We start from the raw sequence: 141,458 nt of genomic DNA on the forward strand, positions 1-141,458 counted from the left end.
ATTAGGGGATGGGTTCTTATCCTCAAAGGTGCCTTCCAACCTGGAGGACTTTTGCCCGTGGCAGTCATCGGATCTCTCGCTCACACCCCCAAAGCAGGTCCTGAGACCCTTAAACCCCATGGCTCTGGGAGGCCATCCCAGAAGCAAGGTGGCCATAACCCTGACTCAGCCACGTTCTCAGGGCCTATTCCAGTACCGGCTGTCACCTCAAATGAGGTCACACAAGGTAGGACTCTATGCCTACTGCTCTTCCCACAAAGGACTGTGGATTCCCAGCGTGAGAATCACCCTTGCAGACGTGTGTCCAGAGGACTATGGAATAAACCCGCATCTGAGGACCTGGGGAGGGAGCCGAGGTAGGCGCTTCCCACCCCCACTGGACCCTGGGGCCACAGGGGCAACTGCCAAGAGGACGATTGCCTGCCTGGCTTTGCCTTGTCTGCTGTTCCCCATGTTGCTAGGAAAATGCTCCATATGTGGGGGGCCCAAGGAGCAGGAAGACAGCCACACATAGCTGGGAGACCTTCATTGTTCCTGTATGATGAAGTGACCGTAATTATACCCCACATTTCAGCAAAGGATTTATAGAGCTAAACGTGGTTTTACTGTGGTTTTTACATGTGTGTGTTTATAGGTTGCCCTGTTTGGTTTACAAAGCGTTGTCACATGATATACAATGACAGGCCCCTCCTCCGTCTTGCACACACGTAATAACAGGTGCCCCGTGGGACAGTCAGGGCACTGTTATTTCCCCCATTTTACAGATGACAAAGTAGAGGTGTAGGAACTATTAGGTAACTTGCCTAAATTAGGCTGAGCTTTGTCATCTAGGTCCACGATGTTCTTTCCAACACACACACAGCGCAATGGATATGCAACCAGCATTTGAATAACTCTGTTCTCAGTGAAGATGGTGGTGACCTTGGAAACTGTCATTGCGAGCATCAGGGAGAGCAAGGGCGCGGGGAGATGGGGCTGCACGGATGACGGGAGCAGCAGCTGGATGGCAGGGGTGGTACCCGAGGCGAATGCTGTTCACGCGAAAGCGGCAATGGACCAACATCTGTTAAACAGGGCCCCCAGCCACTCCTGCACTTGTGGACCCACAGGTCACAACCTGCCATGGGCGGCACTTGACCTCCGGATCCTATGCTGCTTCCCTGTGGCTGACTGAGTCATAAAGGGAGAAGTGGTCCAGGGACCCCGAAGGTCATGGGTTATCAGGAGTGTTCTCTATACACAAAACTACCTGCAAAACAGCGAGGCTCATCCCAGCAGGGAGAGACACAGAAATCTATCCAGCTACAAGGCATGGGGGCTGACCCTGTGGAACCCATTTATATAGGTGCTATGGCATTAAATCTAAGATAGTTCTTACTCTGTCCAACCATGGTAGAGATTTAACAACCAAGCCCGGCCTTCCTTTGGCAGGTGCGTGACTAGCCTTTGCCTCACCCTCAAATCCAAGTCCAGAGCCAACCTCTGCCCTCATCTCCTTTCCACTGGTGGTTTAGCTTTGGCTGGGGAAAGGGAGTGTGTTGGGTTCCCCAGGGACACCCAGGCGCTGAGGATGGGTCCTGCAGGCTACCAGGCTAGGTGACAGAAGGAAGCAGTGATGTCCCCTGCCCCAGCCACCACACAGTCTTACTGCTACAAGTCTGAGCCACTTGGCTTGGCCAAAACTGCAGCTGACTGATTCAACTACTCAGGACAGGACCTGATGATCCATTCGGAGGTACGGGCAGAGGGAGGAAGATGGGAGCAGTGCAGGAAAGAAGAAGAGGTCTAGCATTTATTGAGTACCAACTACACTCTGGCTACTTTATGTGTATTATCGCCTTTAACCCCAATTAATAGCTGGAGAAAGGCTCAGAGAGACCCAAAGTCACGTATCTAGTAAGTGCAGAGCCGGGATATGAATGAAGGCTTTGCTCTGGCTCCAAGTCTCCACCACACCAGTGAGTTGCCAGCTTTTTTATTTTTCTTTACAACCCCAGCGTATGAAAGGCTCTGATCAAAAGAATTGGGGATGGAGGGACTCGAAGCTCTGCCCGCCGCCCTCCCTTCTCTACCTCCAGCCCAACCCCAGGCTCTACCCAATGCCAGGGCCCTCCCATATCATTAGATAGGCAGGAAAAAAAAAAAAAAAAAAAAAACAACTCTGGGAGGCCTTAGAGCCGCACCTGCCAGGGCAGGATTTGCTCCTGCCCCGGAAATGCAGACAAAACCATTCCCGAAGCCACATTCCCACTGCAGGCGTCCCAGCTGGCTCCCTGGGAAGGAGCACTCCAGCTGCCCTGAATGTTTGCTCCTAGAGAAGTACTCCAGAACTTCCCTCCGTGACCCGCCCCCCTGCGCCCGCCTTCCCGCTGAAGCTGCCTTAGCAATGCTAGAATAAGCAGCCCAAGGGCCCTTCCCTCCTCTCTCAGGGACCTCTCAACCCCCTCCAAAGCTGGAAGTCCACAAACCTTCCATCACACCTCTTCGCATCAGTTGCTGCTTCTCCCACTACTGACCACAGCCCCAAGTGCCCAGCTTCCTCCATTCTGAGGACACACTCTCCGGAAGTCCGGGGCTGGCCCTGGAGTCCCACAGCAGGTGTGCCCCCATTCCTCAACCCGCTTCTTCCTGCAGCACAAGAGGGACAACCCACACACCAAGCTGGTCAGCCTTAGGGTGTCTCTGCCCATCACCACTCATCTTACCCCAAAAGCAAGCTCCAGGGCTGCCTTACCAGGTGAGCTCAGCGCCGAGCCCCTGTAGGCCTCCAACTCAGAGGCAAGAGAGAAGCACTACCAAAAACACCAGAGTTCTTCCCACTCCTGCCCCACCCCCCTGCCACGCAAATCAAGAGGCTACTCATACCGAGAGGGCCAGGCTCTTGGCCTGGCTAGGTCAGCATGCAAATCTGTATGCAAATCACATGCAAATCTAGGGCCTGCCCTTGGGTTCCTGGCACCCTGCCATCTCTGCTGACAATTGCTCACCCCATTCAGGCACCTGGGTCCCGGCTAGATTTCCCGGGGTCAGGGCTGAGAAAGCACTTTGGGACCTGGGGGGCTCCTCCTCTTGACTGCCTCAAATGTCTCCAAGAAACACCTCTTCCAAGATCATGTGGGAGGGAAGAATCTCTCAGCCTGGTATCCCTACCCCTGAAAAAAACGCTCTCTGAACACCCACCCTCCCCTTCAATTCATCCACAAATAAAATCCACCTTCACCAGGCTGAGTAGGGGACCGAGCAAGTGACAGGGGTGGAGTTCCTGAAGACATGGAGATGGCAAACGGGGTTTGAGGTCTGCACCCCTCTGTCAAAAGTGAACAGTCCAAGAGGTGCTCTCGGGCAGACTCCTACCTGCTGTCTTGGGCTCCCAGTCGGCCTGTTTGGGGGCTTGCTTGTTTAGTAAAGCACTGCTGGGCCAAACGCCCGTTCGCTTGCCCACCTCCTCCCTGTTCCTCAATTTAAGAAAAACAAGCCTCTCCAGCCAGTCTCCTGGGATCTGCTCAACTTAAGCGCTGCCTTTGGGTCAACTGCTTACTTGCTTTTTGTTTCTAATTGAGCTCTCCTTTCTGCTGCAGAGATATATTAAAGGCAGCTGACTTTGATGCCCAGAAATAAGAAACATCTGAAAGGTTTGTCGGGCATGATGGCAATTCCATTCTCCCCCACGTTATTCTAGCAACTGGGGCCTCTCTCCCCACCTACCCCCTCCCCAGGCTCACCAATCCTTCACCTGCTTCCCCGAAGTTGTGTCTGCCATTTCAAGATTTTCAAAACACCTTCCGCCAGCGTCTCCCCTGCCCCACTTCTAATTAGACACCAAACAGAGATTAGAGATTTTCTTAATGGCTTGACGAAGCCTTTTAAATCGGTCTTCTCAAGAGAGAAGAACCATGAGTCCCCATCCGAGAGGCTGGGGTGGGAAATGAAAAAAATCAATGCAACCCATTATTTTGGCTTTTAGAAAACAGGAATTTTAGTGCCGGGGAAGCTTGTTCTTTTACACAGTAAAAATGCAAATGCAGGGCAACACAGATGCTGGCCCGCTGGATGTAACAACGGAGAGAGCCTCGCTGGGGTTCATCTGGCCGCCCGAACCTGGATTTGTTTGGGCAATAAGAAGGCAGTTATTGGAGACTCGAGAACCGATTATTAAAACACCTTCCCAGTTCAGTTCTGGGGAATCGGTCTGATCTCCGGCTTCATCAAAAAAAAGGTATTTCGAGAGGAATGGAAATAACAGAAGCTTAAAACACATTCAATAACTGCTTAATTCCATCCAGAGGACGCTCTATCCCATCTTGTTTTCTTCTCTCTCTCTGCCTCCTCCCGCTCCTCACAGATGGACGTACACATTATTGCAAGAGGATATTGTTTTCTGTAACAGGCTCGAACATTCACATTTACATTTTCCTTGGTGCCGTGGGGGTGACTAGCAACGAGAGAGAAAATGCACCCAGCCCCATCATCCCCCCCCCACTTTCCGCGTCACATCTTGCCCCAGCCGCCTCTGTCAGCCCCCACCGCCGTGCCACCCCAAGCAGAACAGGCCCCGGGGACCAGCCTGGCACCTAAGACCCAATTAGGCACGAAGGGGAAGAAAGGCCTGCCTGGCGAATTGCCCTGGCATCCAACACAGATGCTGGAGCCTCTGAATGGCAGGGTCGTGAAGCCTCTGCCGACCAAAAGGCCACCGAGGTGCCACCTCACGGGGCACCTCCAACCTACCCACAGGCCCAAGGCCAGTGGCAACTTCTCAAGTTGGAAAGGGTTTTGCCCCTCATGCTGTCCTGTCGCCTTCTGGGCCTTTCTCCACCAGTCCCCCCCACCCCCATCTGCTTCCTCCCTATCAAATAGCTTGGGCTTCATTTATTAATGCCCAGCTTCTGGAAGGGGGGAGGGCTGCGTCCTTCAGGTATTTGCTAAGGGACAGCCACTCCTGGGGAATGGGCTACTCTGGAAGAAGTGGGGGACTGTGGGGAGCGCAGGGCCGAGGACAAAGCTGGGTAAGAGTGTGCAGAAGCTCCGGCCTGTGCTTTCTCGCCTGACAAAATGGAAAGGGGGTGGGGGGCAGAGAGAGAACTAGCGAGAGAGAAAGCTGCCGCTCCTCACCTTATGTATTTTTAATATTAATGTAATTAAAGCTGCAAGCCGAGCCAGCCTGTGGGGGCGGAGGGAGGCAGGAAGAGCCTGGGGAGAGGGAGCCTGGGGTGGGAGGTTTGAACAGGAGACAGGCTTCTTGCTCCGTTAAAGTGGGAGGAGAGGGTGCTGTGCAGGGGACAAGGGGTTAACCTACCTAGACCAGCCTTGGCGTGTCACCCAGTGGGCCCCATTGGGTCTGAGAAACTCAACTACTTAGTCCACGATTCAGAGGCCACCTCTCGCCCCGCACACTGATCTCTAGGCAAACCCCAGCAGTATGTTGGCCTTCAGTCTGGCCTTACCCAGGCGGTATTTACAAATAAAATAAGGGTCACCCTCCCCACCCCACCCCCGCCCCCAAGCCGGGAGATACTGCAGTCAGCTCCGGCAGGTTACACACTCCAGACCCCTGGGGGCATCCGCATGGAAAAACTAGACCCCTCCCCGAGCGCCAACCCTCCTATGGATTGCCCTTCCCCCATCGCCTAGGGGTCAAGAGCTGCGGCTCGGCCTGGGCCACCCGCGGGGCAAAGGGGGGGGGTGGGGAGGAGTCGCCCCCAGGGCGCGAAGGAGAAAAGTTAAGAGGACTGAACAGGTAAAGCTGAGCTGGTACGAGCGTGTGTGCTCCGCTGCGCAAGGGCGCGGAGTTCGGCCGCCTCATCTCCCGCCATCTGCGCGCCCCGGGGCACGTCCTCTGCGATAGCCTAGAAGCCCTAACGCCAGCGACAGCCTGGTCCCGACTCAGTGCCCAAGTGACTCTGGTCGGAAATGTCTGCCCCCCTCCAACCCCCAGTCCCGGCTACCTCGAGGATCAGGTGCGCAGCGCCCCAGCAGCAAGTCAGGACATGCCGGACACCTGGACCCACCCCTAGCAACGCCTTCTCTCCGGGGAAAGCGACACGCCTCCCCCCAAAAACTGAAGACTGTCCCCATGTCCAGCTGACCCGGCGCGGAAGCGGAGAGTCTCGCACCTTGGGGCGCGCTGCCCGAGGTGGCCCGGGCGAAGCAGCGAAGCCGGGGCGAGTGCCGGGGGCGGGGGGGGGTGGTGAGGCGGGGCTGGGGAGAGGGCGACCTCTGGGTCTGGAGAACAAACTTGCCATTCGAGGGACCCCAGCTCTCGGAACCCCCTGCTCTCCCCGCCCTGCATCCAGCCAAGGCGCGGAGGAGCGCCATGCGGTGCGGCGCGGGGGGTCCGAGGCGGCGGAGGGGCGCAGGGCGGCGGAGGAGGAGTAAGCCGCGGAGTCCGAGGCCCGAATATGCGAGGACTCCCGGGAGACCAGTCACGGCCCGAGGAGCCCTCCACTCCGAGGGCACCCCGGGGTCCCGGCGCCACCAAGCCGCACGAAGCGGGCAAGGGGCTGGGGGAGGGGGCCGGGGCAGAGCTACGGCCCGGCCGGGGGCGGAGAGACCAGGGCTTCCTCCACCACCACCCCTGCGGGCGCGCCCCAAAGCGGCAGGCGCGGTGACCGGCCGAGCGGTCCAGGGCACACTCTCACCTGACCTCCCGCCGAGTGCCCGCCCCGCCCCCGCTGCGCCCCACCCGGGCCCAGACGCCGAGGTCGGTCCCCCCGGGCACCTGGAGCCCGCCGGGCACCCCGGCCCCGCCGCCCCCGCCGCCCTGCCGCCCGCGCGGGTCTCACCTTTGTGTAAAGAGTCCAGGAGCAGGAGGAAAGTTACCAGCCACATGCCATAAAGAGGCCCTATTCTCCGGGGAGGTGGTCCTGTGGCCGGCCGTGCGGCAGCGCCTCTCCCCCGCTCAGCGCGCTCCCAGCCGCCCGCACTCCGCGCCCCGCTCTTTCTGCTCCTCAGCCCAGCGCTCGGCGGCGGCGGCGGCTCCTCCCTCCTCGGCTCCCCGGCTCCTGTCATCCGCGGGGCTGGGCTAGGCGGCCGCTCTCCCCGCCCCCCCGCGGCACCCCGGGTGGTGAGCGCCAGCGCGAGCCCGGAGCCCGGCCGGCCCCCAGCCCCACGAGCCCACGGACTGGGCCGGGGGTCGGCACCATCCGGCCCTCGCCCGGATTCGCCGTCCGAAAAGCTGGGGGCCCCTGCCACCCGCCGGCTCCGAGCCTGCGGTCGCCCACAGACATGTGTCATACGTGTGCCAAGAGCCCGCCATGCTCGGGCCAAGGAGGCCCTGTGTCTCCCGGCTGGCTCGGTCACCTGGGGCCAAGGCTTCCTGCCTCTTTCTGACTCAGTTTACCCCTGGACGCTCGGAATAAAACCCAGACTAAGAGCCTTTGGTGGCCCCCAGAGCTACTCCCCACCCCAAAGCTCAAAGCTGCATGCCCTTCCAACCCCCCTAGTTCTGCTGGCCTGCCTCCTGGGGAGCCTCCGCTGAGGCCAGCCACCCCCAGTTCCCGGCCCAATTGTCTTCCGCACTTGGCACGTTGTGCTGATTTAAACACTTATTTAGGATAAATAGTTTAATGTCTGCTCTACCTCGTGGATCTACCTCCTTTATCTTCACCTACCCCACCCCCACAGCTTTCTCACCAGGCAGAAATTGGTTTATTCCTTATACCAATCTGCATAAAGTTGGCATGGAATTGAATAGAGCTCCAGTGAGGGCATCTCAGTTACAAAATGAATGCTGAGGACCTGCTGTGTGCCAGGCACCGGGTTTGGCCCTGGGGACAAAGGCACGGCAGTCAGGTCTGCTGTGACAGGGTTGCTATGGTTAAAAAGCTCTCCTTATGTTGATATTTCCAGAATAAGGGCCCACACAGGCCAGAGAAGGGGTCCACAGTAGCCCTGAGAATGGAATAGGAGTCAGGGCTGGACCTCCTCTCCTGAAGGATAATGGAGGCCACCTCAACTGCCCTGGCCACTTGGCTTGGCACGCTTTGACCCGTTCCTCTGAGGTGTGCGGGGAGAGGGGGAACATGAGGGAGCGAGGGAGGTAGAGAGGCTGCTGTTAGCTCCATTTGATAGAGGAAGAAAATTTATTTCCTCAAAATGTCTTACCTAAGTTCAGACCGAAGAAGTGGGACTCCTCATTCCCAGGTTTTGCCAAGATATCTCCAGACCTCTGAACTAAAATTTTTATTAAAGTCTGCCTTTGCTTTTCTCAATGTTAAAATATAAATAACAAAATTTACCATTTTAATCATTTTTTGAGTACACAGTTCAATGGCATTGGGTACCTTCACCATGTTGTACAACCATCACCACTATCCCTTTCCAGAACTTTTTCATTATCCAAACAGAAACTCTGTATCCACTAAACAACGAGTCCCCATTCTCTCCTCCCCGCAACCCATGGCAATCACTAATTTTCTGTCTCTGAATTTGCCTCTTTTAGGTACCTCATATAAGTGGGATCATACAATATTTGCCTTTTGTGTCTGGCTTATTTCACTTAGCATGTTGTCTTCAAGGTTCATCCATGTTGTAGCCTGTGCATACCTTCCTTTTCTTGGCTGAATAATATTCCATTGCATACCTAGACCACATTCTGTATTATTTATTTTTCAATGGACCTTTGGGTTGTTTCCACCTTTTGGCTATGGTGAATAATGCTACAGTGGACATGGGTGTACAAATATCTCTTTAAGACCCTGCTTTCAGCTCTTCTGGGTTTATACCTGATAGGGGAATGCCTGGATCATATGGTCATTGTTTTGTTTTGTTTTTTTAAGATTTTATTTATCTGTTAGAGAGAGAGCACAAGCAGGGGGAACAAGAGAGGGAGAAGCAGTCACTCCACTGAGCAGGGACCCCAATGTGGGGCTCAATCCTAGGATCCTAGAATCATGACCTGAGCCGAAGGCAAAGGCTTAACCAAGTGAGCCACCCAGGTGCCCCTGGTCATTGTTTTTTTTTAACTTTTGGAGGAATTGCCAGGTACATTCACTTTTTCTGTTGTGTGCTTTAAGAATTTAAAGGACTCTCACCTGTAATTACTATGCATCTACTTCACACTATCCTTTGAAGCTTTATCGGCCCCTTGGGAAACAGGTGAGAAAATTGAAGCTTAGCTTGTTCAAGGTCACCCAGTTTGTATCACAAGTGATCCTCGAACCCACGTCTCCTGACTCGGGAGCAGACGTCTCCCTGGTGCTCAGCCTCATGCTGCTATATCACCCCTCTGAAGTGGATGCTTTTTCATGGGGGATTTCACCCTCTGTAAACAGAGGCAGAGAACAGAGATGTGGGGTAGACTGCAACAGGTGTTTGCGATGACCCAGCCCAACCCACTTCTCTACAGAAGAGGCAACTGAGGTCCAGAGCTGGGGAGCAATGGAGCTGCCTGAGGTCATGCAGGCAGTGACAGAGCCCAGATGTCCCCACTCTTCTGGCTTAGCTCCCTTCCCTCACTGCCCCCAGCCTGCTGGGCTCATTCTTCCGTCATATCCCTTCCCTTCTAAAGGAGACAGTCGCTGAGAAGAATCCAGTTATTTAAAACTAAGCCTATTGACCCAGAGCACCTGGCCAGACCATGCCTAAAATAACCTGCTCAGTCAGACAGGATGAAAGGGGCTGCCATCTGCTGGAAGGGGACAGGTCCCCAGTGGGCCCGGGGCTTTATCAGAGCTACTTAAGCCCCACATGCTGGAAACAGAGAAGGGCATCCTCCTTTCTCCATTTACCTGAAGTACGTCCTGTAACCTGGACTTCTCTTCTATGCTGGTTACACCTGCCAGCCTTTAAGGGACCACAACACTGTGCGTAGAGGGCCAAGTGTTACCTGCAGGAGGAGGTCATTCATCGTGCCAGTGACTACAGTCTGGCTGTCCCCTAAAAAGGAGGCATGGATGTGGGAATAGGGGGTGGGCAGGTGGGGAGGGCAGACTCAGTGATGCTCTCTAGCGCAAGGAGCCTTTATAATGTCATGGTTCAGAGTGTGGCTTTGGAGTCAGAGCTGAGTTTCCAGCCCAACTCGGCCATTTACTAGCTGGGCACCCCTGGGGAAATTACCTATGCCAAGCCACGGTTCCCTCACCTGGAAAGTGGGGACCACCCCAGCATCTACCTCCGGGGGCTGTTGTGAGGATGAAGTAAGACAAACCCAGTGGCCCCACATCATAAGCACCTATCACTAAGGTTTCTGGCTCTGCTCAGGGGTTGGGGAGAGAATCTCTTGACTGGGGAGATGTTGGGTTGACACCCTATATCCCATGCTGCAACACGGCCAGAGGCCACAGGAACACGAAAGGAAGGTGCATTCGAGGCTGCAAGGGTGTGGGGAGATGGCCAGCAAGGGAAGGAACATTCTCTAGCTTTTGTCCCTCTTTAGCATTTAGGAAAATATCTTTGGAAATGACAGCCTGGCTCAAATGTGTCCAGAAGTCCCCTCTTCGCTGGAGGTGTATCCGGAACTAGCGTGGCAGAGTCAGCAAGAATCCTAGCAAGGGGAGCCCAAGTGAAAATTGAACCTTGGGGACAGAGAGTGGGCAGCTCGTCTCACCCGCGCTCACCTTGAATCCTGGGGCTCTCCTCCCACAGCTAACATTTTGGAGGAGCTATTTTTTTATTTTGATAAAAGGGATGACTCCTTCACGGTCCCCAATTAAATGGAAGCCCTCACACCCACACACAAATGTATGCACACCGAAGTGAGAACAAACACAGCCGCCCAGGCCAACACTCAAGTGTACAGGTAAACGTAAACACTTAACGGCAGGCACACCTGTGCTCAGATGCTATTTGAACATAATCCAAAATTCTGCATTGGTACCTATGCATATGCCGTTAATTTTATTTTTTTTTTACAGAAGCCTCAAATGCATGGGATTCATTTCCAGTAAGGGGATACACCACCCACTTAAAAACAGTGATTAATTTCAATATTTTGTTATACACCAGGATACTGGGTGATAATATGGTGTGCGCGTGCGTGCGTGTGCGTGTGTTTTACCAATGCTAGTTGGAGCGACTATCTGAAGGCACTGGGAGGCGAACCCTCTCCAATTCAGGTTAATCATGGATATTTGGGGGGTATTATTTTGCCATGTTACATTAGGGTAGAGCCATCATGAGAAACAGCAGATGCTTTTATTATTTAATTCAAGCAACAGCTTATATATTTTGGATCCTTTTCTTCAAAAACAAAGGCATATAATTATTTTAGCAAAGCCTTCATATGTGCTCTGAAATTCTTTAACAACTTCATTATAAATATGGTTTTTATAAAAGAAATCAATACTGAACCAGGTCAGCGTTAAAAATCTAACATTTGGGGTTATATAGCTAATTCGGGATTGACCTTCTTAGTACTAATTCATTGACTGGAGGAGAAAAAACAAATAAGGGTTTCCCCCCCCTTTTTTTTGTAATTGATTTTAATGTTATAGAAAGAGTCCTGGACTATGAATCAGATATCCTGGGTTCTAATCTCATCTCTGCCACCTTAGCCAGCTGTGTGATCTGGGGCAAGTCACTTTACCTCTCTGGGCCTCAGTTTTCTCACCAAATGAGTTGAGCTAGAATGATGACCAAGGTTGCTTCCTTTGCTAACAGCGGAGATGAGGTGAGCACAGATATGCACATGCCCCAGTCCTGTCCTATGTAGGGACGTGTGTGCGTATCCACACACATATGCAGGCAAAGAAACAGAGATGCAAATTTTCATACCCAGATTCTCAGAAGCAAACACACACACAAAAAAACTCACACAAAATAAACAGTTTTTGCTTCAAATGAATGCACATATTTCTAAAATATTTCCATCTTCTTGAGATGGGGTGAATCATTGCAATTCATAAATCATGACGCCTATAAAGAAGGTAGTATATGTCCTTAAATTCCCCAGGCTTTCCTTAAACCAAAATTCTATGTGCTTATCTAGGAGAATGTCTAGGTATGTTGCACCACTCACTCTCTCAACATTTTGGATTGTAACATTTAGATTGTTCCAGTTCTAAGCTCACTGGAACAAAGGGTTCAAAGCCCAGAGCCTTTTCCCCCACAGATGGGGTCTCTGGGGTCCCACTGCCCTCCTTCAGGTCACTCTCTCTGGAGGGTTGGTCAGGCGCTGCAGAAGCCCCCAGCAAGGCTGGAGTCCCCCCAAATAACCACAGTCTCCCTCCTGCTGTTCTCTCTCAGCTCACAACTCCCAGACTGGCTGAGAAGCCAACTCAGAGGGATTCCCTGAAGTCCAGATTCTGTGGAGCTAAAGCTCATAGTCACACTTCTCTCTGGGAGTGGGGGTGGGGTGGGGTGGGAGGAATCCAAACTAAGAGAGAATGAAGGAGGAAAATTCTGTAAGTGGGAGCTAACTTTGCTGGCGCCCCAAGTTACCTACAGTTCTTCTGACCCACGAGACACTCACAAATGTGTTCATCGAATTGTATTTGAGCACCTTCCATCCTGGAAAGCGAGCTGTGCTCTTCACTCCCCTTCCCCACCTGTGTGAGCCTTCTCCTGCAGCAGGACCTGGCCAGCCCTCCCCTGGCTCGGCTGCCAACTGGGCCTGCAGCTCTCCTCTCATTGTCCCACACTGTGGCTGTTCCTGCACGTCTCTGACTTGTCTCCTCTTCTAGATACAGGCTCCTAACTCTGGATTTGCACCTGCAGAGCCTAGCCTGGTGCCTCCTCACACTAGGGGCACTCAATAAATGTTGCTTGAATGCCCAGATGAGTTCATCCTTCCAGAGTTATAAATACCAGAGGACAACAACATCATGGGTCATGCCTTCCAGAGGTACATCCTTCATCTGGAATCAAAGCCTGGTTCTGAGCTTTGGTTCGGAGTTTCCAGCCTGGAAGAGAGCACGTGGCAGGGCAGCAGAGCCTACAGGACCACTGACACTGATGTCGTTCTTGGCAGGCACCTGCCCAGCTGCCATTGCCGTCGACCTCATCGTCGTCATCGAGCCGGGCTTTCAGGACCCAAAGGCTTCAGTTTGCTTTCATTTCGGATCCTCGCCGAAAAATAGACAGATTGGCCCAGAACTGTTTTTGCTCCATCTACAGAGAGGTCTGTGATGTCCCAGAGGCAGATCCATGGTGAGGCTAACCCAAGCCCAAGCTCCGGTGTCCCATCAGGCCCCAATCACATGTTCACGTGGTTAGCTGTTGTTGGTAATCTTGTAGAATACTACAGTTCAAATGCAATCAGTTATGATCACTCCTCTTTCCCACTTGGACTTCTGTGGGTCTGACGTGCATTTGGGGGAATCTGACTCAGGATCCCCCCAAGTGAGTGAGTGATGGATCCCATCTGACTTGGGATCGGTGAGGTACATTTCTAGGGTTCACAGGCACCATGTAACCATCCCGGTGTGGAGAATGGCTTGCATGGGTACTCCCACTACCCCCTGCACCAGCTCACGTGGCTGTCACCTGGGGGGCAGGGCCCGAGTTGTGTCTCAAAACGACCACCACTAAGTTCCCTGCACTAGAAGTATGTCCTCTAGTGCGTCCTAGAGGAGCAAAAAGGGTCAAAATGTTTCGACAGAGCCAGAAGCTAGTCTGTGTAAAATTGTGATAAGTAATATTTTTTTTTTTTTTTAAAAAGCACTATAGAGGGGGGCGCCTGGGTGGCTCAGTCGTTAAGTGTCTGCCTTCGGCTCAGGTCTTGATCCCAGGGTCCTGGGATCGAGCCCCGCATCGGGCTCCCTGCTCCTCGGGAGGCCTGCTTCTCCCTCTCCCACTCCCCCTGCTTGTGTTCCTGCTCTCTCTCTCTCTTTCTGTCAAATAAATAAATAAAATCTTTAAAAAAAAAAAAAAGCACTATAGAGGTGTGTTGGGCAGTTAACACAAATATTATTTGTCCAGGTTTTGTGATGTTTGTGGTATTTGTGAGTCATTTCAAGATTGGTAATCTGTTGCAATTTCTTTTTATTGTTCTCAAGAAATAATCGCACTTGTACCTAATTTTGGGTTCCATAATCTTGTCCTGTTTTCCTTTAAGAAGTCCCATGAAAGGGGTCTGAGCTTCGGGTCCCATGACCCCTGAACCCATCGACTTGATGAAAGTCCTCTTCCTGCGAAATCTGGCCATTTCACGACAGCCCTGACCTGTCAGTCCACAAAGCAGAGGATCCCAGGGATGGAAGACCGCTTAGTGCTGCCCAAATCCCCTCTACACCCTCCCTGTGGATAACAGCCTTCCTGTCGCCACAATGGGGGTCGTCAGCATGGAGGACTGAGATGTCCCCCGCAAGCCGAGAGCCATGGAAGACACCAGAGAGCCCCTCCAGACACTCCAAACGGGGAAGTCCACTTGCTGGAGGTCAGAGTCACGGAGCCAGGGTGATGTAGCGGTGGGTGGGAGGCTGTCTGGAATGGCAAAGGTAAGCAAGGACATTTTGTGGGGACAGCAGGCGACATCAGCCTGACAGCCATAGACGCAGCAAGGGGTCAGCAGCGCCTCAGAGGTCACCTCGCCCAGGCCCATCTCACACCCATGGGCTCTCCTTACACCACCAGACAGGTGCTAATGCAGTCCCTGCTTGAATGCTTCCAGGGACAAGGGGCTCCCTCCCCACACAGAAGCCTGTGCTCATTTATTACCCGAGACCATGTACACACTCTTTTCTTTATCAAACCCAATCTGCCCTAGCCCTCTGGGGTTCACAGGATGCGCCCAATCTCTGCCTGATGACAGCTTTTCAAATATTTGAGAACAACAACCCCAGACTCCCCCCAAGCCTTCCTTCCACCAGGCTAAATATTCCAGTTCTGTCGACCTCCTCTTTTCCTACATAATTTCCAGACCCTTCACTCTCGTGGTTTCCCTTTTTACACATACTCAACTTAGACGAGAGCTCTCTTAAAAACAGAATGGACCCAACACTCCAGATGAAGTGTGAGCAGCCCTGAGGACAGGAACTATCACCCCCTTGAGAAGTCTCTAAACTACTCTTCCTGTTGCCCGAGACTTCATCGGCCTTTTTGGCTGCCATGCTGAAAGCCGGGCCTCTTTATCATGAATCACAGCTGAGCCAGTCTCCTCAGCCCCACGACCCTGATGTGCATGATCTGGGAAGGCGAGCATGCTTAGACACACTTGTTGAATGTTGGGGGCTGAAATACCTCATGGGTCAAATGGTGCCCCTTACACACCCACTGGGTAAGACTATCCCCGCCCCTGAAGCCTCACTCCTCCCCAGAGAGGGGGGCAAACTTCAAGTGAGAATGCAGGAGCAATAAGCAAAAGGTCCCAAATTCTGGCCATATGGCTTTGAGAGCTTAGTATCTTTCCCAAACTTGACTTTATTTTATTTTATTATTTTTCAGAGGGGCAGTGGAGAGGGGAGTTGGAGAGAGAGAATCTCAAGCAGACTCCCCACTGAGCACAGAACCCCACATGGAGCTCGATCCCACAACCCCAAGATCATGACCTGAGCCAAAATCAGGAGTCGGCACTTAGCCCGCTGAGCCACCCAGGCACCCCTAAACTTGACTTTATTTTAAACAAACCAGCTGAAAAGGCAAATAGATCTTACACCACATTCCCCAAGTGTGTCATGAGAAGGAAATAGGTCATATGCAAAAACTAAATTATCGTCAAATAGGTTTGGAAAACACTGGAGTAACCCAAGGTAAATCGGTGCCCCGAGCCTTGGAAACACTAATGGACACGGCAAACCTCCAAGTGATGGATACAAGGTGAGGTATTTGGGGATCGGTTTCCCACATCTCTTGGTCTAAAAATTCTGTCCTTTCATTGGGCAGTGCCCACATCTTGTCCGTCTATTTATTCTTTCAGCAAGTTTGTGCCCAGGCCCCATGCAGGGAGCTCCCAGCATTCCTAGAAATCCCAACATAGAACCACTGCCTTGGGGGAGCTTGCACTCCAGTGGGGCGACCTGCAGAGAGCAGAGAGGGAGGTCCACATGCCGAGTCAAAAGGTCACAGTGGGAAGGGGCCTGGAGACCATCTACCACAAGCACGTTGTGTCTCAAAGGAGGAAATGGTAGCCAGGCAGATGAAGGACACCCCTGGCCGCATGGCCCAAGGGCTGGGCGGGGCTTAACTCCTGGGGTCCTGACTCCATCTACCATGGTGTTCATGGACCCAGTCATGCGGATTGGGCTGGAGGACTTCTAACTCTCATCTAGGGCTGAGATTTGATGAGTCTGTAAAACCAGCTCCTTCAGGTCAGAGAAAGGCGTGGTCAGAAAAAAACAAGGCAGGATGTGGGTGGGCTTGCACCCCACATGGTGGGATGATGGGAAGATCCTGGACAGGCCCAGCTGGAGGGAGAAGGACACAGCAGACATCGGGAGAGGTGATCTGTGGTGTGCACCCACCCATCAGAGACACCTAGCACCGGGGGGCCAGGGCTGTGTCTTCCCAGACTCACTGGTTAGAACCTTGGAGCTGAACTGAATTGGTCAGTTGCTTGTCTGAGTCAGCCAAGGTAGCTTTTCCTTTGGGCAAATTAGAACCAGAGCCATGAACTCCTGATAATAAGGATTATTATAATTGAACACGTGCTGCGGGTCCAGCCCTATGCTAAGTACTATAGATGCATAATCTCAGCTAGCCCTCAAAACAATCCTATAAGACCAGTATAATTTTTATCATCCCCATTTTACGGATAATGAAACTGAGCCACAGAGAAATTAAGTAACTTGTCCAACGCACCCAGCTGGTAAACATCAGATGCCCAAGCCTTGAGCTGGACAGTCTGATTTCAGAGGCCTCATCCTGTTTTATTGCCATTGGGGGTGGCTGGTAGTGTTTCTGCTGTCACATTTTTAAAAAGGTCTTAATATAGAAAATTTCATACCCAAAGTAGAGAGAATAGTGTAATGAAATGCCACGTGCCCATCTTCTTGCGGCTACAATTGTTGACTCATGGCCAATCTTGTTTCATTTTTATTCCCATACTACCCCCCCGACTTCCCATCACCAAGGATTTTTTTTTTTAAGCAAATTGCATACATTATATAATTTCATCTGTCAATCTTTTAGCATGCATCTCTAAAAAATAAGGCTGAATCCTCATTCTCAATCACTACACTGTATGTGTTCTGACTGAGAAGTAGCTTGGGCCAGGTAGGGCCCCTCCCCTCCCCACATATAAATATACACGCACTGGATTTCAGGCTAGCCACTGCCTGAGAGAGCTGAACTTGCACCCTCTGGGCACAGAGGCAACCAGCTCACTGGGCAGCCGGACCCAAAGCCCGAGCCTCCCAGCCTGGCCAGATGGCTTCTCTGGCTCTCCTCAGAGTGTCTTATGACAACTGAAGCCCCTGGCAGCAGGCTAGTTCCTTTGGAGATAGAAGACAGCTGGATGTGGTAGTCTCCTGCCTAGCGGGGTTGTGGCCACAAAAACAAGTCTTTCTCGGCCAGCCTGGACCTGGCTCTCAACCCCGGCCATTCCCCTAAACCCAGCCCCTATTTCAAGATGATTCAAGGTGCTCTCCTCTGCTCAGGAGGGAATGATTCTCCACCCTGCCCGGTCTAAGAACAAGAGGTATGGAGGAGATGTAGCTGAAGCACCTGGATTCAGTCCACAGTCAGAGACTCACTGTGCCTCTCATGAACTGAGAGTATCATGCCTCACTTCCCTCATCTGTAGAATGGAAGCATAACGCCTACCTGGCAGTGTGGCCGTGAATGTCCAAAGAGATGGGAAGGGGCGCCTGGCTGGCTCCATCGGAAGAATGTGCGGCTCTTGATCTCAGAGTCATGAGTTTGGGTCCTACATGGGTGTAGAGGCTACATAAATACATTTTTAAAAACTTTTTTAAAATTTAAAAAATAAGAAAGAGATGGGCAAGTTTTATCTGTGCATTTGTTCGGCTAGGGAAGGATGCAGTACCCGCCACAGCCAGCAGGTGTCACCCAAAGACCAGCACCTAAAACAGGGTGGGGCAAAGCGGGCAGGGGGCTACTCCATTGAGAGGATTATCTTTCCAGTATTAGAGCCAGTTGGACTTGGGGGAAGTGAAAGAAAGTTTAGCCTGTGGGATTTCTCCTTAGAAAAGTCAGTCTGGCTGTACCCAGAGTTAAAAAGTGGAACTGTGCCACCTCCAAACCATGCTCATAGGAAGACCCCACCGTGAAACAGGCATCAATAAGCCCATTTTACAGATGAGGAAATTGAGGCTTCACGGAACAAGTGACTTGCTAAAGGTGATACAGCCACGAGATGATGGATGCTGTCCTCTGAGCACGTCTCCCCTCTGGGGCTCAGATTCCACTGTTCAGTGAGGGGCTGAACTAGATCAATGGCTCCCAAGCTCAGCTACACAACCAGACACGTGTGCGCAAGCACACGCACACATGGGGGGGGGACAGGGGACACAGAGAAATCCCAGGCTACAGAACCAGGGATCTACATTCTACGTGTCCCAGGTAATGTGAATGTAAGCAGCTAGGAAGGGGACTAGCAACTGGCATCTGGGAAACATGAGACTAGAAGAATCTTTAATGGGTTTAGGTTCTGTGGTTTCATAAACAACTTCCACTTAAGCTTGTCGAAATGCCTAACACAGTGCCTGCCACATCACTTGATGTTCAAATACTTCACTATTTTGCTGAATGAATGACTGGAAAAGAATGCCCATCCCCCGGCTCCATGAAAGCCTTAGTTGACATTTGCTTCATCCCTCAAAGCCACACTCTTTTCCTAGGTGTTTTATGGTTTGTTTATGCACATGATCCCATTCCATCTCTTTAATGAGCTGAGTATTGTAATGCCCATTTCACAGGAGAGGAGGGGGAGGTTCAGAGACACGAAGGAGCTCGCCCAGTGCTGCCCAGCTAGTCAGGGGCAGAGGCAAGCTTTGAACCCAAGTCTGTGTTGCCCCACCTCCGGCCCCTCTCCCACTGCACTCTTCCCACCGGAGAGCATTTTCACTGCACGGTTTGAGAGGAGGGAAAATATCAGATCTAGGAGAGAGTGAGTTTTCCTAAACGGTCAGAATTACCTCAAATTTGGGGAGAGGTGCCCAGGAGTTTGTCCAGAGACCCCAGGGTCAAGAGAAATCCTGCCTCAGCTGCTGAAGGGGCTCAGTGCGGAGCTCCAGGGAGGGCGGGTGGATCCCACTCGGGTGGCCCAGAATATCGGCTCTCAACACTTTGGGAAGGACAGGAGCTTGCCTCCCCTCCAGGGCCTGGCCTCTGGGGTATGGCTCTGCTCTCTGGAGGGGCATCCGGCTGCCTTCCGACCGAGGGGCAGTCTCCACTGCCCTGCAGACCCCTCACCCGCAAACCTCTGCACCGGGAATCTGGTTATCTGCCTCCCCCTAGTGCCACGGGAGGGGATGGGGCACTGCAGGATGCTGTGCTCCCCGACACAGCTCGGGCTCTCCACCCTGCTGGCCCTGCCTTCAGGCCAGGCAGTGCCTCATGGAGGGGGGTGTGCCTGGAGTCTGGGCTCACTCTCTGCCCCAGCTGTTTCCACGTTGGTCTCTAAGAAATCACTGGAAGGGATGAATGAATGATGTCCTCCCATCCAGGTCCTGACTCTCAGCTGAGGGGCCGAGGTGCAGACAGGGGCCTGCAGGGAGGCAGGGTCTCCTGATGCTGGGGCCACACTCTTGTACCCTCTGCGGGGTCCCTCCCAGGCTCCTGGCCTCCTGGGCTCCTCCCAGTTCCAACACCACCAGCAACACACACGCACACGCACACTCTCTCCCTCACACGCACACACCCTCACACGCACACAACACACACCAAGGGGAAATCTATAAGCAAGACACTTTTTTCCACAAACCCTCCCTGGTCTCAGCACCAGAGCCACAGATCACCCTCCGCTGGTCTCAAGGAACTGGGGAGCCCACATGGAGCTGGCAGTGGGCCCGGGGATGGGAGATCCTCAAGAATGGGCCACACCAGGGGCGCCCGGGTGGCTCAGTCGTTAAGCGTCTGCCTTCGGCTCAGGTCATGATCCCAGGGTCCTGGGATCCAGCCCCGCATCGGGCTCCCTGCTCAGCGGGAAGCCTGCTTCTCCCTCTCCCACTCCCCCTGCTTGTGTTCCCTCTCTCACTGTGTCTCTCTCTGTCAAATAAATAAAATCTTAAAAAAAAAAAAAAAAAGAATGGGCCACACCAGGTCTACGTGGTGCTAAGGAGTGTCTGGGGCTGGGACCTCTGCTTGCACCAGCCTCTCCTTGGGACCTGGCGCATCTGAGGGTGGGACTCAGGGGACCCTGCCTCCTGGTCCTCCCGAAGTGTCCTGAGAAGACCACGCTGAAGAACAAACATTAAAGCAGTAAAGGGAAGGGGTGAGGTCCCTGGAGGGGTCCAGGAAGAGGCCACAGCATCAAGTGTTAGAGCCGAAAGAGCCTTTGGGACAATCAGCAATGGCCTCAGCTCATTACAGCCTGTGGGAGCAAGGAACCACCAAGGGTCAGAAATGATCTCTCCACTGGGGAAACTGAGGCTCAGGAGGGACTTGCGCATAGTCCCGAATCGTTCACCATTAGTGAAGCCCGGACTCAGCCGGGCCGGCTGATTCCAAAGCCTGTGGTCTTTACCACGATGCCAAGGAAGAAAAGCTGGCTGTCCCCAGGACGGGTCCCCAGCACGGCATCCTGAGTGAGCACCCACACACCACCTGCCCAGATGGCGATGCCCAGCAGCTCTCCTTGCCCCTTGGGAGGTGGGAGGGTGGGCAGCTGTGGGTCATCACTCATCACTCATTCATTCCTCTGGTCAGCCGGTCATGTGTTCCTTCAACAAACACTGAGCACCTACTTTGTGCCAGGGACAGGCTGGGGGCAATAGGACAGGCAGACATGAAGGGATGGTCAGAATCCAGGGAGATGGGGGGTTCCCGCAGCAGATCTCCAGGGGTGCTGGGGAGGACGGGGCAGGAAGGGTCCAGGGGTAGCTGAGGCCCAGCTGGGGCTCTCCCACTCATGCCCTCGGCAGGTGTGTAAGGGCTGAGGCCACTCCCGGATGATGTTATTAACTGTGTCGGGAACATATGGTCCGGGGATATGAGACCTGAAATATTATTTACTTCGGAGCAGAGGATACCCCACTACCTCCCATGCAGGCTGGGTTTGGCACGACTCTTACTGATTGATAGGCCTTTCAGGAAACAAAGACCACGAGAGAATTCAACATGCTCCTGGCTCGGGGCCAAGCCGGCCTCCTCGCCTATGCTTTCTCGAGTGTGTCTTTTTGTCTGCCTTCACTACCAGGGAGAGGCAAGTGTGTATTTGTGGTGTGTGTGTGTGTCTGCACACACATGCACACCCCCCGCTTTCCCCAAGCCCGGCTCTCCTGGGGGCGGGAAGGAACGAGGGATCAGCCACAGCTCCCCCACTGACCCTTTCCCTCGGCCCCTTGACTTGGAAGCCAAAGCCTGGGATTTTTCGCCAAGCCCAGAGACAGATGAAGGCCTTCTCGAGGTCACACAGCAGGCCCAGGGCAAGGCTGCCAGTGAGACCAGTTCTCCACCTTCTCCTGCTCCGGCTACACAGAACCGCTGGGGGCGTCCTGGGCCCACAAAATGCCAGCCCAGCTCGGGACTTCCACCCCCCCATCCTCTGCCACGCTCACCTGGGAGTTCCTCCTAGTGACACCAAAGAAGCCCAGTGGGGAAGTGACAGAGAGAATTTCTTGGAAAGGGAACCAAAGTTTAGAGCCCTAGAGGCAAAGAGCAGCCAGGAGAGCCTGGGGGGCCTCCGGGGGCTGGGGGAGCAGGACTATGGGAGGTCACACGGGGTAGGCACAGGCAGGCCAACCAGCTGGAAACACAAGCTGCCCCCCACCCCCCGCAGGCAGCTCCTGCCAGGCACCACACCCATCCACACCGGCGGGGTCAACCCCTCACTCGGGTCTCCCCTGCCACACCCCTAACCCCTCCAGGGTCGGGGCTGATGCCCTGGGCATCCAGGTTCCAAGTTCTAAGTAGGATGGCTTCCCAAGCCCTCGGTCGCTCAATGTAAAGTGTCCCCAGTCTGCGAGGGGGGCACTGAGGCTGAGCCGGGGGTTTCTTCCATGGCTGGGTCACTTGGGGGCCCCTCTGGCTCTGGCAGTCCAGCCCAGGGCTCAGTACTGCCCTCCCGCGGCCCTGGATGGAGGCTGCCATGGTCCTGGCTCCCAGGCCCTGCCTGATCCATCTTCCCAGCCAGGGACTCACCGCCACCACAGGACAGGGCCTGGAGGCTGTGGCATTTGCCTCTGATCTCTGCTGGCCAGGCGTGCATCAGGCGGAGGATGAAGAATGGGCACGCCGCTGCCGCCCCAGAGGCCTCTGCCGAACTGCAGTTCAGAGCTCAGCTGCCTGGGGCCGCGGATCAACAGGGAGGCATTAATCTCTTCGGCAGCAACCCTGCCTGGAGCAAGGAGGAGCAGGGGGAGCGTCGGGGAAGGCTCAGCTCTCGTCTCTGCTCTGGGCCCTCGTCAGCAGGGCCCCCTACCCGCATTGCCTCCCTGTCTGCCCAGAGACCCCACTCCCTTTGACAGAGGTAGGACCAGAGTAGATGCTCGGGGTAGGTTCTTTGGGGCACCCCCTCCTTGCTCAGCTGGGGAGAGTTTGGGATTGCTGGGGATGACGGGAAGTCCCCCAAGGCCCCAAAGTTTAGAAAAATCAGAGGCCTAAGGCAGGGGCGTCCTCACTCTGGAAAGGAGATCAACACCTGTAGGATCCAGGGACCATCCAGTCCGAGCCTCCAGTCCCTCTGATGGGGAAACCAAGGGCAGGGAGGAGAGCTTCCCCCAACAGGCCACCTAACCAGAGTGTCCAAGAGGGGATCTCCGCCCCCACCCCCCAGCCCACACATATGTGAGCTCCCCATGCCTGAGTGTACAGAGGCTGGGGCAGTGGGCGCTCCAGCCTAGGACAGGGGCGACACTGACAGGGTCACCAGCTAATACTGTCCCACCCTGACCTCCTGCCCAGCCCTTCCGCCGCATGGAGGCCGGTGAGGAAAGGCCAGGGTAGCGCAGGCTCAGGAGATCTCAGGGCCCTAGTGTCCAAGGCCAGCACGTACCTCTTATGCCCTGAAAGCACCTTCATGAGAGAGCTGGGGTGAGGCCACCGCTGGGGCAGGGTGGCACTGTCTGCCCGTCTCCCCAGACCGTGAAGCAGGTCAAGTTTTCCGGGGCCATCTGAGTCTCCACCCCATATCTGTTCCCCTGCCTCCCATTCTCCTTACCGCCCTAGCTGTGCCCACCTAGTAAGCTAATAACTTGCAACTTCACCTCCAGAACGAATTCTCCTGGGGGTGGCATTAAACACGACCAGCATCTCATCAGTTAAGCCAGAATCTCTGTGGCCCAGGCTCTTGTTAGGCAGAGCCGCTCAGACAACCAACCAACTTCTCCCACCTGCCGCCCCACAGATGCCGGTGCTCAGCGCCTCTGCCTCTCTCGGGTCCTGCTCATGACGTTGATTAGCTCCAACTATGGGGCTGGAGGCTTCGTGGTTACCCCAAGCGCTGCGGAAGATATGCAGACCATGTATGATCACTGCCTTCCAGAAGGGGTGAGGACTCGAGACCCACAGCCCAGAATCACCCCAGAATAGGGCAAGCGATACACCCGAGGGATGTGCAAACGGATTGAGAAGAATTCAAAGCTTTCCCTGGTTTCAGGGGGCCCTACCGTCTGCAAAGGACCCAGGCCCCGGAAAGACAGAGTTGAAAACTCCAATTTGAAGGAGCTTTAAGACTAAGACGCATGCTCTCTCTGGTGGTGACAAGGGGGATTGCATGCCCTCAGACAAGGGTTTTTTGTTGTTGCTGTTGGGTGATCAAGAGTCATTCATCCAGTCGTTCCCAGGCTTGGTTGTTCCTTGTGACCCAATTTGTGTCTGAATTGTGAAAAATCCCAGAGTGAAGTGAAAGTTCAGTAGTTCCCAGGGCATGTGACCTTTGTGGAGAGGGAAGGGAAAGTATTCATAAAGGCCCTGAACCACGAACAGGTCACAGACCTCAGAATGTCGCTTAGATCCGTGGTTCTCAGCCCTGGCCACTCTCTGGGGCCACCTGGGAGCTTGTTAACCATCAACTTTCGTGGGCCCCAGCCCAAGAGTCACATTCAATAGGTCTGGAGGGAATGCTGGGTGTCTGGTGGTTCTAACAGCTCCCTGGGTTCTCTGGGGTACATAACCTGGGACCCATAGGAGCCTCACATTTCACAAGGGCGGAGGGTTTGCAGCAGGGGTGGAGAGCGGAGTGGCTCACCTGGGACCATTTCCCCTGTGGAACAGCTAGAATGCCCCTCCTAGTTGGCACCCTCAGAGGTTGGTGTATAGAACATTCTAGAAGTGTTAACTCCTCTCCACTGCTCTGGGCCACAGACCTGGAACACCCCCTCCTCCTGTCTGTCTTGCTGCTACATTCAAGAAGCTTCAGGAGCGAACCTCCTCGGGAAAGCACCCCTGGCCGGGCCCACCCCGTTCCTGTTCATTTCTCCCACCAGGATGGACAGGTCCGGTACACGCTCCGTCTTGTGTATGGAAATACTGAATTCTATTTAGGGGTGTGGCCTGTCCCATTTTATTTGTCTTTGGTGAGCCCACGTTTGGAGCAGGGTGTCGCAAAGACCTCGGCCCCGAGGTGTAAGTAGCCAGGCCCTCTCTCTCTTCCCTCGGCTTTCCAAGCCCACAGCGGGTCAGTGGGGAATCTGCCCCCCACCGTCAGGTGTCAGTGAGAATGCTGGAATGGGAACTGGAGAGCTGGCTTCTAGCTCTGGCCCTGATACAGGCCGGCTGTGTCACCTGGACAAGTCCCTGCCTTTCCTACGGTCTCAGTTTCCCTTTCTGAGAAGTGAAGCTTGTCTCTTTCGCTCCCTAAGGACCTTCTGTGTTCAAGCCTTCTGTGATTCTGTGAGGCTTGGTGGTCTTCAGGACCTGGGGTCTGTGGATTTAGACAAAGAACTGAATTTGCAAGTGGAACGGTGGTCTACTCTGCCTCTGGCCCCCAAATATACCCTGTTCCTTTTAAATTTAAAAAAATTTTTAAAAATTTTTATTCTAAGTAGGCTCCACGCCCAGTGCGGGGCTTGAACCCATGACCCCCCTGTTCATTGTAAACTCCACTAGCTCGCTGCTGTCTGGGTTCTCCTGCCAAGTTCTCCCCTCCCCTCCCTGGCAGGCTTACAAACCCAGATGGGGAAAATGGACACTAGGTGGTGCCGTGATCCTGCCACCCCATCCCTTCGACACGGAAGAGCAGGAGAGGGAAGATGGGCTCCTTCTGAGTGCAGAAACTGCCAGAGGGGAGCATGCTGCGCTGCAAGGGGGCCACAGGCTTCAGGAAGTTGGGCTCTGGGCAGAGAGGCAGACTGACACCATCGTGGCTCCTGCGGCCGGCGGCTGGGTCCCTGCCAGAGTGCACAGGGCTGGAGGTCCGCACCCTCCCTGTCCGCTCCCTGGCCCTGGGATTAACCAAGGCAGCACCCAGATAGGTGGAGGAGAACAGGTGCGGTGGGGGGCTCCCAAGCCCCGAGAGCAGAAAGGGAGTGGCCTGAGCTTAGCACCAGGGTCAGGAGGGGGGTAGGGAGAGAGCGCGTGCTGAGGCACACACCAAGGCCCCCAGGCCCACCCATCCTGGCATGCTGGAGCTCCTGGGAGGTGGCAGAGCACGTACTATGGTCACAAACAGCTACGACTTTGGCCGCTCAGGGCACATCTGCAGGAACTCCCAGCAGAGAGCTCCAGTAGCAGCACCCAGGGCCTGAGCAGATACCAAAGCGGCACCCATTTGTCATTGACCTTCACACTTCCCGGCTTTCTCTCCCTGGGGTGCGGAAGGCAGGCTGAGTCCTCGGTCCTCGGGGCTCCTGGCAATTCGGGGGGCAAGGAGAGGCCTGCAGATGATGAGTAGGCATGGGCACCTGAGCAATTCACTGAAAACCAAGGTCATGGCTCCATTGTACTCCAGCTTGGAAGGACGAGTGGGTTGTGGCAGGTATGGGAGGGAAGGAGGGAGGCCAGGGAAGGAGCTGTGTCTCTGAGGCTGGCTTTATTATTAACATGAGGCAGCCTGGGGTTGGGAGGAGGCCATGAAAACCCAGGGGTCACCTGGAGCCTGGTGCTTCCTTCAGCCCGAGGGCCTGGCAGTGCTGGGGACAAAGGTCTGCAGCTCAGGGAAGGCTTCCCAAGGCCCCACTGCAAAGGCAGTACGGCTGACTCTGAAAAGACAAAGACAGGGTCTGGGTTGCAATGGGGGCAGGAGTAGGGATTTTTCTTTTATTCCTTATTCATCTCACCTTTCTCTTTGCCCCCGCCCTTGGCCACACACGCCACACCAGACACTTGGCCATCAATCAAAAAGCCAGGGTGGGTGGCAGACCACCTGGCTGGAGGCTGGAAGACCCTGAAATCCTTCCCGGCTCCATCCCAAGCTCTCCCTGATTTCTCCAGAGCCATCCCTGGCTCCCCCCTCACCTGTCCCTCCCCAACTCACCTGTCATTACAGATCATCATCATTGACTTGCCTGGGGTGGGGGAGGGGAAAAAGAGAGGAAGAAGTCAGAGGGGGATGTGGTGAGTCTCAGGGTCCCTGAAGTCGGGGACCCCTCCTCACAGGCTTCGGAGACCAAAATCCTTGGCCTACGCCTCCTTTCCCCCCAGTGTCCCCACCCCACTCAGGGACCCTAAGCAGGCACTCACCCGTGCTTCTTTTTGCCCCCACAGCGGAGTCTTTTGCCTTGAAGGGAGAAAGGAGATGAGTTTCCATCAACCTCTTGCTTCCAGGGAGAGCCTCTCTGCCCTGAAGGATGCAGCCCTGGAGCCTTTACTCCCTCCCGCCCACCAGAGCCACAGTGGACCATTTCTGTCTTTATATGGAGCTGGGCCATAAGCATTCAGTCAGTCGGTACATCCGTCAGTCAGTCAACAAACATTTACCGCAGCGGCTCCGTGGTAGACCGTGAGCTTGCTGAGAGCAGTGGCCAAGCAGGGGCCATGGTGGTGCCCCCGGCACAGGGCCGAGCACATAGTAGCTGCTCAATATGCTCCTGGGGGAGGAGGACCATAAGTCCAGAGCCAAGATCTCTGCTCAGGCCTGTCTGCCCCCTGTACCTGTGTGCTGGACCACGACCCAGTACTGCCCACAAGACCCTTCCAGCTGAGCTGGGGAGAGCAGCCATGTCTGCAGACAGAAGCCCTCAGATGGAATGGCACCAACCATGGACGGGTTAGAATCCCAGGACGCAGAGGTGTTTGTGTTTCTGTGTATTTTTCTTCTGGTTGCACCAAACCAAGTCAATGAGCATTTACTAAACCCTGCTGTGTGCCTACTGGGGCTAGGGGATATACAAGGACCCGTCTCTCCTCCAGAACACTCTAGGCCTGCCCCTGAGTACTCCCTTGGCTGTCATGCTAGCCCTAACTTTATGAGATCAGTAGGATCATCCCTACTTAACAGATGAGCAAACTGAGGCCCAGGGAGTTAGGGATCCACACACAGTAAACTGGTGATGGGGTCGAATGCCTCTGGCTCCCAGCCACACTTGCTTTCCAGCAGTCGGTGGGATGGGGTGGGAGGTGGACACCCCTGGGTTCAGCTGAGTTCAGCTCTGCTTCTGATTGGCTGTGGCCCCCCGGGCAAGTTGTTGCACCTGTCACGGTGGGTAGCTTTTCCTCTGTAGAATGTGACCATAGGGGCCATCCCTCAGTGTTGCCGAGAGGTTTAAATGGACTGAGATGTAGCTCATGCCAAGCAAGGAAAGTGCCCAGATCTGGCCAAGGGAGGTATCCAGTGGAGGTTGGTTCCCTCCCCTGGCTTGAACCCCGTGTGCTGGAGTGTCCCTCGCAGGCTGGGCACAGCTAGCTCTCCCCTCTCAGCAGCTCCTCTCAGGGCCACCAGAGGGCGCACTGGAGGAAAAGGGCACATCCTCTGTGTGGCCCAAGGACCAAGCAGGGAGGCGTCCCAAGAAGCCTGTGTCCATCAGGGTATCTGTCAGTTCCCACATCCTGCATAGGGGAATGGAGGGGAGGGAGAAACTCACTTCCCTTCTGGGATCTGAGAAGAGGGTGAGAGGGCTTTCCCCGACCCCCGCCTGGGGAACCCGTGCTCAGTGGCTCTGAGAAGAGATAGGGCCCCATGAAGCGGCCCCTTCCGAAAGCCCCACTTACTGAGGATGATAATGAGCCCCACGACGAAGGCCAGGGCAGCAAAGATGAGCCCCCCCTTGCGGACAGTCTCATAGTCTGAGGAAGGAGAGGGCAAGGAGGTGGGATGGGTCATCCCAGGCACCCTTCCCACATCCCACCCCAGCAGCAGCCCCAGGCTACCAGGGGAAGGTGGTGGCCGTAACCAGGGGATGCCAGGAACCGGGGGTCTGTGCGTGGTGGCAGGCTGAGGAGGGGGGCCCAGCAGGCTTACCGTAGTAGAATGGGTCCACATCGTCCGTGGGGCTGCCACCTGAGGAGAGAGCCAGAGGCAGGGTGAGCCAGCCACGGAAACAGTGGACCTCCCATCCTTCCCTTCCCGGCAGCCCCAAGGGTCCAAGTGGGCAAGAGGAGGCTGGTGGGCCTGCTAAGGCCACTGCCAGTGGGGGCATCTGTCCTGGGCCACCTTGGAGACAATCAGCTTGGGACCAAACACCAAGCATCCAAGCAGGGTGCCGTGCTGCCTGTGGGGGCCTCCGGCAACTCTGGGAGGGTTGGCTCTTTCCTCTCCTCTCTTTCTACAACCGTAAGCAAGGCCATGGGAGACATTTCCCATTGGACCCATGGAGCCTCCCTCCATGTGACTAATCAACGGCAAGATGCGTCGCAAATACTTGTGGAATGAATGAACTGAAGAGGCCCTTCACTTCCACTGCACAGAAGGAGAAAACTGAACCTGTTGAAGGTCCCCCATGAAAGTTGGGGGCAGAACTGGGTCTTGGACTCAGGTTTCTAGATCCTTCTCTCTTATGTTTCCATCCTCAAGGGGAAGCAAATTCTTTTAAGAATCGTTAATATATAGTGTTTACCACCCGCTAGGCGAAGGCTAACAAAACGTTAGCTCATTTTACCGTCACAGGCATCCCGTGAAGCATTAATATGATTCCAATACAATCCCTAGAAGCTGGAGGCACAGAGAGGTTAAGTAACGCCCCCACAGTTACACAGCATAAAGGGGAAGAGCTGGGACTTAAACCCAGGCAATAGGTTGCTAAGAATCTAGGCGCCTTACCCCTTTGCTACATTGCCCCTCAGATGGTCAGAAGGCACGAGACATTTCAAGGCCACGTATGGTCCAGTCCCCTGTGTCCTACAGTGTTAGCCCACCCAACGTGTTGCTACTCAGCACCAGAGGTCATAGCTCTGCCCTCCAGCCCTGGAAACTGAGCACACTTGCCTTTGGGCAGCCCGAGGGCACCTGGCCAGAGTTTTGCGGCCATGGTGGGGGGTGGCCCCTCTTTCCTACCCTCTATCAGGTCCCTTCTCGGCACTAAGGAGGCAGTGCCTGAGGTAGAAGGGATGCACAAGTCAGCACCTCCCAGGCTGTGCTGAACTGTGCCCTGGGTGGTGGGGGGCCTGGGGGCCTGGGGACACCACAGGGTGTCCCCTGTGCAGCCTCCCTGGCCAGAGGGAGCCAGTGCCTGGGCCTCTAGGGGAGGGCTATGGGGACCCAGGAGCCTGTCCCCATGTGGGAGCCCATCAGCGTTGTCTCTGGATTCAGTTCTTGTGCAGGGTGACATGGGGAGTTAGCCCCAGAGCCATGACTAGGTTGGCGGCTCCCCTCACCACACCAGGGAGCCGCCTCCTCCTTCGTCCCTTGTCTTGAGCCATTCACTGAACCCACGCCCACCCAAAGCCCTCGTCTTTTCTAGGTCTGGCTCAAAGCCCACCACAGTCAACAGAGGTCCCTGTTGGCCTCCAGGCCCGAGTCACCCCCATCACGGGATCCTTTTGGCGGTGTCCCTCCACACTTGGGGGGCTCTGGCCCCAAAGCCAGCCTGATCCCCCTCCACCTCCCGCTCTGAGCTTAGATAGTCCAAAAAATACATTGAACCAGGACAGGTGCCTGCCGGAGAGTCAAGATAGGAGCTCATCCCCGCCCCCATCCCCCAGCTCCTACCTGGCACCCCAGGTCCTGCCATTCAAGCTCTATTCCTTCAGACTTAAGGCAGGACCCTCTTGTTCAAAGCAATTTTTTTAAATCCTCTTAGGAGGCTGGCAAGGTTGGGGGAGGGGTGCTGGGGTCCCTGGAAGGCAGGGGTGCCAGGGGTCCAGCTCATCCCCTCAAAGGTGGTCCAAGGAGAGGCCACCTCCTGCTTCACACACGTACACACACACTCACCGTCGTCCAGGGACAGTGCTGCCATTCCCCTAGCTGATCGGGCTGGTCCCGGCTGCCCTCCCCTGCCTCTGCTCGGGGGAGAGCACCTGGCTGCGGGTGGCCAGGGGAGAGGTGGGGGCATTAAACATTAACAGTGCCAGGTAATGTTTACCCTGGTCACGAGAGAAGCCCTCGTGTGAGCGGAGGGGCTCCCTCGGAGGCAGGAGGAAGTGTGGGCGCACGCAGGGGCAGGGACGAGCTGGCTGAGTTTCCAAACCCTCCGAAAGGAAATTTCCAGAGAAGGGTCGGGGACGGGTAGGCCACAGTGTTCTTCCACCGGCTGGAGAAGCTGTGGCTGGGGCTGGGGCACGGGGGAAGTGGGACTTTCAAAATATATTCAGTGTCTACCAGCGCTTGAGGGGCCACGTCGGGGGCCCCACAGACGCCACCCCACCCCAGCAGCCGCCCACCTCCCCGACCACTGCGGAGACCACGGAGACCACAGCTCAGCTGCTACTTCCGACCCAGCATCCGGGGCTTCCCTGCGGACGTCCCCAGGCACCTGCCCCCCTCCCACCACAAGGCCCACACCGAGCCCATCGTGCGCGTTCACGCCTCCAGGCCTGAGCTGCCCCGTTTCTGTTGTTTCCTTCACCCTTTGGGGCTGCATCCAGCAGCTCACACCTCCGTCAGAAAGGCTCCAGTCACCCCTAACTAATCTCTTTCCCTGTTGCCTCTGGCATTTTCCTTCTGCAGTCTAGCTGCTCCCATGCCAGTTTCCCGGGTTGCGCTGTCAGCTCCTTCAGGAAGGGGCCAAGCCTACCACCTGGAGAAGGGCTTGCTTTTCTGACTCACAAAGCACTTGCCTAACTAGTATCCCCTTGTGCCTTGTGTTATTTCCCATTTTACAGATGAGGCATCCGAGGCACAGACAGGGTAGGGCCCTGGCCCCAGGTCACACAGCCGGTGAGGGTTAAGGTGGAGGATGGACAGGCAGGCCTTAGGCTTTAGGAGTCAGGTGCTTTCCCACACCTCCGAGGCTGCCTCCCCACTCTGCGGCGGCCTCTTTCACCCCAGAGACCCCAGGGCTGGGTACTCCATGAGTGCTCATATTCCTGGCTGAGCTCTAGTCCATGGAACTGGCCTCCAGAAGAGGCTAATGTTCAATGGTAGCCAAGGGCCCAAAGCCAGCGGTCAGTGTCCACCAAGGATGGACTGCTCCTTCCAAAGGGAATGAATCCCTCTGTTAATCCCCCTGGAGTGGTTGCAGGGGATCAAGGTTTGAGTTCATTTCCTGGCTCCTCCATTTGCTAAGTAAATGGCCTCTGTCGAGTCACTGAACCTCTCTGCGCCTCAGTCTTCTCGTCTGTAAAATGGGACTACTCCCTGCCTCAGGGAGTTGTTGTGCAGAGAAAGGAGATAATGCATGTGAAGAGCAGGGCATACGACCTGGGACACAGCAAGTGTCACTATAGTTACCGTCATATTTGTGTCAACTGGAAAATAAAGGGCATTCATGTTTTGTTGAACATTAACTGCTGGACGCAGGAAAGCCAACCCCCCTCCAGCGAAAATCAGCATGGGGGTGAGATGGAGAGAGAATGTCATGGCCATGGCCCTGCAGCCCAGGAGCTGTGACATCCATTCTACTCTCTGCTTTCAGAGCCGAGCAATGAATATTCATGAGAATATTATAGCACAGCTAATGCTTAGTAGGGGCTGACCATGTGTCAGGCTCTTTATTTATTTTTAAGATTTATTTATTTTGAGAGAAAGCAAGCGAGCGAGTGTGTGTGAGCCAGGGGCTGAGGGAGAGGGAGAGAGAATCCCAAGCAGACTCCCTGTGAGTGCAGAGCCCATGCAGGGCTCGATCCCACCACCCTGAGATCACGACCTGAGCTGAAACCAAGAGTCAGACGCTTAACCAACTGTGCCATCCAGGTGTCCCTTGTCAGGTTCTTTATATGCACTGTCCCACTGAATCTGGGCTTGCTCCATTCTACAGATGAAGAAGCTGAGGCTGATCATTTGCTCCCTGCAACGAGACCGCTGGAGGTGGCCAGGGCAGGGCCATGAGCCCCACTGGGCAGAACAAGAAGACTGAGGGCAAGGAGCTTGAGGGATTGGCCTGCAACATCCAGTTAGTGACAAAACCAGGCCTAGAAAGCCAGACCCGCAAGGCTGTGCTCCCAAAGCTACTGTCGCTCTCTACACGAGACACCAGTGCCCCTTACCACACATTGTCTCGGTATCTTAGTGCGTTTTGTCTATCTCTGTAAGCTATTGCGGATTCTATCTGCCATAGTGGATATAAAAATGGGTGGAAAGGATAGATAGAGAGAGAGAGAGAGAGAGAGGGAAGGAGGGAGGGAGAGAGGGAGGGAGGGAGAGATGGTGGCAGAAATATGAAAAACAAGTTGTTATCTGAATTTTAAACTCTATGTGCAAGACCCTGTTCTGAGCACGTAACAAAAATTAAGCATGTGATCATCACAACAACCCTGAGGTAAGGAAGCCATCATCAGGATGCCCATTTTAGAGATGAGGACACTGAGGAGAGAAGTTAAACAACTTGCCGGCGGTCAGGCAGCGAGGGAGTGGGGAAAACAAGATTTGAACCCAGCAGCCCGGCTTTGGAATTCCTGCAGATGGACCGGTGGCTAGACAGGCAGACAAGGAGGCTGTTGGACAAGCTGTCTTCCTAGCTCCTGCAGCTCAGAGATGCTCAGGGCAGAGATCCCCACACATCCAGGATTCCACCTTGAGATGCCCTTGTTGAGAAATCCTGCCTGTCCTCGCTTCGGCTTTCCCTGCACTTCTGGGGAGCAGGTGGCTGCACCTCAAAGTGAGGAGGTGGACACCCGTGTCCGAGTCTGAGCAGACGGGGGGCGTAGGGCTCAGGGGACTCACCCAGGTACCACCTGTCCATGGCAGGAGCGGCCGGGGAGTCCTCAGTGGACGAGAGTGGTGAAGCATGGGTTGCCAAGGGCCTGGCTGGAAAGTGCGGCCCTCCCTCCTCCACACCTCCTCCCCCTCCCCCCGGGGGGGGGGCAGGAAGAGACAGAGTCAGGGAGGAGAGCTGGCAAGGGAGCCCTCACCTTGTGCCAGGCATCCCCATCAGAGGGTCTCTGACTTCTACCCGAGGAAGGGGGAAGCTGGGAGCCACAGCAAAGCAAGCCCCAGCCGCTGCCCCTCTGCCCCCACAGGAGAGACACCACAGCCCGCGCCCCCCAGGAAGCCTGGGGCGCCTGCAAAGGCCACCCTAGGGGTGACTGAGGGAGACCCCGAGGGTCATCTATGGGCCCCCCCAAACCTTTACTCAGCTGCACCTCCCCCGTCAAGCCCAGTAGGGCCTCCGCCCCGACATGTCCTGCCCTCGGGTCTCATTCTGCAGCCGGCGTCCCCTGAGATGGCACAGAATGCCAGCAGACCCCTCGGTAGCTGCCCTGGGGGGGCGGGGGCGCTTTTCAGGGCCAGGCCTGAGGCCGCAGCTGCAGGTAGTAAGGCCCACATGGGAAGCAGCTGGGGGCCAGGAGGGGCTGCTGGTGTGGAGCCACTCCATGGCAGCCAACCCGTAGCAGCCTAACGCGGCCTCTGAGGGCTGCTGGTTGGTGCCAGAGGGGGACGGCCCGAAGACAGCCCTTCGGGTTCCAGGGAGGTGCGGCCCCCTGCCTTGGCTCAGCCAAGTCTCAGTTCCCGGGGCCACCGGGGCCTCTGAGGGCCTGGAGCAAGGTCGCAACAAGCAGGCTGGGTGTGGCTCACTCCGGAGCACGGGATCTCCCTCGGTGACTTGGGGGCCACCCTACTCGGCCGCCCCAGAATGCACACTGAAAAGCAGGGTTTGGGAGGTGCTGGTTCTGGCCCCCGGCTCTGACCCCCTGCTCCAGTCAGACAACGACTTGCCTCTCCATCCCTCCTTAGCAGAATCTCCTGCCCTGAGGGGATGACTAATGACACCCCCAGAGAGCCACCTCCCGGCTGGAAGACGTTCTGGAAATGAAGAAGGGCAGGCCTGGAGGGGCGTGATCTGGAGGGGCTGAGGTCTGTCCCGAGGGCCCTGCCCCGTGGCCGAGCTGCTCCCACGACCCGGCCTTGTCACATGATCCCAAGTGGAAACCTGCACGTTCAGACAGCTCAGGACTGTCGAGCGGAAATTCTCCAAGCCGGGCACTTGGAAAGATTCAGAAATCTCAGCGCTGGATGACACTTCAGAAGTTACCTGGTCCAAACATATCAGTGGTTCAGAAACGTGACGATCTCAGCCAGAACCCCCTTCACAGCCTCCCGCAAACACACACACCGACACACACATTCTGTGTTCCCTACCAGCTCCTAAAGCTGCAAAGGAAGGCATCTTGATCCCAAATGGAGACCCTGTGTCCTGGACTGGCTAACTGGAAAGGGCGTCCAAAGTCATCCTACCCGTCCCCATCATTTATAAAGGGTTCACTCTCCTGCTCCAACCCTTTGAAGCCTCAGAGAATAAACCAAAGTCCTTTTTGTGTCCTATAGGACACTTCTTAATCTGGCCCCAGTGACATCTTTGACCTTGTCTCCAACTTCCCTGTCCCTTCTCTCTGCTCCAGCCATACTGGTTTCCTTGATGCTCTTCTAACCCTCCAGGCATGCTCCTGCCTCAGGACCTTTGCACTGGCTCTTCCCTCTTCCTGAACACTCTTCCTCCAGAGAACTTCCTGGCTAACCTTGCTCACACCTCATTTCACTGATTGACTCAGAAGACCCCTCCTGGCACTCCAATCTAAAATGTTCACACCCACTCTCTGAAACGTCTCAAATCCCTTTCTTAGTTTGTTTTGTTTTGTTTTCTCCAGGAAAGCAAGGATTTTTGTTGTGTTCATTTGCAGATTCCCAGGGCCTAGAACAGGACCTGGCACATGGTGCACCCCCAGTTTTGTTAAACAAATGAATGCATCCCAGAGTTGAAGTCATTTCTCTAGTGGCTCAGGGAGGCCCAGGACTTGCCTAACGCAGCCTCTTCCCCTGAGATCCCCACCCTCTAATAGGTAACAGGAACTAGGTTGCCCCCACGGAGAAAGAGTGGGTGGTCGGCCACCCCCATGTCTTGCCAGCGGCTACCCCAGAGTCCTTCCATCCCCACCCTCTACTCCCCCCGGCGCTTCACCCAGAGACCTGCAGCAACTTCCACGCAAGCATTTATTTCTCCTTTCAGGGGAAGCCTGGGGCTAAGAGTCAAGAAGGTCTACTCTCTCTTGCTCATACCCAAGTCCTCCCTCAGACTTCTTCTTGTCCACCTCCAGCTGAGATCATCAGCCTGGCTGTCACTGGGGCCAAAGGAGCCCCTGGCTCAGAGATACCCTGCTCTTCAGCAGGGAGGCCCCGGCTCCTTCGGCCTGCGGCCCAGGAAGCCCGGGGAGCCACCCAGGAGAGCCACTCCTCCCATGTGTCCCTCCATGCGGGGGCCACCCTGTGGCACAGACTCGCCACACTTAAGCTCCTTTGCATCCCAACACTTCGCTGTGGATTCTGTGATGCTGGGAAAGGTCACCTGTCCTTCCATCTGTAAAATGGGATGAAACACCTACCTTTCGTGGTTCTTGTAGAAATTGAGATGATGTGGGTAAAAGGCCTGGCCAAAGAAGGTCCTAATCAAGGTTGACTTCATTATCCTCACCTGAGATGGGTTTCTAGGAGGCAAGGACCCTCACTGTAATCCCTTCCCTGGGCTAAGTCCCTTGCCAAGGTGACCTCTAAGGCATGTTCCCAGAGCACCTCCCGCTCTCTGACCCTCAGCACAATCTCTGCCGGCCCACCATCCAACCCTCACCCCCAACTTTCCTCTCCTTCCCCACACCTACGCAGCACCGCTGGTCGCTCCTGGGGTCTGGTTGCCCCTCTTCTTTTAGTCTTTCTCAGGATATGGGGCCAAATGGGGTGGGAGTGCTACTCTGCTGTCCCAGAAAGGCCATAGGGCAGGCAAAGACCCACCCCAGGCCGCCCTCCCTCTGTCTGAGTGGTCCAGGCTAGAGCCAAAGAGGACCATCCAGCCGTACACTGCTTTCCTCCCAAGACCCACAGATCAAGGAGACCTTTGGGAGGTATGGAGAGGGAGCCCCAAGTCCCGGTCCCTCTTCCAGCACTGTCATACCCAGTGGGACAATGTCCTTGGTTGCCATGCCTCAGTCTCCCCTGTCTTCCCCAAGCAGCATCTTCAGTCTCGGGGCAATAGTCTGGGTGGTCACTTTGGGGTTGCTGGGGTAGGGAGGCGGCATGCGGGAACATCAGCTGAGCACTGTCTGCCTGGTGCTCAAAAGCTAGCCACAGGCAAAGGCCCTCACCAGCAGCCTTCCCAAGAGGGGTTGCTCCCACTCCCCCATGTCTGGGGCTGCACGTCAGAGCGCACAGCCTTGAGCTCCAGGGCCCCCGCAATCCTGCTGGTGTTGGCTTGCAGCTGGGAAGAAGCCAGAAGCCCCTAGAAAGCCCTGATTCCTGGCTGGGGTCGGTCTGCAGCTGCATGGCCTGCGTGGCCGCTCAGCCTCAGCAGGGAAGGTGGCAGCTCCCAGGCCCCATCTGTGCTGCCCAGAGGTCCTGAACCCCAAAGAGGGTTGGCTCCTGCCTCCTGCAGTCGCCGCCGATGCCAGGGTCACTGGGGTCTTATAAGGCGAGGCCAGGGGAGGTGGGTCCTGGAGGGTCCATTCCTTAAGTGTTAGCTTCAAGATGACGGAGCCGTGGGGCACACAGGTCCTGGGAGCTGCCAAAGGGCAATGTACTAGGAGAGTCAAGGTCACCAAGGCTTTCTGCTCCCTGAGCTGGCAGGGGATGGGGACGTCCTCTTCTGTTTCTCCAGCGGCTGACAAGGGCGAACCTGTTTGACCCACCTCTCCCACAGCGAATACCCTGGAGAGAAATACATTCTTGACTTTTCTCGGAACTCACGTCGGAGCTTGAACTGGAATAGAGGCTATTCTCTCCAGCTGCGGTCCTTCACCTCCTAGTACCCACTTCCCCCTGCCCCTCATCTCTGAAAAGCAGCTCCAGGCCCCACCACCTCCAGGAGCAAGCCCACCCTCTCTGCTCCTGCTTTTCCTCGGTGACCTTCTGGATTACACTGGTGTGGCCCAGATGGCTCACACCTGGCTTTATAATGACATCTTTGTCATTTATTTCACAGATGGCCGAGTCTGGCCAATCTCAAGAACTCAGCTCAGGGTGTCTGTTAAATATATGTGCCTTCTCAAAGTCCGGTGCCCAGAAATCCTCACTGGTAACAATTCCATTCATTTCATGGTTCTCGAGAGTTCCAAAGAATTTTTGCTTCCTTGAGCTGCTTCGTTCCTTCCAGTGACTCAGCGAAGCTGGTGTTGTGATACGTAACTTCCAGAGGAGGAAACTGTTCTGATATGTAGGTGAGGCAGAACTCGAACCCAGGTCTGACAGACAGGAGGGCCCCCCCCCCATCAAAGAAAGGATGCATAAGGAAATGAAAGGTAATGTAAACATTAATAACATAATATCTGCCTGGAGAAGTCTCAGTGCTTTTATGTCCACTGTATCACTTTGACCTTGTGAGGGAACAGGAAAGGACCCATTGCACAGGTAAGGAAACTGAGGCTTACGTGGCTTTCCTAGGGTTACACTGGCGCCCAGCTCACCCTATGGCTAGGAAGGACTACATTTTGCAAAGAAAGTGACAGAGATGCTGGGGTGTGCCTGAGCTCGCACAGCTAGAGAGGAGAGGGGGAGACCAGGGAATGTCCTGAGCCTCCTTCTCCTCCACCGGCCTGCCTCCGCGCCTGGCTCTGGGGCAGGAGCCCACTCCTCCGGATGGTGCAGCGGGCCCTCCCCATACCAGCCCCTACCGGCCCAAGTCTTCCATGACATCCGATCCAGCCTCACCTGCCCTGCCATCGCTGTCTTGGCAGGCGCCCCAGTATTGTGCAGGCAGGCACAGGGCTGCGGCCGGCTCCATAAAATCAGCAGCCGTTGGCTTGAGCTGGCTGATTCTGCCCCCCTGGAGTTTAGCTGTGACAGTAATGAATCACACTAATGGTGAGAGGTGGCATTCTTCCTCTTTGTGGCCTGGAGACAGGTATTTCCAAAGCTCCTCCCCCGGCTCAGGCAAACACACCTGATCTCTCTCTCTCTGGACCCAGATGCGGCAGAGCAGCCAAGGACAAGGTGAGGTGAACCAGATAGAGCTGGACAGCCCTCCCAGCCTGGCTTTGCCCGGCCACCCCTGCCAGCCCACGATCACTGGGAGGCCAGAGCCCTCCTCCCCAGAGGAAGGAGAGAAAGAGCCCGGTGACCTTGGCGTGTGCCTCAGCCTGGCATCCCCCTCACCCACCCACCCCTCCCTGCTGCTTGCGCTCCACCTCTGACTCTCTTCCAAGAACAATTTGGCAAGTTCCAATCCACGACCTGCAAAAAACCCAGAGTGGTGGAGAGGGCCACAGCCTGGGGGCCCAGAAGGCAGATTGACCTATTTTTATGTGGTGTTAAGTAAACATGCAAATAGACTTGAAAATCTCTGGAGTGGAATTCATGGGGAGGGGGCAGTATTTGGGAGGCAAAATGCGCAGGACACCTGGGATCACTGTCTGAGGCCAGGGGACTCAGCATTCCCTTCTGGGAAGTGGCGCGACATGCCAACTTCCCTGTATAACCAGGTTACAGTTCCTATATCCAACCAAATTACAGATTGCAGTCACCTGCCAGGGCGGGGGGCTGAGTGGACAGACATGGTTCTGCCCAGCATGGAGTGCTGGTCCGGGAGGGAAGACACACATTAAATAGCAATCCATGCCTGGATTCTGGATTCTTCTTCCCTGGCTCTACAGCCCTAGACCAGAGAGGGAGAAAGGGCTTGCCCATTATGTGTGGGGGTGGGATGGGGTGGGGCGGGAGGGGTTGTTCCTCAGTTTGAGCCTGGACCTGGTAGATTAGGCCATCCTGGGTAGATTCTCTTAGTCCGTCTTGGCCAGAGGATCCCATCCCCTTGAATACCTCCAGTGATGGGGAGTTCACTCCAGTTTGGGATTATCACGGCTGTGGGAACCAAGGACTCCCCCACACAAGGCCAAATTCTGCCTCCTCCCATGTGCACTTGATGGGTCTGCAACCTTTCCTTTGCTGTGCAGAGGGAGACAGGCTTGGAGCTGGATGGGCCTGGGCTGGACCTTGGCTTTGCCCCCAGGAGTGCAAACTCATGCCAGTCCCACCGAGCGGCAGCTTCCTCATCTGTAAAACTGAGATACCTTCGGGCAGTGCTGTGAGTTCCGAATGAGTTGATCTGTGTGACGTGGTCAGCCCAGGGTTCAGCACATATTAGCTGTTTTATTTCGTTATTAATAATAATATTATTGCCATTATTTTGATCATCAGTTTCTTTGACTCTTCATTATGTGTCTTATTTCCAGGCCATAAGACCCAGAGGGTAGTCTTGCTAGTGTACGCCCTGAAGGGCCAGCCAGGTTCCAGGTGTGGTCACACCAAGCCAGGTGATCCTCTCCCTTCGTCTTCCTTCCCTTCCCTCCCCTGCAGAGGGAAACCAGGCCGTGCGGTGTGCCAGAGGGAACTTTGGAGACAGACAACCTGAGCCCGGCTCCTAGCCCCTCTACCAGGCAGCTGTATGACCTAGACCAGCCACAAGTTTATCAGAAGTGTGACTATCCTACCTACCTCAGAAATAAGGCTGGGTTAGCAGGAGGCAAAAGAGTGGGTGCCGAGAGTCAGGCAAAGGAGGGAAAACTCTTCTATATATGCTAGAGCTGGTAACATCACTCTGTTATGAACAGGATTACCATGAGAAAACTCAGAATCTCCCCCATTAGATTTCCTCACACTTATTGTAGAGTTTAAGGCTTTAATAACGAATGTGGGGAGGTACCCCCAATCTTTTGCGTTCCTGGGGCCTCTGAGGGTCTTCCTCTGGCCAAGCTCTGAAACTGCTACCAGCCTTGTAAATTCCCTGACCCCCGAGTGTCCCACCAACAGTGGTCAGTAGCTTACTCACAAACTTGAGGTGCGACCAGAGGTTTTTTAGCCTCCATAATCACAGAGTCGACAATATTGAGCTAGATCTCAATGAAAGCCTCCGTTTTATCAAAGACCTGGGGGAGAGAGGGCAGGACAGTTGCATAAGTAGGACGGCACCGTGCATGTCCCAGGGGTGGCCAGGAGGTAGCTGGAGCCCTCAGGCCCTCGGGACCGGCACCTGTGAATTCTGCAGCTCTAAACAACTCATAGAACCTAGATAGACTCCTTGAAGGTTTTGGGGGGCAGGCCATGAAGTCACATTAGAACAAGACTTAGTCCTTGCCCCCTGGGAACGGTGACTCACGATAAAAACGCACAAGACGCACAGAGATGGGGGCGCACACCAGCGACCTCCCAGGGGATCAGCTTGCAGGCGGGCTCATTTGGCCAACAGTCCTTTCCCAAAGACTGAACCGGAATGTCTTTGGGAGGACACTGTCGGTGACCCCTGGCCCCTACGAGCCATCTCGTGTCACAACAGCGGATTCACAAATGGATATTATCTACCTGGCCTCCAGAGTTTGGAGCCGAGGTATGGATCCTCAAATGTGAAAATAAAGGCAGGACCCTGTGTGACTGGAGCACAGAAAGGAAGGGACTCATTCTACCTGAAGTCCAGGAAGGCTTCACAGAGGAGGGGGTATTTGGGTTTGGAGAGAGATGAAAGGGTAAGTAAGGGCTCTGATCACAACCCAAGTGACCCACCCACACCCTCTTTGCCAAGTCCCCGGGTAGCAGCCCCAGAATTGACCAAAGGGAGAGGTTAGAACCTTTGGTTCTCGGCCAGCAGGCCCTCAGTGGAGCCACCGGGACCCTCTGCTTCTGTGCAGGCCGTGCATAAGGTACAGGTCCTGCCATGGGGCAGCGGCTGGACCCACTGACCCAGGAGCAGGGGGAGGCGGGAGGAGGAAGGGGTGTGGGGAAGGGGAGAAGCTGCTGGCCCACACACACCCCCTGACTGCTTCTTCAGCGGGCACCTCCTCCCTCTGACCAAGGACAGAGTCCCTGGGGCCCTACAAGTACCAAAGGCCCTACAAATACTCCAGCTCCTTGACACAAAGGAAAGCACTCCAGAGCCACTAGGAAACAAACGGTATTTTATTCCTTTTTGTTGTTGAGAGGATAGGTCACAACACGGAGAACAGCAGTGCCGGTCACAGCGGTGCAGTTTGGCTAGTTTCCACAAGAACACGATGGATGGGACAGGCGGGGTCTGGCTGGACCTTCGACCTCTCGCTGCTCCCTCGGCAGCAGGGCTGTGCGTACCTGCCAGGTCTCTAACCTGCAGCCGGCAGCTGCACCTGCCTCTCTAACCAGGGATGGGCGGAGCACAGGGGCGGAGCCATCCGCTGCCCGGCCAGTGGTGGTGGGGGGAGCGCAGAGAAGCAAAGGTCCCCTGCTCTCCTGGCTGCCCCTCCCCACAGTGCTGGCCCCCACAGAATGGGTCCCTTCAGCCCTCGCCTCCCAGAGACCTCATTCAGGGACAGGCGTCTGAGTCCAGAAGGGCTGGGCTGTAGCTGGGAGTCTCCGAAGCAGGGAAGACGGGGGGTGGAGGGAGAGGAGCAGGGTTCCAGAGCCCATGGGGTTATTGCTGAGAAGATATGCAAGGGGCACATTCCCCAAGGGGCAGGGTAGAAGCCCCGAGCCCGGGATCCCAGGCTGCGCTGCCATGGTGCGGGGCAGATGAGGACTCCGTGCCAGAAGCCCCAAGAGGAAATGACCATGGACAGGGCAGAGCCTGCCTGGAGGCAAAGCTGGGCTCACCAGGTCCTTGCTGTGAACCCCCCATTGCCAAGAGACCCCAGAACAGACTCGGGTCGGGGCTAGAATACAGAAGCCAGGCTCTTGTGAAGGAAGTGAAGAGAGGCCATGGAGAATGATCACAAAGGTCATATAAACCTTCCCAAGTCCCAAGACAACGGGAGGCCCCCACCCATGCCCCCTACCCCTACCTACACCCACCCCTCACTCAAGAGAAGGGACTGGTCTCTCAAGGGAAAAAGCAGACTCCCGGGATTGGGAGATGATGGGGGGCCCAGGGGAGAAGGGAGGGGCCGATTGCACCATGGCTCAGCACCCGCCCAGGAAAGTGAGTCCGGGGTCACTAAAATACAACATCATCCACAAACAAGCAGCAACAGAGACCACAGTCATCAAACACATACAGAGACACGTCACAGGAGGTGGACGAGACCGCAGGCTGCGGGCAGGGGAGGCGGGTGTTAGTTGCATCATTAAGTTGTGGACCGTGTTCTGGGGACAGGGAAGGAGCAGGGGACGCACACGTTCTTGGCTTCTCCTGGGGAAAGATCTGCTGCCGAAGTGGCCGGTGTTCGTAAGCATCAACATTTGCATCTAAAGGTTCGAGCAGCTCCCTTCAGGTTCTGGAGGCTAAAGGGGGAGAGAATTTAAATTAAAACACAACTTGGGTTCCTTCCAGGACTCTCTACCGGCTGCCCCCCTGCCTTTAGCGCAGCCCCTGTGCCCCCTGAAACCCGCAGGATGAGACCCACTCCGAGCACCACATTCCTGGGGACACGAGGAGGACGAGCCTGAGATGCAGGGAAAGGAGGTGGGGGCAGAGGAGGGGGGGGCCCTCGGGGAGTGCTTCTCTCAGCGGGGCTGGAACCTGGGAGACGTGGAAAGAAAAGTGTTAAACCCAGGGTTTCTATGTCAGGACACCCCCAGTAGTGGCTCAGTCCCGAGATCTAAGAGAACAAGGTTTCTGAGGAAGTCCTAGTTTAAAAAAAAAAAAGACACAACAACTGCTAGCTTATGCCTCCCTCCCTCGAGCCCCCCCCCCCACCATCCCCAAGATGGGACCTGCCAGCCACCACAAAGGGACAGAACACCACGCCACCAGCCTGGACGCCCGCCTCCTAGATTGGCACCTACGGCCACCTCGTGCGTAGGCGATCACTGACCTTTCCGAGCCCCATCGAAGATGGACATAATGAGCCCTGTTCTGCCCGCCCATGGGGTTGTCATGATGACACAAAAGCGCTTAGGAAAAAATTCACGTGCTATGCAAGTACACAGTGTAATTGCGCTCATGGGAAAAGCTGGTGTACCAGGCATTTCGGTACCAGAAATCTCTGCACTGACAATGTAGGATAAAGTCATAGACCTGCCTATTATGCCTTAGGTGAGGCAGATGTGAGCGGACAGGAGACTGACCTCCGCACCCCCCGGGCCCCCATATACTCCAGGGAGGTCACAGAGTGACATGAGCAGACACTGAGGGGTGTGGTGGAAATGGCCCGAAGCTAAAGGGCCTGACTTCAAGTTCCACCTGTCACTTGCTATCTGGCTGTTCTCGGTGACCTCAGTTTCTTTATCTACAAAATGGGGCTCAACCCCACCTGTCCCACATCTTCCGGCAGGCTCCAGCGAGTCTGTGCGTGGCAGCATTTTGGAAAATTAAGGCATTTGACGGTTATGACTCTCCCGTGTCCCTACAACGAACAATGGAAGCAAATGCTAAACACAATGTGCGTACAGGCTGTGCATGGAGGATGCCGAAGTGGGGGCAGGGGGGGCAGCAATACACTGTTCTCCCTAGTTTTGTGTAGACTTTGAAAGTTTCATTATAAGATGTTAAATTTTGGGCGCCTGGGTGGCTCAGTTCGGCTCAGGTCATGATCCTGGAGTCCCTGGATCGAGTCCCGCATCGGGCTCCCTGCTCGGCAGGGAATCTGCTTCTCCCTCTGACCCTCCCCCCTCTCATGTGCTCTCTCTCTCATTCTCTCTCTCAAATAAATAAATAAAAAAAATCTTTAAAAAAAAAAAGATGTTAAATTTTTTTTGGAGTGGCCCTAAGATACTTTCTGAATCATCACTAAAAGCCATTCTCTTTATGCTACTTGGAGAGTGGGAGCATTTCGCCAACTGTAATTCACCCCCAAGTCCTGCCCACACGGCAGCTAAGATGACACCCCGTGAACTTGACCACTGGCTTGTGCAGAGGCCCTAGTTCCCAACCGTTTACTGCACATGCGCAGTACTCCGCTGTGTCGGTCCGTCTGTCTCACTGCCCTCAGAGCGCGGCTCATAACAGAAGCGGGGCCCGCTGCACTTCTCTGAGGCAGGAACAGCGAGGGGGCCAGGGGAAGACACAGGCAGACAGAATCTCACCTTCCCACCTGAGGGCTACACTTCAGTTCTCTGCTTTCTGGGGCTCCGTTGCTAGAAAAAAAAAAAAACAGATTGTAGTGAACAGACCCCTCGCCCCGGCGGGCGGCCCCCGTGGAAGCTGTGCCCATGCCTGACGCTGGAGGGTCCGAACCCTACAGCGAAGACGCGACGTGGCAGGATTTGGGGTCAGACAGACCCAGGGGCAAATCCCTGCCCCGCTACCTGCTGGTTATAGGAATTTAGCACATTCCTTAACTTTCCTGGGTCCCTCCGTTATAAAATGCGGTAGCGATGTCTACACCACCAGGCTGTGTGCACGTGAAGTGGGGTCTATAAAGCGCTTGGGATGGTGTCCCAGACAAAGCAGATGCCTTATACACAGTGGCTGTCACGAGTCGTAGCCTGTTTGGTGGAGGCGAGGGAGCACAGACATGGGAGCACATCTGGTGAGCTCTGGCGAGGCCGTGGTGTCAGACAACCATCCCTCCCTGAGCTATACGAGGACCCTCCCCAATTACTTCTATTCCACCCGGGCTGGTGGTCATGACAGTTACCATTTGCAGTGATGAGGTTCTCCACCTGGGCCTCCTCATCCCCTGGAGCCCTGCAAGAGTCACAGCCCTCCCGTTAGTGGCCTGCACGGCGAACCCACTCTCCTCGCCGCGCACGGCTGTCTGGGTCCATCCCCTCCGAGTCACTGGAGGGCTGGCGCACTCTCCACCAAGAGGCAGCAGGAGAAGTTGGGACTAAAGGGTGCAAGTGTCAGGGGAACTCACAGGTACCCTTCAGTGTTGGCCCTCGAGACAGCTAAGTGCTGGGAAGGAGTGGCTTAGGGCGCCTGGGGGCTTGGGGTGCGTCCCGCCAGACTTCGGACTTCTGAGGTCCAGTGCTACCCCTGGTTTTTGTAGTGGACTAATGGGGTATGCCCTTCATGGGTGGGGGGTGAATGACCGGGAGCCCAAGCTTCTACTCAGCCAAAGAGCCCCATGAACAGGTGACAAGCAGGGACAGTGTCCCAGGTCCTGAAGAGAGGAGGACCTCCCGAGAAGCTCTGAGGCCCTCTGCTTCCCTTCTCCCAAGCCCAACTGTCTCAAGGGCCTCCAGACAAGAGTCCAGCACCTTCTGGCCTACCCCCCTTCCCAGTGTACATCAGAAGAAAGGAGGGGCTAACCCTCGACATTTTGACCTCTCCTTTGTCCCAGAATATATGCCTGGCAATCTTCAAAACATCTACTCCCAACATGGCCTCTTTCTGGGATTAGAATCCAAAAGAACACTCATTTGGGCTCACACACCAGGGGGCCTTCCCTGTCCCCTCCTAATGTCACCTCAGATGTCCACAGACACAGCATCCTTACCGGGGCTTCTGATTGAAACTGCATTTGCATCTGCGACCTGAAAGGCAAAGAAACCACCCAAGGTCATGCTCCCGGCTGGAGCTCAAGGTCATGCTCCCGGCTTGACCACAGCAGGGCCACCATGTGGACTACATAAAAAGCACAGCTACATGCAGCAATCCTCTGTCGGAGTAGGGTTCTTCTGAGGCCAAGGTTCAACATTCAGCGGCTTTGATGACACCCTACCACAGTCTGTTTGATCAGACAAGTGCACGGGGCTCCGTGCAGCCCAGGCTCATGTGGGAAAGACAAACACAGGGCAGCTCCCTGGGAGCACTTTGAGGACATCCCCTATCTCCTGTGACTCTCCCCCACGTATGCCTCCCGGACACAGCACCGGGAGAGCTACTCTGCCTCTTCTTATTACCCGCTGGTTTTCATCAAGCATTTATTTTGTTCATTCTTGACTGTTTAACTGAGTATTTACTATGTGTCCCGCGCTGTATTAGGTCCTAGAGATAACAGGGAGAATGGACAGTCTCCTCCCCTCTCCCAGGGAGAGCACAGCAGGGCTCTGACACCGTTCTCCACCTGCTTAGCAGCTTACAGAGTGGACAGGGAACAGTGTCCAGAACTTACTCAGGATAAGGAGAATCCCCACCGAGAAGAGAACCACGGCAAACACCAATCCCCCAATCCTCAGCGTCTGGTAGTCTGCCAAAGGAGCAAGGGGGAGAGATGGAAGGGAAAGAAGGCGGGGAGGGGTGTGCCTCACCCTCCGCCTCCCCGGGGGGCCAGGGCTGCACCCCCCTCCCCACCCAGAGTTCCCATCACTGCTCACCATAATGAAAAGGGTCCTTTTCTTTCTCCTGCTCAGCTGCTGAAAAAAACAAACAAGTGTGGGTAAGAGAAAGACAGCGACACCTGTGGTTCCAGAACCTCCCCCAAGCCTCACAAACCTCACTTCCCACAAAGGGACGCCTACGGAGGAGGGCCCATTAAGCAGAGATGCCTGGGGAAGTACGGAGGGCGAGGGCCCGCCTGAGAGCCGGGGGGGGGGGGGTACTGTCAGAGCCCCAGTGAGATTCTGCCTCCACAGCGCATCCACACCCTTTGTATTCTCACATCACCCCCCACGGCAGGGTCTGCCACCCTCTTGTTACACACGGGGAAGCGGAGAAAGAAGGAAGGACATGTGACTTGTACCAGGCCAGAATTCAGAGTAGGCCTGGCTCCCAGGTTCCGGCCAAAAGTCTACAGGGACGTGGAGGGCTTGAGGGCTGAAAGCAGAGCCTGTCGGGCCCTGTGGGAAGAGGTGGGCAGCCTGGCGTAGGGTCTGGGGACACCTGCTGCCTTCTAGCACCTTCTCTGCTGACTAAAGTGGGGGCAGGGAAGTCGCTGATCAGCCATGTCGAATCTGAGAGCCCCCCAGCCCTACGGTCCCAAAGGGCCAGGACCTGGAGGGGTACTTACCACTGGCCAGGACAGTGGGAGCCAGCAGGCTGCACAGGAAGATCAGCACCACCTCCATGGTGTCTGGGGACGGAGGAGGAAAAGTCATTCTCTGCATGGGAGACTCCCCACTCCAACCCTCAGCCTGAGCAGGGGGGCTGAGTTGGGCTCCCAGCCCTATACTGAGTACTCTCCGCACGGTGAGAGTTCAAGCGAGACAGCAGAAGCTGCTACCATTTACTGACTCTTACAGAGGGCTCCGCGGGCAATCATTCAGTGACTACAAGGGAATCCATGCCATCCGCACGCACGATGACTGACCCATTCTGCAGGTGAAGAACCTGAGCCTGAAGAGGATAAATGACACCCATGATGGTGAGCAATGGAGGCCAGGTCCTCACCCAGCTCAGGAAGCCCTCCACCACACTGCCTCTCCCATGCGGGAGCCAGAAGACCCCAAGGGCTTTGGTAATGACCCCAGCTGCACCCCTGTCTCCAGGCCATCCTGCCGTGGCCACCCCCAGTTCACTTAAGATGTCTGGCACTTCCTGGCCCGGGTCCCCACAGCCAACACCCACCGGCAGAAGTTGTTCTTCCATGAGATTAAATGGGGCAGGTAAGCGAATGCCTCCCCAGCCCAGCCAGCCACGTGGGGCGGGAGTCCTGCTGATTACTGGTCTCCATACGGGAACCCCTGAAATGCTGACAGCTCTCCTTCAGTTACCCCTGACACCCTCACCTCTAACGTGCCCGAGCCAACACCTCCCACAGGATTAGTTCATAATTCTCCAGAAAGGCGGTTTGCTCAAACCAAGGCTGGTTCTCGGAACCTCAGCGCCCTCACCTCTCACCTTCCCTGAACTTCTGCTCGTGAGCTCATCAAGCCCCTGTCTCTGCGGCCAGGGACCCCAGGATGGGCCATCTGGATGGAGGCAGAAGGTGGCCAGATGGTCCCTTCCCGGGATAGATTTTAGTGGGGTTACACACACCTCACGCCTGGGCTTAAGGAAGTGTGGTGAAGAGCCAGCAAGGAAAAGCAGGGGAAAACTCCAAACCAGGAAAGCACGAGGCTGTCCGCCCTTTATCCAGGGGGTGACACGGGCAGTGGCCTGACCCCTGGACTGGTATCGGGTGGCCAGACCATGCTTGCTCTGAGGGATCGCCCCTATGACGTTCCCGGCCCCAGGCGAGCAGCCCCAGGTGCACTGCACCTCTCGGCCACCAGAGGTCAGCTGCATCCAGAGTCCCCCTGAGGCACAGCCGTGGACTTGGAGGCGGCCACTCGGGAAGTGAGTATCAATCAAAAGGCAGTGCTTTGCTTCTAATGCCATCTCATCTAATATTTGTAATTCTTTTCAAGTTTACAGACTTTATATGTATAAAAATATATGTAGCACACACATATAACGGAGCAGAGTAATAAGATGAACACCCATAACGTAAGAACAAGACCTTTACAAACACCTGCTGCATTTCCTCCAACAGTACGCCTGTACTTTCCTCCAGCCCATCCCCCTGCCTCATTCCCACAGGTGAACAGGATCCTGAACAACAGATATCCATACATTTGTCATCACTCCCTTGTTCTTCTTCAAAGACTTTTTTTTTTTTTTAAGATTTATGTATTTATTTGAGAGAGAGAAAGCACAGGAGTGGGGAGGCAGGCAGAGGGAGAGAGAGAGAGAGAGAGAATCTCCAGCAGACTCCCCACGCAGGGCTCGATCCTGGGACCCTGAGATCATGACCTGAGCCAAAACCAAGAGCCGGATGCTTAACCGACTGAGCCACCCAGGCGCCCCAAAGACATTTTTTAAAAATTAACACATAATTCACATACCATAAAACTCATTTAAAAGTGTACACTTCAGTGCTTTTTAGTATATGCACAAAACCGTGCAACCACCATCACTAATTCGAGAACACATTCATCACCCCAAAAAGAAACCCCGTCCCCGTCAGCAGTCACTCCCATTCTGCCCTCCCCACCCCCTCCCAGGCTCTGACAACCTCTGATCTACTTTCTGTCTCTGTGGATTTGCCTGTTCTTACTTTATGTAAAAGAATTGTACCATTGTACAATATGTGGCTTTTGGTATCTGGCTTCTTTCACTGAGCATCACGTTTTCCAAGGTTCATCGATGTCAGATGTCAGAACTTCATCCCTTTTTATGGCTGAGTAATAATCCATCGCATGGGCATCCCTCCTGCTCTTCTCCTTAGAAATCTATTCATCATGCACATAATAATAAGATGGTGGTTAGTGGAGTTTTGAACTTTGTAATTATGACATTATGTTGTTTACAGTCTCCCGGGACTGGCTTTTTTGGTTCATATGATGTTTCTAAGATTCACCCATTATGACATGTGACCATAGTTTATGCATTTCTGAAGTTGTGTAGCATCCCATTATGCAGGTTAATTATCCTGTCCATGCTCCTGTCAGTCGGTATCTTTTTTGTTTTTCCCATTTTGTGTGATTGTAAATAATGCAGCTGTGCACATTTTTCTGCATGCTGCCCAGGGCAAACATGCAAGACACTCTTTTTCAAATTCTTTGCCATCATTTTCATATGAAATGCTTTTTTACATTGGAACCCATTGCAAATATATACTCACATATGCCAGGAACAACATCGCAAAACAGTTAACCTTAAAATGAATGATGACCTCTGACATTTTCTAGTTTCCTTTTATTTTTTTTAAAGATTTTATTTATTTATTTGAGAGAGAGAGAGCACAAGTGGGGAGGAGAGGGAGAAGAAGGCTCCCCGCTGAGCCACCCAGGCGCCCCTATAGTTTCCCTTTTTAAAATAAAAGGGCTAGGCCCACGAATGGGTTACTCTGCAGTAGGAAAATGTATGTTCTAGAGACAGGCCAAGGAGGGAGGTCACTGGGCTGTACGGTATGCAAATCGTCCACCTTACAGAATACTTGCAGACTGTTTTCCAAAGTGGTCATGCCCGTTTCCACATCCCACCAGCTGCACGACTATCCCTATTACTCTGCATCCATAACAATGCTTGATATTGCCAGACTACATAATTTCCACCAATATAGAGGTGCAAAATGTGGTCTTAATTTGATCACTGAGTAATGGAGCTGGGCTTCTGTTTATTTGCCATTCCTCTTTCTTCATCAGTGATATGTCTTTCATGTCTTTGGCTCATTTTCTTCAAGTGGGTTGACATGATTAGTATTATCCACTTATTATTCTGGATATAAAATCTTTGTCATTAAGTACTGCCAATGTCCCTTCCCAATTAGTGGCTTGTCTTTTCATCTTTTGTTGCTGTCTTTCCATGACCAGAATGTCTTAATGCTAATGTAATTGAATGCGATGATTTTTTGTGTGTGTCCCGTGGAAGATATTCTTTGTCTGCCTGAGTCAGAAAGAATTTTCTTCTGGACATTTTACAGCTTTGTCTCTTACATTGAAATCTTTATTCCACCCAGAACTGGTGTTCATGTAAGGCATGAGGTAGGGATCTAATTTTTACTAGCTGTCCTGGCACTCTGTTGACAACCCATCCTCCCTTTCCTCCAGATGTGTCCTGCCACTTCCGTCGTATACCTGGTTTCTACTCAGGTGTGTGTCTGTTTCTGCGATTCCTCTTTTGATCTATTGGTCCATTTGTCTGCTCCTTCATCAGAATCCGTGTCTCAACTGGTACAGCCTGATAGCAATCTGCCCATGTGGTAGAAGAAATTCCCCTCTTCATTTTCCTCTTACTTCTCTTCCTCTTCTCCTCTTCCTTCAGGAATATCCTCCCTATTTTTGGTTTTTTGCTCTTACATAGAAATTTTAGAATCGCCTGTCAAATTCATCTAACGCTGTTGGGGTTCTCATTGCCATTGCAAGGGATCTATGCGTAGAACCACCCGGGGAGAAACAGCATCCGTGGAATCTTGAGTCTCCTTATCCATAAATACATCTTTTCATTGGTTTGTATCCTTTTTAATGTCTTATAATGGTTTTGTAAATGCTTTCATATTGGTCTTGCACATCTTCTATTAGATTTATTCCTGGGTGCCTTATGCTTCTTATTGCTATTTTAAATGCTATCTCTTGTGTGTGTTTTCTAATTTTTGTAGGTACAGAGAAAGGCAATTGATTTGTACATATTGATCTTGAATCCAATAATCTCACTAAACTCTCTTATTATTTCTAATAATTTACCTGTAGATTCCTTTGGGTTTTCTCTGCTGACATATCATCTGCAAATGATACAGTACTGTTTCCCCTTTGCTGATGAATCCTGTTGATTTTTATTTCTTATGTCCTGCCAGGCATTACTGTAAAATGTAGAATAGAAGCAGGAATACTGGAAACACACACACACCCCGCCTTGTTACTGGTTTTATTTTTTACTTGTATTTCATTTTTGTGTGTGTTTATTTTTAATTTTTCCCAGCTTTACTGTGATGTGACACCTAACAATGTGTTAGGTTTAAGGTGTGATGATTTCTTTGATGCATGTTTATGCTGCAAAATATTGCCACAATAAGATTAATTAACACCTCCACCACCTCACATAATTACCTTTTGTGTGCATGGTGAGGAATGATAAAGAAAATGTGGCATAAATACAATGAAATATCATTCAGCCATCAAAAGAAGGGAATTATGGATTTTAAATAGATTTCTTCTAATGTTTTATAAGTTCCCCTCTAATCCTGGTTTTCCAAGATGTTTCTGTTTTACATTAATTACAAATGAGTGTTCTACATCTACAGCTTTTAACCTTTAATCTATCAATGAAAGAAATTATGTGCCTGGATTATCTAATGTCAAATCACCCTTGCATTGCTGGGATAAAACCAAGGTATTGTCTTCTTAGTAAACTGATGGATTTGGTTTGCTGAGATTTTGTTTAGGATTTTTGCATTAAGGTGCAAGAGTAAGATTGGGCTGCAATTTTTATTTTATTGTATTGGCCTTGCCTTGTTTGGGTATCATGGTGGTCCTGGCCTCACAGAACAAGTGTTTCCTCTCTTGCTATTCCCTGGAAGAGTTTGCAGAAGACTGAAATAACCTATTCTCTGAACGTCTGGTAGCACGAAATTGTGAAATCATCTGACTCGATCTTTTCTTTGCAGGAGGATTTTCAATTGCCTTTTCAATTCATTAATGGCCATGACACTCCTCAGATTTCTCTTCTTGAATATATTTAATGAGTATAATTTTTATAGCAATTTGCTCTTTTCTTCTTTATAAAGTTGTTTATAGTATTTTCTATTTATCCTTAGAAACCACTAATTTCTGTTGGATCTGTGGTTATGTCTTTTTTTTGCATTCCTAACATTGTTTATTTGTGACGACTCTTTTTTCTTCATCATCTCCACTAGATATTCACCTATTTCATGTCTTTTCAAGAACCTGCTCTTGGTTTTGCTGATCCTCTCTACTGTGTTTTAAATTGCCCTTCATTCTGCCCTTATGTGTTCTTTGACTTTATTATTCTTTCTTTATATTTATCTTCTTACGATGGATACCTACTTATTCATAAATAGCCTTTCTTGTTATCTAAACATCTAAGACTATAACCCACTATAAAGTGCCACTTTCACCCCAACACATGAGTTTTGAAATGTGGTTTTGGGATTATCGTTTAGTTCTTAGTATTTTAAATTTGCACTATAATTTTTTTTTGGCCCCGGCATTACTAAGCAGTATGTATGTTAAATGCCCAAAAGCATAGTGATTTTTTAATTTACTTTTGTAATCGACTTCTAACTAAAGTGCACTGTGGTCAGAGAACATGGTCTGAGGATGGGGATGCCTCGAAATTTATCGACCTATGATATGGTTAGTTATTTTTAAAATTATATTCCATTTATTAGAAGACTGTGAATTCATTCTTGGGAAGAGGGTTCTATGTGCCCATCAAATTAAGATTAACTGTGTTGTTTAAATTTCTATATATTTTCTTATTCTTTTTGACTGTTTGGGCTATCAAAAATGGAGATAGGTCTTTAAAAGCTACCTCTGTGAGGAAGGATTTATATATTTATCCCTGTGTTTCTTACAATCTTACAATATTCTAACAGAGAGTTTAAAATTGTTAAATTGTCCTATGAGTTGGATCTTTTCCAATTATATAGTGATCCTCTCTCTGTCTTAAATTGTTTCACTTTCTACCTTCCTGTGTCCTTATGTGATCTCTGTGCATTTTATCATCTTATAAATGGCAAAAACCTACATTTTTTTAAAATTCCACCTGATAACTTCTATTAACAAGTTTATCCCTTTTAACTTTATTGTGACTATTGATACATTTGGTCTGATTTGTTTCTCTTTGGACTTTTTTTTTTCCCAACTGATTGATTTTTTTCTTTCTTTCTTATTTACTATCTCCCTCTACCGGTTGAGAAATTACACAAGCTATTTCTAGTCGCTTAATGGTTACCTTTGGAATTTTGCAGTGTGTTTGCTATAGACCGAATGTTTGTGTCCCCCAGATTCCTGTATTGAGACCTAATTCTCAATGTGATGTATTTAGAGATGGGCCTTTGTGAGGTGATTAGGTCGTGAGGGGGAGTCCTCATGAACGGCATTAGTGCCCTTATAATAGAGAGCTCTCTCCCCTCTCCCACCTAGTCAGGGCCTCAGTGAGAAGATGGGTCATCTATGAATCAGGAAGCAGGCTCTCATCAGACACTAAATTTGCCAGCACCTTGACCTTGGACTTCCAGCCTCTAGAACTGTGAGAAATAAATTTCTGTTATTTATAAGTCACCTAGTCTATGGTACTCTGTTACAGCAGCCCAAGCAGACTAAGACAGTATTTAACAAAGACTGTTAGAATGTTAGAAAGTCTAACATTAAAAGGTATCAGAGTTACTAGGCATAATACCCTTCCTGAAAAAATACAAAAACACAAATCACCTCTCTCCTAATAGGTATGCTATTATTGTAAAACTATCCATTCTTTTTATAATTCTATGACATGGATATTAATATTTATGTTTCATGGAAACATGTTCATTTAGATTTACCCACATGCGTGGTAGCCAGCCTTCAAGATGGTCCCCAGTACCCCCTCGTATTGACAGCCTTGTATAGCCCTTCCACACTGCACCATGTGGCCCATAAAACATGGAACTGATATCTCACTTCCGGATACTGGATTACAAAAGGCACCATGGTTTTCTTTCCTCTCTCTCTCTCTCTCTCAGATTGCTTGTTCTTAGGGAAAAATCACCTGCCATGTCTTAAAGATACTCAGCCATCCCTGTGGAGAGGCCCACATGGCAGAGAACTGAGGACCTCAGCCCAAAAGCCCACTAGGAAGTAGACCTGCCACGAACCACATAAGTGAGCTTGGAGGCAGATCCTCCAGCTTCCACTTGATTGCCCCCCTGGCTGACAGCCTGACTGCAACCTCGTTAGTGACTCAGAGCAGAACCACGCAGCCAAGCTGCTCCCTCATTCCTGACCTCAGAAACCGTACGAGAGAACGAATGCTCTTGTTTGGGGCTCATTTGTTATGCTGCACAAGATAACTAATACAACATATTTACTAACTGATTTCTTCATGATTCTTTTTGAATCTTAGCCATTCCTCAGGACATTTTCTTTACTCCTGAAGAACATCTTTCTAGAATTTTCTTCAATGAAAATCTATTGGTTACAAACTCGGTTTTTGTGTCTCTGAAAATGTTTTCATTTCACCCTTCCGGTGGACAGACTCAGGGGTGATCCTAGTAATGCTGACCTACCTCCGGTATTCCAGCCTTCGTGTAATGCCCTCCCTGTGGATGGGGACAGCAGCTGGGATTGGCTGCTAGCCAGGAGAGGGGTTTTTGGCCCCTCCTGGGAGCAGGAACGACACATGTCAAGGGTTCCAGGGCACTAGTCACTGCTGTGCTTTTCCCTCAACTGCCCCAAATCCCTTCCATGGATGCTCAGGTTCAAGTCCATCCTACAAACACACACTGAATCCTAGAAAGGGGCATGCACTTCTGGGCTCTGCAAAGGATAAACGGGTAAACAAGACATAGCCTCAGCTTCGAAGGACTGGCAGGGTTTGGAAGCAGAGGGCTCTGATACATCAGCAAGGGTGAAGAGAGCTCCATGAGAGGCAGAGGTAGAGACTACAAAGGAGAGTCCGTCGGGGCAGGGAAAGGGGGAGCAGGGAATACAACAGGGAACCTGGGACGTTCCCACGGAGGAGCTGACATTTCAGCTGGACCTTGAAAGGAGGATGGGATTTTTGATGGAGAGGGACAAGGAGAGAGAAACTCAGGGCATTCTGGCAGACTAAATTAATAGCATGAGCCAAGGCAGACAGAAGGGAAAATGGAAGGCAGGGAAAACAAACAGTACTCAGTTCAAGTTCTAAGCTCAGTTCAAGTTGACCCTCAAGGCACTTCATTCAACGGTGGTGGCCTGAAGGGCCTACCTCAGAAGGACTCTGAACGAGGTCCATCAGGAAAGAGGGCCTCAGCCATTAGTAATGCCTGCGAAGCACAGGATGGGGCTGGGACAGAAATCTGCCAAGTATGTGCCATTTCTAGAGTAAGCTACCTTCCGAACAGTGAACAGTCTTGTTGAGTAAAGCATGAGGGGTGGATGGCGAGAATTGTGATAAGTCAGAGGGCAGAGGATCTCGAATGCCAAGCTGAAGAGTAAAGACCAGTCTTTGTGTTCTGAAGAAAGCATTTCTGATCGAGTTACAGTGTGCTCAAATAAATACTGTTACAGATTTGGAAAGTGACCAACTCCCTGCTCCTCCAAGCTGCTGCCCAGGCCTGGCCTACACCAGCCACACCTCAGCACAGGCCTCCTCCCACACAACCGCTCCTGGTGCCCCACGCCCTCCCCAGCCCTCCCAGTTACCACACATTCCTCGCTCCCAGAAAGGATGCAGGGCAGCCTGGGGCTGGCTGAGGGTGGGTGCTGGAGGAGGGGGTTAGGTTAAGAGGCGGCAGAAGTGACAACTCTTGTTTCCAGGCCACAGAGTCTAAGGAGTAAATGGAAGAGAGGAGGGAGGCATCTCTGGAAGAGGGGGTTCAGGAAGCCGCATGAGGCTCCATGTGCACGGGAGGCCCTGGGCCCCGGCGTGGGGGTGCCTGAGGACCTGGCTCTCCGGACCAGGGCTCGGGAGAGGTCATTACCCTGAGGCTCCGGAGCCTCCTCACTCTAGAACTCTAGAACCTTCAGGCCACCCTTCCCAGCTGGAAAATGGGACGAGCCACAGTTTGCTTCCTCCGTGGCACTGCGTGAGAGAGAACTCGGGTTTCTACCCGTTTCTCTTCCCCTCCTTTCCATGTCCCGTTATCTCGACAGCGGTCAATGCTGGCATTTCAGGTGGCAGCAGCCCCCTTCAATGTTAATTTTGTCCCCTGCTCCCCCTGCCTTTTGCACAGTTGCTTTCTGCATGTGCGGGAGAAAGCAATCAGAAGAGTCTCTCCGGCGATTATCTTTCCATTCTGAGTCACATAATTTCACATAATTGTTTGGTAAAAGCTGCTCAGAAAAAGAAGCCATTGGTTGATGATATAGCAACATGCTCTATTAGTTTTGATTCCGTGCAGCAGTGAGGTAGATCAGAATACCCAGTTCTATTGTGAAAATAACTCCGAAACAACCTCCCCGTAAAGTGCACAGCCTCCAAATTACAGTGGGCCTTGATTATCTCATGCTCATCCGTCTGTCCCTCGCCCCTCAAGCCTCGCAGCCCATCCATCCCGTGCATCTCCCCTGCTTCCTTCCTTCAGGCTCAGCCCATCGAAAACATGCCCAGGGGGATCACCAAGGCCTGGGTCCTGGCAGGATCCCCAAAAAAAGATGTGAGCCCCTCCTCCCACCCCCTCCGGACAGGACATGCTGGAAGGGGCCCTTGATGGTGTCAAAAACGCCTGGGCTACCTGGTTCACCTCGACTCTTACTGTATGCCCGGGGACGTGATTTAGCCTGTGATGTATCCAAATCTGCCACAAAGAAACCTGGTAAAAGAAAACTGCACTGTGTATAAATAGGATAAAGCCAAGATGTGAGGTTTACCAGATGGAGCTAGAATCACAGCATGCTAGGGTTAGAAGGACGGAGATGAAAGCTCTTACTTGTTATTTGAGGAGATGAGGCCCCAATAGAGCAGCGATGCAGCCAGTTCACACAGCTGGTCAGGGCACACAGCTGTCGGCTGCTCCCGTCTGGGAGGGACTGGGAGGTGGGCAGGCCAGGCTTGCAGGACGGGAGGCCAGGGAGGCAGCAGGGAGGAAGACAGGGCACCGGCAGGAATGGGGGCGACCAGAACAATGAGAGGGGGTCGGAGGAAAGCCCCTGACAGGCTCCTTGGCTCTCCAATGGAAGACTACCTTTGACCAGAGATGTTCAGGGGGGCCGTGGTGGCTTCCGGAAGGCGAGCAGTAGTATCCACTCCAGAGAGGACCTATAGGAGGCTCGGAGCCCAACTCTTACTCTCTCCCATGGGAAGGCAAAAAACAGAGGAGGGCAAAAAAAAAATTAGAAAAAAAATAACAGGAAGTCCTTTCCGATTATGCTGACTATGCCGTGTGGCTGAGCTTGGTGCAGGTGGCAAGATCTGAACAGTCTAAGGCCGGCAAAGGACTAAAAAGAGAAAAGGTCCAGGACTAAAAAACATCACCAACAAATTGGTCTGATTTACTGACAGAGAGGTGGGTTCTTCACGTGCCTAAGACACTGATTGTTAAATCTTACTGTTTGGCAGGAAAACAGGATGAGGCTGTCTGATCTGTGTCAAGATCCTTTTGGAGACGGGGGACAGGCCCTGGCAGCCTTTCCAGGCCTCCTTAGCCTGGGCAACCAGGCATCCTCGGCCCTCACACAAACCACCGCCCCCCTCACCTAGAGAGGCCTTTTCCTGTCTAACTGCTCATCACCTTCCTGCTTCCCATCTTGGATGCTTTGGCCTGAAGCTCTCTTTGCTTGGCGTTTTACGTACCAAAATAAAGAGAAAGAAAAGAACAAAAGGACAGTCATCCTCTACTTGAGAGCTGTCTCTAGAAGGGCTCAGAGGGCACTCTTCCACATTCCTTCCTGCTGAGCCCAGCTTGCCTCTGGCTCCTTCTCTGCTTTCAGGATGGGGTGTCTGCCCCTCACCTCATGTCCCCTGGGACCAGCGACCTGGAAACAGGCCAGGACCACACAGTTGGCCTCAAATCCCCAAATGGATGCCCTAAACTCTGACCTTGAAGCTCCCCAACCACACTGACCCAGAGCTATGAGCTTCATCATGTGTTTCTGTAAAATACAGGTTGGATTCTTGATCCTCTTTGGCCCCTTCTGGAAAGCTGCTCAGGATCCCCCTTCCTCATATGGCTACAAGACCTAACTGCAGCCTCCCTGCCTGGACGCCTCTGTGCAGCGCTGCCCACCCCCCACCCACCCCTAGGCCCATTGGCCTCTACGCCAGGTCCAGGCACATGAGCCAGGGGGCCCTGGAGCTGAGGGCTGCAGAACACAAACCTCCCAAAGAGGGATGCTCAGGGCTGGGGCTCCTTGCATCTCACACATAGCCCACTGAACACTGCACACTTCCTGGAGCACAGCCTTGACCAGAGTGTGAAAGGGAAGGTGGAGGAAAGACGGGAGACTTCTAGGTGGTAGGGAGCAGTGAATTCGGTGGTAGGAATGAGCAAGGTGCTGGCAACTGGAGGTTTGGGGCTGGGAACAGAGGTCTGTCTGGAACATAAGAGTCCTTCTATAAACTCCATGGAAGGAAATGTGAGGAACTAAAAAGTCTCAGATGGGAAGCCCATACCTGAAGAACAATCTAGGGGCCTGGACTGGCATAAGAAGTTGTAATAATAATCATGATAAATAGCCTATGAGGTATGTATTACCATCAAACCCATTTTATTTTTTTTCTTTATTTTTTTTATTCTTATGTTAATCCCCATACATTACATCACTAGTTTTAGATGAAGTGTTCCATGACTCATTGTTTGTGCATAACACCCAGTGCTCCATGCAGAATGTGCCCTCCTCAATACCCACCACCAGGCTAACCCATCCTCCCACCCCCCTCCCCTCTAGATCCCTCAGTTTGTTTTTCAGAGTCCATCGTCTCTCATGGTTCGTCCACCCCTCCGATTTCCCCCGCTTCATTCTTCCCCTCCCGCTACCTTTTTCTTCTTCTTTTTTTTTTCTTAACATATATTGCATTATTTGTTTCAGAGGTACAGATCTGAGATTCAACAGTCTTGCACAATTCACAGCGCTTACCAGAGCACATACCCTCCCCAGTGTCTATCACCCAGTCACCCCATCCCTCCCACCCCACCCCCCACTCCAGCAACCCTCAGTTTGTTTCCTGCGATTAAGAATTCCTCATATCAGTGAGATCATATGATACATGTCTTTCTCTCATCAAATCCATTTTAAAGGCTAAGAATCTAAGGTGGAGAAAGAGCGGTCCCCTGGCAGATGACAGGATTCTAGACTTCAACCCAGCTTTGTTGGCCTCCCTACTGGTGGAGGAAGGGTTGGCTTCCTGCCAGGAGCCCAGGACTCATCCCAGGGGAGGGCTCACATCCTCTTGGTGAGTCACCTGCACTGCAGCTGCCCGGGAAGAGGGGGGCCCACCCCCACCCCCAGCAGTGGCCACCCTGTTCCTTGCTCCCACCCCAGCCTAGTGGGCTGAGCTCTGCACAGGGGGCCACAACAGAGGGCCTCTGCGTGAACGTTACCAACAAGCTCCCCAGCATCTCTAGCTTCATCCATATTCATACAGTGAATATACACCGCCTGCCAACTCGCCCTTGAGGGAGAATTTATAGTCCCTTGTTGGATAGAGAGCTGTTTACTCAGGAGGGTGATTTTTTTTTTTTAACAGATTACAGAATTGCACAGCTGATTAGGGTGCATTTGTGTCACGCCAAGAACTCTTCTCAGTGGTTTAAATATCCTAACTCATTTAATCCCTACAGTAGTTCTAGAAGGTGGCTATGATTAGGATCATCCCCATGAGACAGATGGAGAAACTGAGGCCAGGGAAGTTAAGTAACTTGCCCAAAGTCCTGGAGCTGGAAAGTAGCAGAGCCTGAATTTAAACCCAAGCAAACTGGCTCCAGAGTCCTTGCTCTGAACCACTCTCCTACCCTGCCACTCAGCGGTTTTGCGGCCCTGAACAAATTACTCTACCTCGTGGAGCCTTTGCTTCTGAAACATAGAACGAGAATAATAATACGCATCTCAGGAGCCGTGAGGATGAGAAGAAATCACTTTGGTGCCTGGGCCATTATGGCCGGTCTGCCCACACCCTTCCCTTCTGAGAAGGGCATCTCCTTTTGGAGGGGACAGGGATCCTCCCCCACTCCAATCCTATAGGTCTCCTGGTGAGGAGTGGGTCTGAGACTTCAGTGTTCCTCCAGGGGTTGTCCCGTCAAAGCTGCCAAGCTGTGAGGTGTGGGGATCAGGGAGGCTGTGGGGGTGTCATCCAGCAGCCCACAGGAGAAGAGCTGGCGGGGAAAGAGGTGAGGGGACAAGGGCCCGGGAGCGGGCCGGGGCTGGGGGTGCTCTGGCCCACCAGCCCCCTCACCAGCGCTGCCCGTCCCGCAGTTTGGCTCTGAATGGGGTACTTGCCTTGTCTAACCAAGATGGAGTTGGCTTTCTGCTGTTGGCCATGAAAAGAGCTGTCATGGGGCACCTGGGTGGTTCAGTCAGTTAAGCATCTGCCTCTGGCTCAGGTCATGACCTCAGGGTCCTGGGTTCAAGCTCCATGTAGGGCTCCCTGCTCAGCGGACAGGGAGTCTGCTTCTCCCTCTCCCTCTGCCCCTCCCTCTGCTTGTGCACCCTCTCTCTGTCTCTCAAATAAATAAATAAAATCTTTAAAAAAAATAAAAAAGAAAGAAAGAAAGGAGCTGTCATGTTAGGGCTGAGCTCTGTGCAGGGCTAAACAGGACTACACTTTAAGCATCAACAGTTGATATTATGACTGTTATCACTCCCCAACTCCTTCCTCAGCTTCCCCTCCATGTTCTTCTACCTTCTCGTGGGAAATGGGGAAGAGAAAGCGAGAAGGAGCCCAAGCCGGGGGGCAAAGGGCCCTGGTCCCCTCCTCTCACTTCCTTGCCTTCTTCCTCCAGCCATCCACCAAACTCTGGAAGGCTCCAGCGTCCTCCTAACCGGCAGGGAGGGGCCTTGGCCCGCAGCAGAGCAGGGCTGGACAGGTTCGAAAGGCCCCCCAGAGCCGCTGCCTTGTTCTGCCCCAAGAAAAACCGCCACTGTCACCCAGGGCCTCAGCCAGGTGGCATGGGGAGAACAAGTCTCACTGAGGCAGACAGAGCTGGTGACACTTCGTCCACAACGGGGCAGCCCCCAACTAGAGACACGCAGCAAGATACACCAAGGGCCCGAGGCAGCAGAAGAGGAAGGAAGTCCCAGAGGAAGAGAAAGTGAACAGGGGATGCACCCAAAGGGAAGTATGGGACAGGCTAGCAGAGGAGACAAAGAAAGGGGCCGCACAATGAACCGAGGTCAGCCGGGGCCAGAGTCCCCACAGAGACCGAATGCGAGGCAGGGCAAAGGAAGGACACAGGTTGCAGAGCAGAGAGGGGGGGACTGCTGAGAGACAAGACAATCTGCTCTGGAGAAACCTCAAACAAGCCTCCAGGCCGCTGTCCCCCCTGTGAGGCCCTCGTGGGCCTGCACCCGTGCCTGCCTCCGTTGCCTCCACCCTAGCCCTGCATGCCCTAGTCACGCAGATGCTCCAAAGAGCAGAGAAAGGAAAATGCACTGGGCGATGCTGCTCCTGGGGAGAACATCTGGAGCCCCGCATCCCCCCCCAGCTGCAGGGTTGCTGCCCAGTGGAAGGCACGTGCACTCCGCTGTCCAGGCAGCCCGCTGGACAGGGTGCGGGAGCCTGAGGCCCAGCCCCGATGCCCAGCCTTCTTCCAAACCCAAAGTCCTTCTGGGAGAAGCCACTGTCTCCATGAGAAGTCCCCTCGGTGTGTCCCCTGGGAGGGCCGGGCCCTGAGACTTGGCGGGGCCAGGCAGACTTCTGCAAAACCAGGGTACCACGCCTCGGGCAGCCCTAATCCTCCCGCCTCTTGGGTTTAGGGGGCTTTGGGACAAGATGGACCAGGACGGAGACTCTTCCACCCCAGATCTCCGAGTATACCTGTGGCTGCTGTGAGGGAAAGGGGGAGCAACTGTATTTGGTGCACCCCCCGACCCCCACCCTGCTCCTGATCCCTGCCCATGGTGGCCGAAGGTGCCGGGGGTGGCGACGGCGGTGTTGACGACGCTGACCATTTGTAAGACAGCCTACTTCCCAGACAACCTCCCAAGGCTAGCTCACAGTTCTGCCCCCTCCCGCCCAGCTGCCGCACCCCGGTCTCTGTCCGCAGCCCCCGCCCCCCCACAGCGGAGGCCGGGCGCCCTGCCGCTCTGCCCTGCCGACGGTTAGCGCATGCCTGCTGCAGCCGGGCAGTGTCCCAGGCCAGTTGGAGGGACCCCGTGCATCGGGGTTTGGGGAAGCCAACGGAACTACCGGCCCAACCCCCGGCAGCCTTTCGGGGGGGCTGCCCAGCTGCAGATCCCTCTTTCTCTGATGAGGCTCGGAATTAGATCCGGGTATAGAACCGAAGACCACTCCTGCTCCAAAACAGATCCACACCCACAACTTTCTCCCAAGGGGAGATGTTTTAATTTCACCAAATGCTTCTTTTCAAAGGTAAATAACTTCTCATCCTAAGGGTCACGTCCATTGTCGCCTGAGTCTTTAAATCAGATTGCTTTCACAGCTGCCATCTGCCTGCACGTAGGTGGAGCAAAGAAAGGTAACGTTGTAACAAGGGGTAACTTTGGAAGGAACGGCGCTATTATCCTTCCAGGAATCAAGCTAATAAACCTTTACTGACGGCCTACTTTTGCCCAGGAACCATCACTGAGGGTACTAGAATGACACAGTCCCCCTCCAGGAGCTTACGATCTAACCCAGTCCACAGGGTAGCCTTCCAGACTCCACACTCTATCTGTGGCAGAGTCCAGGCCATGCTGACTCCTGCGATATCCCTCTGATCTGGACTTCTCTTCCGTTGCTCACTCCACTCCAGAACCTTCAGCGCTGAGCCTCTGGTGGCTGCAGGAGCTTGCCTCATATGACAACAGCTGTCCCCACCTTCAACCCCCTCCTGCCCGTCCGTCCTGGACAGACTGACGGCTGCCTGGTTAATCTGCCTCACCGGTATTCTGATCACTTCCCTCTCAAACTCAAACACATTCATGGTGCCCCAGTATCTCATTCATTTTTTTAAAAATAGGAACTTTTACTGTGGCACTCTAGGTCTATCCCTTTTCTCCTCTTCTAGTATCTTCTCCCAGACTTCCAGCTAAGACAGTCGACTCCAGTCTCCTGCCAAGGGTGCACTGATCTCCAGGCCTCTGCGTATTCTGTTCCCACCACTGGGAATGCCCTTCCCTGATGCGCAGCCAAGGTTGAGAAAGTTGTCTTTGTCCAACTACCACTGCAGCCTAGGGACAGAACTCTACACATCTTTCCCCAGACTTGGCGAGCACCTGTTGCCTGTTGTTAGCACAGATTTGGCACAGAGCACTTTCTGCTTTATGCTCTCTCCTTAACGAGGCTCCCCTGGCTGAAAAGTCTCCGTGCTGCCCCATGACTTGCAAGAGCTGAGGCAGTAACAGCTGGCCAGCTTTGGGGGGAGGAGGGGGCGCTGAAAGGGGCTGAAAACCCGGTCCTGTCAACATCAACAGTGATGATTCACACTGAGAGTACGTACCCTTGATGGTGACATGGTGTGATGAAAACAGCATTTCACCTCCGTGATTTTCCTCCCCAAAACCCATAAGCCCAGTCGAACCATGAGAAAACCATCAGACAAATCCAAGGCCGAGGGGTATCCTACAATATACATGACCCATCCTCCCCAAACCCGTCAAGGTCATCAAAAACCAGGCTAGTCTGGGAAACTGTCACAGCCAAGAAGAGCCAGAGACAGAACGACTAACGACTAAACGACTAAGCGACTAAACATAATTTCTGTTCCAGATGGGATCCTGGAACAGAAAAGGGACATTGGGGAAAACTAAGGAAGTCTGAATAAAGTATGGACTCTAGTTAATAATAATGTATCAATTGTGACAGACGTACCACACGAACATAAGATGTTAAAACCTGGGGAAACCAGGGGCGCCTGGGTGGCTCAGTTGGTTAAACATCTGCCTTCGGCTCAGTCATGATCCCGGGGTCCTGGGATGGAGCCCCGCATCGGGCTCCCTGCTCTGCAGGGGGAACCTGCTTCTCCCTCTCCCTCTGCCTACTACTCCCCCTGCTTGTGCTCTCTCTCTCTGTCAAATAAATAAAATCTTTAAAAAAAAAAAAAAAAGAAAAAAAACTTGGGGAAACTGTGTGCAGGGGGGATTATGTTGGATCTCTCTGCACTATCTGCTCAATGTTTCTGCAAATGTATAATTGTTCGGCAACCCTAACCCTAACCCTAACCCTGTTCCAAAAAAATCAAATCTGTTAAAAAAATAATACAAAATTTTCAGTTCAGTTAAAAACAAAATAGCCCCCAGCCCCATCCCATCACTCGCACATCTGTTCACCTTCCTGGCAAGCAGCGTGGAGCCCTGTGCCCTGTTCATGGTATCTGATGCTCCCGTTAATAGGAGCTAGGCTTTTATGGTTCAGAACCACAGAGCCAAAACCCAGCAAAGGCTTTTAAAGCTGCATTTAAAACAAGTGCTTTGGGTCCAACCAGAGGTCATTGATGGATCTGTGGCCTCCAGAGGAAAAGGCAACCTGTTCCCTTGATTTGCATTTTAAGTACCCCTCAAATAAACATTAAACATCAATTATTCTGTTTAATAACCTAGCTTGGAATGACTGGCCCCCTTACGAAGTTCCAAAGAGGGGCTGATGAACAGAGAGGACTCACAGCCTGAGACTGAGGAGAGAGTGGAGGATAGCGATGCCGGAGGAGGCCCGAGGGGCCCACGGCGGCTGCGACACGTTACTGAATTCCCTGCATTGCCCGCATGCGTAGCAGGGCACCTCGGGCCCAGACCATCATGCTGACCCCTCCAAGGGTGGCCCCTTCCTACTGGGTCCCTCTCATTGCGTTGCAGGACCTAGGGCCTGGCGGGCCTCCCCGAGGGGCCCCATCTCTGGGTCTGCCCCACCACCCTCCTTCACTCATGGAGGAGGACGATGCCCCCACAGCTGGGAGGCTGGAGGCTCCACAGGTCCCCTGCCCCAAAGCACTTTCTCTAGAGCCCGGACCCAATCCAGCCTGGCTGCCCAGGGGGAATGAGGGAGGCAAAGCTCCTCTATTAGAGAGGAGCTATTATTTTAACCCAGAGGCACGTTACCTTTAACGTGGAGTTCCTTCTGGGAAGAGAAACATGGTCAAAGGAAGAAAAGAACAACCATGAAAAAAAAATAAGGCCCTTTCCTTAGAAAGGGACACACAGAGTTCACAAATCACAAACATAGGCCTGGTTCCACCAGGCTGATCCACCAGTGGGGGCACAGTGCCCTCCGTCGCCCCACTGTCAGCACCAGCCATGAGTGTCCACGGCGCCACGCCAGCCCTCACCAGCCCGCAGAGGCAGGTGCATGGGGCAGGGCGGTGTGGCCGGCTCCGCCACCGGCCAGTGACACAAGCCATCCAAGTGAGTCAGGGAGCGGGGCTGCGGCCTGCTGACGGCAAGCACAGGGGCCCGGGCCCCGTCGCCCAGGGGAACTCCATCCAGTTCCGGGGAATCTGCACAGAAGCCCTGGGTCAGAGCCCCAGCGGGCTGGGCAGACATGAGTGAGTCAGGCCAGCCAAGGGATCACCTCCTCCGCATGCCTGCTAACAAAGGCCCCTTCAAGAGAGGCTGGACAAGCAGTCCCAGAGGCAGAAACAGAAACTCGAAGCAGCTGCCAGGGCCGGAGGCGTGGGGCCAGGCCCACGTCACCCCACAGGCAGACCACAGGACCAGGCAGCTTGGCCAGCCCCCTTGCACGGCTCTACCCACCAGCCCAGCTCCGGGAAAGCACAGCTCTGGCCTGCGTGTTTGAGCCCACAGAGTGCTTTTCATATATTCACATTGCCTTGGTTCACGGTGGCAGTGGCTTGGGGACAAACCCTGACCCACAGGCCTGCATACCTGGAAACTGGCCCTACCTCCAGATGGTGAAGGTGGGTGCAAATGCACGTAGGGAGGATTTACCCAACCTTGTTTGCCTCCACTGCAGGAAACACACTGTCCCCTCGCTCCTGCCACACGTCCTCCTTCCCCTGCTCCCCCTGAACCAAGGCCCCCACCCCCTCCCATGTGTGTCTCCCCCATCAGACTATGGACTCCTTGGGGAAAGAGGCACATTCTGGGCATCTCTGGAGCTCTAACACTTAGCACAAGAAATGTCAATGATGCAGGGAATGGTGTTCAGGATCATTATCCCTTGTAGTTATAAGCCAATCCAAGCTCAGAACAACCTGAGCATCTGCATAGGATTTTTAAGGAATTTAAAACCTCTCTCAGTGCCTCTCTCCCTTCCACTGCCTCGTTTCTGCTCTCTGGGGCTCTGTCACCAAATGGAATGATGAAACACCTTCCTTCCACTGATGTCAGACCTTGAGCATCCTCCAGCCCTCGGATGGGGGCAAATTCTTGTTTTCTGGACTCTGCCAAAGGAACTGGGCACAGGGAGATGATACCCGGGCATAAAGGAGTGCACGCCCTCAGAGTGTGTGGTGTGCACCTGGGTGTGAGGGCCAGGCAGGGAGACAGCTCTGAGGGACAAGTGGGCTTTCCACACCTCCTAGTGGGTGAGGACTTTTTCCCATATGTTCAGTTCACCCATGCTCACTGGACTTTCTCCATGTGTCCAGCACCACGCCGGGTACCGTGTGGGGAACAGACCTTGCCTTTGAAGAGGTCAGGAAGGTGGGGGGGAGAAGACACGTGTGGATGTCGCTAAAATGCACGCACGATGGGCCGCCCACTCTCAGGGAAGAATCATCAGGGAGTTCAGCAGGCCAGGGAGGAGGAAAGCATTTCTGTTTACTGGGAATTCGGAAAAAACTATTTGAAAGAATGAGCACTTGAGAGGAGCCTCGAAGGCTGATTTAATAATAGTTACTCCGTTCTCATAATAATAATGTCATTACTATCATCGTCATCGTAACAGCTAATATCTACTGTTCGCTAAACCCCAGGCACCATGCTCAGCACCTTACAGAGCTCGCCCTGATTATCCTCACGCCCACTTGACAGATAAGGAAACTGAGGCTTCAGTCAAGAAAACTAGGAAGCGTCAGAACCCAGAGCAGAACCCAAGTCCGTGTGTCTCCCAAGGCCACCAGCCCCTGCTCCGCGGGGCCAGAGTCAGGGCTCATCCCGGGCAGGACCTGAGTGTAGGCAGACGGGAGGCAAATACAAGGCCAGGGATGACCATCTGGGGACGGTGCTGGGAGCATGGCTGCAGCGAGGTTACAAGAGCCTGAGCACCGGCGCCCGGCACCTGTCCTCATTAATGGACAAGGGAGAGTCGAGGGACGTGTGACGCAGCTGGACCCCCTCCGCGGGATGACTGGGAAAGTGGATCGGGGCCGACAAAGCGAGAGAAGGGGCCGTCACAATGGTCTGGGTGTGAGACTGCAGCTGGGCGAGGTGAGAGGGTGTGTGGGCAAGGGATGGAAGGTTAGGTATGTGTCAGAAAGGGAACGTGTGTGCACGTGTGAGCCCACGTGGGCATGAGTGCCAGGCCCTTCCTGCGGAGGAAGGTCGCAGAGCCGTCCCAATGGGAGGAAGGGACAGGGTAAAGCAACCGATCCAGCTGAGCAGTAGGGCTCTGGGAGTGGGGGACTGCCATTTCACAGCTCCGCTGGGCCCTGAGACGCCCACCCAGCCTAACGCATCCAAGGGACTCAGTGGCCATTTGTTAAAAGGAGGCCGTGAATTAATCTGGTCTCTTCGGAGCCTGGCTTTGGCCTCCGGTTGTGTGGGGGTCACTGTCATTCCAACTCCCTCCTGCTCGGCCCCCTCTGGCCCAAGTCAGATGCTCTAAGCAGCGGGAACAGCCACATTCCCATGGCCCAGCCTGGTCCCCAGGGCCCTAGCCCCCTTCCTGGACTTCATGCTCCCCCTTGCCCTGAATATCTTTGTAACAAACGTGTTCCTGTGTGAGCTCCAAGCTGACTTCATACTTCCCCAGGTCAAGGTCTTCCCTCCTCCCTCCTATTCCAGAGCAAAGAGGATACTGCCAAACTGGTTCCAGGCTTTTGTCTGGGCCAGAGATATTCTGCTGCTCATCAGGGACAGAGGGCCCTGTTCAGCTCCTCTGGCCACAGTTACCAGCTGGCCAAAGGCTCTCCCTCCCCGGGATTTCACAGACCCAAGACCGGTGGCCCTGGATCTCATCCTCACCAAGGCCGGCTCTTTGAACGCTCTTCCCAGCCTGTCTGCATCCTGGCAGAACAAAACAGGTAGACCAATGTCTAGGAGGGGCCGGCTCCCACAGCCAGAGGGAAGAAAGCCCAGTCTCAGCTTCTGGAGCACCTCCTGTCCGACGAGCTGGAAGGGGAGACTGTGTCCAAAGGAACCAGAGACCAGCCCCTTTCCTGCTCAGCTCAGCTGCAACCCCTGTATTATGAAATAATGAATACAACTGGGCACCTGGAGAGAAAAGGGCTCTCTTTCAAGACTGTATAATCTACAAAAAATTAGAGGAAGCAATGCTTTAGAAATCATGGAATCTAACCCCCTTATTGACAGATGTAGAAACAGGTCTAAAATTGTGGAGGCTTCCACCTGCTTGAAATCAATCTAAACCATTTCTGACTTCCCCGAAAAGCTCCGTTTGCGTCCAAAAGGATATCTGTGGAATGAATGCACTTGCCCTTGGGACAGAGCCAGGACTAGAACCTGGGTCTGTGCCTCCGGGCTCAGAGCCTTGTTACCACAGGCTCTCTGCCTCCAGGGACTGTGCCTGTCAAGACTGCTTTGCTTCCTCCAGGGCGCTCAGGCGCTGGGGCAGAGGTGGGTGGGCGATTTGTTAGACAGTGAGTCCTAGGGGCTGCCTGGCACAGTCTGCCCTCCAGATGGCAGCCAGCTAAGTCCAACAGGACTGGGGAGCCGGGGAGCGTGTGCTCTGATTTAGGGCAGATCCAGGTGGGCTGGCTCACCTAAGGCTGTGGGAAGCTTCCAGAGCCTAAGGAACAGCTCTTTGTCCCCTCCCTCTCCTTGCCACACCCTCCAAGTCAGTATCATGGAGCAGGCTCTTTGCTCACTAGGGTACCCACCTTGGGCATTTGGAAGGGACATCTCAGTCCCCAGAGGACTCCTGGCAAGAGAGAAAAGAAGACAAGAGACGTGGGATGGGAGCGTGTGTCACAAATCCCAGCTGAGCAGCCAGAAGGCCTTGGCCACCACTGGGTGCGTGACCACTACGTGATGTCCTGAGTGGATGTTCCCTCAAGGCCCCTCTGGCTCTGAGAAATCTAGGATTCTCTTCTTCCTCACCCGAGTGTCCCCAGCGATTAACACCTGGTAGGTTCTTAAAACAGTTCACTGAATGATTGAAATGGACCCTCCGTCAGTCCAAAGAGCCCAGAGGCCAGGAAGGCCATTCTTCCCTCTGTGTCTACCATTTGAACACCCATAGAAGCCATGCGGTTCTGGAGAAGCCCTAGCAATGCAAGAGCCCTTTGCGAACCGGCTCCTTCTCCTAGGTGCACAGACATGGCCGGAGGAGCCACAGGAAGCAGGAAAATGTGCCTACAGGGGAGAGGGTGGCCGGAAGCCCAATGGGAGCAGATGGCCCAACTCGTACCATCTTATTGCCTAGCTCCTCTCTTTCCCGCTCTTTCTGGCTTCCCTCTCCTCCCTGCCTTGTCTCCACTCCGTGTCCTCTCCCTGCCCTCTCCCACCCCCTTTGCTCTCTTGCTCAGCCACAACCCGTCCTCCCTCCTTTGTGGAGGCTCTGAGCCTTCTACTGGGCCCGGAGCTGCCGGATCCCGTTAGCCAGGAAGACTCGGGGGCTGAGAGGAGATGGCCAGCTGGGGCCAGGAGCCTCAAACTTTCTCGGGGTCAGGGCAGGGAGAAAGCAGCAGCCGAGGGACTGAATTTCTGATCAGTGCTCAGCCTCTTGAGTTGAGGACCTAGAAGAGGTTTGTGACGTGTTGTGGGGAGGACTGGAGTGGGTACACGGCCACTCAGTCCCGTGCGGGAGCTAGCTGTCCAGGGTCTCCCAGCCAGAGAAGCCAGGGATAACCAGTATCCAGGCAACCATATTGGGGGGAGGGGAGGAGATATGGAGGTGAGGAATGGGCAGGAAAAGGAAGGGAGGCTGGGAATTGAAGAGCAGTTTCCATGGCAACTACCAGGGAGGTCACGTGCAAAAGGCTAAGTTGCAGAAACAGATACACACATCCACACATCCACAATCCCAGGGCGCTGGGCCCCCAGGGTGGGGGTCCTTGCATAGAGGACATGGGCTGCCCACTGATCCATCTCCAAACCGGGAAATTTGGGCCCAGCCGGAGGGCGCAACGCCCAGGAGACAAAGGAAGTGGAGACAGAGGCCACGGTCTTGGGCAGAAGGCTCAGCAGCCAGCCAGCCCCCCATGTCTGGGGGTTGGCGGCAAGGGCCTGACCAGGCCCGTTCTCCAGCTCAGCTGCTCCCACCCTCGGGTGCTTTCTCTAACAGCCACCACTTGTAAGAGCCAGAAGCAAGCGCCAGGAGCCGGGGCTGCTCTTCCAAGTGTCCATGGAAGCCCAGCAAGACACAATGGGGGAGGCTCTGCCAGGGGGGCTGGGCATGAGGAAAGGGGAGAATGGGGGATCAGGGAGGCCCCCTGGAAGAAAACAGGACTGGATAAACAAGAAGAGGAAAAAAAAAAACGAAAACAACCAATGCAGACATTCTCATGAATCCCACGCTCTGGAACCCCAGCCCTTCTTTACCTTCTCCCCATCCCCTTGCCCACCGCCCAGCCTCAGCTCCCATGCCGCCCAACACCAAACCAGCCGCCCCATTTTGTATTGCTGGTGTGTCTACACTCGCAACCAGCCACCTCCCCGTCTTCACATGCCCACGCTCAAGTGTCCACAGCCTCCCAGTAACAAAGGGGAAACTCCCGCTGGATACAGGGTGGGAGCTGCCCCTTCCCTTTCTCCCAAACACCGTAGCCCCGAGCTCCCGGCAGCGGCCACCGGCTTCGCCCCCACCGCCGCGGCCGGCCTCCCCAAGGCGGCCGCGCTCCCCTTCCGACGCCACCTCCGCGTTTACAGCCCCCGGCGCGTTTCCGCCGCCCGGGCCGCCCCGGGCCCGCGAGGGCCGCTCACAGCCACCGAAACAAACAAAAGCCGGCAGCTCCCGGCGCCCGGCCTCGCGCCCTCCTCGGAGGAAGAGCCCAACTTTGCCTCCCGCGCCGCCGCCTACCTGCGCAGCGCGGGCCCGTCGCGGACGATCCCCGGAGGGCGCACGGAGGCCGAGGAGCCTGGGAGCGGCGGCGCTGGGGGCAGGGCGGTGGGCGAGGCTCTCGCGTGTTTCCCGCCTCCCCTCCTGCGCAGGGCGGGGGCGGGCGGGCGGCCGGCGGGGGGGGGGGGAGGGGGCGGGGCTCGGGGACGGGCCGCCGCCGTGTCCCGGGCTGGCGTCGCGCGCGCAGCCCCTCTGCTCCCCGCTCCTGGGAGGGTGAGGGGGGCCGCGTCTCCGAGGGCGGGCCGGCTCCAGAAGCAACAGGAGACCGCCGCCGAGGGGGCGGGCCCGCGCCCGGGAGTTGCCAGCAGCCGCGGCCCTTTGGTTTCCTTCGGGGGAGGGGTGGGAAGGCAGCGAGACAAACACAGTGACAGAGCTAGCGTCTCTCCGAAATAGTAAACTGAGGGGAACGGGAAAATAACCCGGCACCAGACACAGCAACCCACGTTAATTGGGAGGCTTGGCAATTAAGGGGAATGTGTACCCGAAGCATGAATGGCGTGTCGTGGGCGCCTGAGCGCGCTCTGGTTGTAGTTGTCATTTCCAGCTGGAGCCTGGGGTGGGGGGCTCACCCGACGGACAGGTGTGCTGCCCAGAACCCCCTTTCCAGGGCCCCTCATCCTGGCCCCGCCGGGTCGCAATCCTGCCGCCCACCCCATCCTCAGCCTCCAAATTCAAGATGACAGCTGAATTTCAAGACGCAAGTCCTGGCTCTGCACGTCTACCCGTGATGTAACCTTGAGCCAATGGCTAAGGGAAGCTCTTGCGCCTCAGTTTCCTCACAGGCGACAATGGCTGTGGGAACACTCACCTCCGGGGAGGCTGAGCCCAGGAGCTCAGAGGGAGTGCTCAACAAACCAGCCGCCACTGAGAGGAGCAGGGCTTGTAGGAAGGGGCCGAGTCAGGGGCTGGCAGAGACCACAGAAACACAGCTGACCACTCGGTTGGGAGCCAGGAAGCCATGCTGCCTGCCACAAGGCTGCCCAGGCTGAGCCAGGACTGGGGCAGACAGGATGAGGGGTGTTTCCCGAGAGACACTGTAATTATCCACACCTAGGCAGGGCCACAGGGACTTCCTTGAAGACCCCCAACCCTGGGGCCAGGGGTACCGCCGGGAAGGGGCCCAGCCCTATCTCTAACACCCCCAACCGTCAGCCTCAGTATTTTTATTTGCGAAAGGAAGGAGACTAGATAATCCTAAGGCCACTTCTAGCTCTAACCCTAGATGATTTGATTATTTCAACAAACGATCAGGTCTCAAAACCCCAAGGTAATCATGAATTCAAAAAGGCTTTGCACAGATTTGGAAGCCCTAAGTGGCTACTGAGAACAAGTAGGTAGCCCAAGGGAGACCAACAGAATGACAGTTCTGACCCATTGAGCACAGGACCTTGGACAAAATGGACATGGTTCTGAGACAGTCCCCAAGTTCTGTGGATGGCTCTGAAAGCTAAAGCTCTAAGCCTGGCTGCAATCTTGCCGATCCATGAGACTTGACACAGACCGAGTCACCTTTCTGTCCCTGAATTTTCCTCCACAAGGGAAGATTTGGTGACAGCTGTCTTCCCTCTTCCTTTGGTGAGAGAGACGAAACCACACCACTCACCACTCGGTAGGCCCACGACCTTGGGCAAGCAGATTAATCCCTCCCAGATGACCTTGAATGTTGCCTTTCGGCCATTTCTCTGTGCTGCTCTTTGGAGTTCCTCCTGGTGGGGACACATCAAACCCAGGCTTTGCAAGTCTGTTTGGGGAAAAAAGGAACTCCAAAGCCAAGTCACCTGGAGTAGCAGCCCCTTTCCCGGCAGAAAATTCCAAGGTGTTTGGCGAGATTACTTCCTGGATGCAGCTGTTAGCTCTGCTGACCAGGGGCATGGCATGGAAGGAGCCTCTGTGGCCCTTGAGCAGGGGTGACAGGCTGGGGTAGGAAACAGATACTAGACCAGGCAGGCCTGGTAGTTCCTGGGTGAATCCAGCTTTTATCCTCAGGACAATGGGAAGCCACTGAAGGGCATTAGGAAAACTGTTGCAAGCAAGAACTGGGGAGTGGCTAGCTTAGGATGTAGGGGGACCCCACAGCAACGGGTCAGGGGCTGTGAGCACAATGCTAATGTGAAGTTGCAAAACGGGCCTGGCCCCCCAAATGAAGAGAACGTGGCTTCTCTAAAGGCCCTGGGAGCAGAGAGAGAGAGAGCTGGGGCAGGGGCGCACAGCCATGGTGGAAGTAGGACAAGAAAGGCTAGAAACCGTTTCTAAAACGCTCCCCACGCAGACAGAATTGGAGTCATGAAAAGACCTAAGGCTCAGAAGGATAGCCTAACTGTTGGGAGCACAAGGGACAGCTTCATGCTTTAAAGCTTGGGCTGAGCTAAGTAACTCACAACTGTGCTACTAAACACTAAAACCCCGTGTGGGTAGCACTCGCCTCGTCCCCAGGCACTGTGGCAAAAATAGCCTTTCAGCATGTCAGCACCCGGGGCACAGAGCTGCAGACCGACTGACTGGAAGTGGAGGGCCAGCAGGGAAAATTAAAGGGGCAAGACCAGAAATCTTGGGGAGAGACCCCCGCCTCTCCTAGCAGGTAACCCTCCAAGGTGGCTTTTGGGGTACCATTTCATCCTCGGGTGCAGACTGAAGCTTTCAATCCACTCACACTCACTTTGCTTTATAGAAGTTCGAATGTACCACCTCCTGCTACTTTCAATCCACTCACTGGATTGCTACTTTCAATCCACTGCTACTTTCAATCCACTCACACTCACTTTGCTTTATAGAAGTTCGAATGTACCACCTCCCCCCAGCCAAATGCTGAGCCCTCAAACCCCAGGAGAGAACCGTTTAAGTCCTTGTCTGAAAGAGCTTGCTCACTTCCAAACTGCTCCTTGAACCTGGTCCCTTCTGCCCTCCCTGACTTGTCTTTCTTGAACCCCTCCGACTTCTCCCTCAAGCAGTTCATGTGGGGAACTTTGTCGCTTTACACAATTCCTGGACCATCCAATCCACAACCATGGTTTTGCCATCCGCTTAGGGCTGATGGCCCCGCACTCTCCAGCCTGGTCCTCACCCCCAGAGACCTAGAGGAGTAATCCCCAGGGACCCAGCACTGCTCATGCTGAATCCATCATTTGACTCTCCCCACACCCCAAAAGTGCTTCCCCTCCCGTGTCTTTCTTGAATTCCTAAATGGCATTGCCCCCACCCAGTCACTCACCCGAGAAGTCATGTACCATCCTTACTCCTCTCCCCCAACTGCTTCTGTTCTAGATCAGTTCTCTCTTCTGCTAGATTCCTGCTGGAGACTCTGCCTTAGTCTCCCCACCCCCTAGCTATCAACTCTTCAGTATTTTCTGCAGCTCAGATGTGACTCAAACCTTCAGCAGCTCCGTGTCTTCTACACGCTACAGTCCAACTTCTTAATACAACGTCCAGTCTTTACAACACAGTACCCACCCATCTTCTGTGCTCCATCTCCTGACCCCACTCTTTGCTCGGCCTTCCCCATCCCATCCCCACCCCTGTCACCCCAATCCTTACAAATGCTGTCCCCCAGCCCAAGAGGGCCACTCACAATGATCTGAATATGCTGCCTGCTTGCCTGCCCCCAATCTTGGCTCGTATAGTTTCTCTGCTTAAAACATCCCCTCTTTCTCTTCTCCCCTTGTGAGAATCCTACCTACTCTGCAAAGCTAAATCCAAACATCATCTTATTGAAATTAAGGCCGTCTTGTCCTGCTGTCACGAACGAACGGTGTTGTGACTCTGCATTTATAATGGTGCACATCATCGTCTGGCTTTTACTATGTATAATTGCCTGTGTGTGGCCTTAATGGACTGGGAAGTCCTTGGGGGCAGCCTGGCCTCTCACTCCATTTGTAAACCCCAGTGTCTTGCCTGGTGACCCATCTATAACTAGTTGAATTCAAGGGAATTGTAGCTCCCAAGACCCTGCACGATTGTGTCCCAGCCAACCTCTCCAGATTCACCTTGAACACTTTCTCCTCTTCTCCTTCCTACTTCTCCTCCTCTTCCTCCTCATCCATTTTTTGTCAGAAATATGAATGTGATGCCTAGAGATAAAGCAGCCTTCTTACATTCCAGGTCTTGTCACCTGAGAAAATTCAGCTCCCATTACAGAAATGTAGCTGGTTTTCTGTTCCATGTAGCCAACACAGTCCTAACTGGTACGAATAGGATGGAACACCTCGGAAGGACAGCCTTGCATCATGAGAAAGCAGAAATTCAGCACGAGCGAAGCTTTCTCACCTGGAAGACCCCCTCCTGCCATTTACACTTGCATACACCTGACACATACCAACCCCAGCACCTCTCTTCCTGGAGCCGGCCCCCCCAGAGTGCCCCCTTCCTTAGCCACCTTTATAGCAGGATCTGGATTTTGAGAAGGGAAGAACGCAAAGGCAGGCAGAGTGGGGGAGGTCTGAAATAAAACTTCACCCTCTCTTCTCACAGGAAAACTATAACATATGTCAGGAAACAAGGCACGCCAGAGCATGCATGAGATTTATTTCTAAGTGAAAAATCCACCCCAGTGCCATTAGTCTAGAGAACTAATTCTGCCTGATTAACTTAAACTTGCCGTGTAAGTGTGAAGTGTCACCTCAAGGTGCCAGTCTCTAATTATGAGCATGCCTCTTCCAGAGCTGCTGGTTGTCCAAATCGAGCACATGACTACTCCTCCCCTCCCACCCCCCCCACCCCGCCTTTCCACTCCACAAATATGCACCCATTTGTCTTTTCCCAGTGAACGCAAATGGGAGAAAACGAGCAATGTTGCCCTTTGGAGATAATGACGTTGGAAATTCAATACATAATGGCTCCCTAGACGAGACCAGAATAGCTTCGTGTTTCTGCTTTCCCCATGGACAGAGAAGCGGACAGCCTGTTGGCATAAGCAGGCGTCTGAACCCCCCACCCTTCCCGGAGTGCCTGGAGCCAACGTTTGTGAGGAGAGGCACCTGTTTATCATCATATACTTCCTTCAACCCACTGGATCCAGGCTCAGAACAGAGGCTGTAGCTGAGCTTTTGAGCCAGGAAGAACCACAGGGACCCAGCAGGCACCCCCATTCAGTCTCTTGACCAGCCCTGCAACCAGACAATAACCCACTAGCCCAGTCACGCATCCAGGCAAGAAAGACTTGCATCCACTTTTTCTCTTTTGCATCCCCCACTCCCACCCCCTCCCCAAAGCCTAAGCTAGAGTTGAGGGGAGCAATAAAAATGATGTGGGGCAGGCAGGTGGCTGAACACTTATAGTGTTGTGTGAAGCCTGAAGACTAATTGCAGTGAGGGGAAAGCAACTTCCGTGCAGGGCAAACTCAGTGCCTGTAGATAAAGCTGCATTTCTCCCAAGAAACAGGCAGGCCTGGCATCCTGGGGCTGTGCCTGGCCTGTCTTGGGAAAGGGGCTCATTTCTGATGGCAATGGGCTTCCAAGAGGGACGCCGGACAGGTCAGCAGACCACTTGCGGTCGTGGGGACACTATATCTCTTGTCTGTTTATAATGGACCCTTGGGTTCATTGACTTCTCCATCTCTCTCAACCCTCCTATCATTCCGTTCTCTCTTTGATGTTGTTGTTCATGTAATTGCGTCTCGGACCAAAGGTATGTTTGATGTCCACCATTTAAAGCATTATCTCTATTGATTTTCATCTTTCAGGCCTTGTATGGACCTTAGATGTGGCTGGTGGGAGGCGATGGGCATAAAACACTCACCATTCTGGCCATTCACTCAAATATTAAACATTTATATAGCCCTTGAACACGACTCCTTCCCGGCACATTGTTTAAAAGAGAGTCCACAATCGTCTTCCTAAGTTTAACTCAGAACCTTCAGTTCCCCAATCAGCAGGAGAGTTGCAATGATTTGACCGGGGCAATCCCCTAAGTGGGTTGCTCCTGGATGGTGAGTAACTCGAAGACAGGAAGGATGTCTAGTTTATGTTTTTTGTTTGTTTTGTTCGGGGGTGTTTTTAAGGTTTTTTTTTTTTTTTCTTATTTTATGCTTTTAACACCTGGTCTCTAACACTTGCCAATATAATAGGTGGATAATCAGTATTTACTAATACAAAAGATTAGAGTGATATTGACTGAGAAAACCAATGTGCATCGAGAACAAGACCCCCCAGACCAGCGCTGTGAGGCCATCTGAGCCTTCCTTGTCTGACCGGCAAACGAAAGGGGGAGGTGGAAAGCAGGCTTCCGGGGACATGGGCCACAGCAGACGCATTTGGAGACTGCTCTTAAATTATGGTAAGTTGTGTTTCCAAAGATGGCCTCGATGGTATCTCCCATCCCACGGGCTCTTCTGCAGCGCCGACCACGGCAAGGTGGCATCTGTCTCTCCTCCCTGCAATCTGGGCTGGCCGTGGGACTTAGTTTGAACAACAGAAAGAGGCAGAACGATCGCCATATAACTTTAGATGGGGCCGTAAAAGAGCTGCAGCTCTGCCTTCAATGTTTGGAACACCACCTCTTGGAAGCCAGCCACCTTAGAAGAAGTTAGACTACCCTGCTGGAGAGATTGAGAGAGAGAGAGAACGTGGAGAAAGGACTGAAGCCACCTTCAACGTTCCCATCTCAGCTCCTACTCCTCAGATCTTGAGTAAATAAAATGGTGGTTGTTTTGTAAGCCATCAAGTTTGGGAGCATTTTGTTTTGCAGCAATAGATGACTCAAGCAAGGTGATTGGGCCCCACCCCAGACCCATGAATCTGATTATCCAGGAACAGGACCTGGGCATCAGCTTTTTAACAGCACCTGCCCAGGGCCAGGGAAAGAGCTGAGCCTCCCCGTGACTTCTCCCGTGGACGGCTTCATTCGTGGCTCGCAGACTCAGTGGGTCTGAAGCCCTAGAGCGCACAGTGCGTCTGAGCTGCAGGAACCCGGGCCAGGGACACATGTGGCAAGAGAGATAAGGCCACATCTTGGAAGAAACAGGGCACCAGAGAGCTCTGTGCACAGAGCCCTGAACAGAGCCACGGGATATCTGAACCGGATGAGGCCTTAGAGGACGTTTTGCAAATTGGGAGCCCATGGCCCAGAGAGGGGAACTGACTAAGTCAAAGTCACCTAGCTTGTTCGTGGCCCAGTCGGGACCAGAGCGAGGTCTTCTCAGTACTGGCCCACTCTTTCCCTTGCCCGTCTATCTCTCAGGATTTCTGTGTCCTGAGGAGTGAGAAAAACAGATGCTTTCTTAAATGCATGGTAACTATCTTAAAATATTAACTAAGCCTTGTACATGTGAGTACCAATTATTAATGTCCCAATTAATGTGAACATCCCAAGAGTATCCAGAGTAAGAGAAAGATCAGAATAAAAGGTGGAATTAATCTGGGCTGCCTTCCTAAAAGAGTTGACCTCTGAAGGAAGAGGATGGGGGTTTGAGGCAGGAAAAGAGCAAACCCAGGCACGGAGGTTGCAATGAGACACGTGGGAGGTGCAGTCTGATCTCTTTGGCAGGTTCAGAAAGGCCTGCTGGGAAGGAACAGGGATTTACAAGAGTCCATCTAGGGTCTTTTTCTTATCTGGTTCCTCCACCCACGGAGGGGAGACAGGACTGGCGGCTGCCCAAAGGGGAGGGCCCATGGCACAAACTTCCTGAGCCCCCACCCACCCCGCTGGGCTGCTAAGAAAGCTGACCAGGGCCTGGGAGACAGCTCTGTGAACTGGGAAACTCTATCTGTGAGGCCAAGGCTTCTGAATCTGCTGTCAGAATTCTGCTCTCCCCCCCCTCCCCTCGGAGTCTAACCCCCCGCTTTATCATTATAGGAGGCCCCAGAGACACCACCCAAGTGGGTTTATTTTTAGCTTCCTATTCTTTCCTAAGAGCTGCCATGCACAGAGCACATAACTTAAGTGTTCCCAGCTGCCCTGTGCTGAGGACTGAACAAAAGAGAAGGGATTTTGCTTGTAATAGGAGAGGTCAAGGCCAAGCAGACGGAAGAACTACGTTTGTCATCAAAGTGGGCAAAACGAGTGAGGCTGGTCAATTTCTTTCTTTGGCAAATAATTCTTGCTCAGCGGTTGAATCGATAACGCTGTCTGCAGGTTCCTTTGGAAAAGGAGTAAGAGGCTGGTAGGATGAGCATGGGGAGCCGCGAATTAGAATCCAGGACTGCTGGTCTTGAACAAGTCACCTGACTTCTCTGAGTGTCCATTTCCTCTCTGGGAAGATGGTATTAAGGCTATCCATAGGGTTCTCTATTCCATAGGGTTCTTGTGGGGACCGATCAAGCTAACCCTCAGAAAGTACATGCTGCCTAGCAATGACAATTGCTCAGTCAGTAATCCTTTCTTGACTTCCCTGTCCTCACTAAACCCACTTTGACCAGCCCCAAGATAGAATCTTTTCTTTAACTGACACCCACTATGACCCTACCACATGCCAGGCATGGAACGAGGCAGGTCACCATGTAACATGCCCCCTGCATCTGACCTTGACACCTTTGCAGACCACCAGGACCCTGGGTGCTCTGGGAGGGATGCAAACATCACTCGCCCCACCCTGTGTCTGGGGGACCCTGATCAACCCAGCTGAACTCACTGAGCTGGCTCAGGTTGCAGAGCCAGGGAACTGCATGTCAAGCCACTGCCAATTTGAAGTGAGCATTTCCTGTATGCCTGGCACAGTGCTAATGAGTTCACATGCATCACCTCACTTAATCCGAAGATCAGCCCTGCGATGCAGACCCTATGATCCATCACCCCTATTTCTAAGACGGGGAAACTGAGCCCGAAAGAACTGAAGCAACTTCCTCAGAGTTGCCGAGTTGATGAGCGGCAGAGCCAGGACACGAATCTGGGTGCAAATCGGGTACTCGTTTGGGGTTTCATTTGGTGAAGATGCAACCTTAGTGCTTGGCTTTCAGGCACTCTGACCCCTTCTTCCCAGGAGGAGATTCCGCTCCCCGGGGCTCCCACCGTGCATGATCCTATCATACAAGGACACCTTCTCACAGCCACCAGCCACCCGCAAGCCCTGCCCTGTGTGGGGCCCAGGCCCTAGCACCTGCCCCACCCTCTCTGTCTCTCCCTGCACACCAGAGCCGTTAGCCAGGGATAGGCAGGAAATTGTTCTCTTTGCCCTGGCCATCAGCTTAGGGGCCGTGCAAGGAGGTATTTTTCCACTCTGAATAGGCCATTTCTCTTGCTCTCCCATTGTGAATTTCCTGCTTTCTGCACCATTGAGATTAGATTTGTCTGTGATAAAAGAAGGGCACCTCGTGGCTGCTCTGCCCAGGGACTGGTGAGAAATAGGGACTCAGCTAGAGACCTATCTACCTATCTTCATTACCATCGTCATTTAATATCTGCTAAGTGGCCCAGAGTGCCTGCCCTAGACTTGGGAGTGCTTTGAGAGGACAAAGTCAAGAAGATGGGGTGAGTTTCCTGCCACAAGGATGCCTCCATGCAAACCTCCACCTGCAAGTCAAATATCCCAAAGCCTGTCCCACACATGTGCATTCAGACACTCACGTCCTCTGGGAATGCTTTTCAAACTGATGTGCAAATCTCAACCGCCAGGGGTTAAATCACAAACTGCTGCCCACCGCCCCCGCCCCCCACCAAGGGGATGCTGATACTTCTGGTCAGGGGACCACACTTTGAGAACCAGCCACCTCATACACCGGCCAACAGCTCTCAGATGGTCACACATGTGCTCAAAGGCACCGGCATGTTCAGACACAAGGTCCTGCCTCCTCTTCAGCATCCGTGGGCCCCACGCTCCTGCCTCGCTCTCTGGGCTCCAACCTCTCCGGTCTTCTTTGCATTCTCCAAGATGTGCTCCTCCTGCCTCGGGAGGGAAAAGAGGTGGGAGAAGAGCGAATTGAGGGGGAACGGCAGGAATGTGGGGAATGGCAGGAGATTCTCCTGGCAAGATGGTTCCCACTGAGGGTGGAAAAAGAGATGTAAAACTTTCTCTCCACTGGAACATGCGTCCTGCTAATCTCGGTCTGGTTAATGCCTCCTTAGCTTTCAGACCTTAGCCCTAAGCCCTTTTTCAAGGAAGCCTTCTCTGATTTCCTCTACTACCCTGGCCACCATCACTAGACCAAGGCAGAGCCCAGTTATAAGTGGCCATATCTTCATATAATTTTTTTTCACACGGTTATGGCAGGTTTTTAAAAAAATATATGTCTTAGGGGCACCTGGGTGGCTTAGTCAGTTAAGCATCCAACTCTTGATCTCAGCTCAGGTCATGATCCCAGGGTCGTGAGATAGAGCCCTGCATCGGGCTCCACGCTGGGCATGGAGCCTGCTTAAGATTCTCTCTCTCTCTGCCCCTCCCCACCCCATATGTGCAAGCATGGGCTCCCTCCCCCCCCAAAAAAGTATGTTTGATCCCATGAGAGACAGGATCACGCTGAGTTTATCACAGCTGCATCCCTACCTGCCTCATGGTAGATGCTCAGAAACATTTGTTGAATGAATAAACCAACCCTCACACACGTGCACAGCTCACACGGACACACAGGTATTCACACAAGAACACATTCACCTGCACTCTCTCACGTCTGCCCTCAGCATTCTTTTTTTTTTTAAAGATTTTATTTATTTATTCATTAGAGACAGAGAGAGAGAGGCAGAGGGAGAAGCAGGCTTCCCGCGGAGCAGGGAGCCCGATGCAGGACTCGATCCCAGGACCCTGGGATCATGACCTGAGCCGGAGGCAGACACTTAACCATCTGAGCCACCCAGGTGCCCCTTAAAAAAGATTTTATCTATTTATTTGAGAGAGAGCACAAGAGAGAGCAGGAGCCGGGGAGGGGGGGAGCAGGGGGAGAGGGAGAAGTAGGCTCAATCCCAGGATCATAACCTGAGCCGAAGGCAGACGCTTAACCATCTGAGCCACCCAGGCGCCCTGCCCTCAGCATTCTTTGCAGAAAAAAGTAGCAGACACTTTGGACACTGTTTGAGGTAGAGAAGTTAATTCAACTCTTCTGAAAAACAGTTCAGCATTTGGAATAGAAATGTAAACAGTCCTACTTATTGAAATTTACTCATGGCAACAGTGTTTAGAAAGCAAACTCTGGAAACTACCCCTACTTAGATGTTCACTGGCAGGTTAAGTAAATTGATATATCTATACAATGGAATATGCTACAACTGTTAAAGATAATAATATCCTGCCCTTTGGGGAAGGTACTTATCTCATATTGTTGAGAAAATGAAATCAAGATACAAAATAATCTGTAAAATATGATCCAGTTTACATAAAATTGTAGCCCTCTCCCTATGAATGCATAGAGGTGTAAATAGATGTTACCAAAATGCAAAGAATATTTACCTTTGGATGGTGGGATTTATTTTTTTAAGATTTTATTTATTTATTTGAGAGAGAGAGTGTGTGCGCAACAGAGAGAGCATGAGCGAGGGCAGAGGCAGAGGGAGAGGGAGAAGCAGGCTTCCCGCTGAGCAGGGAGCCTGATGTGGGGCTCGATCCCAGGACCCTGGGATCCCAGGACCCTGAGCTGAAGGCAGACACTTAACTGACTGAGCCACCAAGGTGCCCTGGATGGTGGGATTTAAAGTGATTTTTAATTTCTTCTTTGCAATAGTATCTACTTCATATTGTTGTTGAAGATTAAATGAGATCAAGTGTGTGATGATGTGGAGAGTTTATAGCATGATGCTTCCCACAAATATTTCTTTTTATATTATTTGTATAGTTTCCAGGATTGTTTTGATTTTTAAAAATTCTCCTGTAGTGAGAGCAAAGTTACAAAATCACAAAAACAATGACACTTTAAAAATAGATCCGGCTGGAAAGGGCCAAGGGGAGGACACCATGATAAAGGGCAGGTATGCGTCTCCACCTCTACCTCAGACCCCACTCCCAACATTTAACACAGTCTTCGGCACTAGTAAGTGCTTGCGACAATTTGTTGAATTCAACTGGTTTGGAGCATTCATTAGTCCAGTGAGAAGGTTTATCAGAGAAGAACCTGATGGAGTACTAATCTCTAGTCCCACCACGAGACAGACCCCACCCAGATTTCACTATTGATATTGAGGACGTCAGCCATGCTTCCCCAATGGGGTGGAGTGATTGGAGTGTTCCTCTCTCTCTCTTTTTCAGAGATTTTATTTATTTATTTGAAAGAGAGAGAGCAGATATTGAGAGTACGAGTGGCAGGGTCGCGCGGGGGTGAGGGGCAGAGGGAGAAGCAGACTCCCCACTGAACAGGGAGTCCAACATGGGACTGGATTCCAGGACCCTGGGATTATGTCCTGAGCAAAAGGCAGATGCTTCACCAACTGAGCCACCCAGGCACCCTGACTGGAGTGTTTCTAACTAAAATTAGAGCCCTCGCCTGGGATGCATCAAGTCCAGAAAGTTAAGGAAATACAAATCCCCATTCTTCTTTCTCCCACCCACTGAGCTCTTCATTAAACTGCAGTTAAATCAACATCTCTCTTTTTCAACAAGACCCAACATCACGGCAGAAAGCTAACTAGCCTTCCACTTCTTTAGATGAAAGATTGTTCACTTTTTCCTGAAAGTGGGCAGTAGGGTGGGGCAGATAAAGACATGGTTCAAAAACAATTTCCAGGAAGCAACTATCCAAAGTCAACACCAGCAGATTTCCAGGTTTGTCTTGTTGTGTGGTCTAATGTGGCAGTCCTCCAAGTGCGGGAGTGTCTGGGAACTTTTCAGGGGATCAGCACGTCAAAACTATCTTCATAATAATACTATGGGGCGCCTGGGTGGCTCAGTTGGTTAAGCGACTGCCTTCGGCTCAGGTCATGATCCTGGAGTCCCGGGATCGAGTCCCACATCGGGCTCCCTGCTCAGCGGGGAGTCTGCTTCTCCCTCTGACCCTCCTCCCTCTCATGCTCTCTGTCTCTCATTCTCTCTCTCGCAAATAAATAAAATCTTAAAAAAAATTTTAACAAAATAATAATACTATGATGTCATTTGCCTTTTTCATTGTGTTGACTTTTGCACCAACGGCACAAGAACAATGGTGGACAAAACCATTGGCTCCTTCTCACGAATCAAGGTGAGGGCACCAAACTGGGCTTCTAGTCACTTCACCACCACACACTTGCCAGTTTCGCTTAGGAACATCCTTGGTGAAGGAGTAGAAATGATTAATTATTGGAAGTTATTAATTTATTTAAATCTCAATTCCCAAATACATGTCTTTTTAATATTCAGTGTGAAAAAAATGAAAGCACTTCTGCTGCATACCGAAATTCTGAGGTTGTTTTGAGAAAAAGCACTTGTATGTTTCAGCTGTGGGCTGAACTCGCCACTTTTTTCATGAAACACCATTTTTACTTGAAAGAAGATTGACAAACTATGATTACTCCGACTTGATAGTTGGCAACCATTTTCTCAAAAATGAACAAAATGAGATTGTCACCTCAAAGAAAACATCTGACAGTGTTTGTTACAGATGATATAATTTAAACTTTCAATTGAAAATTAGAATTTGGGAAAATTTGGATCCTTCACCAGGAGCTTCCCGATCCTTAAAGACTTTTCTGATGAGATCAGTGGTGATATGAATAGATATTGTTTTTTATATTGTATAATGAAACGTGTCAACATCTGGAAGACGTTCATAACTCAGAACCAATATTTTCTAAATGATCAATGCATGATGTTACAAAAGTAGACATGGGTAAACAATCCATTGAGAGTGCAACAAAGACCAAGAGATTGTAAGACAACCATGTACAAAAAGTTCATTGACAGATTTCAAATTCCACATTGCAACTAACTTTTACCAAACTGCTACTTGTCAAGTTTGCATACGGTATTAAAGTATCCACAATTATTTGCAAAGGCTATTAAAATACTCTTTCATGGGGCACCTGGGTGGCTCAGTCGGTTAAGCATCTGCCTTCAGCTCAGGTCATGATCTCAGGATCCTGGGATCGAGCCCCACATCAGGCTCTCTGCCCAGCAAGGAGTCTGCTTCTCCCTCTCACTCTCCCTCTGTGTGCTCTCTTTCTCTCTCAAATAAATAAATAAATAAAATCTTTTTTAAAAAAAAATACTTTTTCACTTTCCAACTCTGTATCTGTATGAGATCTTTCTTCATATATTTCAACCCAAACAACATATCACAACAGATTGAATACTGAAGAAGTATAAGAATCCAGCTATCTTTTGTTAAGCCAGATAGTAAAGAGATTTGCAAAAGTAAAACAATGCCACTGTTCTTATTTTTTTGTTTTGAAAAATATAGTTATTTTAATAAAATTATTATTTATGTTAACATGTGATTAAATACCTAGCTGTAAAGGTAATAAAATAGGAACAGGATCTGTATGCTGAAAACTATAAAACTTAAATGAAAAAATCATGGAAAATCTAAATAAATGGATAACCCAGTGTGCCTGGGTGGCTTAGTAGGTTAAGTGTCTTGCCTTCAGCTCAGGTCATGATCCCAGGGTCCTGGGATCGAGCCCCGCATCAGGCTCCCTGCTCAGCAGAGAGTCTGCTTCTCCCTCTCTCTCTGCCCCTCCACCTTGCTCATGCTTTCTCTCTCACTCTCTTTCTCGCAAGTAAGTAAGTAAGTAAGTAAATAAATAAATAAATAAATGGATAACAGACCATGCTCATGGTTTGGAAGGCTCAATAGTTAAGATGTTAATTCTCTCCAAATGGATTATAGATTTACCACAACCCCAATAAAAACTTCAACAGGATCCTTTGTAGATAGAGACAAACTTGTTCTAAAATTTGTATGGAAAAATAAGGAATCAGAATACCTAAAATAATTTTGAAAAAAAATTTGGAAGACTCCCCCTACCCAACTTTGAGACATACTATAAAGCTAAGATAATTAGACAGGGTGGCGTTGGTGAAAAGGATAGACACATAGATCGATGGAATATTACAGAGGTGAGAAACATACCAACCCACAGATATGCTCCATTGACTTTTGATGAAATGAAATGACAATTGGATGGGAAAATGCAGTCTTCAATAAATGGTGCTGGGACAACTGGACATCCATTAACAAACAAATGAACCTCAATCTAGATCACAACGGTATCCAAAAGTTAACTAAATGGATCCTATTCCAAATAAAAAACATAAAACAACAAAATTCTTAAGAGAAAACATCAGAAAAAGTCTTCATGAGCTTAGATTTGGCCAAAAGTTCTTAGCACAATCCAAAAAGAAAAAAAATGATAAATTGGAATTCAGCAAACTCAAAACTTTCACGCTGTAAGGGCACAATTAAGAGAATGAAAAGAAAAGCCACATAGGGAGAAAATATTTATAAATCACATATCCAAAAAAGACTAGTATCTAGAATATATAAAGAACTCTCAGAATTCAACAATAAGAAACAAACAACCCAACAAAGAAACAAGAAGATCTGAACAATTAGTCAAAAAGGCAAAATAACACATAATGGCAAAATAACACATACAAAGATGCTCAACATCGTTAGTTATTAGAGAAATGCAAATTAAAACCACAATGAAATACCACTACACACCGATTAAAATGGCTGCCATAAAAAATCCGAGCAATACGAATCACTGAGAGGATGAGGAGCAGGTGGAACTCCTATATTGCAGGTGGGAATGCAGAATGGCACAGACGCTCTGAGAACAGCCTGTCAGTTTCTTATAAAGTCAAACATACATCACCATATGACCCAACAATCCCACCTGTAGTAATTTATCCTAGAGGAAGGAAAACTTCGGTCACATGAAAATCTGTACACTAGCAGTGAAATCTATGCTCATCTTAATTTCCGCCATGATCTTATCAAGAAGGAATGGGTTTGACTCAAAAGAGAATTTCTAGGCCTTTGTGCAATGTTTTCGACAGAGACAGGACTGGACTGTCTCCAAGGAGAAGGACTTTGGGGGGCTGCAGAGAGGGGAGCAGCTAGAGCCTGACCCAGGGAGAGGGGGGTTCTTGAGACTCGGGGTACAGAGAGCTGCAGATTCATGAGCTATTTATTGCCTGTACCTGTAAAATCCTCTGAGGGCCCTTCTTTTCACCACATCTGTATCTTTGGGGCAAATACCCAGTAGTGCAATTGCTGGGTCATAGGGTAGCTCTATTTTTAATTTTTTAAGGAACCTCCACACTGTTTTCCAAAGTGGCTGTACCAACTTGCATTCCCACCAACAGTGTAAGAGGGCTCCCCTTTCTCCACAACCTCTCCAACATTTGTTGTTTCTTGCTTTGTCAATTTTTGCCATACCCCAGTGTTCATAGCAGCAATATCCACAATAGCCGAACTGTGGAAAGGGCCGAGATGCCTTTAACAGACGAACTGATAAAGAAGATGTGGTCCATATATACAATGGAATACTACTCAGCCATCAGAAAGGATGAATACCCAACTTTTGCATCAACATGGATGGGACTAGAGGAGATTATGCTAAGTGAAATAAGTCAAGCAGAGAAAGTCAATAATCATATGGTTTCACTTATTTGTGGAACATAAGGAATAGCATGTAGGACATTAGGAGAAGGAAGGGAAAAATGAAGGGGGCGGAAATTGGAGGGGGAGATGAACCATGAGAAACTACGGACTCTGAGAAACAAACTGAGGGTTCTAGAGGGGAGGGGGTGGGAGGATGGGTTAGCCTGGTGATGGGTATTAAAGAGGGCACGTGCTGCATGAAGCACTGGGTATTATACGCGAACAGTGAATCATGGAACACTACATCAAAAACTAATGATGTAATGTATGGTGACTAATATAATAAAAAAATAAAATAAAATAAAATCCTCTGAGGGGCACCTGTGAAAGCTACAGATGGAGTGCCCAGCCTGGAGAGCAGGGTATAGGCTCCCTCAGAGCATCCTGGGGAAGAAAAAGAGGAGGAATGCTTTCCAGCCAGGCTGGAAAGTTCAGAGTCAGATTTTAATCTACTTTTATAAAGAAAGGTGACATGTCTCGTACCTTCATGGCATGGAGCAAATTCCTACTGACTCCACTGGGTGTTCACTGGAACCCCAAAGAGCAGAAGGTGGTCTCCTGGGTAACACCACTTACGGAGATTGTGGGAAACAGAAGGAGCAGCCAGACGGCCAGAAGGGAGAGCCTGATGCCACAGAAGCGACGGCAATTTCACCAACTAGAGACTCTTCAGCAGTTCAATGCCGCGGGGATTCCAGTAGGATGAGGACTGAAAAGTTGCCATTGGACTTGGCAACACAGTGGTTCACTGATGTGATGGGGCACGAGCCAGATGGCTGTGGCTTGAGGAGTCCATGGGGCACAAGGACATGTGTCCCCTCACAGCCCTGAAGCATCAGCTCCATTGGCCAAGTGGTCAGGTGCTTCCAGGGCAGTGTCAGGGCCAGGTACCCATCCTAGTCCCATCAGTGGCAAGAGAGAGCAGAGTGAGCTCAACCCAGTGGATCTCCATGACTCAGAGAAACCCCCAGCAGGAGACGTCCACCTGCCCTGGGTGGTGGTGTCGCTTTCATGGAAGATCAACCCCGTTGCTATAAAACTAAGAGGCAGGTTTATACAGAGACATGGCAAATCTCTGAAGAAACTTGAACCTTTTGAAGATGTATTCAAATTCCCCACTCCCGTCTCATTTGTTTGCTGAAGGGGTGGAGAGAGGTGAAGGATCTGGTCCTTCTGCTGCAAATTCAACATTTATTTAGAGGGCTCAATATGCCTGTCACCTTGTCCTGCATGTTTACCCATAGCCTCCCATTTAATCCTGCCACAGCCCGTGGGAGAGATACACCTACACTGCGTGAGGGGACAGAGAGGTTGGCTTGCCCAAGATCAGATAGCTAAGTAAGTGGAGCTCGAATTTGTGCCTCCGGGTACCTCGAGTCCAACTTCACTGCTTTCTCCACTAAAACATAGTGTAATTATGGGAATTCAAAAATTCCCAGCTCCTTCCTTGTATGAAAAGTGAGGAACTTATTGTGGGACTCGGGCCTTGGGCTGAGGAGGTATCCTGCTATGTCCACGTGCCACGTCTGGCGGGCAGGAGCGGAGCTGTGTGGGACCAAAGCCCAGGCCAGGCCCTCCTCTTCTCCGAGGACTCATCTGAAAAGATCTCCACCTGGACAATCTGGGCTGCTTATCTCCAGAGCATGGACTCATCGTGAGACCAGTGTGAGCTTGCTGCCTGGGCTGGACAGCAGAATTCCAAGGCACAGGACGCCTGGGCCAGCACAGAGGAGGTAGAGAATGAGCGGCATGAGTCTCTCAGAGCCACCCACCCACAAGAGGAAGAAGGGAAAAGGAGAAAGGAGACACGGAGGTATCCCGGGGCGACAGCTTGTTATGGCAGAGGAGGGCCTCACAAAAAGCATCCACGTGGGACGTGAGTTCGAGAGGAGTCAGGGGGCCTCCTCCCATTCATAATGCATTTGTCTCAGGTTCTGGAAACTGCATGAGCTAAGCCTCTGGTCGTGTGACACTCTGAGGGGTGTGCCCAGCCTTCTCTGTGGAGTTGGCCTGCCCTGCCCCTCCCACGGCAGAGGCCTGCTGGAGAATGGAAAGATACACAGAGCCAAGCGGCAGATCCTGTGAGGTCACAGCTAGGAGAAACCTACCTGACTTGGGAAGGCAGCTTTTAAAGTCGGACAGCCTGGATTCAAAGTCCAGCTCTACCACTTTAGCAGTCATGTCTTCAGGGAAGCTTAGTTCTCTTCCTTTGGCCTTTGCGTCCTCATCCCTAAAACAGGGATAATAGTGCCTACTCCCTGCTTTCGGGAGATAAGACACATCAGGTGGTTAGCACAACATCTGCAAAGCTGCATAGCACACATTCAGCAAACGCTAGCTCTTATCATCATTATCCTCATCATTATCGTTACAGGGAGCTCTCCACGTGCATCTCCCAACGTCCCCCCAAGTGCATCAGGACATTGGCTAAGCAATTATGGGAAACAATAGCCCTTGGGCATCTATCCAAACTCCAGAGGCAGCTGGATGGGCAGCCAGGCTGTAACTGGCTCTGCCCCACACCCAACACACTCACGTGGCCCTCCCCTCCTTCCCCGGGGGGACATTCAGCAGTCAGTGGAGTTGACAAAGCCAGAGAGTCTGAGGGGCACCTGGAGATGCCTGGGATCCAGGGACCAGAGGACGGTGTCACCAGCAACCCCCCACCATCCCCCACCAGTACAGACGCGTGCACCTTTCTGGAAATTCTGGACCCATTTGGGAAGTCCCATCACCCCGTTCCATGATTCTTATGGCCTCTATAAATGTCCGGTGTCTAAGGAAAGTGTTTTTCTTTTCCTATTGAGATACTGCTTTTTCTCTATCTTATCCCTCCCACGCACACCCCTGCATCCCTGCAAGTCACTTCTGCCCTAGGAAGCCAGAGAGAAGAAGGGTCTGAAAAATAATGTGGCAGGAAGCCTCCTCACTGGATGCTTAGATGGAGGAGAAATAAGCTTTGGAAATAAGCTGAGATTGTAGCAAACTGTGGGCTATTATTAGGTCGCTGTGTTACTTGCTAGTAGGCTAAGCCTGGCACTTGCCCCGCCCCTATACCTTTTTGTTGGGATGGAGCCAGAAAAGAACTGAAGGAGGGACTTCTCCCTCTCACACTGACATGAGAGAGTAAAGAATACAAATCTGAGGTGTCCGAAGGCCGGGCCCATGGACGCAGGCTGGAGGATTGTCTTCGGGACCAGAGGCAGGAGTTTGCAAGTGGGGCGCCGGCCATGCATCCACGGGATCATAATGACCGAGGTCAATATATTCAATGCAAGAAAAGCAAGTGCAGAGCAAGAAGGGATAGATCTTTCAGAAGCCAATGGGACCTTCCAGTTCTGTTGGAAATATTTGAATAAGCTTTGGGGCTTTCTTACAACCATGCCTTTTGCTGAGCTCAACAAAGGCAGAGGTAGAGAAAGAGGAAGAAGGGAAAAGGAGAAAGGATAAGCACTGGATTGTCCTTCACCCACCCCCGTCTGGGTTTTTTTGGTGAAGGTTTACTTACTTTTTAAGACTCCTTTCAAGCCTCACCTCCTCTGTGAAGCCCTCCCTGACCTCTCCAGGCGTGATTGGTAGCTTCCAAGTATGGTGTCCATACTCATCATAGCTTCCATCACACTGGGTCACAATCGTGAGCTCCTGAGAACACTGTCGTAGCCTTTGTACCCCCGGGCCTGTCATGAGTACCGGGTACAGAGTCGGCCTGATACGGTGGGTGGGTGGCTGGCTGGCTAAATAAACACACAGAACCCACAGCTGAGGAACCAAAACTAAGAACGCAAACTGAGGCTGTCTGGGCACCTGGGTGGGCAGGGTATCAGTAGAACATCCAATCACAAATTTTTCAGGTCACACAACTTTTATTGCTGAAGACCATCGCCGGGGCTGCCGTAGACATGAACGTGGCCCTCCCCCTGCCCCAGCCCTGGTAACATGCAAGCAGCCCCCTCGCACCGTGCCCAGCCATGCTGTCTGCCTGAGTTGGGCTGGGCTGACCCGCATGGACCCTGCCTCTGAGAGTCATAGCACCATGAGGCAGGCCCAGGGGAAGTGAGGGGAATGGGACTGGGCAAGGAAGAGGTGGCCCAGAGGAGAGGCTGCGGAAGGCCCAGGCCTCTAGCTGGCATGGAGGCCAGGCACACTGATGGCTCACAGGAGCAGGGCAACTTAGATCCTTCAACATGGCTGTTCGGAGGGCCTGGGGACGGTGTCAGCTCTCTCTCCAAGGCAGTGTTCGTGTCAGTGCCAGGTTTCTGAAACAACTGAGAACTTGAAAGGCGGAGAAGCTGAGAGGAAACTGCAAGGCCCAGGACAGCGCTGGGTACGAGGGGGGCCTGTCCACCTGGACTCTCTCAGGCTCCGAGGCCCACGGAAGACAACAGCCATTTCTTCACGCCCTGGTCATGGCCTTCAGATACAGCAACACCTGCGGCTCTCTGTGATGGATTTGCTCGCCAGCCCGCGTGAGGACTCCCTACCCTGAGGACCCTAAAGGGGCTCCTTCATCCAGTCCCTTGAGGTCAGGAACATTCAGCAGGACTCTGGAATGGCACAACTCCCATAAGTCCCTTGGAGTTTTGGGGGTGATGGATGCTAGCGCTTCAGGCTCCTGGAATTTTTGGAGAATCTTTAAAAAGGCATCTACTTCCATTTCTTGAATATAAAAATAAAATAAAAATCTGCCCCAACTGCCTATGACTGAACAAGAACAGCTGTGAACCTGGACAGCCGCAGTGCAGCCAGCCCTCCACATCCGGGCACTAGCCCAAGGTCTGAGAAGGGGCAGGATGCTCGTAATGCCAAGGGGAGCATCTTCCTGCTAGGGCCAGCCCAGGCCCTCCACCACCTGGGTGTTACCTGGGCTGCTGGTGGCCACGCAATCTGGGCTAGTCTCCGAGTCAGAGTCAGAGGAGCAAGGATTCCTGATGTGAACTTCCAGGCCCTTCTCTGGGCCGTTTGGGCTTCACTTCCTCCATCCGTCATGGACACCCCTGCAGGGACCTCCATGGTGCCCACACTGTTAACTCCAGGTGCTTTCCAGCCTGGGGTTTGGGAAGAGCCGACCACTCTCCTGGTTTCTGAAGACCTTGGGACAGCAACAACACACACACACACACACATGCATGCACACACGCATGCACATTCACAGAGGCAACAGACAGCGGAGGTGGGAGTAACGGAGGTGACTGGTGGCCTTTAGCCCAGGTGACACTGCAGATGGCCCAGACACTTTGGCCAGTGCCGTGAGGGGGGACAGTCCAGCTGCTTAGGATTTCCGGAAGCGCACCTCCCTCTGAGGACGAGAACAGGGAGAACAGGGTGAGGCTGGGTCAGGAATACAGATGTCAAAGGTGGGGGTTCAGAGCCTGAAATTCAGTCCAGATGTCACTGGGCACTCAGTAAGGAGGAGCCATGGAAGCAGAGAGACCACTAGGCTGGATTTCTGGAGCAAGCACCTGAGCTCTCTGCACTGCTCCGCCCTCGCTCGGGCAGAGCGGGGAAGGGGAGCATAGCGTTCCTGCTTTACAGCTAAGATGGCAGGTGCAGGGAAGGTAGGGCTGCGCTGGGTCGGCAGAGGTGGGAGTGAAGCCCCGCGCCCCAGATCCCCATGAGACTAACTTCCTGCCAAGGAGAGAGGCCTCCTGCCCACGCCGCTCCACTGGGCTGTGTGAACTCACACCTTAGCCATCCCTGGGGAGAGGACATGCTACTGGGGCCCAGCCTGGGGCCACCCCTTTCCAACCCTTCAGAGGAAGGAAATGGAAGGCGAGAAACACAGGCTGGGGTTGGCCCAACATTCGATTCCTGTCCTGTCCTGGTCTTCCGTACTTTCTGAACACCCCCAAACATGAGGGGTGAGGGGACCTCTCCTAAGACCCCAGGGAAAGTCTGGGACCTCTACCAGGCACCCCACCTTGGGAGTACCCAGTCTGCCCCGTGCAGTGGCCCGTGCAGGCTCTCACCTCCATCTTGCTATAAATCCAGGGGAGGACTTCGGTCACTTTGGTGTACACACCGGGCTTGTTTCTCTGGCCACAGCCCGTGCCCCAGCTGGTGACTCCTGCCAGGTACCAGTGGCCTTTCTGCTCACAGACCAGGGGCCCCCCGCTGTCTCCCTGTGGGGGGAGCACACATCTCAGCACGGTGGGAGAGGTGGTCCTTGAGCAGGAAATGGCTGGCACCTGCTTCTCACTCAAAACCCACCACCCCAGGCTTCCCCCACAGCCCCTGGCTCCCAGGACCTGAGCCCCACCCAGAAGCAGCCTCACCTGGCAGGAATCTCTGCCTCCCCGAAGGTCCCCGGCACACATCATCCTTGGGGTAAGGTAACTGTCATAGACCAAGAAGTCATTGCATTTCTTAAAGTCGATGAGGTTGACCTGTACCTCCCGGAGGAAGGGGGATGTCTTTTCTTCAGAGAAGTCAAGTGGAGGAAAGAGAAGATGGGAAAGGAGTGAGACCAGATCTGGCTACCTTCACAACCTTCTAGCTGCTCACCCCAGGACTCAGACTCACAGCTTCCTGGGAGTGGAGGATACCATTCCCGTGGTTGGCCACCCAGAACATAGGGGCACACACACCCTCGCACCACACACAACTCCCTACACATAACATAGAGACAGGCATGTACACAGACAAACTCACAAGCCTATTGGGCTGCCTTCATCTTGCACAATCTTTTCTGTATTCAGAGCACCATCAAATACATCATTTCATTTGTTTTCAGTAACTATGTGTCCTAACGAGGTGTAATTAATCCATTTACAGTTGGAGGAACTTATGGCCAAAGGCGTGACTTGCCCACAGTCACACGGCCAGTCAGTTATGGAGTCGAGACCAGAACAAGGCTGCTCCCAGGCCAGTCACCATCCATTGCACTGAGCAAGGGAAAGGAGGCCCCGAAACCCGTAACTGGCCAGAGGCTAACCGTGAGGCCAGCCAAGTGCTCTGGGGCCAAGCATAAACCACCCCACAGAACCAACATCAGCAAAGACCACTCAGCTATAGTGATGAAGCAAGGCAAAAGAAGACCACTTTGTAATCTTGTTTAAGCATAAATGAAAACAAGGTAGGTTACAAACCACAAAAATATCAACCGTCCCCTCTCCCAGCCAATAGGAGTGGCTACTGCCTCTTCACCAATTATAGCTTTAGACTCAGCTTAATCTTAACTCCTAGATGAGATTATTAGGATGTCCAATCATAGAGTTATCCCTGCTTCCTGAAAGCATCCAATCTAAAGAAATGCTCCACTTTTTTGAACCGCCCACCTCCCCAAATTCTCCAGATCCTATGATAAGTCCTTTCTAGCACTCTGTTATTAAGACTTCCATGGAAAGACATGTATCATATGATCTCACTGATATGAGGAATTCTTAATCGCAGGAAACAAACTGAGGGTTGCTGGAGTGGGGGGTGGGGTGGGAGGGATGGGCTGACTGGGTGATAGACACTGGGGAGGGTATGTGCTCTGGTAAGCGCTGTGAATTGTGCAAGACTGTTGAATCTCAGATCTGTACCTCTGAAACAAATAATGCAATATATATTAAGAAAAAAAAAAAGAAGAAGAAGAAGGTAGCGGGAGGGGAAGAATGAAGTGGGGGAAATCGGAGGGGTAGACGAACCATGAGAGACGATGGACTCTGAAAAACAAACTGAGGGTTCTAGAGGGGAGGGGGGGGAGGATGGGTTAGCCTGGTGGTGGGTATTGAGGAGGGCACATTCTGCATGGAGCACTGGGTGTTATGCACAAACAAGGAATCATGGAACACTTCATCTAAAACTAATGATGTAATGTATGGGGATTAACATAAGAATAAAAAAAAATAAAAAGACTTCCATGGTTCTCCATGGTATATGTTCCCCTCTGTGCAGTGAGCAATGAGCCCAACGTGTTCAGCTACAGGGGGTCTCCGGGTGGTCTTGGCTGGAGACCAACTGCTTTGACATATACTCAAGTGTATATATGCATGTTCGTCTCGGGTTGGTTTACAGGATTGTACTTCGGAGCACTCTGTGCGAAGCTGTTTGGGGGACACAGGTACCTGGTGTGGTCTTCATTTAGGGGGACACAGGTACCTGGTGTGGTCTGCATTTAGGGGGACACAGGTACCTGGTGTGGTCTGCATTGATGGAAGGATCTTAACCAACTAAGTGGAGCCTACATGGTCTGAATACAGGATGCATAGTGTTGTCAATAGTCAAATAGTCCATTTGTCGTCAAATAGTCTTTCTTTTTTGTAAAGATGTGTGAATGAAGGGTTGGTATCCTCACCAGGAGGTGGTACCTAAGGGTTCTGAGGAAATAAATGTACAGGCTCTAAGGTACAGAGCTGTATATAAACACATTTTGTATATTCTTACAGGATAGATTTTCTGAGCTTATACAGCTATATGTGAAAGTAGCTGATTATTAGGTAAGCCTGTGTCAACAGGTGGTATTTTTTTCACTTGCACATTTGGGACTTTTTCTTTTAATTGACTAAAGCTGCATATACTGAAAACAAAAACAAAAACAAAAAATTTTTTTCCATTTTGTTTTCACTTTTTAAAAAAATTCAGAATAACTTCAATTTATTTATTTATTTATTTTACTTCAATTTAATGGGGACTTTCTCCATGGAAGAGTTAGTCCAAAGTTTAAGAAACAACCGAGGCTCTGGTGGTGGGTATTGAGGAGGGCACATTCTGCATGGAGCACTGGGTGTTATGCACAAACAATGAATCATGGAACACTTCATCTAAAACTAATGATGTAATGTATGGGGATTAACATAAGAATAAAAATAATAAATTAAAAAAAAAAGAAGTGTTGAAATGAACAAACATTGTTTAACATTGGATTCCTATGAGATATATGAAATTTCAAAACACTTTTAAGGATTAAAATACTTTTGTCACAAAAAAAAAAAAAAGAAAGAAACAACCGAGGCTCTCTGTGAGCAAGTGGTATAGTATGATGCGGAGAGCATCATGGCAGGGTGGCCTGGCAGGTTCTAGATTATTCTAGACTACTCTAGACTTAGTTCTGTCTATCAGAAACTACCAGGGTGACCCTGGGCAAGTGACAGAGCCCCAAAGGTCTTCAGTTTCCTCATTTGTAAAATGGGGAGAATGGGTCAAGGGTGGAATTCGGGAGATCAAAAGTTTCTAACAGGTGCTATGAGATGTATTATAAACTGGTCTGCTGTGTGTGGGGGTGAGGTGAACACACACATCCACATTCAGGCCCATGAATCTCTATGCCCAAACCCTCATCTAGACAGGCCCTCCTCTACACACCCTGACATATCACCCCCACACACTCCGTACAGACACAAAGACACAGCCCAGCATCTCCGCCTCTCACCATCCGTCTCCTTGGTCTTGCCAAAACCTGTGATCCAGCAGGTCTCATTGAGGCTGAAGGTCTGTCCGTGCATAGGGAGGCAGGCGGGGTGGATGTGAGCTACAACAAGACATCGAGACATCAGAGCAGGGACAAGGCTGGAGGTCTCAGCTGGGGTGGTACTGTGGAGGGACAGGGTGCCCATGTCCTAGGACCCTCCCTCCTTGCCCCCCAGCGTGGTTCTGAATCTTCCAGGGCCTTGAACTGACCAGGCAAGAAACTCAGTCACTTTATCTTGACCCTCTGGCCTTCAGGTTGCTGCTGGAGTTCCCTCAAGCATCCTGATCTCAGTGGGTGCTATGTGGGCAGAAGCATATGCCTTGGAAACCCCCTGTGCCACGCCAATCCCACGTGGCCATAGTCTCTCCCTTCTAAGAGCGGCCTTCCCGGCTGAGCCTCCTCCATGCCCGTCCATCAGAGGAAGGAGGAACAGCAGGCTAAGTCCCAGGCATTAGCACCATGGCATCTCAGCGATGTGTCCAGCCTGGTTTGGGGAGAGCACCCACATGTGGGTCAGGAACTAAGGGACTCCCTCCAGGTCAGACAAGCTCCCCAAGTGGGAAGAGCACATCCCTAGAGGTACAGACCACAAAACCACTGCTCCCTTGCCCCCATGCTCAGAAACATTTAGAAGGTGCTGTTGTACATCATGTCACAGCTCCCTCTGAGGACTGGGATCTTTACTAGGGCAGGGACCACCAAACTCCACTTTGCAAAATGAAAATATCAGCTGATAGAATGTTTGCAGTGTTCTCAATTGTTTGTTATGCTCACCGCAGCTTCCTGCACCTAGAACAGTGCCTGACACATACAAAGTGCTCAACAAACATAGAAAGGAAGAAAGGAAGGAGCGACACAGAGGAAGGGGGTGTGGGAGAGGGAATGAATGCTAGATTCTTCTCCTATAAATTGGGCTCTAAGTATCGGGGTCTAACACATTGGTCTGCTAGAGAGTAAACAAACAAACAAGAAATGAAGGAATGGCATCAATTATTAACCAAAAAATGCAAAACATAATTTCTTAAAATATGCTCATTTTTAAGAGGTAGGGTCTTAAAAAATATATAACACGGTTCTATCCTCCACTCGTTTTTATGGGGGAATTAAATTTATCAGTGAGTTTTCACAAGGTTTCTCAGATAGTACTATGACTTGAAAGTGCTCAGTCCACCAAGGAGTTTAAGAAAATCTACCCTGATTTCTAAACCAAAAATCAGGGCACATGGTCTGACCATGGGACTATATAAATCTAAGCTGTGATTCTCAGACTAGAGGTGTGCTTCCTGCCCAGGGGCCTATCAGAGTCTGGAGAGGGACTGCATAGTCTGAAAAGCATATGCAATGTTATAATAGCTTTCATTCGGTTTTACAGATTACTTAATTTGATTGGGAATTCCAAATAACATTAAGTGGGGTCGGGGGGGCGGGACATCTGGATGGTTAGCCAAATGGAGTCTGGGTTTGGCAAGGTTGGAAAGGCCTATTCTGGTCCTGCAGACTGCCCCCTCTTAGCTGGGCATGAGGGGCAGCGCATGGGCAGAGGACCGCCCCTCGCCTTGCAAGTCCCGGGGCTCCTCAAAATAGGCTGGTAGGCTAGAGCGGAGGAGGAGTGGCGGGGAGGCTGGCCCTGGGTGGGCGTGGCCCTGGATGGGCGTGGCGCTGGGCCAGCCCCGCCCAACCGAGCTCAGCCGCCGTTTCCTCCTCCTCACCCCACAATGACGACCTAGTGTCTGACTCAGGACCGACACCGCCTTTGTAATTAATGTGCCAGGAAAGACCAGCTCGCAGGCTCAGAGCACGAGAAAGTCTGGACTAACCAGAGAGCCCTCCAAGGCTGCCAGAAAGCCCAGTCCACCTTAGCGATCCTTCTTCAGAGAAGCCCCATGTGTGCCACCTCGGCTCCCCCAGCTGTTCCCGCCCTCAAGTCACTGACCTCTACTGACTGCGCGTCCCCCAGTTTGTTCTATTTGCAACTGCAACTGCAGAGCGCGCTGCATAGCAGCAGACACACAGTATTTGGTAAGTGCACACATGAGTGAGTGAATTAATGGATGACACCCTCTTTGATCCCCGAACAGCTCCCCTAACATTTCCACCCTGTGGCCAAAACTCGTCGCAATTCACTGTCTGAACTCTGAAAGTGTGCTCGTTTTGTGTTTCCACCTGCAGTGATCCCAATTTGCCAGCAGAGAGCCCAGCAAGAACAGCATTGCTCCGGAGGCAGACCCACCTGGATCCCATCCTGGAGCTGCCGCTTAGTACTCCGTGGCCTTGGGTAATTTTCTCTCCCTGAGGCTCCATCTCCTCAAATGTAAAATGAAGCTAATAATAGTACCTGCTCTACAGGATTGGTCGGGAAGAGTCAATGAGTCAATGATACCGCAGTGGTAAAATGCCTACCACAGTGCCCAGCCCCTGTTAGGTGCTCAATAAATAGGAGTGACATAATTCGATCAATTTATATTGGTTAAGACCAGTATCCAAGCCTTATCTCTGTCACCAACTTGCAGTGTAAGATGTGTCATTTGGGACAACCTTATTTCCAGCCTCTGGGCCTCAGTTTCCCCAATGGTAAAGTAGAAGAGTTCCATTAAATGATCCCCAAGAGCCTTTGGCTTCCACCATGCTGAGGCTCTGGGACCCCAAGAGGGGTCTATGGACACGGCAAGGCTGGGCCCTGAGGGCTACCTGGAAGAGCCGGCGTGGCTGTGACTCACCAGACAGGGTCAAGGGCTTGGAGAGCCGCATGAGAGCAATGTCATAGTCGTCCTCCTCGTCTGTGTAGTTGCCATTGATGATGATCTGGGAGACGGAGGCTGCCTCAGGCAGCTGGAGCAGGTTGCTGGTGCCTGCATAGACCTTCCAGCCCTCCAGAATCTTCTCCTGGGTCCTGCAAGAGCCCCAAGGGAGCATGGTCCGGCTCCACGTCTGGTGGAGCCCCCTGGCAGCCGCAGCACCAGCTTACAGGCAACGGGATGGACCAAATGACCTCGGAAGGGAGCCCTCCTTCTTAGCCCGGGGCTCTAAAACAACCCCTTTTCTCCAAAAGCCCATCCTAAACTGGCCACCCAGCCCCTCACAACAATAAAGAGGAGTGATGGGCACAATCTCTGAGCATTTACCCCCCACTGTCTCCTCCGTGCACCACCAAGCTTCCTATAGGGTGGACAGGTCACAGCTCAGAAGTATTATCCTCAGCAGAAATGGAGCTGTAGACAGGACAAAGTCATCTGCCAAAGACTCACTCACTCCTGGGGAAGCCAGTGCCCCTGAGGCCTTGTCCTCAGAGCCCTTTCCTGCCCCCCAGCTAAAGGGACAGGCTGATGGCACCGCCCTCCCTGCGATCCCCATCCCTCAATTCCCTATTCCCGGGACAGCATTCCTGATTCCTCAGGCTCCTCTCCTGGAAGTTCGTGTTGCAGGAAGTGGCAACAAGCCCAAAGCCTCTATTTCACCCCGTTCTTCAGGGACAGGCTCCCAAGCCCTTTTTTCCTGCCTGCCTCACTCTCCCTCCGGGTCATCCAGGTTGTTTTCTCATTCTGGGCTGCGCTCAAAACAAGTAGCCCCAGTGCACAGTCCCAGGACCAAACAGCAACTGCAGATCATGGCCCTGACCCTGGGGGCCTGGGCTCACAACCAGAGCCCTCCTCCGCAGAGACAAGTCAGTCTGCCATCAGCCCTCCCCGGTGCTCCCCCGGGGCCTGGGCGGCATGGCGTCACCCGCCCCTCGGGCACTTACACGAAGAAGCAGTGGGCGGCGGTGAGCACCCACTGGGCGTCGATCAGCGTGCCCCCGCAAATGTGAGTGGTGCCGTAGTGCAGACTGACTTGCCAAGGCCACTTGCTCTCTGGGGCCAGCGCCCCTCCCACGATCCGCCCTGTCATGGCCCTCAGTCCACAGTCTGGGGAGAAGCAGGCAGATGAACCGTGACCTCGGCTGCCCTCCGAGCCACTCCCATGCTCCCTGGGCGCGGCGGGGCAGGCTCGGGCAGCCCCTTCCTAGGGGCACCCACCCGCCCATGGACACAGCATTGCTCACTTAATCTGACATGGCCCGGCTGTTTCTTGCCCAAGCAGAGCTCCCATGTGGTGAGTTGGATTTCTGGGATCACCCTGTGGGAAGTTGCATCCCTGGCAAGTTCCTCTTTCCTCCCACTCATTCATTCTTTCCTGAACTTTGACAAATGCTCACTAAAGTGCCTGAAGTTGGGGGCACTGTGCCAAGCATCAAGGTCATGATGGTGAATCCCAGGGCTGCCATGCTGTGCAGGTGGGTCTGTGCCCATATGGTTCCCCAGTGGGTCATTTAGTGCTACTGGGGACCCTGTATGTACCCCCAACGGAACATTTCCAAGCATGTTCTGGAGTCATCCCCCCAAAATTGTGGACAAGGAGGGCAGTCCGTGGAGTTTGTTTGGACGGTGTCCTTTTTGTCTTTGAAGGGGGAAAAAGGGAAGAACCAGCAGCGGTCTGAGGGGTGGGCACTCTGTCCATAGCCCCGTGCCCACCCACTCAGGGGAGCACCCCCACCTGGTCATTCCTGAGAACACAGCACTTGTAGGCTGGTTAACAGCTTGGGCTTTGGGGTCAGACCCAAGGTCAGATACCAGCTCCTCACCTACCAGCAATCTGTCCCTAAGCAAGGCAAACATTTCAGTCTCTTATCAGTTAGTGGACAGTAAAGGCACCTGCCACATGAGAACCAAATGCAATTGTTTATCAAGAGTCAGTAAGAGTCGAATGTACTCGGTAAATGTTCGCCCTGGATCTAGTTCCGCATCTGTTGATATGGGAGCTTTCCGCTGATCCAGACTAGCCCTCCCAGTCCTCCCCACACCCAGAATCCATGAGATTTGAATGGCTTCCCCCATATGAACAAGGTTGCTGGGCTGAGCAGAGTCCGGAGAAGGGAAAGTGCTACCCTGAGACTATCCCCGTGCCTTACAGGGACCCCAGCCCCGAAGCAGGCCTGCTGGTTAAGACCATCTTCCTGTGGGACCCCCAGGGCTGGCCATCTCCCCCAGAGGGGTCCCACGCCTCTGTTTCCTCACTCCCACCCCACAGAGGCCACAGCCCAGGAGGAAGAGCATCTTCTTACGGGAACACTGGAGAGAGATATACCGCTGGGAAGGGCATTCAGACCTGCACGAAGGGACACAGATGATGGGAAAGGGCACATTAGATACCTCCTCCAGGAAGCCTTCCATGATTGACTCATTCCAACTTCCTGTCCCATTTCCTTTGCATATGATAGAGATTCTGATCTCCCTCCCAGAGAGATAAACCCTTCTAGTGCTTCCTCCAGGAATGGAGATGGCTCAGTGCAAACCATCGCCACCCTTGTCCCCATGCCCCAGTTTTCTTATGGTAGATTGCACACATTGGGTAGATCCATGTCCTTTGAACTCATGACTTCATTGTCCCAGCATCTTTCCAAAGCTGAACAGGTGGCCTGACCCTCCTGGGCCAGTTCCTCAATGCTCCATGGGCAATGCATCTTACAAAACACCTAGCACAAAGCAGGCATCCAGGCTAGAGCTCGTTCGCTTCTCTTCCCTCCCCTCCCCATCCCTTTTTCTCTGGGAGCCTGGCTTCTCCTTTCCCTCCCCGAGGTAAACACCGCTAGCTGGTGGAGCACCCCTCAACCTCCCTGAGTGGGATTGGGACAAGGGCGGGGCTGCAGTGCAGAGATGACAGATGGTGTGGCCCAGGGCCTCCCAGCCAGGCCTCCCTATCCCTGACCACATGCACCTGGCCCTCCTCCTGCAGCTGCTTCCCCTCCCCCGACACCCCCCAGTGATGTTTCTCCCTCCCCACCCCAAGCCCACTCCCTGCAGCAGCTCCCAGTCCAAACACCTGGCGGATAGGTGGCCCCAAGGTCTATTCATGGTCCCTGACCACCAGATGAATGCTTGGGCCACCCCTGACCTTGAGGTTCTCTCTGCACCATGCTTCAATAAGAACTTGCAAGTCAGGAGATGGGTGGCAAATGAGGACTGTTTCTGGGATGCTCGGGACATTCACGATGGACTCCTCCTGGAGGCTGGGTCCCAAAATGGCCAAAGGAGAGGGACTCCCTGACTCAAAGCACCCCACCATCTCCCTGCTCGCAGGCAGGCAGCCTGATCCACACCACCACACCTGTAGAGGCTTTCCTGGAGGGTAGAGCTGTATTTGGAGATTGAGAAGCTGCTGGCAAGATCCCTACGGGCCACCTCGGTCGTCCGGTAAGAGCTGTAAGGGAGGGAAAGAAGGATGAGCCCCCTTGAGACAGGCTGCCCCCCTTCCCGGTGCCCCAGCTGCCATTAGAATCTTGCTGGCAGAGGACAGAGGCGGTTAAGGCCCAGTACCCCCAGCCCCCACCCGCGTATTCCACCACTGTCCCCACTAGCCCTGTGCACTGGCCCAGGACACAGCAGCATTAGCACCCCCTGGGGATTTGTTAGAAATGCAAATTCTTGGGTCCTCTTAACCCTAGATCTCCTGAATCGGGAACTCCGTCTGGTTCGATGTTTTAGCAGGCCCTCCGGGTGATTCTGATACACAAGCGAGTTCAGGACACACTAGCCGGGCCCTTTTCCAGCCAAGCTGCGATCCATGGGCCAGCAGTAGCAGCCCCCCAAACCTGCTGAGCCAGACTCTGCATTTTAAAGATTCCCCACATTATGGCTTTGCACATGAAAGTCTGAGAACCTTGTACTCGCTTACTGGACCTCAGACCACAGTGTACATAAGAATCACCTTGGGGCATTTGTTAAGCAGGTTTTCAATCCTAATCCAGAGATTCCTATTTGGGGGTGCATTTTAACAAGCACCCCCAGGGGATTCTGATGTGGCTGATCCGTGGACCACTATCTGTGTGGCACTTCTGTGCATTTCTAGAACATGGTGCACCCTTGCATGAGAGTGTGCATTTTGCACATGCTGTTCCCCTCCCTGGGGGCTTCTCTGTTCCCTGCTCTCCACCAGGTGCAGTCAGGCACCCTCTCTGTTGCGTACCCATAGTGCTTTGCACAGGTCCTTATCATTACACATAGCATTATGCTGTGGTTGTTGGTTTAAGCCTCTCTCCCCCACACCATACCGGAGGTTCTTGAAGGGCAGGGGGATCTTGTCAGGGTGCCCATGGTCTCCGGCACATATCAAACCTCAATTACGTGCTTGGAATAAATGACACACTATCTACTGAAGCCCAAGGGAAGTTCAGATTTGCATAAGGTCGTACAACTCAACAACTGAAGACGTCTGTCTTCTTCCAGCCAGATCCCCTGACTCCCCTCTTACAGATCGGAATTCTGAGGCTGGGGTGAGGGCAGAGGACAGGTTCTAAGTCCTAGCCTCCGAGCCCTGGTTTTCAAGGCGCTGCCTCGACAGAGAGTCCACAGTGACCGCCTAAACCCTTCTCCCCACAACCTCACACACATTGGTGAACCCCAAAACTCGGACCAAGAGGGAAGATGGAGTTGGCTATGTGGCCTGGAGATAAAGGGAAGAAGGGGGGACTCCTTCAAGTGGGAAGGCTGTCCTAACCCTACTCCCAGCTCCACCCCCCAGCATCTGCTTTGGTGTGAAATCTTTAGAGCCAAAGATTCTTAAGACTTTACCTGGCCACACCTGCCCATCTCCTTCCCCCTTGGATGAGTTCCAGCTCAAGCCACAGCTGCTGGAGCTCAGAGCCTGAGCCTCTAGTTTCCGGCTGGGAGGAGAAGATAAGACCTGCTCAAAGCCTACCCCCTTCACAGGACCACCGTGATCATTAACTATGACCACGGCCACAAGGCCACTTTGATGCTCCTACTGCAGATCTCCAGATCACTACTCTGGCCCCGTGGGAACAACTTGCCCCCAGACTTGGGCTCCCAGGGCCCTTTGAATAGCTCAAGAGCGTCCCGAGCTAGTGCCCTCAGCCCTGGTCCTCAAGAGTCTTTTTAATGAGTTGCCCCCAGTGAACCTGAGGGGCCCTTGCCGAGAGCCCAGGACGTCCCTGAAGCTGGGACCCAGGGGGGGAGGTTTACCTCAGGAAACCCAGCTGCTGACAGGTCTTCTCTGAGTAGGAGTCATTCCAGCTGTCACTGCAGATGGGAAGCCACTGATGGGAGGATCCGGAGTAGACTTTAAGCAGAGACTTGTCCCAGTCAAACCTCACTGCCGGGCAGGAAAAGGGCAGAGCGGGCTCTCAGCACCCAGGTCTTGAGGAATGTACTGAGTTAGGCTCTGAGACGCTCCTGTCCTGAGGCTCCTCGTTGAGGCCTGGGGAATGTCTGGGAGCAGCCAGGAGGTACTGATCACCAGCCAGGGCTCAGAAGCCCAGGATGCTCAGGAAAGGCAGAGCCAAGGCAGGGACTGGGGCAGGGCAGAGAGCTCTCTATGCCCCGGGGGACCATTGCTGGGAAAAGGGAGGAGCACTGCCAGGAGCCTTCACCCCAGGAAGGCAGCGACATGCCTGAACAAGAGAGTGGCATGGGGAATAAGGTCTGTGATCTGACTGCATGTGCAGTCAGAGAGTGATGTGGTCGTGGGCAATGACACACACAAACACACAGGGGAAATGCTCCCACAGACACCTACATCAGGGCTATACATCGGCAACGCACCGAGAAACCCCTGAGGGTCAGAGCGCAGAGAGATCTTTGTGCTCATCTAGGCTAGCTCTTTACCAACTGACCTTTATGAAACCGTAGGGGTGCCAAGTCAGAGGTCACCTGCTGGGGCCTAGAAGCATGGGGCATGGGGACAGAGCTCTGGACCCCACACCTGCCTCCAGCCAGAGTAGCTCTATTTTGTCTGATACTCGGGAATGGTCAGATTCTGAGAACCACTGATCTTGTCCAGTTCACTCATTTCACAAATTAGGAACCTGAAGCCCAGAGAAGGTAAGTGACTTGCCCGAGTCACACAGCACTCAAAGCCAGGTTTCAGACCCAGGTCTACTATGACCAGAACCCAGCTCCTCCGACTCTCTGTGCATTGCCTCCCATTCGAGCTGATACGCAGTTTGCAGTCTCCAGAGTGCATGCGCACACACGCGTGCACACACACGCGTGCACACACATGCACACATTCAGGCAGACATGCACCCATGCCCAGCTCAGCATCCTTACCGCAGCCCAGCTCATCACTCCTCAGCTTACAGTCCACGGTCCCATCACAGCGCACAGCATGGGGGGGGCAGCTCTCCACCGGCTCCTTGTACTTGATCCCCGTGTGGCCCCGCCACAAATAGACTGGAAAACAACAAAGCAGACAGCTGGGTCACTGCCAACCCCAGGAAGACAAGACACTGAGCAGCCCGAGGCCCTGGGGGTTCTGAGACACCGACCTGCAATCCCTCTTGGACTCTGGGGCTCTCTTCCCCCATCTGTATGGAGAGAAAGGCTGCTCAGGAATGCTCCGGAATGCTCCGGAAAGCTCCTGCAAGCAGGGCAGCACCAGGCAGACTCAAGCAGCCACCCAGAGAGAGAGAAAGAGAGGGAGGGACAATGAGGGAGGGAGGTGTGGAGGTGGGTACAGCTTTGGTAGCTCCCATGCCCTACATGGGCCAGAGTGGCGACCAGAGAAAGCCCTCCTCCAGAATCCCAGAGCCCCCCCCTCTCGGAGCCCCTCTGGCCTCCCTTCTTCTCTGTGCTCTGAGGGTCATGGCAGAGAAATTTCTGTCTCCAGCGTCCACACGCTCAAGCACTGCCCATGCTGTCCTCTCAAAGGCTGTTCTTTCGGTCTCAGAAGCTCCTGGATTTTCCTCCTCCTCCCTCTCCCCTACACAAGGGATGTCCCCTTTGCTCAGCTCCTGCCCCATTACTTGTCTTTATGCCTTTAGATGTCTTTCCTCTCAAAGAGCAAATCTAGGTGGCTGATTCCCAAATGTCCAAGTTTTACAAACCACCTGGGAAAGTCAGCCCCGTGACTCCCTGCGTCTGGAACACTAACCTCTTCTCAAACTAGGGATCCCATCCCTCCTGCCAGAGACACCTTCCCTTGGGTGCCCAAGAAACCCGAGTTCTACCTCCTCACCCTGCCCCTCACCCTCAGCCTGACCCCCTGCTTCTCCCGCCAGCCCTACCACACGCTCAGTCACCCTGCTCCTTCCAGACCCAGACACCAGTGCCCACGGGGCCACAGCTGGAGGGCCCCCCTGATGGTCAGCAGGCTTCAGGACATGTGGTGAAACCACACTGTGACTCTAGCTCTATCCGGGGGCCACCCTTGGATGCCAACTCATCCCTCCATGGGTCATTCCCGACTGCTCTCCCATGACTGCCAGGGGGTCCCCAGAGCAGTGCCCTGTGCGGGAGGGGCAGGAGAAGCAGGGCAGCGCATCCTGGCTGGAGGTCCACACGGACACCACGTGGCAGGCATCGTGACAGCGATGCCCCCACCTTGTCAGGCAGGTGGGGACACCGAGGCTGGGGAAGTTAATTTGTGTGGTCACACATCTGGCAAGCGGCAGAGCCAGGATGCTCTGGGGGGCCGTGCCCTTAAGCAGCACGCTACCTCCTCGTGCTCCATCCTCTTCCTGGAGTAACCCGGGCCAGCCCGGGTTTCCGCACGGTCACCCACCCAGCTCCTCCCCACACCGTGCCACCTCTTCAACAGAACCCTTACCCCCCGGCCTGGCGTTTAAAGCTGTCTACCATGTAGCTCAGCCATGCCCAGCCAAACAGAGAGCCCAGGCCCCCCAGTACTCTTTCCCTCGCTGGCTATGCGGGTCCCTTCGTTCTCCCCATGCCGACCTTGCCCCCCTGCCCCCGACATTTCCTGCAGCTGCTCGTCCCGCTCAGATGCCCTGTCCACGTGCTGTCCCATCCTCCAGGCCGTCACTTGACCCTTCGTGAGCTGGTCTCTGCCACCCCGGCCCACACAGCTGTCACATTTGTGTGACGGTCACACAAATGTGACCGTCACATTTCTTCCTGACGGTCACATTTGGCCTTAATTATTGCCATCGAGATCCCTCAGGAGACTGGACTCTCTTCCGAGGACAGGGTGGCAAAGGGTTGTCCTTCTGCCCCCGCAAGGTTCCCCGCTGTGCCGGGCCCGTGCCAAACCCAAGAACACTTTATCCCATTGTCCAAAAATGCCCAAGAGACTTTCCCTAATCTGTGTTTATATGTTTTTTTTTTTTTTAAATAATTAATGTATATAGATTTTGTGCCAGGCACCGTGCCATTATGTCACTTACGGCTCATAACCCCGTGAAGTCTTTATGAGTGCTGACGGGGCACGTGGTAAGTCAAATGCACTGAAGGAACTGAATCCCATCTGAAGATGCAGAAACGGAGCTCAGAGAGGCTAACTAACTCTCTCAAGCAAGATGCACGGGAAGTAGCAAGGATGAGGCCCGAGCCCGGGTCCTCCTAACCCAGCGGCCCGGAAGGGGCCTGGAGGCGCCTGTGGACTGTGGTCCACGGCCTTTTGCGGGAGTGTCTGTGGGGGGCACTGTAGCCAGAAGAGTGTGTGTTCCCCACTCCCGTCTCCCTGCGGCGCGCCCCCGTCCGCAGACCCCATTCCGCCCGGCCATGGGCCATGACCAGAGCCCGCCCCTGCTCCCTCCGTTAAACTCACGGAGAATGATGAGCGACACCACAAGGGCGATGAGGAGGAGGACACATCCGATGAGCGGCAGCTGCTTCTGGCCCTCCTGCCAGGTGAACTTGGGCAAGCTGATACCTAGGAGCGGGGCAGCAGCAGGGGAGGGTAAGGCTGTTGGAGAGGGGTCCAGTGCAGTGGAGGAGGGGAAGGAAACAGGCTGGCCCGGGAGGGCCCCACGGGGACCTCTCCACTCCAGAATGTGGCAGCACCCCACCTGATGCCCACAGCTCCCTTTAGCGGAGCATCTCCTCTGGGCCAGCCAGCCACACTGGCAAGTGCTCTCTTGTGGAATTCTCACAGCAACCGTGTGAGCTGGACGTTATCGTGCTCATTTGATAGATGGGGAAACTGAGGTTCACAAAAGTGAAAGAACTTGCTCGAGGTTACTTGGCCAGCGAACGGCAGAGCAGGGAGTCAAATGAAGTGTGTCTCGTTCCAAAAGCCACACCAGAGTGCCCCACCAGCCCCTGAGAGGGCAAGACTGTGAGAGGGGCCCCAAATATGGGACGGTGGGGACAGTCTGAAGCCCAGCACGAGAGGAGGGCAACATTGGGATGGGCAGACCCACTGTTTCGTTAGGGGCAGGGCCAGCCCCAAGGCCCATCTGCTCGCTCTGACTGCCAGCAACTGAACCAGGGTAAGTCGGGTTGGAAGGATGGAGGTCAAGAGTGCCTGCCTGGTCGGAATCTCTCCATTTCCTCCTCAGCCCACAGATGCGCCCACAGTCAGGACCCTGCTCCAAGGCCAACCCTCGCCTCCTGGCAGACCCATGGAAAGGGCTCTAACCAGAGTCCTTGCTCTCGAAATCTGCCCTATGACCCGCACTGCACAGCCTCCAAAGTTACAGCTGCTTTGTTGGTCCTGGTTTCTTCTCCCCGCCCCCCAAGGCCCCCATTTTCCACTGTCTTGGGCTTGCACATAATGGCTTCTTTCTGCCCCACCTCCCCAGGCCCCCCACTGCCCGCCCCTGACCATTCCCCCTGCTCCTCACACATCACTATCCAAGGAGGAGAGGAAGAGAAGAGAATCCCAACTCTGAGATTTCGTCCCCGCGCATCGCCTCCTTCCCTGTTCCTCTTGCCTTCCCTGCAGTGTCCCCCTTACCTGGGCTCTCCTCAGTGGCCCTGGTGGCTGGCGCTGACCTGGCAGGAGATGCCCGGATGGGCACGGCCCCCAGTGGTGTTGCTCTAACAAGGTACACTCTCGTCGGAGAAGATGTCATGGAGGCTGACTGGGCAGACAATGACCTGGAAGGGGATGCCCGGGCCGCGGACGCCCGGGCTGGGGACGCCCGGGCTAGAGACGCCCGGGCTGGAGACGTCCTTGCCGGCGAAGCATTCTGGAAGCAGAGTGAAGGGCATCCTTCAGGCTGCTCGCCTGAGAACCCACCCAGCTATCAGGTTTGCTGAGCCAGGAGATCCATGCTCTGGGGCAAGCAGCTAGGTGGGGAGCAAACACTGCCCCCCATCACCACCATCATCACCTCCCCACTCCTGGCAGAGAAGCATCTGAGAAGAGAGTTTCCCAGGATGGAGCACAAGTTCAAAGAGCCTGCACCCCCCACCTCCCTACAGTCTCTCCCCATCACAGGGACCTGCAGAGGTGGGCAGAGGGCAGTGGGCCATCTGCCTGGGGCTTGGGGGGCCCTTGCTTGGGCTACATGTGTCTAGGGACCCTCCCTCTGAGGGTGGCTCAAGGAGATGTGGTCCCTGGGGAGGAAAGTGATTGCTCCTTCCGCCCTCTTCACTTCTACACCCCCCACACCATGCCCTTTCCTCTTGTGGGCATCAGACTTATAAAACCCCATTCTTACTATAAGCTGTCATCAAAAAGTGTGAATAGCACTCCTTAAGAAAAGCCCTGACCTGCCTTGTAGCCCACCATTCTCAGTAACACCAGACTTGTCTCGTTCACCCACGCACCTGCACGCACGCATGCACACACATGCGTTCACTCACCCATGCATCAGAGGCAACATCAGAAGAAGGTACAGGCAGGGGTAGAAGTCCACCACTCTTGGACAAGATCCTTAACCCGACTCAGCTGCAGGTGGAGTGGTTTGCTCGCCCAGATTTAGCACTCTAGTGGATGGTTATAGAGGACCTCACGTGCTCTAAGAGCTTTATATGTATTTACTCACTTAATCCTCAGGACAGAATTGCTCCCATTTTGCACAGGGGAAACAGAAGCAGAGAGACTAAGCAATGTGATCAAACTGTCAGAGCTGGAGAGGGGCTGGGCCAGAGCATGAGTCCAGAAAGCCGGGCTCGGAGGCCAGCTCAACCATGAGGTTTTGCTGCCTCTCTGAGGAGGGATGCAGTTGATAATGCAGCATCCAGTCTTACTAGGCAGTCAGTGAGCGCTGGTGGGGTGCTCTAAATCTAAGAGAGAGCCAGAGGGCAGTCAGGCGGAAAGGAAGCCTGGTGGGGCCCCCAGTCCCTGTCACCTCCCTCTGGCCCCTTATACCATCCCCACCTCTTCAGCCCCCTCCAGAAACCCCAGAGGCCGCAGGGGGAGCTGGGACTGGATCTGGCCCAGGGGCCACATCTGACCATCATCATCATTCCTGCTGGGAGCTGACTGGCCCCTCAGGAGGGATGGTGAGGGCATCACACCTGTGCTGGGGACCCTGCGCTGGGCCACCATCGACAGGGCTGTGCAGGGGAGACAGGCTCTGGCCCCTGGCACCTGTTTCCATCCCTCACCTGCCAGTGTGCTTGACATTGGACATTATTAGTAAGCCAACCGGTTAAGAAAAAGTCCTCCTCGTTAGAACATCGGCCCAAGTCAACACCATCATCCCCACCAGGCAAGGGTTTCTTGTTTGGTTTTGTCATAATTGTTTTAAACTCCCTTTTCTAAGAGTCAGAGGTAATGGATTTGGTCACTTCCTCATTGTTCTGGAAGCTGCAAAATGAATTCAAGGAGGAATCTCGAGACCCTGACCACGCTCAGCTTACCACCGGGCGGGACCAGGAGCCATTATCCCAGGGAGTTGCTGGGTTACTTAACGGATGTGGGTAAATACACGTGGATCCAGGTGCCCCAGCGAGCCGAGCAGGGACACACTTGTGTGTGTTTAGGGACCAGAAGGGCAGCTGCCGCTGCTGCTGACCCAGCTGGACCAGAGCTTGGATTCCCCGTCTCATCCCCATTATCTAGAGACTAGATTTCCATAAAGTGAAGACAGGTGAGCCCCTAGACACTCCAAGGGAAACAGGACTGGGGCTGTGGGCAAGGAGAGGTGGGGAGGCTATGTTGAAATATAGCACCCATCGGCTGCTAGCTTTGTCTTTGGAGTCAGGCAGACCTGGGTCTCCATCCTACACCCAGCAGTGCGACCTCGGGCAAGACTCTTAACCTTCCTTTTTCTTTTTCTTAATCTGTAGAATGGGACTAATGACCCTGAGGATTCAATGAGATAAAATAGGAAATGTCTTGCCTGTGTCTGGCACATAGCAGCTGGGCAGGAAATGACCATCTCCCTTCGCCTTTGCATTAGCCCACACAGCGCCCACCTCGCTGAGATTTAACAGCCGTGGGGCATGACCAAAGGGCTGAAAGGTGGTGGGAGCTCATCTTAGGGAGAAAAGAGGGTGCTGGACAAAGGCCAGACTGAGGTCCTTCAATGACAGAGACAAACCCAGGCTGTGTAGAGTCTGTGCTTCCCACCAATGGTGGCCCAAGGCTTGGCACCTGCCCGGGACCCTGGCACTGGGCACCTCAGCTGGCCTGCCCACCTTCCCTCCCTGCCCTGCTCACACTATAAGCCTTCCCCGCCTTTGGGGGCACATTCCCACTATAGGATACAATAAAATGATAGTAGTTCACCATGTACGGTACTTGAGAATTTACAATAAGCTTCCACATCTGTGGTCTCGTGGGGTTCTCACTCCAACCCTGAGAGTTTGGTGTTTTTAGAAGTCTATTTTCCAGATGAGGAAACCAAGGCTCAGGGCTCAGAATGCCCAGAGTCACATAGTCGGGACGCTGCCCCAAGCCTGCGAGTGTCTGAGGCCCCTGCCCTCTCAGGTCAGCAGCAAAGCCCCCAGCACAGCCTTCTCCAGCTGTGTACACGGGGCAGTTAGTCTGCATTCGTGACATGGCCTGAGAACAGGGACCTGGGGCCCTGCGGCTGGGAGCACCATGGGGAGCCTGGCAGTGGGGACAGTGGTTCTACAGCGATCTCGGTCTTATAGAGCTTTCTGGTGGGAATGGCAGGTGGGTCCTGGGGCGTCCCAGGACAGGAGGGCAGCATGCCAGGCATCACGCACTCTCTACACCAGCAGGTGACTCTGGGCCAATGACCCCACCTCTTCACGCCTCCGCTTCCTCATCTGTAAGGTGAGCCAATCACCCTGCTTCAAAGCAGTGTAGTAATAGATGCTGTATGTACGGTAAGGACTTGGTGACCATGAGCTGTGACAGTGGGTGTTTATCTGTTAGAGACGCTGGACTTGAAGTAGAAGAATCTGTGTTCAAATATGACTGCATCCAGGGACGCCTGGGTGGCTCAGTCGGTTGAGCGGCTGCCTTCGGCTCAGTTCATGATCCCAGGGTCCTGGGATCGAGTCCCACATCGGGCTCCTTGCTCGGCAGAGAGCCTGCTTCTCCCTCTGCCTGCCTCTCCCCCTGCTTGTGTTCTGTCTCTCTCTCTGACAAATAAATAAATAAAATCTTTAAAAAAAAAAAATATATGACTGCATCCATTCCTGAATGGGCTGCCCGGGGGCAAGTAAGGGAACACTTCAGTCTGTCTCCACGCGTGTAAGATGGGGCTGACCTTGCCTCCTTCCCTTGATAACCGCGGAAGAAACACGGAAGAGCCTGGTCTGTAAATGCGTGTCACACCGTAACAAAGGCCGCAGCCCATCAGGCACTTAGCTTGATCCTGTTTCAACCTCATCACAGCTCTTGACGGCTGGTCTTGTTAGCCCCATTTTATAGATTTTGAAACTAAGGTCCTGGGAGATTCAGAACATGCCCAAACTCACCTCTCGGGGCTGAGTGACAGGGCTCATATCCAGACCAGGCCTCCCAGGAGTAAGTAGAGTCTGGACCCACGGTATCACGAGAGCCCCCAGTAACTTCCTGCACTTCCTCGAGGCTGACAGCTCGAGAAGAGCGTCCATACCCATTATTTCTTGTGGTTCTCACAGGGCCTCGCCCGCAAGCTGGGCAGGAACTATGACCCCCCCAGCCTATCCTTGAGGAAACTGGGGTGCAGCAGACTAAACAGCATGCCCAGAGCCCCTGAACTGATTGGCAGGCTTGTAGGGATTTATCATAACCTTCGGATTCACATTCAAGAGCTCAGGCTGTCCCCACCGGAGCGGGACCCCATGGCCTGGTCCTGCTACTGCGTCACTATGGAAGGAACAAAGGGGCCACAGCTGGCGGAGGCCCCAGGGGAGATGGTGGGAAGGCTGTGGGGGGGGCAGGAACAGTGGGAGGGAGTTAAACCAGAGGGGTAGCTGGTGGGGGGCAGGCATGGTGGGAAGCTCAGGGCAGCCAGAAAGAGAGAGCAGGGGCCTCCTGAGCCTTGCTCAGCCCTCTCCCCAATGCTGGTTCCATCTGCACATAGATCCCAACGTGCCCACCCACGGCCTCGGCCCATAGGAAGCAGGGAGGAGAGTCCCTGGGGAGGTGAGCTGAGGTCCAGGCAGGAGACCCCCCTGGGTCCCTCTTCTCTGAGTCTAGAGGGAGCTGGGGCAATGTAAAATGGGACTCATCTTGGGCTCAGTACCCAAGGGGCCAGAAGGGGGTGAGTCATCCCCAGATTCTAAAGCTGCTGCCTCTGAACCTCAGCAGCCTGTGTCAAGTCTTCCCAGAGCTGGGGTGTGGGGGTGTAGTCATGGAGGGGAAGCTGGGCATTGGGGGTGGACAGGGCAATATCCAAGAAAGAGCTGGAGGCCGTGGAGGGCCTGGTCTCAGTAGAGCAAGCACTCTGGTGTCTGAGCCGGTGGGAGGCACGTGCAGAGATTTGGGCCCCGAAGACCAAGGGCAAGAGAAGAGGCCTGACCCCAAGGCCCACATGACAGCTGTTCACGGAGAACCATGAACCCCAGCAGGATGGACAGGCAGCCCCAAGACCAGAGGAAGGCAGCCTCCACAGTGAGGCCATCTGCCCCATCCCCCTGACTCTGAGCCTCAACCCGAACCATCACAGAACACTGGGAAGAATCCACTTTTTCAGGGACCACTAGAATAGATTCCACAGCCATCCTTTACCCCTTTCATGGCCTGCCACCCCACCCGCTGGAAGTTCTTCCTGATGTCTGACCTACTAGAGCAGTAACTCATTTCCTTTCCTCCATTCTTGGGGAGCAACTGCTGAGACTCCAGCCTCCCTCGTGGTGGCATGGCCTCACCCTCAGAGCAGATGCCTTGAGTAGGTGGGGGAGAGGGCAGGAGACTTCTTGCCCAGAGCCCCAAAATGCAAGGGGCTGAGCCCAGACCAGAACCATCCCGACTCCTGGCCTTTGCCAGTGAGCAGAAGACCCTGCAATGGAACTCAGATGACCAACTCCAGGCTCTCCACAACCTGTCTGCAGGCGAGAGGCCCCTCAGCCCATCTGGGGGCAGGTGGACAGGGCAGAGCCAGGGGGTGGGTGACTCTGAACTATTTCCCTGGCCAAGCACTGCCAATCATTGTTTTTTTGTTTTTTTGTTTTTTAAGATTTTTTATTTATTTATTTGACAGAGAGAGACACAGCAAGAGAGGGAATAAAAGCAGTGGGAGTGGGAGAGGGAGAAGCAGGCTTCCCACCGAGCCGGGAGCCAGATGCGGGGCTCGATCCCAGCACCCTGGGACCATGACCTGAGCCGAAGGCAGACGCTTAACGACTGAGCCACCTAGGCGCCCCACACTGCCAATCATTCTTTCCTGGCCCTGCCTCTCCTCCCCGCCAGCCCCTAGGGTGGTGTCCGGGGTTCGCCCGTGGGGTAATACATTAGTGAGCCCTCACTGCTTCGCAGAGCTTTCATGACTCCCACCTGCCTTTGCATTCCCAGGGGCCCCTACTCACAACAGGCCCCCCGAGGTGCTCTGAGGCAGGAGGTGGCCCGGCTGGCAGGCAGGCCAGGCAGGGGTCCACAGGGAGGCAGTGAGCAATGAGCCAGAGAGAGGGCTGAACGGAGCAGTCCCTGGTTCTGGGACGCTTTCCAAGCACTTTCCTGAATAGGAGTCGATAAGAATTATTATTCCCATTTTACAGGCAAGGAAGTAGAGGCCTAAAACATTCATGCGCTTTCCTCGGAGTCACTTTGGTACATCTTACATTGCAGAATAGAGACTAAAACCCACGGGCCCTTGCACCTAGGCCATGGCCCTCTGTGCCACAGCTGCCAGGGGGAGATTGCCCGCCCCAGGCTGAACAGGACATTCTTACGGTTTCCTGTGGCAGACTCTGTCCCGTAGGCCCTTACCTGGTGGGGGACGGCAGTGAGTGAGCAAGGACCCCAGTGGTCCTGCCCTTGGCCTCTCTGCATCTCCTGCAGGTCCAGCCAGCCGTGCCAGGAGGGAGAGGGGTCCTCTGCCGTGCTGAGCCACGCGGCAGCCACCTCACGGATTGCTTGGTTTTGTGGCTACTGCCAAGGATTGAGCTCCAGGCTTTGCTTAGAGACTGTTCTCCAACCTTGGGGGTGGCCTGAGCTCCGGGACAGAAGCACCGTGGGCCTCTCAGAGCCCCCGGCAGGCAGGGAGAAGAACCTAGCAAAAGGCTCCTGTGGGAATGTCCACCTGGGCAGCAGCAGCGGTAACATGACTTCAGGACCCAAGGGCAGGTCCACCAGGGCCCGTTCAAGGCCAGCCAAAGCTGGCAGGGCCTCCCTCCTCTGCCCTGGGCCATCCCTTCATGCAGCCTGCACCCCAGGGCAGGCCGGGCAGATCACAGGCTGTCAGAGCTAGAAGGAGCTTGAAAACCCTCTAGTTCTGGTTCCTTTATCCTACTGATAAGGTGATTAAGGCCCAGAAAAGCAATGCGACTTGCCTAAGGGCACAGAGCTAGTCGGGGGCAGTGCTAGGACCCCAAATGTCATCTTCTGGTTCCTGTCCTCAGGCTCCTGCCCATCCCTGTGCTCTCCCAGTGCCCCTTACCAGGCTCCCACGGGGAAGGACTCCTCACCAGACTGAGGCGCCTGTGACAGCTTCTCTCTCCCAGAGACCCTGAGTATCAAGGATGTTCGGAGCGGGGGGCATAGGCAGGACCCTAGCCTGGCCCCCCAGCATTCTGGGCTAGGCAGGAAGAGATGCCTCCAGTCCCCACCGGAAGCACTAGAAGTTCCCAAGAAAAATCAGGAGCTCCCTTTGGCAGGACCTAAATGGTCGCCATGCCTGTCAGGACGCTGAGGAGCCCCTGGGCTGTGGCAGGGGAGGCCTGAACCCATTCCACTGTGGACCAGACTGGACTGAACTGGTCTCCAAGGAACTGGTTTGAACTGGGATGGAGTTCAGGATCATGCTTCTTTCCCATCTTTACGGTCCAACCCAGGCTTCACTGTACCTCCCTCCTACTCCCCCTCCCTGAACCCAGAGAAATTCCACAAATGCAGGCTCCCTCCTACTCCCCCTCCCTGAACCCAGAGAAATTCCACAAATGCAGGCTCCCCCTCAGAGCACAGGCAGTCTCCCCAGCATGTCCTTCCACCCTCCTTCCAAACTGGGGAACCCCTGGAATCAAACTGGGCCCCAGACTCAGAAGCCAAGCAGAGGCCTCCCTTGCTGCAGGCTTGGGAGGCACAGGGGAGTCTTGCTTCTGCTCCTCACCGTGCATGACCTTAAGGACAGTTGCATCCCTCTCTGGGCCTCAGCTCCCTGGTCTATAGAAGGAAGGGAGCGGACAGTCGGCTGTTTTCAAGCAGGGTTCCCAGAGCATGAGAGGTTCGGTGGAAATGGCTCCGGGACCAGGACCACTGTAGCAGGGAAAGGGCCTGGCATCCTTCACCCCCCGCTTCAAACAGAGAAGACCCACTTGGCAGTTGTGTACAATAGGTCCACACATGGTTTCATTTGAACAAAAGCGGCTGCTGCTATAAAGAACTTGGAAATTACTGGCCTGGGCAAGCCCCGATGTTCCTTCTGGTTTACGATGCCTCATGAAAACGCCTCGGGGGATCCCCGTTAGACCAGCGTCAAAACACCTCCTTGTCCATTCATTCGTGTATTCATTCATTCGTTTGTTCATTCATCAAAGAGTTTAGAGAACATCGAGGACCTACTGCTGCCAAGGAAATGATCTCTGATGGCCCAGGGTCTTGTTGCCTCAGTTTCTCCCCATGTGCTTTCTATGCCAGTGCTGTGCGTGGGGACACAGTTCAGGGCTGGTACCTCATGGAGGTGCCCTGGACAGTCCTGTGAGGGGAGCCACACTCCACGTGGTCCTGCCAGGGTCCTGACAAAGCCCCGGGTTTCCCGTGCTGGCTTCCCTCGTGCCTCCTCCCAGCACCCTGGCCGCCTCGCTGGGCCCAGTCCACCCCGCTGTTGCTATACCAAGAGGAAGCTGTTTTGCCAAAACAAGACACTTAAGCAAAGTGCCTATTGTTATATCAGCCGGCCTTTCCGCCCAGCACCCCAGCCTGGAGCCCCATACACATACTCCCACACATTCTCGTTCACATTTGACAAGTCACAGGGACAAATCAGGGGGAGGCAGGGCGGGATGGGCCAAGTGGAAGTTTGCGTAGCATCAACAACAACATGGAACAGAGAGGTCTCACGTGAGGGCAGCGCGCCTGTAGGGCCAAAGGGCAGGTGCCAAGGGTCTTGAAGGAGCCTGCGCTATGGGGTCGACGGTACAGTGACCTGAGCCTATTGGTCTGCCATCTTAGGAACATGCCCTCCCCCTGAGCCCACCCTGGGACCACCAGCCACTCTCAAGTCCACAACATCCGTGGTCTTGGACTGTTTGAGAACCTGCTCTATTGTAAGAAAACCCAGTCTACAGGGGATTGCTGCTTTAGCAGTGGGTCTACTCAGTCTTTCTTTAATAAACATGGCACTTCTGTAAGCATTAAATGTGATACCTCTTGAAAAATGTGATACCTCTTTAAAAAAAACACAAAACACACACTATTGTTAAAGAGCAAATGCAGGGCGCCTGGGTGGCTCAGTTGGTTAAGCGACTGCCTTCGGCTCAGGTCATGATCCTGGAGTCCCAGGATCGAGTTCCGCATCGGGCTCCCTGCTCGGCAGGGAGTCTGCCTCTCTCTCTGACCCTCCCCCCTCTCATGGTCTCTATCTCATTCTCTCTCTCATATAAATAAATAAATAAAATCTTTAAAAAAAAAAAAAAAGAGCAAATGCACATATCCAGTGTGGCGCACCTGTAATCCCATTCCATATAATTCCGAAGACTGTCATGGAACCAGAAAGGGGCCTGGGGCGGGCAGGAGCAATTTGTTCAACCCTCGTCTTTGGTAGGTGGAAAAACTGAGACGTGGAGAGATTTGTCCACATTGTTAGAGGAATCAGGACTAGATCCTAGATGATGATGATAGGAGGAGGAGGAGGAGGAGAATCTGAACACTCTATGCCAGATGCTATTTAAAAAGGGCCTTACAGAGATACCCGGGTGGCTCAATCATAAGCGTCTGCCTTCACCTCAGGTCATGATCCCAGGGTCCTGGGATCAAGTCCCACATCGGGCTCCTTGCTCGGTGGGGAGCCTGCTTCTCCCTCTGCCTGCCGCTCCCCCTGCTTGTGCTCGCTCTCTCTCTCAAATAAATAAATAAAATCTTTTAAAAATAAAAATAAGGCCTTATATGTCAAAGTCACTATTCTAAGACTCCTTGAAGTAGACACTATCTTTATTCCATTTTACAGATGAAGAAACTGAGGTACAAAAAGGTTGATTTGCCCGAAGTCACCGCTGACCCGGAATTTGGTCAGTGTTCTGTCAACAACATGCAGCTTCTCCTTGGAAGACCAAGAAGCTGAGAGCTTTCTCCACCTCCTGTCCAAGGTCCCACCTGAAGACTGAACCAATGCGCACAGGAGCCTCATCAGGCTTACGTCCCTTGGCCACCATCTTGCTCACTACTTTATGGAGCCGAAGGACCAAAACCACAGTGTGCATCTCTCTGCCATGAAGCCCTTAGAGAAAAGGCGCAGCCATAGACAACCAGTTTCTCCCAGTCTGCTCCTCTTCAGTCCAACTGACCTGAAGAAATCTGATGCAGGTAAGATTAAGAGCCCCAGGCAGCTCTCCCTGCCCTCACCCTAGGCTCACTATCTTGGAGGTTCTACCTTAAACAAGGGGGTGAATTTAAGAACCTTAAAGAAGGAAGTAATGTTTCAGTTCTTTCACTCCAAAGTAAGTTAGGACGGCCTCCCAAAACAAACATGGCACCTAGCACACCATTTAACACATCTTCCATCAGGAATGAAGTCTGCTCTCTACTCTCTGCCCCTCCAGTGACCTTCCATGTTGGTCCCAAACTCTGGAAAGATGAGCATCCTAGGCAGATGTCACCTCCATCACCCTGCCCAGGGACTGGCCCTACCATCCTTCAGACAAATCAGCCCTTCTCGCCCTTTGTATTTAGAGATCATCAAGTTAAGACTCCCAGAAAGTCACCAACAAACATGCCCGATGGCTGTGACTATGGGTTCACCTTCCTCACACCTCAGACAAAACTCCATTCTGCCCATGCATTGCCCTTACTGCTCACCAGAGGCTCCAATGAGCCCGGAGGCCTGGGACCAAATGACCTCGGGGAGGTAGAGACAGGAATCAAGGAGAACAGTGCAGGAGGGAAGACTGGGAAAGAAAAGTCAAGAGGGGGCTGGAAGGATGGTGGGAAAAATGATGGTAAAAGTGGCAGAAACGTATCTGGGGTTCAGAATGGACCACAAGCCTCCTATAAGCTAGAATATAGGCTGAGCTGATCCTTCTCAAACCCAGAGCTGCCCCATCCTTCCCAGAGTCTCTGATTCTACTACTTGTAAAGAATAAAAGAAGGCAGAGAGAAGTTTAAAGAAGACCTAAGGAGAAGTTAGAGCACAAGAAAAATGTCCCTCAAGAAAAGAAAGCTGAGAACAAAATCTTTGGAAGCTTTCACATGTATAATTGGCTTTTCCACAGAGGACATTCTAGCTGCTCTCTGCCACCACCAAGAACAGAAGAAGAGGAAAGGAACCTGAGTTGTGGCAGAAGGAATTATGGTTAGACATGAAGCACTTTCAGAGCCTGAATATTATAAAGTCTGAAAATAAATGACCAAAAGAGATTGAAAAATCCCCTTGACGATCTTAAATACACATAGAAAGTCACATTTTCTAAGATGGTTTATGAGTCTAGTGAGGGGGTTAGCCAAGATAACCTTGAAGGCCAGCTGGAACGTGAAGTTTCAGTGATTTCTCAAGCCAGCAAAAGTGATGATCTAACAGCCAGGGTGGTCACAGCCCACAGAGCAGGAGCCCAGAATTCGGGCCAGATCCCAAATCCCATCAGCTCCTCCCAGGGGCCCCTCCTAGAAACCCACATAAAAGGAAGCCAAACAATCTCAATCCCAAGAAGCTTCAAATGAGAAAAGGCACATTCAATTTCCCCCAAAACCTGAGGCACACAGGTGGCCATGCCCTACCTCTCTCCCAGCCCTATCCCTGCTTCCCCAGTGCTGGGGAGTTCTGGCCCAAGGCCCATGGCCACTCACCCGGCTGCCATCCCTTTCCATGGTCTCCCAAGGGGTGAAACTTCCAGGCTCAGCTGATGTCCACAGGAAGATCCATGTTGGCTCCTGTCTTCCCCGGCATGTGGGGAAAAAGGGGCTGGAAGGCTGAGGGCCAGCCCCCGCCAGATGGGGCGGGGAAGCGGGTTGGGACGTGTGAGGTAATCTCAAGTATAAACACCACCACAGAACTAGCCAGACCTGTCCCTCTCCCCTCCTCCGAGGCCATCCCAGTTACTCAGCGAATACCAAATACCAAATACCGGGAGTATGAAGCTACCTTTACTCCTGAAACTGCCCCCAGAGTCAGCTATGAGGAAACGAGGGGTTCCAGAATGCCTCTTTCAGAGGGCCATTCTGAGGGAAAAAGTCCAGGCCCTGTGAAGACAGTCTTAGGCCTGTCAACCTGAGCGCCTAAAACAGATGTTCCCGGGCCCTCTGAGGTAGGACCCTGTTCCTAAAGGGAACATCCAAGGCCAGGGACCATAGCCCCACCCAGGGCAGGATGGTGTCAACCTTCACCTCCAAGGACCACATGTCCAAATCCCAAATCAAGGCTCACGGCAAAATTTTCATTTCCTGAACTCTGTTTTTATGAAAACTCTTACCAAAGAAATTAAAATCAAACCACCTCTAATTATACCCATAATGAATTTCCCCTGTGGAAAACAATAAAACGTGATGAAACAACACATCAAAAGCCAATTAGAATAAAACATAGAAGTATCTGAATGGAAACCGTTCTAAGAAATTGTGAGCTGACTCAGGGTCCCCTAGCTAGGCCCCATTCTGATCCTCAGAGTCAGAAGAAACAGAGGAAGAGCCGCCTCCCAAGGGGTGCTCAGCACCCCCAAACCCAGCAGAGCTGTTACTGAGGCGTATCAGGTGAGCTTTGGGAAGACCTTGAGTGACTGAGCATTTGGGGGCACAGAGGCCATAGGACGGCAGACTTTTTCCAGGTTGAAGGAAGCCCAGAGACCATCTAGTGCTTTGGTCCTCTCGTTTTACAGATGGAGAACCAGCCCGAGAGCCTGAGCATCCACATACAAGTCACAGGAAACAAAGAGCAGCAACAACAGTGATAGGGTGCTGGGTCTCCTGCCAAATGCTTTACATACAGCAATGCGTGTAATCTTCACAGCAATGCTATTCATCCGTCCTTCACTCAGTCACCCAACAAACATTCGCATTCTTCTGACGTGCCTGGAGCTGCTCTAGGTGTTGGGGACACGGGGACAAAGCAGACAAATACCCCTGCCCCATGGCACTAGCCTTGGGGTAGAGGCAGGGCCGACAAAAATAAACAGATAAATGATGATAGATAGATAGACAGACAGACAGATAGATATGATAGAACAGTATATGAGAAAGCGAGAAGTTCTATCGAGAAAAAGCAGGCAAGGGGAGCAAGAGGGCTGGGAGCAGACTTACAGTCTGAAACAGGGAGGTCAGGGAGCACTTCACCGGGGTGACCCTTGAGCAAAGACTTCAAGGAAGTGACCACTATTCTCCCTACTTACATGGTAGAAAACAGAAAGTTTAAACTCAGAATGGAAGCCGTCAGCTCCAGCTTCAGGTGTCTTGAGGGAAACTTAATCCCGAAGCAGAAGGAGGGAGGAGAGAACTTTCGGAGGGCCCAGACAGGGACCCGGGGGTCCTCCAATCTTGAGTTATTTTCAGTGTCACATTCCTGGCTCTCCAAGAGAGCAGGACTTAGCCGCAGACCACATGCCCTTCCTGCGGTCTTGACCAGCCTGCCACGGCAGAGAGACCACTCCCACATGGTCATCCAGTCCTGAGGAGATGCCTCCTTTTCCCTCTCTCCGGGGGAGCAACCAGCCCCCACTCTGGCCACCAGAGAGCTATGAGGCTGTTGCTGAGCCTTGGCATTCATCACTCCATCCCCCAGGCAGACCACTGGGCCCCCAGGATCACCCTCCACCTTTTCCCCCCAAAGGTCCCACCAACCTCCGGGAAGAGCTCAGACTTGGGGTTCTGGGCCAATGGGAGCAGATGAAAACCCCGACTCGGGGGTGAAGGCCAGTTCCATGAGCTTGGAGGTCTTCAGATTGAACATCTGGAAAGGGGCAATGACACGTCCGACCGGAGAATGTGTCCAGCACCAGGTAGGCCCTGAAGAAATGTCAGTTTTCTTTCTTGCTGTCTCATCAGAGACACAAGCTGGCCCATCCCGGCATCCTTGCTGACCGAGCCACCGACCCGTCCGGAATCCCCGCCATCCTCGGTTCAGTTCAGCAAGCACTGGCTGCCCAGCACCAGGCCCCGCCGCAGCTACTGGGCGAGGGGCGGCGAGCAACAGAAAGGCGGGGAGCCTGCGTCGGAAGAACTCACAGCATATGTGCTCAGGCTGGGGCAGAGGTGAAACGCTTAAGAATCAAATTCTTTGCTGATAGTTTTATTTCCGGAGGGAAGGGCCTAGGGTGACATAAGCTCTGGACTCTTCCCCCAACAGAGCTGGCCTTGGAGGCCTGCCCCTGCCCTTGACTTTGGCGCCTGAACTCGGCCAGGCTCTGCCCTCTCCTGCCTCCTCGGAAGGAAGGAGACACCTGTCTACACCATCCCTGCCCCCTCCCTCTAGCTCCCTGGCCCACGACTACCCCACCCGGGGGCTAGCAGCAGGTGTCCAGGTGTCCATTTACCCTACCTTTCCCCGACCACCAGTGGGGACCTCAGGCCGGCCACCAGGCCCATTCACCGCCAGCCACTTCCCACCTCCTGCTTATTTCCATCCGAGGTGGAGTTTTACATAAAAAATGCATCTGCCGGGCAAACGAGCACCGAGCACCAGGCTTCAAGGCAGCCAGAGGGAGAGAGCGAGGAGCGACAGAAAGCTCGCTCCTATTTTGAGACTGAAGTCCCAGCTCTCTGCTGTCATGCCTGCTCCAGCTGCCACCACCAACTCCTTCCTGGGGCTCTAGATGGAAACAGGGTTCTTGCCCATTCCATTCCCACCACCTTGTCATCGAAGCTTCTCTTTCCTGAGTCCTCCTTCATCGGCTTCACTCCCAGATCACCTCCTGAGCTCCCTCTGTGAAACCCCTGAGGACCCTTCCCCCCACTTTGCACCCCGCTTCCGAGTTTCTCCATCACTCAGAGCCCACCAGAGGGGCTTCCCTTCGGGCCCGAGGGGGCCAGACACAGACCACGCACTCAGAGGCCAGGCAGGGCAGAGAGGAGACACTGAGCCCACCTCAAGGGGAGAGTCAGCAGGAGAAAGCCCCTGAGCCAGAGCCTGTCCCCCCCGCCCCTTCGGCGCTGTGCCCTCTCTGAACACAGAGCGGCCCGGCCACTGCCCGGGACCCACACCAGGCGTCTGCCAGTGTATTCCTGGAGATTGTAACCGGAGGCCAGGTAGGGTCGGGGTAGTTTTTCTTTTTTCAGGCCAAGAAAAACAGTCCATAAGACTAAACCAAGTCCCTGGTCTCCAGCTGGCCTCTCAGCCAACCCTAGGGAAGGCTTACAGGGGCCTCTGCTGGTGAGGCAACTCTGTGGCTCCCTATTTCCAGCAGATATTGGGCCTCTCATCTGGGTGATGGGGACAGGAGAGGGAGGAAGGACAGGCGCAGCCAGGAGGGGAAGCCAGAAAATCAACATGGGCAGGAAGCCTGAGGTTGGCCAAAGGACCCCTTAATGACCCCCCCCCAGCGGGTCTGCACCTCAGAGAGCCTAGAACCGGAAACCCAGGAGCCAGGGTTTCTCTTAGTCGTGGGCTTTACTGCCCCTTGTGTCTTGTTGGGGACCAGCAGGGGACAGAGAGGAACGAAGCCCTGCACTTCTCCCTGTAATCGTCATTGTGCTCATGGCATCCTCCCAAATCCATGACTAGATGGGATAAACTAGGTTAGAAGCCTCTGGCAGGACCACCGGCACCCTCAGCACACGCTGGGCCCCCCCTTCCGCACCGGTGAACAGCGGGCAGTGGGCCCTGGGCCAATGCCGCCACTGCGTCCTCCCGGGTGGCCCCTCTGGGACACCCAGCTGTCCGCACATGGCTCCCAGGAGTGGGAAATACCACCATCTGGGGCTGGTTCTGACTATCTAGATGCCACCTGTTTCCAAGAAAGGATTTGACAAAGCTGGTTTTCCTCGTGATTCGCCCACACCCGTTTCTCTGTAGGTCCCAGTTCCCCTCCTTGGGGACATCTGCAAACGTCAAATCCCACTTCCTCGTGACCGCCTTCTCTCACTCGAGGGCGACACTTCGGTGAGCCTGCGAGGCTGCTCTCTTCCACCTGAACACATCCCCTTCTTCACTTGCTCCCGGTGTGAGGTGATTTCAAGTCCCCTCATCCCCGTGGATTGCTCCAAGACCAGCCCCACAGACCCTGGGGCCCTCCTGAAGTGTGGGCTCAGAGCCGGGGCCCCCGCAGCCATATTTACATGGGCTCCTCCTTCAGATAAAACCAACCAGTCGTTCTCTGGAACGACCCATTGGGCTGCTCCCTATTTCCACAGAACTGGAGCCATTGCAGACAGACCAGCAATGCTGACAGCCATGCGGGGCTCAAGCTCAGTAGAGGTCAACACGAACCCACCTGCACACAGCTGGACTCAAACATTCACAGAATAAGTGAGGATGAGCCAGAAGCATACTACAGTGAGCCACGAGACTCCCACATTCAGACAGGAGTGTCTTTACTCCTCTCTGATCCATCTGAGAAAGGCTTTCTGGAGGAGAGGATGAGATTCCAGAAGGTTCTAGAAAGACAGGCAGTAAGACAGCCTGGCATTGTGGGGCTGTCACGGGGAGCTTGATAGGCCTGGAAGGAAAGGAACATTCAGGGCAGTGGGTGTTGAGTGGTCTGTGGAGGGGACTTTGAGGTCAGACAGTCACGAATCACAGATCTTCCGGGTACATACCTTAGGATATGTCTTTGGGCAAGTTACTATCTTAGCACCCCAGCTTCCTCACCCGTAAAATGGGGATAATTGTTCCTCTCAAATAAAGTATTTATGTCCATTCAGTGACATCGTTTGTATAAAACATTCAGCACAGGACCTGGTACATAGTGCCCACCAATAAATAATAGCCATTATGATATGATTATAATTTCTAAGTTTGGTTGAACAACAAATAGTGCTCTGAGCAGGTGTGGAGAGGATTAAGATGTGTGCTTTGAATCTGAAGCCCAAACGGAAGGGTCCTTCGCTGGGAGTTGGGCAGAGAAAGCCCGGGGCTAAGACTCAGGGCTGAGCTTCTGTTGCAGCTCTCTGACTTCTGAGCAAATTCTTCCCCCGGCCCCCAGAGCTCAGCTTTCTCAGCTTTAAAAGTGAGGTCCCTTTCAAGTCTGGAGAGCCTAGCAATCTGTAAGTAGAGAGATCTGGCACAAGAAAAGAAAGCCGAGACAGATAATCAGGTGGTTTGGAGCTCCTGGCCAAAGAGCAGAGAAACCGAGGATCTGACAGAAACAGAGTCACAGTTTGAGGAGGAAGAAAATACCCCCAAATGTTGTCCAGAGAGACATGAGCAGAAAAACGATCAGAAACCAGGCAGAAAGCAAAAACAGCTGCAATAGGCAATAAACGAAACTTTTGAGTAGAAGTTATATACATATATTCACGGTGAAAAATAACAAAAGCACCAGGAAATAAAAACTCACATTTGCAAAGCACTTGAAACAGACGTGTATTATTTTAGTTTATCCTCAGAACACAGTGGCAAGCAGTTAGTATTACTCTCCCTTTTTGTAACAAAGAAGCCAAGACTCAAAGAAATAAGCTCCTCGGTGTCAACAGCTTGTAAGAGATAGAACTAGGGCGCCTGGGTGGCTCAGTCGGTTAAGCGACTGCCTTCAGCTCAGGTCATGATCCCGGGGTCCTGGGATCGAGTCCCACATTGGGCTCCCTGCTCTGTGGGGAGCCTGCTTCTCCCTCTCCCACTCCCCCTGCTTGTGTTCCCTCTCTCGCTGTGTCTCTCTCTGTCAAATAAATAATCTTTAAAAAAAAAAAAAAAAGAGATAGAACTAATGTTCAAATCGCCGCGTTCAGCCACCACCTCTCCCTGCTCTTACCATGACGTGTCAGTAGTAATAGAAACGTATAATGGGGCATTATACTTCTAAATGTTCTTGAGTATCAATATACTGTCTTAATAATGTAGTGGAACGTGTTAAGTTTGTGCATTCTCGTTAGAACCTTTGCATTCTTTATAGCCCAGAGTATTTTTTTAAAAATGTTTTGATGCAATTCTTGTCCTAGCTTAATTTTTTTCAGCTGTTCCAGATGTGTTTTTATCAGAGCAGATGAAAAGTGGGAAGGCACTGAAGGTGAACCCATGCAGGTCCCAGATTAATCACGCCGTGTTTTGCCAACTGTCATCGAGAGATAGACGTTTATATTGTCTGCTCAGTGAAAGGGAAATGTTATGCATTTTGAGTTTTTTGCTTTTCAAACGTGAATCATTAAAAAAGATACAAAGTTATCCAGACTTTAAACCTAGTTAACATGAGACACTTCAGGTATCCGCAGGTGACTGCATTACTCCATTTCTCAAGGTGATTCAAAGTTTGGAAAGAAAACATGAGCTTTTCTGCTTTTTTGGCTCTCAAAAGACTTTTCAGTTTAGAACAAATTAATCTAAAAGAATATGGGGTTTTTCCTATGCACACGGATGTTAAGACTTTGAATAATCACATTTGCAAAGCGCTTTCTCTTTGTTTATCTCATCTAGTCCTTAGGATATCCAAGGTAGGAGGAATAGGTTAAGAGTCTCAGGTAAGCCCAGAAAGGCTCCAAGTCCCAGTGGTGGCCTGGCTGGGCCTGTCTTCAGCCGAAGGTCCTCCAAGACTCCACTTTGCAACATTAATGGTCTGTCCTGCACAGCCTGAGAGGCCCTTAGTAACTATGAGCAATATGCAATTCATGCAGATATGAATACTTCCCTCGAACCTGTCCCTGTTGCCAACATATAGCCCTTCTTAAGGACGATGCATGTTGACCTAGGTCCAGCCCTGGCTTGGCCACTTCCCAGAAGGGGGACCCTGGTCAATCACTTCACCTGAACTCTCTCAACTGCGATCCAGCACAGATAAGGTGCACTCTGCCTGCCCCTTAGAGACCAAATGGTACCATGAGATGGCCCCTAGGAAACCCAGAAGTATTCTAAGACCATCAAACATTATTACTAGAAGCTTAAAACTATACAAACAGGTCTCCCTACAGTTGTCTTCACTCCACACTTTGGAGCTCTGCTACGTGCCCTTTTGTAAGACATCAGAATTCACGCTCAGCCTTCCAGGTGTTACGAGTTTATGTTGTTTTCTTCTCAGCCTTAGTTTGCCCACATGAAGGGGTCCTGATGTTCCTGGTAGTTCCTGCTAATACCCCCTTAGTCATAGAAACACTGAGGTAGGGCAGGACAAGGTTTCCGGAAGTTCCCCAGAATCATTCCTGAAAACATCCAGATTCCACTAGCCTTTGGGCTGGGACTGCCCTTTGGACCATCCACGAGAAGGCTGCATCCAAAACTGGAGTAACTCCTAGATCCCTTTCTTGAGTAAAAACAGAAGACTCAGGCCCACTACCTAAGGTTAGGGTGTGGATCATTTTGCTGGGATGTGTTCCCTTCCATTTTGCAAATCAAAGCCCATGCCCTCAGCCCCTAAAATCTTGCTTCATTTTTATACATTTGTAAGCAGTTATTTACTGTGCCCCTATTGTATTCCAAGTACTGCTAAGGACACTAAAATAGAGCAGGAGAAGTTCAACATTGTACTGTCCTCATGGACCTTCCCCTCTACCCTTGCCCTCCTCAGCTTAGGACTTTGCTAACGGAAAAGAACAGCTAATGTATATTGAACCTTCTTTATGTGCAGCATCTTAGTTAATTGCCACACCAACCTTATGAATAGATATTTTTATTCCCATTTTACAGAGGAGGAAGCAATCGAGTCTCAAAAAGGATAATTTGCCTAAGACCACATAGCTAATAAGTGCTGGAAGTGGGGTTTGAATCCAATCTGTTTGACCTTCTGAAACTACTTTTAATGCTATTCTGTGCTCCCCTATACAGTCTCCCCATTCAGTGCCAGCTTCATAGAAATCTTAGTGGTCATTCAGTCTTCCAGAAAATTCATGAAGCTTTAAATAAGGTCTGTTCTCTCAGAGATTCTTGGAGAATGTTACTTGACATTTTTTTGTATAGGCAAGTTTGCAATTTTCTCCGTGGTTGGTTTTCTGTTCTAAGCTAGTTTTCTGTTCTTATCTATAAGGCAATACAACATCATGTTAAGAATGCAGAGTAGAATGGGGCACCTGGGTGGTACACTCAGTTAAGTGTCCAATTCTTGGTTTAGGATCAGGCTGTGATCTCAGGGTGGTGAGATCAAGCCCACCTTGGGCTCCACACTCAGCGTAGAGTCTGCTTGGGATTCTCTCTCCCTCTCCCTTTCCCCTTACCCCCACCCCTGCCCCATTCTCACTTTCTCTCTCTCAAATAAATTTTTAAAAATCTAAAAAAAAAAAAAAAAAAAGAACGTAAACTATGGTTAAGAAAAAAAAGATAACCGCCTAGGTTGGAATTCTGATGATATTACTTACAAATTTACTATCTGAATCTGTTTCTTCATCTGTAAAAGAGAGGGAATAATAATATCCATCCCATGGGTTATAATATCCCATTATTGTCCCATGGAGTTATAAGGATTAAAGGAGAGAACACTTAATAAAACGGTAGTGTGTGCATCACACAACTTTCCTCTTCAACACAATTTTTTCAATAGTCTTGGATCTTGGAACTTTTCAATATATTTACAAAGTCTAAGTCACCAAGCATTGCAAACTGCCTGCTCTCTAGCTGGATTAAGGTAACTGTGTTGGGAAAAACTGTTCTTTCTGTATTTCTCCCTTACCACCACACTCATAGCACTTCTGACACCAGATGTGTGGGGTTCTCCCCCCACCCCACCCCCCGCACTAAGCAATTGTGACACCAGCTGGGTGTCCTACAGCTTAACTCAATTCTGATGCTGGCTACCTGGAGACAGCAGCAGATCCCACAGGTTGAAGGCTCCGCCCCACGAGAAGCGCACCTCCCCCACCTTGACTTCAGCTGCCAATCAGAAGTAGTAGGTCTCTAGGTTACTCACAGCTTCTGTCCAACATGGCTGCATAGTGGAGGCTCCTGTGACCTTCTTCCCCTCAGATTCAATTATTTGCTAGAATGGCTCATGGAACTCAGGGAAACACTTAGGTTTACTAGTTTATTAAAGGATATGAAAAAGGATACAGATGAACAGCCAGATGAAGAGATACATAGGGTGAGGCCTAGGAAGGGGGTCCCAAGCACAGAAGCTTCCGTCCCTGTGGAGTTGGGGTGCCTCACCCTCCCAGTACATGGATGTGTTCACCAAGCTGGAAATTCCCTGAACCCCATACTACTGGGATTTTAGGCACAATCTATTATTACCTCCATTTCCAGCCCCTCTCCCCTCCCTAGAGAATAGCAGACATGTTCTAATCATAGCTTGGCCTTTCTGGCAACCAGTCCCATCCAGGAGCCCATCCAGAATTGCCTCATTAGAACAAAAGACACTCTTATCACCCAGGAAATTCCAAGGGTCTTAGGAGCTCTGTGTCAGGAACCAGGGTCAAAGACTAAATAGCAGAACAAAAGATTCTCCTAGCACTCCTATTTACAGGGGTTTCAGGAGCCCTATGTCAGAAACTGAAGGCAGAGACCAAGATATATATTTCTTATTATTTCCAAATATATTTCATTCAATTTGGACAGTATGACTTTTATCTGAACTAACTGCCAACATCTAGAAAGAAGTCTGGTCTCCCTTCCAAGATTGGCCAATACTTTGTCCATAATGTGCACTCAATAAGTACTCACTAATTGATTGATATAACTCTTTTGCATCCCCCTCACAATGTCTAACACAAATCCAAGCAATCAGTCAACAAGTCTTTATTGAATCTCTACTATGTGCCAATCAGGAATTACTTAACTAAATTTCTTCCACTGATATCCCCAACACTAAAAAATATTACTGTGAAGAGGATCCACCTCACAGGGCCATAGAAGAATGAACTGGGATGACCTGCATAGAGCCATTCATTGCATGGTCTCAGTGCTCAGGAGATGTTCACCATCAGACTTACAGAACATTAGAACTAGAAAGAACCTCAGAAATCCTCTTTTCTGAATCATTCATTTAAACTTTTGAGTCCAGGGTAACCCTCTGACACCTTGTGGCAGAGTCTTTGAGAAGCCAGGATTCAAAAGACCTGCTTCCTGCACCCAGCCTTCCCTCCCAGGACTCAGCCCACAACTTGGAGTCTGAAGACTGCCCAAGGCTGCTTTGGTTCAATACCAAACCACAGGCCCTGGTATACCAAGATTAAAGCTTCGAGGCAAACCACGGTTAACCAGCCAGCTAGCCTCAGCCCTGGCTGGAACCACCATGGCCCCATCTGCTCTGGGTCCCAGTTTTGGAGTGAGGAGTGAAGAGTGAGGAAGGCCAGAGAGCCCTCCTGTGCAGCCACCACCTCCCTCCTCCCAGTGCTGGGTGCCCTGGCTTTCCACTCACCCCAGGTGTCTGGAAGTTCTTGTTCTCCCAGTCTGCACTGGGGCCAAGGTTGATGTGATGCAATACAGCCCCAGTCATCAGCCCCAAGTTCAGTTTAATTATCCACACAGGCAGATGACACATACAGAGGGGCTAAGGAGGGGTAATTACCTGGGTGGGGTGACAGAGTCCAGGTGACTAAGAAGAGTGCTTTGCTTTAGCTGCAGAGAGCTGCAGAGAAAATTGCCAGGAGCCCCTTCTGGGCCTGGACCCTGTCTGGCCCTCCAGGACACCATTCCTATGAGGTCTCCCATGGCACCCCTGGGGCCTCCATGGGAATAGGATCCCCAAGGGGGACAGGGCCTGCACACAGATCGTATGAATTGCCGGCAACAGTTGTGCATTTCCAAAATAAAGTAGAGTTCAGTCTAGACACACGGGCCCAGAGACCAGCTCAGGGGGCATGTCTTCCCTGATTTGTCTTCGCCAAGAGCCAGGACATGGTAAGAAGGAGCAAATTCACTCATTCATCACACACACACACACACACACACACACACACAACTTAACTACTTTATTGAGACAGAATTCCCTTCCATACAATTCACCCACTGAGGGGCACCTGGGTGGCTCAGTCGTTAAGCGTCTGCCTTCGGCTCAGGTCATGATCCCAGGGTCCTGGGATTGAGCCCCGCATCGGGCTCCCTGCTTGGCGGGAAGCCTGCTTCTCCCTCTCCCACTCCCCCTGCTTTTGTTCCCTCTCTCGCTGTGTCTCTCTCTGTCAAATAAATAAAATCTTTAAAAAAAAACCCAACAATTCACCCACTGAAAGTGTACAATTAAATGCCATTTGGTATATTCACAGTTATGCAACCATTACCACAATCAATTTTAGAACATTTTTCTCATCCCAAAAAGAAACACCCTACTCATTAGCTGTACTCTCCATTTCTCCCCCAACTTCCCTCTCTCAGCCACAGGCAACCCTAATCTTTCTGTCTCAGTTGATTTGTCTATTCCGGACATTTCCAATAAATGGAAACATACAATATGTGGCCTTTTGTGACTGGCTTCTTTCACTCATCATAGTAATTTCAAGATTCATTCATGTTGTAGCTTGTATCAATGCTTCATCATTCCTGGCTCAGTCGGTATTGCGTGGGACTCTTGATCTCAGGGCTGCAAGTTCAAGCCCCATGTTGGGTGTAAAGATCACTTAAAAATAAAATCTTTTAAAACTACTTCATTCCTTTTTATTGTAGAATAATATTCCCTCGTATGATTATACCACCCTTAGTTGATCTACTTGTCAGTTGGTGGGCATTTGGGTTATGGTCGTTGGGTTATTGTCGGTTGATGGACACTTCTTGGCTATTACAAATCATGCTGCTGTGCACATTTATATACAAGCATTTATGTGGACATACGCTTTCAGTTCTGTTGGGTATATACCCAGGATTGGAATTGCTGGGGCATATGATAATTCCACGTTTAACCTTTTATGAAACTTTTCCACAAAAGATTTTTTTTTAAGATTTTTATTTATTTGACAGAGAGAGACACACAGCAAGAGAGGGAGCACAAGCAGGGGCAGTGGGAGAGGGAGAAGCAGGCTTCCTGGTGAGCAGGGAGCCCGATGCGGGGCTCGATCCCAGGACCCGGGCATCATGACCTGAGCCGAAGGCAGACGCTTAACGACTGAGCCACCCAGAAGCCCCTCCACAAAAGATTTTTAAGGACAGTTCACCACTGTATTTGCGGTGAAGGTCACACCCAGGTGGAAATAAGTTGTATTTGAATAGCATATTGTATGGTGGATACTTTTGCTTTGTCTAACCTGAAGTAGTTAGTAGCGTCTACTCAATTCCTTTGTTTAAAAACTTTCTAGGGGCGCCTGGGTGGCTCAGTTGGTTAAGCGACTGCTTTCGGCTCAGGTCATGATCCTGGAGTCCCTGGATCGAGTCCCGCATCGGGCTCCCTGCTCGGCAGGGAGCCTGCTTCTCCCTCTGACCCTCCCCCCTCTCATGTGCTCTCTGTCTCTCTCATTCTCTCTGTCTCAGATAAATAAATTAAAAAAAAAAAAAAACTTTCTAGAAATCTTTCACTTAAGACATTGTGGAAATGCCATTAAAAAGATGAGCTAAGGATTATTGAATCTACCATATGGAGTGAAAATGGTAACATATAACCAACTCCAAGAAACCAGAAAACAGGAATTAATATAAACAAGCAGCTCCTCTTTCCTCAGGATTCCAGTTTGGATGCTCCATATCCTACGGTGGTCCCCTCCCTGAGGGCCTCTTTCCAGTGTCTCAAACTACACTTCTCTTAGTTAGACTTGTCTGTGCAATCACTTACTTGTGTCTGGACTTTATTTGGCTAATCAACATACATGTTCGATAAAAACCCAGATTTTATAAGAAAATCCATGTCATTTGTTTTGCTAAGGACTTGCTTCTAATCAATCACTTCCACAAAAATATTTAGAGCAGTCAGTATTATCCCTGGGATATCTCTGTTAGGGTAAATTTGTGTGCAAGTAACAGAAAGCTCACTAGCTTGGGGGGGAAAAAAAAGTAGCGTGAAAAAAATATTAAATGATTGAAGCTAGGGCGCCTGGGTGGCTCAGATGGTTAAGTGTCTGCCTTCAGCTCAGGTCATGATTCCAGGGTCCTGGGATCGAGTCCTGTATCGGGCTCCCTGCTCCGTGGGAAGCCTGCTTCTCCCTCTGCCTCTCTCTCTCTCTCTATCTCTCATGAATAAATAAATAAAATCTTAAAAAAAAAAAAAAAATGACTGAAGCTAGGTGCATGGAGACTGAGAAGTGTCCATACTTCTATTTCTTGAACAGCATGGGGTTGCAAGGATGTTCACCCTGGAATCGCTTATTAAGCTAAGTGTTGGGTTTGTGAGGTTTCTTTGTGTCTGTATTTTTTTTTTTTTTTCCAAAAAAAAGGAATAAAAATAAAATGTCTTACCCTACATCAGAGGAAGTCCTCAGTGAGCACAGGCTCCGGAGATGGTTGATTCAGTTCAACAATGCCATCCTCAGAGTCCACACCTTTCTTCAGCCAATACTTCCGGCCAACATCTTAGCCAGACCCAACAGCATTCTGGGAAACAGAAAGCATGGACTCCTAATGCTTGCTTTTAAGCCATGCAATTTGATTCTTCAGAACAGCAGCATGCTGAGTATCACCTCAGAACTTGTTAACAAAAATGTAGATTGTCTGGACTTATCCCTGACCTGCTGGACCAGAAACTCTGGCAGTGGGACCTAAGATCCTCTGTTTTTCCGAGCTCCTCAACTGATTCTGATGTGCTCAGGTTTGAGAACCATGGCAGAGAGCTGTGAGACACTTCCAGGCCCCAAGCCTGCCCAACCACTCAGCTTTCACATCACCTGCAGCTTTTCTCTGTCCAGTTAGCCATAATTTGGTCATATGTCTACTCCTGGACCCAATCCCAGTCAAGGGTGGTGGAATTACATTGACTGGCTTTAGACTAATAATCTGGTATGGAGTAAGAGAATAACTATGTTTCTTCTCTCTCTTCTTTCTCTCTCTCTCTCTCTCTCTCTCTCTCTCGCTGTATCTCCTACCATTTTGATGGGTTATATTGCACATCTTCCAGTCAAAGGAGTAACTTCCTAATGGATTGAACTGATGCCAGAGTTAATTTTTGGAACCCAAAATGAAGCTTTTGAAGTAACAATTAAACACACTTGTATTTAAAAAAAAAAAAAAAAAAAAAAGATTTTGAAGGCCTCCTATGTGCCAGGCCCAGGCTGGGTGCTGGGTATTCTGACCAAATCTGGTGAAATTATCTGATCAAACTCTAGTGAACAAAACAGATGTGATTCCTGTCCTCCTGGAGCTCAAATTCTAATAAGGAAGACAGGCAGTAAGTAAAAGTAAGTAAGCAGAATCATTACACACCAATGGAAAGAAAACCAATGAATCAGGGCAGAATGAGGGAGTTGCTTTGGATGGAGCAGTCAGGGAAGGTCCCAGAGAAAGAGCCTGTCAGGCAAATTGGAGTCAGTGTTCTAGGTAGAGGGAAGAGTTCAGTGAGTTTGAGGAACAAACAAGAGCATCATGGTGGGAGTGGAATGAGCAAGGACAAGAGCAGTCCTAAGGCCCTACAAATCACAGGCAACGGTCTGAATTTTATTCTGCGTGCAATGAAAAGCTATTGTGTCCTTTTAAGTAAATGGCGGGCGGGGGGAAAGATAGTAGCATGATCTGATTCTTTTTTATTTATTTTTATCTTTATTTATTTTTTAAAGATTTTATTTATTTATTTGAGAGAGAGAGAATGAGAGAGAGAGAACACATGAGAGGGGATAGGGTCAGAGGACGAAGCGGACTCCCTGCCGAGCAGGGAGCCCGATGTGGGACTCGATCCAGGGACTCCAGGATCATGACCTGAGCCGAAGGCAGTCGCTTAACCAACTGAGCCACCCAGGCGCCCTTTATCTTTATTTTTTAAGTAAACTCTACACCCAGGATGGGGCTCAGACTCACAGCCCTGAGATCAAGAGTCACATGCTCTATTGACTGAGCCAGCCAGGTGCCCCCTTTTTTAAAAAATCAGACTTAGTGAACTATAATTTATGTACAATAAACTTCATTTTTCTAGAGTGTGAGGTTTGATGAGCTTTGACAAATATCACTGTTGCGCAGCTACGACTGCAATCAAAATACACAGTATTTCCATCTCCCCACAAGTCTCTCTAACGCTTTTTTCAATCAGTCCCCTGTCCACACCCCAGCCCCTGACAACCCCCGTTTCATTTTTTTGTGCTTTTCTCAAATGTCGTGTAAATGTAATCATAAATATACACTAATAGTGTGTGGCTTCTTTCACTGGGCATGATGTTTTTGAGATCAATCCATGTTGGTATATGGAAATAGTTTGCTCCTTCTTTATTGCTAGTGGTATTCCATTGTATGGATATGCCACAAGTTGTCCCTTGACTAGCTGATTGACATTTGGGTTGCTTTTAGTGGTTAACATGAATAAAGTGCCATGACTATTCATGAACATCTTTCTATGAACATGTTTTCTTTTCTCTTGAGTAAATAGGAGTAGAATCGCTAGGTCAGATGGTAAGTTTATGTTTAAGTTTATTAAAAAAATACTAAGGGGCGCCTGGGTGGCTCAGTTGGTTAAGCGACTGCCTTCGGCTCAGGTCACGATCCTGGAGTCCCGGGATCGAGTCCCGCATCGGGCTCCCTGCTCAGCGGGGAGTCTGCTTCTCCCTCTGACCCTCCTCCCTCTCATGCTCTCTGTCTTTCATTCTCTCTCTCTCAAATAAATAAATAAAATCTTTAAAAAAAATAAAAAATAAATAAATAAATAAATAAATAAAAATAAAAAAATACTAAACTGGGGCACCTGGGTGTCTCAGTTGGTTAAGTGTCTGACTCTTGATCTGGGCTCAGGTCAGGATCTCAGGGTCATGGGATCAAGCCCCACATTGGGCCACGTGCTCAGCGCAGAGTCTGCTTGAGATTCTCTCTCCTGCCCCTCCCGCCACTCGTGCCCTCTCTAAATAAATACATATAAACTCTTTTTAAAAAAGTTAAACTGTTCTCTAAAATGATTTTACCAGTTTGCAGCCCCACCAGCAATAGATGAGAATTCCGGTTGTTCTGCATCCTCACCAACACTTGGTATTGTCAGTCTTTTTTAATTCAGCTATTCCAGTGGGCACGCAGTTGTATTTCAAAGTGGTTTCAGTTTCTAATAACTAATGATGTTGAGCATCTTTTCATGTGCTGATTGGCATTTCCATGTTTTCTTTGGTCAAGTGTGTGTTCACATCTTTTTGTTCCACCTTCCTATTTTTATCAAGTTGTTTCTTCATTATTGAGCTGTAACAGCTTTCCATAGAGTCTGAATACAGGTTGCACACTCTGGATATATGTTTTCAAGTGTTTTGTCCAATCTGTGGCTTATTTTTTCATTTTCTTGACAGTGTCTTTTAAAGAGCAGTTTTTGTGGTTTTTTATTAAATCCAATATATCAATTTTTTCCTTTATGATTTCTGTTTTGCATGACTTATCTAAAAATCTTTGCCTGACCCAAAAGATTTTTCTCTGATTTTCCTCTAGAATTTTTATAGTTTTAGCTTTCACATTTACATCTATGATCCATTTCAAGTTAATGTTTGTGTATGGTGTGAGGTAAGGGTCAAGGTCCATTGTTTTTTTCATTGAGGATATCCAATTGTCCTAGTACCCTTTGTTGAAAAGATTCTCTTTTACCCATTGAATTACCTTAGCATCTTTGTCAAAAACTGAATTGACCATCTGGACCTAGAGATCTCTTTCAGCTTCTATGGTGAAGAGTGAGAGAGGCTGGGGAAGGGAAAGGCCAAGACAGAGATGGGACAGAGAAAGGGATACCATTGATTGAATCCAGGCCTAGTGGGTATGCCTGGATGGAATCAGTTGGGGGCCCAGGCAGTCAGAGGTAGAAAGACCAAGAGAGCAGCGAAGGAGAGAAAAGGGGAGAGAGAAGAGAAATGTACCCTCTGTCATCGATAGGAACAATGATAGCAAACAGGCCAGAGCTTGGAGCTAGGGGATAATTAATTAATGTGTTCAGGTATAAGTAACTCACCATAGATAAGAATCAGAGCACAGAAAAGACTTTGGATTATCTACAGCAATGGTTCTCAATCTTGGTCCCACACCAGCATCACTGATACATAGGTCTCCCCGCCCCAAAACAAATCTCTGGAAGTGAATTCTGGGCATTGGTATTTTCAAAGCACTTCCTCGGTTTTAATTAGCATCCAGGCCTGAGATCCCCTATTCTAAGTCCAACTTCATCTTACAGAGGAGGAAGTTGAGAAGCAAGAATAGGGTAGAGGCTAGAACAGGGATTCCTGGGACATGGGGGGTTCCCAGGATGCAGGATGTTCAGTTCTAAAGCCAGGAGAGTCCCAGCACATGGGACTTTTGGTTCCAAAACTGGGAAAGTCCTGGGTAAACCAGGAGAGTTGGTCATTCTACCTAAAATGTTCATCTCCCTATTTTCAGTAGCTCTTTCCACTGAAAATGATAGAACAGGTAATCAGCGAATCCTGGACAACCAACTGGGTATCTTGCTATTTGGTCAAACCCATGATGTGGTAGAATTTTGTTTCTAGCTGCCCCTCAGGACATGACATCTCCCCAATTCAAATACACGCAGTCCGTCAACTAGCCTCTGAGGGGCCAAAAGTCAGTGTGGACGAAGGTGGTCTCAGGAGAGGCCACACCCTCGATTTGCTCAGACATGTTTCCACGCTGGCTTCCTGCCTCTGGGGGGGGGGGGGGGGGGGAAGGAGGGGCTTCTCTCCCAGCTAAATTCCCCTAAGACAAGCTTTCACATCATCATGTACCTCTCCTCTGTAGCACTTAACACAATAGTACGCTCATATTTGTGTGATGACCTGCTTGATGTCTGTTAAGATTTTATACTTAGTGAGGCCGGGGCCATGTCTGTTTCAGTTCATCACTGCGTCTCACTACTTAGCACAGTCTCTGGCACATAGTAGGTGCTCAACAAATGGGTGAATGCAGCCATGCATGCACGAATGAATAATGAACATCATGACCTATTATTATGCCCAAGGAACAACACTGACGTGTATCTTTATATCACCAGGATATTTCAAGCCAGTAGGGGCTAAGTGTTAAGTCCTTGCCCAGTGGGGCCCACACTGTTATGATAAATGTAATCCACATTCATCTGAAATAGAGAGGTACAGGAATGATAATGAGGGTGGTGGTGGCCTCTCTTTGCTACCTGCCTCCTGAGACACGGCTGCTTCTGCTCAATCCATATTCAGCCCCTGCACCTCCCTGAGTGACCTTTGACATCTTTATTAGTATCTGTGACATTCAGGGCTTGCCAGGCAGGGTCACATTCCTAGTACCTCATTGCGGATGGCACACGGATTTATCATCATCATCGTATCTTTAGTGAACATCCCTGTGTTCTAGTCACCGTGCTGAAAGCTGGAGAAGCAGGGGCTGGAGGGGGGCAGGCCTTAAGATAATAATGACGAATAAGGCATAAATCCTGACTGAGCATGTTTTACCACCCCGCTGGTTGGAGAGATAAGATATGTACTTAGAAAAAGCTTATCAGACAGTGGGGTATTTTATAATAAATGCCAGAGACATGGTACAGTTGATAAGTGGTGCCCAGTTTCAGAGGAGGGAGGGTAGAAGATAAAACTGTGGGGGGTGCGGGACGGGGGGGTATTCTCCACTGTGTCCCCCAGAGCCCCCATTCTCCATGCTCAGACGCCAGTCCTCAGCCCTCACTCCCATCCTCCGCTATACTGCCCAACTCAAAGGGGACAGGACAGGGATGTCTTTGAGGAAATGCTGGCAACGTCCTGCTGGACCAGATGTAACGCCTTGTGCCATATAGGCATTCATTAGAATGAGTGAATGAGTCAAGACCACCCCAACTGTACCCATCACCTCAGATGAGGTGATACAGTCCCCCTGGGTCTCACCCCCCTGAACCTAGTGAGGAACATCCAGAGGATGAAGTCATCGCAGTGAGTCATTTCCTGGGAAGTAGCCTGGAGAGCAGCCTCCACTTTGCTCACTCAGACTTCCAGTACTTGGCTTAGGGCGCCCCCTGGTGACACCTCCAGGTAAAGCTCTCCTGCTCACACCACCTCGTTCCCCAGCACGGGCCAGCCGCCCAATCCTCCAGGCTGAGAACCACCAGAGACCAGGACCCCAAGGTCCCAGTTCCACAGAAGAGCAGAATCAACCATCTTCCAGCCTCCCCTCCTGTATTCCTGCTGTGTGGTCTTGGCCTGCGTATCTTCTTAAAGGAAAATGACACCTGTATGTCAGTTTCTTAAATGTGCCTGAAGCACCCAGCTGTCTGGGGTTACCCTCTGCTTCCCAGGCCATGAAGTGGGGGGGTGGGGGGGGAAATCCAGGGTCACTTGCCACACCTTCAAGGATTCTGGAGGAGGACTTACATTTCCCAGTAGGACCTCCGGATCTGCACTTTCTTCTGCTGGTATTGGGACTCGTGCTCACTGCTCTGGGTATTACGCGCTGCTCCCTTTCTGTAAAATGTACCCCAGTCTCTTTGCTCCCCAAAGGGCCACCTACCTAAGGCTGTGCATGTAGCACACTTTACAGAAGGCTTAGAGTCAGAAAGGAGGACTCAAGCAGGAAGTTACATTGGCAGATAGCTCCACACTGAGCAAGGGAAGGGGAGGGCTAAGGTCAACATG

At 52.2% G+C, this 141,458-nt stretch overlaps 3 protein-coding genes across 5 annotated transcripts; all 3 read right to left on the bottom strand.

The window, feature by feature from the left end:
• Positions 1 to 25,907: 25,907 nt before the first annotated feature.
• FXYD2 (FXYD domain containing ion transport regulator 2) lies at positions 25,908 to 33,241 on the bottom strand. 2 transcript variants are annotated; one of them, XM_035009031.1, is made up of 6 exons: positions 33,131 to 33,241; positions 28,334 to 28,372; positions 28,084 to 28,158; positions 26,617 to 26,653; positions 26,411 to 26,441; positions 25,908 to 26,135 (listed from the first exon to the last, which is right to left on the bottom strand). In XM_035009031.1, exons 1-5 carry the CDS (start codon positions 33,147 to 33,149, stop codon positions 26,417 to 26,419), a joined length of 195 nt encoding a protein of 64 aa, XP_034864922.1. In that variant the 5' UTR covers positions 33,150 to 33,241; the 3' UTR covers positions 25,908 to 26,135; positions 26,411 to 26,416. The 2 variants fall into 2 exon arrangements, with proteins under 2 accessions (XP_034864922.1, XP_034864921.1); XM_035009030.1 differs by lacking the exon at positions 33,131 to 33,241 and adding an exon at positions 30,242 to 30,307.
• An 8,070-nt stretch (positions 33,242 to 41,311) lies between these two features.
• On the bottom strand, positions 41,312 to 71,656 carry FXYD6 (FXYD domain containing ion transport regulator 6). 2 transcript variants are annotated; one of them, XM_035009029.1, is made up of 8 exons: positions 71,544 to 71,656; positions 47,179 to 47,241; positions 46,547 to 46,582; positions 46,345 to 46,419; positions 45,727 to 45,763; positions 44,923 to 44,972; positions 44,369 to 44,419; positions 41,312 to 42,625 (listed from the first exon to the last, which is right to left on the bottom strand). In XM_035009029.1, exons 2-7 carry the CDS (start codon positions 47,234 to 47,236, stop codon positions 44,391 to 44,393), a joined length of 285 nt encoding a protein of 94 aa, XP_034864920.1. In that variant the 5' UTR covers positions 47,237 to 47,241; positions 71,544 to 71,656; the 3' UTR covers positions 41,312 to 42,625; positions 44,369 to 44,390. The 2 variants fall into 2 exon arrangements, with proteins under 2 accessions (XP_034864920.1, XP_034864919.1); XM_035009028.1 differs by having other exon boundaries at positions 46,547 to 46,585; positions 71,544 to 71,655.
• A 21,625-nt stretch (positions 71,657 to 93,281) lies between these two features.
• On the bottom strand, positions 93,282 to 111,635 carry TMPRSS13 (transmembrane serine protease 13). The gene is made up of 13 exons (XM_035009425.1): positions 111,465 to 111,635; positions 110,094 to 110,328; positions 108,963 to 109,067; positions 106,505 to 106,627; positions 105,419 to 105,548; positions 103,545 to 103,637; positions 102,502 to 102,545; positions 101,143 to 101,305; positions 100,121 to 100,293; positions 97,365 to 97,463; positions 94,285 to 94,427; positions 93,979 to 94,131; positions 93,282 to 93,308 (listed from the first exon to the last, which is right to left on the bottom strand). Exons 1-13 carry the CDS (start codon positions 111,633 to 111,635, stop codon positions 93,282 to 93,284), a joined length of 1,659 nt encoding a protein of 552 aa, XP_034865316.1.
• Positions 111,636 to 141,458: the final 29,823 nt, after the last annotated feature.

This window comes from Mirounga leonina, unplaced genomic scaffold (genome assembly GCF_011800145.1).
Source record: "Mirounga leonina isolate KUSES-001 unplaced genomic scaffold, KU_Mleo_1.0 Mir_153, whole genome shotgun sequence".
Lineage (NCBI taxonomy): Eukaryota > Metazoa > Chordata > Mammalia > Carnivora > Phocidae > Mirounga > Mirounga leonina.

Coding starts and splice junctions, on each gene's coding strand:
- FXYD2 (XM_035009030.1), bottom strand. CDS start 30,266: ATGGCAGCACTGTCCCTGGACGACG. Junction 28,159..28,333: donor TGTGGACCCATTCTACTACG/GTAAGCCTGCTG, acceptor CTCCTTCCTCAG/ACTATGAGACTGTCCGCAAG. Junction 26,442..26,616: donor GGGGGCAAAAAGAAGCACGG/GTGAGTGCCTGC, acceptor CCCCCACCCCAG/GCAAGTCAATGATGATGATC.
- TMPRSS13 (XM_035009425.1), bottom strand. CDS start 111,635: ATGGTGGCCCAGCGCAGGGTCCCCAGCACAGGTGTGATGCCCTCACCA. Junction 105,549..106,504: donor GAGTGATGAGCTGGGCTGCG/GTAAGGATGCTG, acceptor CCTGCCCGGCAG/TGAGGTTTGACTGGGACAAG. Junction 97,464..100,120: donor CAAGCCCTTGACCCTGTCTG/GTGAGTCACAGC, acceptor GTCTTGTTGTAG/CTCACATCCACCCCGCCTGC.
- FXYD6 (XM_035009028.1), bottom strand. CDS start 47,236: ATGGAGGTGGTGCTGATCTTCCTGTGCAGCCTGCTGGCTCCCACTGTC. Junction 46,586..47,178: donor TCCCACTGTCCTGGCCAGTG/GTAAGTACCCCT, acceptor TGTTTTTTTCAG/CAGCTGAGCAGGAGAAAGAA. Junction 46,420..46,546: donor AAAGGACCCTTTTCATTATG/GTGAGCAGTGAT, acceptor CTCCTTTGGCAG/ACTACCAGACGCTGAGGATT.